The 144,179-nt window shown below is 41.2% G+C and overlaps 2 protein-coding genes across 2 annotated transcripts; both read right to left on the reverse strand.

Moving 5' to 3' along the window:
* Window positions 1-28,562: 28,562 nt before the first annotated feature.
* DPPA2 (developmental pluripotency associated 2) lies at window positions 28,563-39,862 on the reverse strand. The gene is made up of 7 exons (XM_047723678.1): window positions 39,830-39,862; window positions 37,583-37,730; window positions 35,063-35,223; window positions 34,919-34,972; window positions 33,737-33,998; window positions 31,588-31,783; window positions 28,563-28,671 (listed from the first exon to the last, which is right to left on the reverse strand). Exons 1-7 carry the CDS (start codon window positions 39,860-39,862, stop codon window positions 28,563-28,565), a joined length of 963 nt encoding a protein of 320 aa, XP_047579634.1.
* A 20,843-nt stretch (window positions 39,863-60,705) lies between these two features.
* On the reverse strand, window positions 60,706-70,788 carry DPPA4 (developmental pluripotency associated 4). Its single transcript, XM_047690505.1, has 7 exons — window positions 70,705-70,788; window positions 68,638-68,791; window positions 67,472-67,620; window positions 67,335-67,385; window positions 66,764-67,076; window positions 64,573-64,768; window positions 60,706-60,863 (listed from the first exon to the last, which is right to left on the reverse strand). Exons 1-7 carry the CDS (start codon window positions 70,726-70,728, stop codon window positions 60,833-60,835), a joined length of 918 nt encoding a protein of 305 aa, XP_047546461.1. The 5' UTR covers window positions 70,729-70,788; the 3' UTR covers window positions 60,706-60,832.
* Window positions 70,789-144,179: the final 73,391 nt, after the last annotated feature.

Raw genomic sequence — 144,179 nt, forward strand, 5'->3', positions numbered from 1 at the left:
ATACCCAGGATCAGTCTGTACACATAAATTAAAATCTGAATTTCAACATACATGCTCCCCCAAAAATGTAATGAATAACTGAATGATCATAAAAATGAAGAGAAAAGAAATTGCAAAGATACTTCTAAAACTACAGACTTGATTGTAAATGAATGAATGAATGAATTAACGAATGAACATGTGTCTAGGCCAGTTACTTCTAATCCCTAAAACTCTCTGGAGTGGCAAGCAGCCAGTATTCCTGGGATGATGTATCATAAAACTTTTGCATCATAAACCTTTCATGTTTTATCTAACTAAAATATACCTGACAAGATAAAATAGCAGGTAGTGTCAGTTTTGGCTTTATGCCTTAAGAAAGAACTGATTAGGCCAAAAAGATTGGTAGCAATTGCTATGACTTTTGGATGCTTGTCCATTTTCTACAGTGAGTGGGAGGGACAAACCCAAAGATTTGTAAACGTCTATTCATTAAAAACAACAACACAACTTTCCTAACCTAAAAATGAGGTGCTATAGGCATATTTTTTTGCCCCTTCCATATTTGAGAAGCAGTCTCTCTCTGTCTCTGTCTCTCTTGCCTCCTCACCCTCTCAATCTCTCTCTCTCTCTCTCTCTCACACACACACACTTTGAAATTTCTGCTTATCTCTTACTTACATGGAAATGTCAATAACTGTAAAATTATTGAACCAATCATCTGCCCTTGTGGCCTTAAATCAGTAGCTACCTACAGTTTCCTTTTGAAAATTTTGTTAAGGAAAAAAAGAAAAGAATACAAGGAAGATTCAACACTTAAAAATCAAAACAAAAAAAAAGGATAAAATTATAACCTCAATAGAAAGAAAAAAAGAACTTTGTTAAAAACTGTTATAATTCTAGGGGCGCCTGGGTGGCTCAGTGGATTAAGCCGCTGCCTTCGGCTCAGGTCATGATCTCGGGGTCCTGGGATCGAGTCCCGCATCGGGCTCTCTGCTTAGCAGGGTGCCTGCTTCCCTCTCTCTCTCTCTCTCTGCCTGCTTCTCCGTCTACTTGTGATCTCTCTCTGTCAAATAAATAAATAAAGTCTTTAAAAAAAAACTATTATAATTCTAAATCATAAAGTTTAAGTGTACAGACAGTGATAATGTTAATGAACTAAGTTGTGTTGTTGCTGTTACTCACATTTCTTTGGATGAATCACTTTTCCTTTCCATGACATTGCTTGAATTTCAGGTTCTTAGATGGCTTTTAAACAGTTTTAATTGATCCTGACTTGCTGCTGGTACTTATTTCTCAGTCTAAAAGCAAAGTATTTTATTTTTTTTTAAAGATTTTATTTATTTATTTGACAGAGATCACAAGTAGGCAGAGAGGCAGGCAGGTAGAGAGAGGGGGGGAAGCAGGCTCCCTGCTGAGCAGAGAGCCCTATGCGGGGCTCGATCCCAGGACCCTGAGATCAAGACCTGAGCCGAAGGCAGAGGCTTAACCCACTGAACCACCCAGGTGCCCCTAAAAGCAAAGTATTTTAAAACAGAATTTCAAAACAATATCAAAACAACCACTTCCCTTAGGAAGAATACATCAGACAATTATTTAGCACCTTGCTCATATTTTGTGCTCAGCATATATTTGAAGAAGTAACAATAGCAAAAAACAAAACCGGGAGAGTTCATTACAAGCAGAACCTATCCCACAAGAAATGCTAAGGAAAAATTTTCAGACTGAACAGCAATGACACCAGATGGAAACTGCATACTAAAAGATATAACGAAGAACACTGGAAACACTCTTTTTGAAAATACAACAGATTGCTTAATGCAAATATTATACTACTATATATGGGGGATTATAACATACATAGATTTGAAATATATGACAGTAATACTACAAAGTTTGGTGGGGTAAGTGGAAATATAGTTATATGGTTCTTTTACTTAGAAGTTATGTATTCATTCAAGGTAGACTATCACAAGTTATAGATACATAATGTTAACCCTAAACAACTACTAAAATATAAAATAGAAATAAGTATTTAAATAGCCAATAGAGAAAAGAGGGTGATATTAGCAAATTGGCAGGACAGGAATTTCTAATGCTTGTCTCCTCCCAAAAACATCAATTTAAACAGCTATATAGGAAGAAATATACTAATTTTACACAAACTCAGAAAAATAGAGGAAGATAGAACCTGTCCCAAATCTCTTTATGAGGCCAACATAATACTCCCATAAACATAAATGCAAAAAATCCTGCATAAATTACAAGCAAATTCAAATCAGCAATATATCAAAAGGATAATATATCATGACCAAACTAGAGTTATCTCAAGAATACAAGAAAGGGGTGCATGGGTAGCTCAGTTGGTTAAGCAACTACCCTCTGCTCAGTCATGATCCTAGAGTCCTGCATCGGGCTCCCTGCTCAGTATGGATTCTGCTTCTCCCTTTGGCCCTCCCCCCTCTCATGGTTTCTCTCTCTCTCCCTCTCACTCATTGTCTCTCTCAAATAAATACATAAAATCTTTAAAAAAAAAATACAAGGAAGATTTAATACTTAAAATTTGAAACAAAAAAAAAGGATAAAATTATTACCTTAATAGATGTAGAAAAAATAGTTGACAAAATTCAGGACTCATGATTAAAAAGCAAGAACAAAAACTCTAAGCAAAGTTGTAATAGAAAACACTCTAAATTTGGTATCAGGATTATGCTGGCCTTAAAACAACCCAAATTTATTATCTCACAGTTCTGGAAGCTAGAAGTCCAAAACAGGTCCTACTGGACTGAAATCATGCTGTCAGAAGGACTGATATTGCTTCCTTAAAGCTCTAGAGGAGAATCCTTTTATTTGCCTTTTCCAGACTCTAGAGGCTGCCTCCATTCCTTGGTTTGTGGCTCTCTTCCATCCTTAACCAGCAATGACCGGTAAAGTCTTTCTCACTTTGCAACATTCTGACTCTCCCACTCTCTTCCACATATAAGGAACCCCTGTAATTACATTGGGCTCACACAGTCAACCCAGGATAACTTCCTTAGTTTAAGGTTGACTGATTAGCAACCTTAATTCTACCTGCTGCCTTTATTCCTAAGGATCAGAACATGGACATCTTTGGGGAGCCATTATTCTGCCTATCACAATCTATACTTCCATAGACTATCAATCCACCCCTGGATTATTTCAGAGAAAGCCCACACATCACATCATCTCACTCACAGCTATTTGAGCATTTTTTTTTAAATTTAAGTTTATTTACTTAAGTATTCTCTACAACCAGTGTGAAGCTTGAACTCATGACCTCCACATGAGAAGAGCCAGCCAGGCACCCCTCAGTAGTATTTTAAAACATGAGATTTCTTCAAAAAATAATCACACCTAAAAATAGCAATCATCTCTTAAGATCATCAACTATCCAGTAATTAGATTTCCCTTATTCTTTTTTTAAAGATTTTATTTATTTGAGAGAGTGAGAGAGAGAGAGAGATCACAAGTAGGCAGAGAGGCAGGCAGAGAGTGAGAGGGGAGAAGCAGGCTCTCTGCTGAGAAGAGAGCCTGATGTTAGGCTTGATCCCAGGACCCTGAGACCATAACCTGAGCCAAAGGCAGAGGCTTCACCCACTGAGCCATCCAGGCACCCATAGATTTCCCTTATTCTATCATGACTTTTTGTTTGTTTGAAAGAAAATTCAAATAAGATCCACAGCTTTCACTGAATAATTTTCTACTAAAAAGATACTATTTCTGAGGATCCCTAATATTACTTTAAGTCATTTTAAATATACTGTTGGTTAAATACATACAAACATGAAACAAGATATAAATTCTTCAAGTGTATGGCTCTCATCTATCTATGAAATAAAAAATATTCTTGAAACAAACCTGTGTACCCAATTTGAGAAACACTGTTCCTATAACACTGTCTGCCCTGCTCAATTTGAAATTAGTTCTATCACAACCTATGAGGGCTCTTCATTATTGCCTACAGCTGTTGCTTAATTTCATCATTTAATTACCATTCCTCAGTACACTCCTTGGTCACCCGCTATTTACCAGGCACTTTTCCCAGGTAGGGAGAAAACACAAAGGTGAACAAAACTTGGTCAATTGCTCACAGTGAATTTTCAAAAGATTATACATTATCAGAACAACTGGAACATAAGCTCAGTGAAGATGTGAACCACATACTATGCATCTTTACATTCCCCAAGGAGCCTAACAGAGTGCTTTTTGTTTTACAAAGTCAGTAATCGATGTTCAATAATTGATTAGACTTGAAAGCCTTTCTTTTACTGGCTCAGTTATGTCTGACAGGCAGACTCGGAGACAACCAGTAATTCTCTCTTTTCTGCTTCAGAATGAAGAAGAGATGAATGTGTGTGTTTGTGTGTTGGCAATTCTGGTGAAGAAAGGGATGCTTTGGTGATAGCAACAGTGTGACAGCCACTGTGGTAATTTAAAGGCAAGCAAGTCATAAAGCTGACTCCATTGGGTGCAGATCCTTACTAGTCAGCATAATAGATGGACAGCTATTACAGGTCAACAGTGATGGATGGAATTTGCTCAGAATAGCACAACACATTCAGCTCTTTGGGACCATGAACATTTATCATTGATGATTAATCCTTTCATGAGGTTAACAGAGCTCTTTTCTTGCATTTTTTGTTCTTTGTGTATCAGGCCCAAAGCCCTGCTCATTTGAGAAATGTTTACTTTCCGGGACTATGCTACATATATGGGTCCTAAGCATTTAATCAGGATACTCCATGGGAGATCTGTCCCAACTCCCAGAACTGTCTCACAACCTATTTTCCAGCATGTGCCCAGTCCCTATAATTTCTCCTACTGGAGACATTCTTTGGCTTGTGTCATTTGATAATACATAATCCTTTAAAAAATTCACTATGAGCAATTAGCCAACTTTTATTCATGTGATACAAATTGCAATAGAATTCCTAAAAAGGGTTAGACATTAATAGACATTCACATACTTTAAAGCAATAGAGTCATATATTCATTCTGAAAGGGCAAAAACCTCAGGAAGGGTACAGGCAGGGAGTGCAGATGAGTTCTGAAACAGGTGGTACATACTGCTATTGTCCAAGAGGGTGAGTAAAATATGTGGCCTTGAGGAGCATGGAACTATAAGGACACTAAAAACAGACAGATCACAATTACAAAAATCTGGGGTGTTTAATTATTCATGTTTGTACTCATCCTTGACTATTCCTTGACTATAGTATAAGTCCCTTAAGAGTAGAGACCAGATTGTACACATCTTTGCATCCCAGCTATAGAACTCAATGTGTATTTCATAGACCAACACTACTGCCATCACCTGGAACATACTAGAGATGCAGAATTTCGAACATCTGGGTGGCTCAGTCAGTTAAGTCTGACTTTGGTGCAGGGTCCCTATTTTCTATTCGATATTTCCATCTTATTTAATATTAATGAAATTGTTGTTATATTAAAATTATTTTGATATTAAATTCAATATGTGTATGTAATTTCAAACCAATATAAAGGGATAAAGTGAAAACTAAGTCCCTAGACCAGATTCTAGTTATTCTAGACTACCTTGCCCCAGGAACCACAGTTCCCAGTATTTTACATATCCTTTGAGAGCTAGCCTATAGATTAAATGAGTTAACACACGTGAAGCACTTAGAACGTTGCCTAATTCACCAAATACCATATAAGTTTTTGCTAATAGTAACAGAAGTAATAGTGGAGGTGGAGGTGGCAGTAGGGAAGGTAGTAGGTAACAATAGTGGTAGCAGGGTGTATATCTGTCTTCCTTACTCTTTTTAAAGGCTGCATGGTATTATGATTTCACAGTGTATAATATAATTTTCTAAACATTCTCCTTACAGAGGAGACAACAAATAACAAAAAATTACTATAGTTATCATAATCTCCTAAAGTAATAAACAAATACAGAAATGAGATGTGTCAAAAAACAAATTTTAGGATAATTGGGTGGCTCAGTCAGTAAGATGGTGGCGTCAATCTTACCTTTGTATATAGTACACATGAAATTGCAGAGTTATCTAAATTTTGGTCACTTATCTCACAGATATGCCCTTTTCCAGCACCGTTTCTTAAAAGAGATAATCCTGGGTCCACAGTCCATGGTGCCACAGTGTTTCGTATTGTTTTGTTAAGTAATCTCTATGCCCAATGTGGGGTTTGAATTCAAAACCCCAAGATTTAGAGTCACATGCTCTACCATAGCCAGCCAAAGGCCCACCTTGCGGTTTGATTTGTGGCTCTGACATTTATAGTTGAGTGACCTAGGGTAAATAAACTTAACTTCTCTGAGTTTCAGTTTCTTCCTTATCAGTAAAATGGGGGCTGTAAAGGACTATATGACTGCTGCTCTTAGTAATGGTGTATCTTACTTTCAGATTTAACCTACTTCTAGTTAATGAATTTTTTTTTGATTATTAAAATAATTATTAATAATATAATTATTAAATAATATATAATATATAATATATATATAATATATATAATATATATAATATAATATATAATATAATTATTAAAATAATTTTGTTTATGGGGCACCTGGGTGGCTCAGTGGGTTAAAGCCTCTGCCTTCGGCTCAGGTCATGATCTCAGGGTCCTGGGATCCAGCCCCACATCAGGCTCTCTGCTCAGCAGGGAGCCTGCTTCCTCCTCTCTTTCTGCCTGCCTCTCTGCCTACTTGTAATCTCTGTCAAATAAATAAATAAAATCTTTAAAAATTTTTTTTTCTCTAAAAAAAAATAATAAATAAAAAATAAAATAATTTTGTTTAAAAAAGAACCATGGGGGGGAGCGCCTGGGTGGCTCAGTGGGTTAAAGCCCCTGCCTTCAGCTCAGGTCATGATCCCAGGGTCCTGGGATAGAGCCCCGCATCGGGCTCTCTGCTCGGCAGGGAGCCTGCTTCCCTTCCTCTCTCTCTGCCTGCCTCTCTGCCTACTTGTGATCTCTGTCTGTCAATTAAATAAATAAAATCTTAAAAAAAAAAAAAAGAACTATAGGGACACCTGGGTGACTCAGTTAGTTACGCGTCTGCCTTTGGCTCAGGTCACGATCCCAGGGTCCTGGGATCGAGTCCCGCCCACACTGGGCTCCTTACTCAGCAGAGAGCCTGCTTCTCCCTCTCCCTCTTGCTCTCCCTGATTGGGCTCACACTCTCACTCTCTCTCTCTAGCAAATAAATAAATAAAATCTTAAATAAAAAGGAACTATATTGGGGCACCTCAGTGACTCAATCAGTTAGGCGTCTGCCTTCTCCCCAGGTCATGATCTCATGAGTCCCAGGATAGAGCCCCTCTTGGGGCTCCATGCTCAGCCAGGAGTCTGCTTCTGCCTCTCCTCCCACTCATGCATATCGGCTCTCTCTCTCTCAAATACGTAAAATCTTTAAAAATAAATAAATAAAAAAGAACCATATCCAAATGTTGAGTCTCAAGTGACTGATGAAGCCACAATACTGTACCTAAAACCCAAAGTCATCATTCTATCAACAGGAGAGTTTGAGCTTTGGCACACTTGACATCAGAGCAGAGGGATATGGCCCTAGAAAAGTTTCTTAGTAGACCTGATAGGAGAATCACTTGAAAGAAGTACACAGTTTTTCCCAGAGGAAATCAGACCACTGGTACTTTAAAAATGATTAATAATGTTAATGAGTGTTTACCATCTTGAAAGGATAGCTTAATTGACTACCTAGTCCTAAGAGACTAAAAGTGCAATGTGAGAATGGAATCCTGGCTTTACTTGAGTCAACTTTTGAAGCCAAGAAAAGTAAACAAGGATAGGAATTCTTGTGTTTCAAGGACATTATTTGAATAGGGTTCTTAAAAAATCATCAAGAGCCACTGGGGCACAGTGGGATTAGGAGAGGGAAACAAAGCCCTACAATTTATACTGGGGCTGCATCATTGCTTTAAGCATCCTGCATTTGCTTGTAGACTGAAACTCTGGTATAGAGAAGTTAGGCTATCCCTAAATTTCAGGTAGCACATGGAACTGATAGCAGCTTACCCAATAGGGGGCGCTCCTGAAATAGAATGATTTACAGTGGAATAATCACTTGGGGAAAATAGTACTGTTGGCAGAAATCACTGAGAGAACCATAGACTCCTATGGTTTTTAGATAAGAAAGTCCTAATTCCTTAAATGCATTGTCAAAATTATCAGTGAAGGGGTAATTGGACCTGCAGACTTCTTTTTTAGAATTCTCTAAGGAACATAAATTACAGATATTAGCATCTTGGTTGGACACCAAGAAGTATAACAATACAATCACTGCCTTGAGGAAAAACTTATTAAAAAGATAAGTGATACTCCTAATGCAAAGTTAAATCACAACAAAAAGCAGTATGTCAATAAAAATGCAGAAAACAATTGACAAATTCTATTCCAGGAACCAAGATTGCACTGTATGTTAACTAACAAAATAAAAAAATTAATTGATTAATCAATTAATAAAAAAGAAAGGTAGAAACACTTCTCAACTCTTATGTGGGAAGGGCATTGCTGTTTGGTCTTTTTATTGGAGGGGACGGAGGCAGGGAAAGGTGGGTAGTCACAGGGCAAGGTTGGGAAACAGCTGGAACAAAGGCCTAGAAGTAGACAAGAAAAAGTTTTGTTTTTGTTCTTAAGATTTTATTTTTATGTAATCTCTACACCCAAAGTGCGGCTCAAACTAACAAACCTGACAGGATCAAGAGTCACAGTCTCCACCGACTGAGCCAGCCAGGTGCCCCAAGAAAAAGAGTTTCTACAAGCCAGTCAGCAGTAGAGATTTTGTACTGCTGAAGTTTGAAAAAAAAAAAAATAACAGCTTATGAACAGACATGAACTTCCTATTAAGACACTGACTGACTGAGATAAAAAGATTTCAAGCAGGAGCTTCAAATGAGGGGAAAAGTTGAAGATTATTTATTTGATGGTCAGGACATTTTGGAGGAAATTGCTCTTGGAAGTATGAGAAAAAGTGCTATTTATCTCAGTTCCTGCTCTAAGCCCTTCATAATTTTTTAAGGTTCCTGCCTGAGACTGGTGTATGTTCTCCTTCCTTTTCCACACTTTCTTCTGTCTACTATGAGTAACAATAATAACTAATTTATTATTATTTATAATAATAATTTATTATTATTATCCATTTATTAAGGATCTGTTTCTCCAAGGAGGTTTTTTTTTTTTAAGATTTATTTATTTATTTAGAGAAATAGTGAGGGGAGAGATGGGGGATGGGCAGAAGGAGAGAGAAAGAGAGAATCCCAAGCAGACTCCCCACTGAGCCCAGAGACCATTATAGGGCTGGATCCAACCACCCTGAGATCAGGACCTGAGGTGAAACCAAGACTCAGATGCTCAACTGATTGAGCCACCCCAACGCCTCTCTCCAAGGAGTTTTATAGACATTCTGCCCCAAAACAACAACCTAGCATTAATAAGAAATATCACTATCCTTTTCTTAATGCGGAAGGGTAAGGAGCACTCTCCTTTCTTAATGGCTGTTAAGTCATTCGAGGACAGCTCTGTTGAATATCAACATCAACATTTTTTTTCCACTATGCCTTTAAAATTCAGGGAGGTTGAAGACAAGGGATAGCACTCTGTCGTTCTGAAATTTAGCCACTTGTGGGGATTCTCTGGATGGCTACATTTCATAGGTAACATCTTCAAGATACCTCCTTCTTTCACGGGTCCTCCTATCTGGTGGGGAAACATGAAGACTGAGAAATACTGTCTCCTTAAACATCTCCTTTGATTTTTTTTTTTTTTTCCTTTTTTCCCCCACTGGTCATCCACCATCTGCCTGCAAAGGCTTTTGGAGGGTCTGTCACGTGGGCAAGCACAGCGCATCCTGAGTGTTGACGGAAGGCGCCATCGTCCTGTGATGCCACAGGCCCCCCCATTTGCCTCGCCCGGCTCGTCAGAGTCTCACAAAGCACGGTTGCATTGCTTGGAAGAGCTCAGGTTTCCCGTAAGAGCAAGTAAGGGAATCAAGGCACACGCACACTGAACAGTAAGTTCTCACATGGCGCTGGCATGGCAGCCACCACTGCTCACACCCGAGCATGCAACCCTGCAAAGGTAGCACAGGGGGTGCGCCCACCCAGTCAGTACGGGCCCCTTCCCCACCCTCCCCCCTCCCCCCCTTCCCCCTCCCCGCACACATAGTAGGATTACGAGACACCTGTCCAAGCAAGGGGCCAGGCGTGCTTCCCTTACCGACCGTCCACCCGCCTCCTCCACGCTGAAGCATCAGCGGGGACCCCGGGGTAGGGGGGGTGGTCTCTGGGAGCGGAAATGACGCCAGCACCACGCTTCGGCACAGGAAGCCCACCCGCAGCGCCCCTGGGACCACGGCGCTAGAGCCCAGGCAGAGAGCAGCGGGGGCGGAACAACCCTCCCTGCCCTTGGGAGGGCCCCTAGGAAGACACAGATAAGAGGCCAGCGCCAGTGTCCGCGGCATCAGAGCGCCAGCCTCCGACACTGCGAAGCAGAGGGCAGGAGGACAAGGTCAGGACAGAGTCTGCGCCCCGGTCCTGCACACACCGCCAACCCATGGGAAGGAGAGAACACGGGGTCACCACGTTGACCATCTCCTTTGATCTTTTATGTATTGGCTATTCATTCACTCATGAAAGAAATACCGAATAGCTACTATATGCTAGACATAGGGGATCCTAATCCAATAGGGAAGATGGAAAAGGTTCTTGATGTTCCAGTAAGAAACATTTATATGCAAACAATGGGCAGCTGTACATTTCATGGCCTCATATACCATTGTCTAACCGGAAGGACAAGTTTAATTTTTAAAAATAGATATAAACCTTAACTCTATGGAACATTTACTTATTAGAGTTTCAGAAAGTACATTTTGCTAATAGGAAAATGTCTTGAGCTTTTCAGAAAGCCTTCTTTTCTTTTTTAAATCTAAAATCACTTTCAAGTAATGTTAGATAATTTGTCATTTTGGCCATATACCCACCAATTTGCTTTCATAAAATAGATGATAAACAGCAGAAGGTTGGGTGTGTTTTCATTGAGTTGTTAAATCTCCTTCTCTGACTACTGTGTGTTTAGTATTCTAGAATAATAATACCGCTACTCTGGGGGTGGCTGGGTGGCTCAGTGGGTTAAAGCCTCTGCCTTCCACTCAAGTCATGATCCCAGAGTCCTGGGATCAAGCCCCGCATCTGTTCTCTGCTCAGTAGGGAGCCTGCTTCCACCTCTCTCTGTCTGCCTCTCTGCCTACTTGAGATCTCTGTCAAATAAATAAATAAAATCTTTAAAAATAATAATAATACCGCCACTCTGAAGCCACACTTATTTTCAATTACCTGTTAATTCATATGTAACACTTTTTAAAAGACCACTTGGCACTTTGCCTTCTTTCTCAATTTCCTGACAGCCTTACTGGGAACTAAATGGAGAAGGATTCTAAATCATATCTGAAAGGGAATGCATATAAATATTTGCATGCATATGCACAAAACATCTCTAGAAGGCCCTTTGGAATTCCTAATGATTCCCTCTGGGAGAAAACCTGGTGGACAGAGAACAGAGGCTTTTCACTCTTTGGTACTTGAATTCTGAACTGTGTGAGTGAATTCTCTATTCAAAAAAAAAATAAAGATAAACAAGTCACATTTGTTCCACCTATTTTCACTGCCAGATTAGGATCCTGCTAAAATAGCCTTTTGACTTTGGACTACAGTAGCTCTAAATTTCATTTCTCTAGATTTAAAGAGTTTTGTTTTAATTATACAAATGAAGAACTGCAGAAATTCACAAAAGTGAAATCTCTCAAAAAAAAAATGTCTGACGTTTAACCTGTGGAAACAAAGAAATGGGTATTTCAACTCTGTAGTCGGTATTAATGCACATGAGTTCTTTGTGGTATATTACAGTGATAATGGCCCTAATTTGTTCACATCTCTCTACATCCCTCTCTTGGCTAATCCCCTCCCTCTCTAACTTTGTGATTGGCTGTGTGACTAGCTTTGGCCAGTTGGATGATGAAAAATGTGACTTACAGAGAGAGCTGCAAGGTGTTTGTACATTGACACTTGCCTTCTCTTGCTGCAGGGAACCCTTTCGGCCACCATGGGAGGGAGCTCGGCCAAGACTGCTAAAGGATGAGACTTATGTTGCCATTGTCCAGCTGACATGGAACCAACCACCAAATTTATGAATAAGGGTCCCCCTAAGCCAACTAGCCTGTCCTCTCCAGCTTATGAGTAAGGCATACTGGATCACCGAGGTAGGCCTGAACAGCTCAGACTAAAAGAACTCCCCAGGGATTGTTTTCCATTGCCGTGGTTTAGGGTGCTTTCTTTCTTTCTTTCTTTTTTTCTTTCTTTCTTCCTTTCTTAAGATTTTATTTACTTGAGAGAGAGAGAGAGAGAGAGCATGAAAGGGGAGAGGGTCAGAGGAAGAAGGAGGCTCCCCACTGAGCAGGGAGCCTGGTGTGGGACTCAATCCCAGGATTCCAGGATCATGACCTGAGCTGAAGGTAGTCGCTTAACCAACTGAGCCACCCAGACACACTTAGGATTGTTTCTTAAGCAGCAAACGCTAACAGATAGAGTCTACAACATGCATTAAGATTTAGAAAAGACAGTAAAATAAATCTCAGAGCTACTTTAGAAGTTTTTCTTTAAATTTATATGAGCCTGTGAAGACAAGACACAGTTGTGATTGGGGCCCAATTGTGGTCAACAGTCCTAGAGTTTATTCAGTCAAAGTTTCTATACCAGGGAATGCTCTTGGTTGTTTATACCAATTCCCTTTCTTGCTCATCTTTATTGACCATGGGCTTTTCATTAACCTCAGAGGCCTGTGACGTAAATGATATAAGTTTGCTGAGCAAGAGTAGAGTCAGACCATTTTACGCAGGCTTCTTTCCTCAAAGAGTCCAGTTAAAAAAGAACACAACCCAGAGAGTCTTGAGCAGCTGCAGCAACTACTAAGAGTGGTGGGTGAAGAAAGAGGTGAATGGAAAACAAGGAGGAATTCCTCTTTTTCTTCACTTTGGCCTCTCATGCTATGCTGCTTTAATGATGTCTACTGATGTCCTTTTCTACATCTGGTAACCTTGATATTCTAGATCCTAGTAGGATACTTAAAGTAAGCATACAACCTTATCCTGGAAGAGTATCTCACTAACATCCAGCATGGCTAAAGTCCTGACCATGTTGATTACTCACATTGGGCCTAAACTAAGTAGCCACTTAACTAATTAATATTAACACTTTTTCTTGTCTACTTTTTGCTTAATTAGGAACAGCTGTCTTAACCCTATTGCTCTTCTTGGAGGAGGTAGGACAACATGAAGGATGAATTAACTAAGAAAAGTTGTGGGCTGTGGCTCTTTCTCTGAGAAAGTTTAGTTTGATTGAAAACTTGAATTCTAAGTAGCTCTTAACCAGGCAAAAGTTTAATAAGAATATTCAGCAATGGAGGTAAAAGGCTGGTAAATACAAAACAATGAAAAGAAAATCAGTTAGCTGGTGTAGAGAGCAAGAAAGGATGTGAAATGTGGAAGATATAGGAGAAGAAAATCCTGCAAAGAAGGGGGTCCCCCTTAGTTAAGAGCAATGAAAAAACATTGAAAGGTGGGCAGGGAGAATCACAAACCAGATTTGGCTTGTGAGAAGAGCTTTCTGGCTATGGGTACTTACATGTTGGATTAGAGTAGATGCCTCCTGAAGGGAGAAGATAAGAGGGCTTGCTTTGTTTTCCACACAACTTTTTTAATTGAGTAAGATGAGCTCAGTAAAAATAATAATAATATAAATTCTCCCTCACCATACCCATGAATTCCTATCAGTGAACGTCTAAAACCATTTTATTAGCATTCTGTAAAGATAAAACATGTTGATATTGAAGACCACATCCAGGTATGCCTGTGTGGCTCAATCTGTTAAATGTCTGCCCTCAGGTCAGGTTAAGATCTCAGGGTCCTGGGATCAGACCCCACATTGGGCTCCTTGCTCAGTGGGGGGAGCCTGCTTCTCCCTCTGCTGCCATACCCACTACTTGTGCGTGCTCTCTTTCTGATAAATAAATGAAATCATTAAATAAATAAATAAAATTTTTTATTACAAATCTATTAACCATTATTTTCAAATGGATTTTGCTCAAAAACCTGATAAAATAACCAATCATAAGATATAATGGAAGAAAAAAATAAACAAATGATGTACATGTGTGCATATATATTTACATACATAATATATGTATCTATAAAATACAGAAAAAGAATCTTCATTTAAAATGTGACAAATTGGGGACACCTGGGTGGCTCAGTTGGTTAAGCAGCTGCCTTCGGCTCAGGTCATGATCCCAGTGTCCTGGGATCGAGTCCCACATCGGGCTCCTCGTTCCGTGGGGAGCCTGCTTCTCCCTCTGCCTCTGCCTGCCACTCTGTCTGCCTATGCTCGCTCTCTCTCTCTCTCTCTCTCTCTCTGACAAATAAATAAAATCTTTTAAAAAAAAAAATAATAAAATAAAATGTGACAAATTGGGACACCTGGGTGGCTCAGTCAGTTGGGAGTCTACCTTCAGTTCAGGTAATGATCCCGGAGTCCTGGGATTGAGCCTTGAAATCAGGCTCCTTGCTCAGCAGGAGGCCTGCTTCTCCCTCTCCCTCTCCCCCTGCTTGTGTTCCCTCTCTCCTCTCACTGTGTCTCTCTCTGTAAAATAAATAAATAAATAAATAAAATGTGACAACTTTGTGGGGCATCTGTGTGGCTCAGTTGGTTAAGCCTCTGACCCTTGATTTCAGCTCAGGTCATGATCTCAGCGTAGTGAGATCCAGCCCCACAGGTTCCACACTCAGCAGCAAGTCTGGCTCTTTCCCTTACCCCATTCACAGTCTCTAAATAAATGAATAAATAAATAATTAAATAAAGTCTTCAAAAAAATATACAAAATAAAAATGTGAAACATTTGTATGAATAAATTTATAGAATAGTCCTGAAAGTCATAAATGAAAATTTTACAAAATGGAGAGGTATAACATATTCTTGGAAGGAAAACTCTTAAGACCTAAAAACGTCAAATCTCTTAAATTATCTATAAATTTGATGTTGTTCCAATACAAGCACTAAGAGATTTTTTTCTTCTGGGAGCCAAATAGTTTTAAACTTCATATGGAAAAATAAATTAAGTGATAGCTGGGCAAAACTTTTTTCAAAAAACATAGCAGTATAAGCTATCCTGAAATATGCTGCTTTGGCATATTGATTATTTTTAGCTTTTTCTTTTCTTTTTTTTTTTTTAAGATTTTGATCACAAGCTGGGGGAACAACAGAGAGAGAGGGAGAAGCAGGCTCTTCACTGAGCGGGGAACCCAACATGGGGTTCCATTCCAGGACCCTGGGATCATGACCCGAGCCAAAGGCAGACACGTTACTGACTGAGCCACTCAGTTACCCTATTTCTAGTTTTTTTATTGTTGAAAAACAACAAACTGAAGAAGCAGCTTTCTATGAAGTCCCCTTATTTGCCTTAAGACAAAAGAAACTCAGCTGTTATAAATCTCCTCCCTAGGGAGCTTCATCAACCAGGGAGGACTGACTTATCACCAGAGAGCAAACTGGAAGTCAACACCACACTCAGGTAAACTTTGTCACAAACTATCATATCACCCATCTGTTCTTTAAGGGCTCATTCATTTTTCCTAAAAATCACTTACTCTCCCCTAAGAAGCCAGTATCTCCCCTCACCTTTCCCTATTAAGATGACATATAAGCTGCTTCTTAAAGTTGCTCATTTTTCCCTGTGGATCTCCCATGTATACATGAGGTATATATGTAGTAAACTTGCTTTTTTCTCTCTTATATTCGTCTTTTACTATAGAGGCCTCAGCCAAGAACTCAGAAAGGTAGAGGGAAATTTTACCCTCCCCTATAATAATAAAATTAATTACAGATCTACACTTAGAGGATGTTAACTCACAGTAACTATAACTTCAACAATAATAGTAATAAATAAATTAATTAATTAAATGTCAAATAAATAAAATTTTTAAAAAATAGTAATAATAAAAGCTAACCTAAGAATATCCTACAAATCCATAGAACAGAATTGAAAGCCCAAATACAGACCAGAAAACACAGATGCATTTAGGATATGATAAAGTTAGCATTTTGGAACATCTGGCTGGCTCAATTGGTGGAGCATGTGACTCTTGATCTCAGGATTGAGAGTTTGGGCCCCACATTGGGCATGGAAATTACTTACAAAAAGGAAATCTTAAAAGAAGAAGAAGAAAAGAAAAAGAAAAAAGATAAAGGTAGTATTTCAATTTGAGTGCAAAAGGTGGATAATTTAAAATTATACTGGTACAATTGGGAAGCCATTAGAATCTAAAAAAATAGTTGAGTCCAACATAATAAACAGTAACAACTACAAAAATAAATACCAACTGCAAAAAGGCATTTGTGTATGCAAAACTGAAAATAAAATTGATCTCCCACTGCCCAGTGGTGAGATACATCAAAAGAATAAAGGAATTACATTTAAAAGTTGAGTTCATAGCTCCCACCTTACATCAGAAAATATTCCAAGTGGGTCAAAGACTTAAATATTTAAAATGAACCTCAAAAATAAATAAATACATAAAATAAACCTCTAAACATAACCAGAGTAAATCCCAAGTATTTGTATATTTGTTTGTTTATATCTAAAATCTAGGAAAGAGGGAAGATTTTCTAAGTATGACACAAAATCCAGAAATCACTAAGAAAAAAAGACAGATAATTCAACTATATAGAAACAAAAAAGGCAGATTACCTGGGTGGCTCAGTCAGTTAAGCATCTGCCTTCAGCTCAGATCATGATCCCAGAGTCCTGGGATCATGTCCTGAGTTGAGCTCCCTGCTCAGCGGGGAGTCCGCTCTTCTCTCTCCATTGGCTCCTCCCTGCACTCATGCTTTCCCTCTCTCTCTCTATCAAATAAATTAAAAAAAAAAAAAAAACTGTTTGAAAAGATGGCCAGCCACATATAGTGAATTCCTTCCAAAGAATAAAACTTGGAAAGGAGGGCACCTGGGTGGCTCAGTGGGTTAAGCCGCTGCCTTCGGCTCGGGTCATGATCTCAGGGTCCTGGGATCGAGGCCCGCATCGGGCTCTCTGCTCAGCAGGGAGCCTGCTTCCCTCTCTCTCTCTCTCTGCCTGCCTCTCCGTCTACTTGTGATCTCTCTCTGTCAAATAAATAAATAAAATCTTTAAAAAAAAAAAAACTTGGAAAGAGGCAGGGGAAAAATAACCTTATGGTGGAGAAAATTTACAAGCACTAGTTCAGACAGGCAATCAAGGTCAACATCAACAGTGATACCATGTCGATAGTATATACTCTTTTTTTCTAAGATTTTATTTTTTTTAAAGATTTTATTTATTTATTTGACAGATAGATCACAAATAGCCAAAGAGAGAGAGGGGGAAGCAGGCTCCCCGCCTAGCAGAGAGCCCGATTCAGGGCCCAATCCCAGGGCCCTGGGATCATGACCTGAACTGAAGGCAGAGGCTTTAACCCACTGAGCCACCCAGGTGCCCCTAAGATTTTATTTTTAAGTAACCTCTCCACCCAATGTGTGACTCAAGCTCACAACCCCAAGATCAAGAGTCACATGCGCCACTGACTGAGCCAGTCAGGTGCTGGGATAGTATGTAGCGCCCCCCTTTTTAAAAAAGATTTATGTATGTATTTATTTATTTATTTATTTATTTTTAAAGAAGGAGAAGGAGAGCATGTGCACACAGGGGTGGGGGGAAGGGTGGGTAAAGAGAATTTCCAAGAGACTCCAGATTGACCATGGAGCTGGACTCAGGGCTCACTCAGTCTCATTACCGTTGAGACCATGACCTGAGCAGAAATCAAGAGTCTGATGCTTAACCAGCTGAGCGACTCAGGCATCCTTCGATCGTATGTACTCTTTTTTTTTTTTGTATGTACTCTTGATATGATGAAAATGGCAGTTTACCTCTGTGGTCTTCTTCCCCAAAACTCATAACCCCATTCTATTCATGAGAAAAATATCAGACCATCTGACTAGAGGGACATTCTACAAAATACTTGACTAGTATTTTTCAAAACTGTCAAGGTCATCAAAAATAAGGAAAGTCAGGGACGCCTGGGTAGCTCAGTCAGTTAAGCAACTGCCTTCAGCTCAGGTCATCATCCTGGAGTCCCAGGACAAGTCCTGCACTGGGTTCCTTGCTCAGTGGGGAGTCTGCCTCTCCCTCTGACCCTCCTCCCTCTCATGCTCTTTCTCTCCCTCTCTCATTCTGTGTCTCAAATACATAAATAAAATCTTTAAAAAAATAGGGGCACCTGGGTGGCTCAGTCATTAAGCAGCTGCTTAGACCTTTGGCTCAGGTCATGATCCCAGGGTCCTGGGATTGAGCCCCATATCGGGATCCCTGCTCAGTGGGGAGCCTGCTTCTCCCTCTACTCCTCATGCCTGTGTTCTCTCTCTCTCTCTCTCTCTGTCAAATAAATTTAAAAAAAAATCTTTAAAAATTAAAAAAAAAAAATAAGGAAAGCCTGAGAGACTATCATAGCCAAGAGAAGTCTGAGACTTGACAACTAAATGCAGGATGTTATTGTGGATGGGATCCAGGAACAGAAAAAGGACTTAAGTAAAAACTAAGGCTATCTGAATAAAGTATAGAATTTAGTTAATAATAATGTATCAATATTGGTTCATTAATTATAATAAATGTACCATACTAATGTAAAATGTTAATAGGGAAATTGGTCTGGGGTATACAGAAACACTCTATTTTCACAATTTTCCCATAAATCTGAAACTAATAAAGAATTTAGCTTTCAACAAAACAATCCTCTACAGATATGCCATTTTTAGTTATCAGACCGACAATGCTTAAAATTTGATTTTACACTCAATTGGTAAAGGAGTGAAAAAACAATCCTTCTTATACATTGTAGAATGAGAACTTACACTGGGCTAATATCAATGGAGGGCAATTTGGCAATAAATTTTCAATTACTAATATCCATACTTAGCAATTCTACTTCTAGAAATTTATCATAAAAATACACTGATGGTACAAAATAACATATACACAAAAATTATTTATTGTAGCATTTTTGTAAGAATGAAAGATTATAAATGGTAACTTTAACCTGAATGCACATTTACTATTTTGGAGGGATACACAAAAAACTTAAGAAAGGAAGTACAGGGAGAGACCATATAAGAAAGGAAGTACAGGGAGAGACCATATACCTTTTCTGCAACTTGTGAATTTTGAACTACAATAATGAAATAATGTTCTATTTTTCTACCTATGAACATCTCAGTATTTCAAAATGTACTTATCTGATAATTCATTATGTACCTACTATGTACTAGATTTAAGATAGGGTAATAAAAATACAGCCTCTGACCTTAAGAAGTTTATTTTCTGGGGCGCCTGGGTGGCTCAGTGGGTTAAAGCCTCTGCCTTCGGCTCAGGTCATGATTTCAGGGTCCTGGGATCGAGTCCCGCATCGGGCTCTCTGCTTGGCAGGGAGCCTGCTTCCTCCTCTCTCTCTCTGCCTGCCTCTCTGCCTACTTGTGATCTCGCTCTGTCAAATAAATAAATAAAAATCTTTAAAATAAAAAAAAAAGTTTATTTTCTGAAGAAACATTGAATCATTAAATAGAAATTATGGCTTTGGCATTAGGCCAACTTAATTTGAATTCTGGATTTTAAAAGTATTGGTTCTGTTTTTTTGGCAAATTATTAGCCATCGTAGGCCTCAGCTTTTTGAATGACTCCTTTTCCTTCTGTGAGTCCAGATGTGACTTATTAAAAGTCTTTCCCTAACTACATAATGACAGATCCCATTTAGTACTGACTCTTCTTAGCCCGTTCTCCTTCTTCATAAAAGCTGGATCTCCATTTGTACACTGTATGATATGCCTTCTCTACTATACTGTGAGCTATACAGGGGCAGGGGCCATGCCTATTTTATTCAACAGGGTCCACTCAGTTCCTAACTCAACCCCTGGCAGAGAGGTCAATAATAGGTATTAGCCATTCTTATTCTCTTTACCTTGGTCTCCAGGATTAACCTTAAACAGACCCATTCACTCTGTCCCCTCCTTACTTGAGTCAGGCACCTCTCCCTTTTCTGTCCCTTTGCATTATTTTCTTTCGTTTGTCTGTGCCCCCAACCACAATGCCTGCAGGAGTGTTTCTAATCAGTTTGTACCCTGAAAGATCATTAAGACACAATAAATGAAAAAATAAAGTTGCTAATTGTAGCAACTTTGTGTTAGTGGCTTTTCAGTCCTTAAAAAAGATCTCTTTGGATGGGGTTGTCTCACTCAGGCAACCATCTTCACTATGGAATCCTAATCACTATGATCCTGTGTGGTAAATCACAAAGATTCATTAAAATGATCTCTTCTATTCCTTCATCTTAGATAATAAGGTCTGAAAGTACATCCCTCTTTCTGTAGTAGCTAGAGGCAAACCTGGGATTGTAAATACAAATCAAGAGTAGCTTCTAGCTACATGCATTGATTTTGAGGTCAAGAAAGATAAGAGTCTTTGGTGCACAACAATAAGGAAAAAAGAAGAAAATAGAACTTTTAATGAAGAAAGAATGATAGACTGAAATAGTAAACTATAAATAACATATATGTTCCCCTTTGGTGAAGGAGAGTTTTATGAAGACATCTTCTAGCTGTCAGTCCCTGGGAGAGCCTCTCATTGGCAGATGAATGCCCTTGCCTGAAGTCATGGCCTTCCCTGAAGAGCCCACAATTAGTGACTAACTTGGCTAGGGTGTAGTGCACAAACAGTTGACCCTCAGTAAGCCAACCCTGATATTTTCACTCCAGAATTTCCCCCAGAGTTTGGTCAAGGATTTGATTCTGGCTTCCATCACAATCTGATATCCCTCTCCCCAGTCCTGGTTTCTCCCCTTCCCTCCCATGGGTGTCAAACCCAAAAGTGCTCCCCAACATTTTGTACCCTGCCCTCTGTCTCAGTCTGCCTCCTGAAGAATCCCATCTAGTCATTGTTCTTTGGAAAGATTAATAAGAAGAATGAATTTCTAATAAGAATAAATAAGAAAATAAGAGAAATCAAATAAGTATAGAATCTATAAGAAAAGTTAACTTCTGACACAGTGAACACACACAAAAATATATATACGGTGATAACTTTGAAAACTTGGAAGAAATAAAATTCTAGGAAAAATGAATGTAAGATGAAACAAGTAACATAAAAATATAGAAAACTTGAACAAACCAATAATGATTAAGGAAACTGAAATGATGGGACGCCTGGGTGGCTCAGTTGGTTAAGTGGCTGCCTTCGGCTCAGGTCATGATCCCAGAGTCCTGGGATTGAGTCCCACATCGGGCTCCTTGCTCGGCAGGGAGGCTGCTTCTCCCTCTGCCTCTGCCTGCCTCTCTGTCTGCCTGTGCTCGCTCACTCTCTCTCCCCCTGTCTCTGACAAATAAATAAAATCTTAAAAAAAAAAAAGGAAACTGAAATGATAATCACATTCTCTGTCCTATCAATAAAAATCCTTGCCTAGCTGTTTTTACATGTGAATACCACAAACTTTCAAGTAATAAATAATTCCCTTACTACACAACTTGTTCCGTAAAATAGAAAAGAGATAACATTTCCAAACCGTTTACAAAGCCAGCAAAATCTATAAGTTAAGTCAGTATGTGAAAATTCAATCATGTAAAGCAACAATTTTAAATAAAATATAAACTAATTGAACCCAAGAGTATCTTAATGCATTATAATAGTATTAATTGTGGGGTGCCTGGCTGGCCCAGCCTGAAGAGGATGTGACTCTTGATCTTGGGGTCCTGAATTCCAGCCCCACATTGGGGGTAGAGATTACTAAAAATAAATACAGAAAGAAACTTAAAAAATATATGTCTATTAACTGGTCATAGCATAGCATAACTAAAAGTTAAATTTAAAAACAAGTTTTGGACACCTGGGTGGCTCAGTTGGTTGGGCGACTGCCTTCAGCTCAGATCATGATCCTGGAGTTCCAGGATGGAGTCCCTCATTGGGCTCCCCGCTCCACAGGGAGTCTGCTTCTCCCTCTGACCTTCTCCCCTCTCATGTTCTCTCTCACTGTCTCTCTCTCAAATAAATAAATAAAATCTTTAAAAAATAATAAAAACAATATTTAAGGGATGCCTGGGTGGCTTAGTTGGTTAAATGTCTGCTTTTGGCTCAGGTCATAATCTTGGGGTCCTGGGATCCAGTCCCCCACTGGGCTCCTTGCTCAGTGGGGAGCCTGCTTCTCCTTCTGCCTGCTGTTCCTCCTGCTTGTGCACTCTCTCTGACAAATTAAATAGAATCTCTAAAAAAATAAATTAAGAAAAATAAAAAAATTTTAAATTAAAAAATAATTTAAATGGTACTCAAAAAGAAGAGAGGGGGAATTTTCTCTACAATAGAATGTCAGCTTAAAAAAAAAAAAAAGAATAAAGGCCCAAAAGATTTTACAACATCAAGGTAATCATTGAGATATGAATGACCATTGTGACAGAGGTGGTAGTTACCTAGATATGAGCATGGAAGGGGACTTTCCCATCATTAAAAGATAAAAATCAAGAAACTGCCAACCATTCCCTAGTACACAACCATCTAGAAAAAGTACTGCGGAGTAGGCAAATGTCTTTCCAATGACTGCTGCCCTATAGTAACCTACAGCTTCATTATAGTACATTTACACTGTGGTTTCCACACACCCTGAGGGGGACACCAGTTCGGACAAGGGCCATATAGGACCAAAAAAACCCTCCCCACCAGGTGAGAAGTCGCTTAGATAACCGGAAGGGACCTCAGTCAGTGACTGCTGTAGCTATGACCTACAACCTCTGCAAACATAAAAAGAAAAGGCACCCCAACCCTGGTGCAGTTGTCACCTCTGGGCCAGTCTGCTCTCCTCTCTTGAGAGTGTACTTTTAACTGCTATTAAATTTTTTTTAAGATTTTATTTATTTATTTGACAGAGAGAGATCGCAAGTAGGCAGAGAGGCAGGCAGAGAGAGAGAGGTAAGCAGGCTCCCTGCTGAACAGAAAGCCCTATGTGGGACTCGATCCCAGGACCCTGAGATCATGACCCAAGCCGAAGGCAGTGGCTCAACCCACTGAGCCACCCAGGTGCTCCTTAACTGCTATTAAATTCTTAATTTCTTGGGGGATTGGCTCTAAATTCTTTCTTGGCTTAACTCAAGAACCTAGGGTCAGCACAGAGGCAGGGAAAGGGCCAGCAATGACAACTGGATGCTAAAATTCACTGGGTGAAAAGTTGCCAAGAAAGGCTAAGATAGTCACATTGTGTCAAGGTACCACCCTATAGAATAGTTACAAATCCCAAAGTGAAAACTGCCAATAGACCTTAGAGAAATCTAGCAGTCATCCCTTTAATAAGGTGGTAACATTTTTAGTATAATGATGAGATAATCTGAATTATGTACCTTCCTGTGCAATGCAGTATGAAGTCCTAGATCTTGGGCATGGGGTATTCCTGCCAAAAGTGTTCTATCTTGGGGCGCCTGGGTGGCTCAGTGGGTTAAGCCTCTCCCTTCCACTCAGATCATGATCTCAGGGTCCTGGGATTGAGTCCCACATTGGGCTCTCTGCTCAGCAGGGACCTGCTTCCCTCTTTCTCTCTCTGCCTGCCTCTCTACTTGTGATCTCTCTCTGTCAAATAAATAAATAAAATCTTAAAAAAAAAAAAAGGTGTTCTATCTTAATCTAATCAAACTTCTGGCTTTAATTTTGACCTTACAGGAAATAAAAAGAATTAGTCAAAGAACACCATGAGGAAACAATCCAGAATGTGGTACACTGTACAAGAAAACTGACCTTTTCTCTTCAAAAAGTATCATTAAAAAGAGAGATCTGGGGCGCCTGGGTAGCTCAGTGGGTTAAGCCGCTGCCTTCGGCTCAGGTCATGATCTCAGAGTCCTGGGATGGAGCCCCGCATCGGGCTCTCTGCTCAGCAGGGAGCCTGCTTCCTCCTCTCTCTCTGCCTGCTTGTGACCTCTCTGTCAAATAAATAAATAAAATCTTAAAAAAAAAAAGAGAGATTTTTTTTTTAATTTTAAGATTTTATTTATTCATTTGTCAGAGAGAGAGAGGGAGAGAGAGCGAGCACAGGCAGACAGAATGGCAGCAGAGGCAGAGGGAGAAGCAGGCTCCCCGCCGAGCAAGGAGCCCGATGTGGGACTCGATCCCAGGACGCTGGGATCATGACCCGAGCTGAAGGCAGCTGCTCAACCAACTGAGCCACCCAGGCGTCCCAAAAAGAGATCTTTCTTGATTAAAATGAAATAGAAATTATAATCAAATAGAATGTCTGAAATGCGATTGAATCTTAGAGCTTTAAAAGAAAGTACAAAAGGTATTTTTGGGACAATTAAGCATATTTGAATATGAACTAGATATTATATATGATTATGCAATGACTGTTTCTTAGGTTTGATAATGATATTGTGATTATATTAAAAAAGTCCTTATTTTTAGGTGCATGCTGAAGTATGGAGGTGCAAAGAATGTCTGTTTACTCTATTGGCAGGATAATCAGTCGAAAACAAATGGAAAGTTTCATCAAATGTGGCAAAATATTAACAAATAGTGGATTGTATTCTTTCAACTTTGGAACAAAATTTTTCAAATATGTAAAATGTAATAATAAAATGCATCACTGTAAGCAGCAACATAAAAAGTACAAGTGTGTTCCTATATTTGAAATAGGTCAGTATACTTTACCACACTAATGAGTCAAGAGGGAAAAGTAGTTTTCAGCAATGCTCTGTAGTCTTTGGTGTACAAGTTCTATACCTCAAGTTTATCCCTTACTTTATACTATTTTTTTAAATACTTTATTTATTTGACAGAGATCACAAGTAGGCAGAGAGACAAGCATAGAGAGAGGGAGAAGCAGGCTCCCCGCTGAGCAGAGAGCCCGATGTGGGGCTCGATCCCAGGACCCTGAGATCATGACCTGATCCGAAGGCAGAGGCCTAAACCCACTGAACCACCCAGGTGCCCCTACTTTATACTATTTTTGATACTACTGTTAATAGAATCATTTTAATTTCCTCTTCAGGTCATCACTGCTAATATATAAGAAATACAACTGGTATTGGGGCACCTGGGTGGCTCTGTCGGGTAAGCGTCTGGTTCTTGATTTCAATGAAGGTCATGATCTCAGGGTCCTGGGATCGAGCCTCACCTTGGACTCTGTGCTCTGGTTGTAATCTGCATGGAATTTTCTCTTCCTCTCCCTCTGCTCCTTCTCACTCTGTATTATAAAATAAAATGTTTAAAAAATACAACCGATATTTTGTGATGATTTTATATTCTGAAAAATTTGCTCTATTTGTTAATTAGCTTTAACAGGTTTTTGAGGAATGATTTTTCTGAATAACCTGTGTGTAGCTTTACTTCTGCCTTTCCAATGTAGAGGACTTTTTCTCTTGTCTAATTTTCTCTGGCTAGAAATCCCAGTACTATATTGAATCGAGGTGGTGACAACAGGCATTCTCATCTTTCTCCTAACTTTAGAAAAACTTTCTGCCTTTTACCACAGAGTACATTGGTTGTAGGCTTTTCCTATATGGCCCCTATAATGTTGAGGAAGTGCCCTTCTATTCCTTGTTTAATGTTTTCATCACAAAGGGGTTTTGGCTTTTGATAAATGCCTTTTTTGAGGTATTTTTCTTCTTCATTCTATTAATAGGCATATTACATTGATTTTTCTTAAGTCAAACCACCCTTAAATGCAGGGATAAATCCCACTTGGGTGTAGTATATAATCCTTTTAATATGCTATTGAATTCAGTTTGCATTTTGTTGAAGGTATATTGGATTATATAGTGTTTTGGATTTTGGCTTATTTAGTAAGTTGCTAGGAATGTAAATTGTTGCAGCTGCTGTGGAAAACAATAGGAAGCTTCCACAAAAAAAACTAAAAACAGAACTACCATATAATCTGGCAATTACACTTCTGGGTACTTATCCAGAGAAAATGGAAGCAATAATTCAAAAAGATACATCCAGCCTTACGTTCATTGTACAACAGCCAAGATATGGAAGCAGCCCAAGTGTCCACTGATAGATGAATGGATAAAGATGTCATGTGTATATATACAATGAAGTATTACTCAGCCATAAAAAATATCTAGCCATTGCAGGATATATGGACCTACAAGGTATTGTGCTAAGTAACAGAGGACAACTACCATATAATTTCCCTTACATACAGAATCTAAAAAAACAAAACAAAAAAAACAGAGAACTGGTGTTTGCCAGAGGGAAGGGGGTAGGAGGATGGGCAAAATGAAAGGATTTGGGGATATTAAGAGGTACGAACTTTCAGGGCACCTGGGTGGCTCAGTGGGTTAAGCCTTTGCCTTCAGCTCAGGTCATGATCTCAGGGTCCTGGGATCAAGCCCCACAGAGCCTTAGCAGGGAGCCTGTTTCCTCCTCTCTGTCTGCCTCTCTGCCTACTTGTGATTTCTGTCAAATAAGAAAAAAAATCTTTAAAAAAGAGGTATAAACTTTCAGTTATTAAAAAAAAATAATAAGTCATAGGAATAAGAAGTACAGCCTAGGTAATATAATCAGTAATATTAAAATAACCCTGAATGGTGACAAATGAGCATTTTGTAACTTATCCTAGTGAGCATTTTCTAACGTATATAATGTCAAATTACTATGTTGTGCACCTGAAACTAATGTAGTATTCTATCAACCATACTTCAATTTTTAAAAAGATTTTAACGGTAGCCATATAGCCTTAAGAGCTTGTTGATTAAAAACTTGTAATACAGGGGCACCTGGGTGGCTCAGTGGGTTAAGCTGCTGCCTTCGGCTCAGGTCATGATCTCAGGGTCCTGGGATCGGGTCCCATATCGGGCTCTCTGCTCAGCAAGAGGCCTGCTTCCCTCTCTCTCTCTCTCTGCCTGCCTCTCCGTCTACTTGTGATCTCTCTCTGTCAAATAAATAAATAAAATCTTTAAAAAAAAAAAACAAAAAAACTTGCAATACATAAAAAAGGGCATTGAAAGCAAATACAGATATTAAGCCATTTATATCAGTGTCAGTGATCTAAACATACAAATTGATCAAGAGAGTAAGACAAGCCACAGACTAGGAAAAACATCTTAAGACTTATCCAATAAATATATTCACTCAAAATATAAAATAACCCAACAATAAGAAAATGAACCTGATGAAAAAATAGGCAAAAAACCTGGCTACTTTACCAGATATACAGATGACAAATAAGCATATGATATACGACACATTTCAGGTTACTGGGGAACTGCAAATTAAGAAGAGATGTTTCCACACACCCATTAGGACAGCCAAGATCTAGAGCACTGACACCACCAAATGCTGGTAAGGAACTGGAGCAATGAGAACCCTCAATCATTGCTGGTGGGAATGCAAAATACCAGCCCCTCTGGGAGACACATCTCCAGTTTCTTCTAAAACTGAACACACTTTTACCCCATGATCCAGCAATCATGATCCCTGGTAGTTACCTAAGCTGAAATGTATGCTGAGACAACCTACACACAGATGTTTACGGCAGCTTTACTAATAATTGCTAAAAGATGGAAGCAGCCTGGATGACTTAATATGTGAATGAATAAACTGAGGAACATGCAGGCAATGGGCTATTTAGCACTAAGAAGTGGAATACTAAGCCATGAATAGGTGGAATCTTAAATGCATATTGCTGTGATGGGGCACCTGGGTGGCTCAGTGGGTTAAAGCCTCTGCCTTCGGCTCAGGTCATGATCCCAGGGTCCTGGGATCGAGCCCCGCATCGGGCTCTCTTCTCAGTGGGGAGCCTGCTTCCTCCTCTCTCTCTGCCTGCCTCTCTGCCTACTTGTGATTTCTGTCTGTCAAATAAATAAATAAATACTCTTAAAAAAAAAATGCATATTGCTGTGAAATTAGTCTGAAAGGGCTACCATATGATTCCAAATATATGACATTCTAGAAAAGGCAAAGCTACAGAGTGATCAGGAGCTACAAGCATGTTGAACAGATGGAATGTGAAAATTTTAGAGCAGGGAAGCTATTTTGATGACACTGTGATGGTGATGATGTAGGCAGTCATGATCTACTTGTCAAGGCCCTAGACTATATGACACAAAAAGTGAACCTGTTGTGAACTATGGGCTTTGGGTGGTAACGATCGTCAACGTAGGTTTAACAACTGTACCACTCTGGTGCAGGCTGCTAACAGTAGGGGAAAGGGCTGGAGCAGTATTTCAGAGCTCTGTGCTTTCTGCTCAATTTTTCTGAAAACCCAAAACTTTAAAAAATTTATTAATTAAAGCAGAACTGGTTTATATTCTATAGAACCAAATGCTCAAAGCAGCAGTAGCAGTCACTTTTTGTCAGATGTCAAGTATAGAATCCGGACAGTTCCATCTGTACTCAACCTATCGAGCAACAAACACTAAGGCCGGCTAGGACAGAGCGCAGCAACCAGTCACTGGGAGGCAAGTCAATGGTAGCTGTGGGCTCTCCACCACTTATTCTTTATTAAGATATGGCCCATCCAAAGGGAATGATGTTGGTCTATTCAAACGAGGTCGCTTTTCCTTCCCCAGCGCAATTAATCTTTTCATCATCTTCTTATTTCTGTAAAGAAATTTAGTAAAGAATTTTGGAAAAACTCTTAAGAATAAGACAGACCATCCCATACCAAGTACAATAAATGTGGAATCCACTTCTGGAGTTCCTTAGTAGCTTGCCTCACCACCTAAGAACAGTGGGTAAAAATACTTTATGTGGTAAAGAAAGGGAACTGGATTGCACTTAGTATCAGGCTCTTCTTCTTTTTCTCCAATCGGTTCCACTTCCTTTACTTATTTTCAACATTTGTTTACTCATTTGTAAGTAATCTCTACACCCAACACAGGGTTGAACCTCATGACCTCCAAGATCAAGAGCAGCACACTCTACCAACTGAACCAACCAGGCACCCCAGCGCCACTTCCTTTATATTTACACTTTCCCTTTTCTTCCTGCAGCTTCTTCCCACATCCCTTCTCTCTTCGTACTCAATCATGGTTTTCCCATTTATCACTAGAAAGAAACAAGAAAAGAAAAAAGCAAGGAAGGGAGAAAAGAAGGACGGACGGAAGCAAAAAGCTCCCTTAATATTTCTGCCTCAACTACTATCTCATTCTTCACTCATGCAGAACAAATTATTAAGTATGTTCTGCTCCTAGTTTTTCACATGTTCTACTCCCAACTTAAAACAACCCTATTCTGGGGTGCCTGGGGGGCTCAGTCATTAAGCGTCTGCCTTTGGCTCAGGTCATGATCCCAGGGTCCTGGGATGAAGCCCTGCATTGGACTCCCTGCTCAGCGGAAAGCCTGCTTCTCCCTCTCCCATTCCCTGCTTGTGTTCCCTCTCGCTGTCAAAAAAAAAAAAAAAAAAAAAAAAAACCACAAGGGGCACCTGGGTGACTCAGTGGGTTAAAGCCTCTGCCTTTGGCTCGGGTCATGATCCTGGGGCCTGGGATGGAACCCCACATCAGCTTTGCTCAGCAGGGTGCCTCACCCCACCCCACCCCGCCTGCCTCTCTGCCTACCTGTGATCTGTCAAATAAATAAGATCTTTAAAAAAACAAAGCAAAACAAAAAAACCTAACCTACTCTATTTCTACTGCCCCTCTCAACATACTCTCCAAAAGACCACCAATGGTGTCCTAAACTGACATTCCTAACAGCACTGCATTAACCATAGTCTTACATGGCCATCTCACTGCCAACCACTTCCCTCTGAAACTCTGCCCACTGCTTCCTTTTTCCACTTCTATTTCAGCCTCTACCTGTACGTTTTCAGTCTCCATTTCTCACCTGCCACTGATATGCTGATTCTCTCTTAGGTTCTTTCCTCTTTCCTCTCTTAGGTTCTTTCCTACAGATATCATAATCCTATGGGCAATTTATAGGATAGATTCCCAACTATGCTTCTCTACACCCTATACTTCTCCCAGAATTCTAGACTCCTGGCCAGCATGTATCACATTCCTGGCCACTGAACTGCACTCTACCTTTCCATCTAATAAGTTAACAACTGTTCCCTGTACTCCTACATCTCTTAAATTTGTTCCATTCCTCTTTAAATTCTTTGCCAAGCTCATAGATTGCATCTTTCCAGAATTATTAATCTCTTACCTTCAAATTTAGTTTCTGTTGCAAGATTTCAATCCACTTCATTTAAAAGAGCCCTAGGTTTCCTCCACTCTCATATTACCTCACCCAATTCCATTGTCAAAAGCTGAATTTTGTATTCAAACATCAGGAGTGCTATGGTCTATATAAAATCTGAAGCAGAGCTTATGTGTATGCTCAGTGTAAATTTCCCTGGATGGTGAGTATACAGTTATATTCTCAAAGGAGTCCATGTCCCTAAGTGAGTAAGAAATTAAGTGCCACAGGATATGAGACCTTTTAGGGACGCCTGGGTGGCTCAGTCGGTTAAGCGTCTACCTTCAGCTCAGATCATGATCTCAGGGTCATGGAATCCAATCCTGCACAGGGGTCCTTGTTCAGGAGGGAGCCTGGTTTCTCCTTCTCCCTCCATTCTCCCTGCTTGTGCTCTGACAAATGAATCTTTTTTTTTTTTTTTTTTTTTTTAAAGAGAGAGAGAGAGAGAGAACTTTTATATAGATAGAAAACTTGTGGGGCGCCTGGGTGGCTCAGTGGGTTGAGCCGCTGCCTTCGGCTCAGGTCATGATCTCAGGGTCCTGGGATCGAGGCCCGCATCGGGCTCTCTGCTGAGCAGGGAGCCTGCTTCCCTCTCTCTCTCTCTCTGCCTGCCTCTCCGTCTACTTGTGATCTCTCTCTGTCAAATAAATAAATAAAATCTTTAAAAAAAAAAAAGGAAAAAAAAAAGAAAACTGTGGGAAAAAAAGAACTTTTATATAGATATAAAACTTGGTCTGCTCCTCCCTTTTCCCACTTGTCAGTATAAGCTTCAGACATATTGACCTATTTGCAATTTCTAAGTATGTCATATTCTTTGACTTCCATGCATCTGTATGGGCTGTTTCCACTAGTTAGGCCACCCTAATTATTACCTTCCAAATGGTAAACCTTCTCTCAGTACATTAATCCTTTGGGAAGTTTCTCTAAGCTACCCCAATGTAGGTACTACCCCTACATTTTCACAGCATCTCCTACTCCTTTTCGTTCTCGAGTGCTACATGGATTTTATCTTTCTAATTTGTGTATCCCCAGGAAAGAATCTTGTATTTGAACTCCAAGTCTTTTATTTATTTATTTATTTTCTCTTAAAACATGTCTCTAAAATGGAGGCAGTTAAGGTCCTAACTTGGATACTTTGTTAAAGTTTCTAAGAAGCCACATTTATCTGAGTTCTAATCCACCACTACGTTTTCTGCTTCCTATTTTTGCCTGATCTATATGGCAAATTAAGAAAACAGCACACTGCCTTCTGCATTCTCCTACTAAATTTTTCAAAAACCTATCCAGACATCTCCTTTGCTGTGTGCCACACTTAGAAAAATACTTAAGGGTTACCTCTTCACACATTCAGGACATAACATGTTGTCTTCTAGGCCTGGGGGTGGGAAAGTGCAGGCGGGTAACAGGAAGAGAGAGATCATCCTTTTGGGAGTGTCAGGCACCCAGGCCTGACCTGCATGAAACTGCAGGCGAACCCAACCTTGTGTGTCTGCCAAGAGAGGTCTGCCATGGACCACACACCACCGGACACCTGAGCAGAGAAAGGGAAGCAAACACAAACAGCAAAAATCAAGTGAGAGCGCCCTAACCCAACCTCTCAGCAAGTCACTCTCAGTTCTACTCTTATATTCTCTTGATCAATCAACTGAACGAAAAGTAAGAAAAATGTACACCAAAGATACTACAATCTGACTTCACAAATTACATAGTGCAAGAGGTAACAATTTTGGGAATGGTTGCTCTGTCTCTAAGATTTTGCTAAGTGGTTTACATGGATGAATACATTTATTCTTAAGAGCATTATTAATATTTACCTTTTACTTTTATTTGCAGGTCAGGTAGCATAGCTTATGTTAAATATCGTAACTTTCCCAGATCAAGACATGGATAAGATATTCTGATTCATAGCCCATTTGCCCAACCATTACATTACATTGCCTCAACTACACAAACAGGCAAAAGGATCTCAGTTTAACCGAGTCTAAGGAACAGGGTGCCCGAGTGGCTCAGTCCGTTAGGCCTCTGACTTCGGCTCAGGTCTTGATCCCAGGGTCCTGGGATGGCGCCCTCTATCTGCTCAACAGGGAGTCTGCTTCTCTCTCTCCCTCTGCCCCTTCTCCCTCCTTCCCAACTCCCACCTTGCTTCTGAGTCTGTGTGTGTGCAACACTCTCACTCTCTCAAATAAAATCTTAAAAATAAATAAATAAAAGCCTAAGGAACAATCTAATTGGGAAGATGGGATATTTGAGAGAAAGCAAAGTCCTACAGATATCAAACGTATGAAACTGAGAGAAAGGAACAGTCACTGGGGGCTTACATAGCTGTAAAATCTCTCTCCATTCTAAGACAGGAGGAGAAACTGTGTGTGTTTAGCACAGTGCAGCTGGAGGCTAGGCACACTCATGGATCACAGTAGGTGCTTAATAACTGATGAATGAAGAGGAACTAAAAGGCTGATTTAGCATATGTGGGATGCTACTAGCTCATTCGGCACATTAACGAAAATCGGAAAGAGCGGTCTTCTCTGGGACCTCGGTCCTCCAGAAACAGCTCCGGGACTGCACAGTGCTTGTGCAAATAAGCAAGAGTTGCCCACTGCTCTCACAGAAGGGGGTGCAGCGTGGGGAGCAGACAGCAGGCCCATTTCCACTCCCTGTCTTCCCTCTGGCTGGATTTCTTGTGAGTGAACATCAGCCCTGCATATAAAAAAATCGAGATCACTTCTGGTAATGGGGTGAAGAGCAGGAAAGAATTCAAGCCAAAGAGAAGGAAGGGGACCTTGCGCTGGCCTGAGATGGTGTCTACAGGAGATGAAAACAGAAATATGACATTCAGGAGCCAGAGCTGGCCCAAAGTGGGGCTAAGTTACTCCCCAGATCCCTTAGGAGGGCTTTTAAAGTGCCAAATTGTATCTTCTAAGTCTCAAAATCATTCTATGAAGCACAATAGTTGCCACCATCACTGTGTAAATCAGGATACCAAGGCTTAAACTAAAGCGCCAGTGCCAGAGGCCTAGGAAGTAAGGATTTGAACAGAAGTTGTTCAGTTCTCACACCCACACGCTCATTGAGTATTACAATAGCCTTGAAGGAGGGAGAGAAAGGGGAAGTCCTCAGACTGTGGTTGACCACATTATCAGATTATGCTTTCTTCCCACCATGAATTTTTGCTATGATGAAAAAGGGTCACCACTCAATCACCTAGCTTAGACATTGGTCCATGCAAAACTCGACTACCTGTCAATGAAAGGATAATTCCTATGTAAACCTCCTATCCAATCTACAGTATTTTAGCTCTTTCCCTTTTAATGCCTTTCAGTGGAGGACTTCTTTCTCTGGAATACTCCTCAGTCTTTTTTTCTGAAGTAGGCTCCGTACGCAACGTGGGGCTTGAGCTCATGATCCATGAGATCTAGAGTTTGCATGCTCTACGGACTGAGCCAGCCAGCCCCACCCAGTGCTCACTCTTTTAAGGTGATCTTACCAGAGGCTTGCAGCAGAAAGGTCTCAACAGAAGCAGGAATGGATCGTGAATTCACAGACTTGGACTGACTGGCCCTCGCAGCAATTCTTGACCATGCTGCCAACATGCCTTCCTGCGCTGATGTTACCACCTCGACTGTGTTAATCCCCTCCTCTCTCTCACTCTTCTTACAACTTTTCCAAAGCCTCGCTTTCTCGGCCACCGTCTTGCCTTTCCTTGAACATGACTGCGATTTAGCTTCTTGTGATGTTTCAGGAATATTCTGCAAATGGGATTCATGGTGAGGTTTCAGAGAAGTGCTACTGGCCTGAAGACTTTTGTGTTTTGTGTCAATTTTATCATTTTTTACACATTGACCCATATGTGTTAAGTGTAGGAAATACTTAAGATTATTAGTTCCCTTCGAGCAACTAAGAGAAATTTCTAATTATTAAAACTGGGGGTATGGGAGTAGGGCAAGCAAAAGACATTGCCCCTGACATTTTAGTGAGTAGAGGCCAGGGATTTAGGCCTAAAATGCATGAGACAACCCCCCCACCCCAACCAAAACAAGGTATTTGGTCCAAAATGTCCATAGTCTTTTTTTTTAATTGAAGTATAGTTCACATACGGTATTTATTAGTTTTGGGTGTAAAACATACTGATTCAACATTTATATACATTACCAAGTGATCACTGTAAGTCTAGCTACCATCCGTCACCATACAAAGTTGTTATAATATGACTGACTATATTCCCTATGCTGTACACTGCATCCCCAATGTCTTATCTACTTTATAACTGGAAGTTAGTATCTTTTAATTCCTATCCCTTATTCTGTCCATCCCCCCAAACCTCTCCATCAGGCAACCTCCAGATCATTCCCTGTTTCTGTGACTTTGCTTCTGTTTTGTTTGTTTTTAGATTCCACATATAAGTGAAATCATATATTTGTCTCTCTGACTTATCTGAATACCCTGTAGGTCAATCCATATTGTCATAAATGGCAAAGATTTTTTTTCTTTTTATGGCTGAATAATATTCCTTTGTATTATATATACAACATCTTCTTTATCCAAAATGTCAACAGCCCTGGTTGAGAAATCTTGCCTCAGAGATACAACATTTATAGAAATGGTGGAATAGAAGGAACAATTCAGAATCAGAACTCACCTTTCCATTCTCACCACACTCCTTACTCACCTGGTTTATTTCAGGGTAAGCATGTTTCTGGAGCCTCATATAAACCTCTATTTTCTAAGGACATTAAAAGGGGAAATGAAAATTACAAACTGGCAAAGCTTTCCACACTTGCTCTGTGCAGCAGTTTCCCACCAGTGCACTCACCCGGCCATCGGTACTCAAATTCAGTTGTTGGCACCAGTTCCGCAAAGTGTCCCAACGTACTTTATTAAATGAAGGCAAACTGGTTGGTAAGGGAAGGACTTGCATATTACAACTGTGTTTTGGACAAAACTTGAATTGCTCATTTATCTGAGGATGACAAACTGAGAAAAGAAGAAAATCAAAGTAGTGATAATTTAATTTTTAAGATGACAATTTAACAAAGTTCTTGCTAATTTCTTACAACCCAACTTATACACACACACATCAAATATTTTTCTTCTACTGCAAGTAACAGATTCTGTAATTAAATGACTTACCCAAGATCACATCTCCATTAAAATGGCAGACCTGGAAATCCAACCTCCATTTTAGGATTCTTTTCTTTTTTTTTTAAAAGATTTTTTTAATTTATTTAACAGAGAGAGAAAGAGAGAGAGAGAGAGGTCACAAGTAGGCAGAGGTAGGCAGAGAGAGAGGGGGAAGCAGGTTCCCTGCTGAGCAGAGAGCCTGATGTGGGGCTGGATCCCAGGACCCTGAGATCATGACCTGAGCCAGAGGCAGAGGCTTAACCCACTGAGCCATCCAGGCACCCCTCCATTTTATAATTCTAAATCTTATTTTTTATAACCACGAATAGCCACCTGCATGGAACGTTAAATTGGATTGCTACTCCAAAATGTCTAGATTTGGGACCAAAAATACGAGTTGTTCCTACAGAAATCACCCAGCCACTAACAATACTGCATTCCATCAGCCTACCTCCTTCTCCTCATCAGCACCCCACTTCACCTCACTCTCCTCAGGTGTAACCTGTCACTATTTACTATGTGTTGAAGTCCTTGTTCTTCGCCCAGAAAATAAAATCATTCTGAAAATACAGATCTGATGCCCTTATGTGAAATACTAAGAACAGATTTAAAGGGTCATGACATTAAAAGCTGCTAGATATTTGATCAATAATTATTTACCAAGCAAAATACTAATCTGAGGAGATATTGATCAAAGGGTACAAATTTTCAGCTATATGAATAAGTTCTGGGGATCTCATTTATAGCTTAGTGACTACTGTTAGCAATATTATGCTGTATGTTTCAAAGTTGCTGAGAGCAGGGGTCCCTGAGTGGCTCAGTAGGTTAAGTGTCTTAACCAAAACTTGATTCTGTTTCAGGTCATGATCTCAAGGTCGTGAGTTTGAGCCCCATATCACGCCCTGTGCTGAGCATGGAGCCTACTTAAGATTCTCTCTCTTGGGACAACTGGGTGGCTCAGTTGGTTACGTGTCTGCCTTCAGCTCAGGTCATGATCCCAGGGTCCTGAGATCAAGTCCCATATCAGGGTCCTTGCTCAGTGGGGAAACTGCTTCTCCCTCTGCCTGCTACTCCCCCTGCACTGGGCTTGCTTGCTCTCTCTCTGACAAATAAATAAATAAAATATTTAAAAAACAAACAACAACAAAGAGATTCTCTTCCTCACCCTCTGGCCCTCATCCCCCTCAACATGCACTCACTCACATGTGTGCACGTGCTCTCTCTCTCTCTCTCAAAAATAAAATAAAGTTGCTGAGAGCAAATATTTAATCACCACAGGATGTGGTGGGAGTAGGGAACTATGTGAGGTGATGGATATGTTACTCATTCATTCATTCATTTTAAAGATTTTTATTTATTTATTTGACAGAGAGAGACACAGCAAGAGATGGAACACAAGCAGGGGGAGTGGGAGGGGAGAAGCAGGAGTTGAGCAGGGAGCCCGACATGGGACTCAATCCCAGGATCCTGGGATCATGACTGGAGCCGAAGGCAGGTGCTTAACAACTAAGCCACCCAGGTACCCTGGATATGCTATTTAACCTTATTTGGGTAATCATTTGGCAATATAAATGTGTATCAATCATCACACTGTACACCTTAAGATTACATAGGGTTACCAATGGATTATATTTCAAAGCTGGAAAAAATCATTTCTCTTTACAAAAGGTGTATGAAATATGTGTCAACCAAAACAAAGACAAGATTGAGGTTCATGGGATGGGAATCATGAATTCCTTTCCTTTCCTGTAAGAACCACACTCTGTCCAAGGCACTCCACATGCCCATTTTTTTGTGTCTTAAAAGCAAGGCATGGTGCCTAGCAACTGAAAAGTGTGGGAGTTTGAGAACTCTCATACCCAAGTAATCAAGGTGAGATTTAAGATTGGTGTTGTACAGTTAAGAGATAAGAAAGAGAAATCAGGGGCACCTGTGTGGCTTAGTGGGTTAAGCCTCTGCCTTCAGCTCAGGTCATGAACTCAGGGTCCTGGGATCAAGCCCTGCATCATGCTCTCTGCTCAGCGGGGAGCCTGCTTCTTCCTCTCTCTCTCAGCCTGCCTCTCTGCCTACTTGTGATCTCTGTCAAATAAATAAATAAAATCTTTAAAAAAAAAAAAAGAGAGAGAGAGAGAGAGAGAGAGAAAGAGAAATCATTTTCCTGAGTTCCCCAGAGCTGGGGAAGCAGCAAACTGAGCAATCCACGACTTCATACCTTTATCACTTGACCCAGGCATCATCAGGCTGATTTCTGAAGTTGAAGAAACACTTGGTTCCATTTGATGTTCTTCATTAGGCTCCTCATTCACTGGAACCAATGTGAGAATCACACTTTCTTCCTCTACTGCCTCCTCAGAGAAATTCTGGAAAGGGAAGGATTCATCGAGGATTCTCATTTGATGCCATACAACTAAACTGCTTACATTCAAAGCACAATTAATAAGAAACTCAGAAACCAATAGGCGGCTGGAGAGAAGACTCAACAGTGATTCCTTGAATTTAATGTTGAAGAGCAGACTCTTTATTAAGTAAGAGAAACAGGGTTTCCTGGCTAGCTTAGTCCATAGGGTGTGTTGACTCTTGGTCTGGAGGTTGTGAGTTTGAGTCCCACGTTGGGTGCAGAGAACATTTTAACAATTTAAATTTTTAAAAATGGTAAGATGGGTGCCTGGGTGGCTCAGTCAGTTAAGTGTCTGCCCTCAGCCCCTGTTATGATCCCAGGGTCCTGGGACTGAGCTGCGTGTCAGGCTCCCCACTCAGCAGAGAGCCGGCTTCTCCCTCTCCCTCTGCTGCTCCCTCGCTTGCACTCTCTCTTTCTCTCAAATAAATAATAGAATCTTTTTAAAAATAAAAAATGGTAGAGAAACAATGAGGAAATGGACAAAAGTAGATTTATAGGTGGATGTCAATGAAAGGCTATGTCTCGAGTTTGGGGAAACCACCTCCGTCAAGGCCTTCCTCTCCCTCAGCTGAAACAAATACTTGCATTTTATCTGCTAAATCTGTATGGAATGTGTTCCTACCTTCCCACCTTCTATCATGATTCCCCATGATTCCCAATCCCAGCTCTCATCAACTCTCATTGGTAGAAACAATAATTTCCTACCATTCCAAACTCCATTCTGAAACCATTCCTTCTGCAGACTGCTCTCCTGCTTTTAAAAAACAAAACAAAACGAAATGAAAAATGCTTTGATGGCTTCTCATTGCTATTCAGGTTAAAGACAGAACTCCCTTGTGCGACCTACAAACTTCTGGAGTCTGACCTCTGCCTGTCACTCAGCTCAAGACCCCTGAGCATTCTGAGCTCCTGCCATACTGGCCTTATTTCACCTCCAGGACCAGAGGGGAGTGAATTTACTCTGTTGCCATCACAGCAGCACATGCAGTGCCCAGCACCAAGTGGGCAGTCAAAGCTCTTCTAATGAGCTAACAAAAGACAGAATGGGTAGGTAGGAAGGAACCAACACCTCATGGTTTTGTATAGCACACACGTACTGTGCTAGGTGCTTTCTGTAGTTCGCTCATTTAACCTTCATATCACCTTCACGGCAATTTATCCATTTTCCTATTTTACAAATTCGATAACTGAGTCTCAAAAATTAAATGAACCACGTCAGAGTATATATGCTTAAGGTTCCTTCCAAGTCCGAAGGTAAATAAACTCCATTCCATTCCACTCCTATCGCAATACTTTCTTCTCAGAAAAGATCTGATGGGGCCATTCCTTTCCCACTTCCCTCCCGAAATGGCTTCCCACTGCTCATACTCTGATCCTGCATATGTACAACTTTTTCTTTTTTTTTTTAAGATTTGATTTTTAAGTCATCTCTACACCCAGCATGGGGTTTGAACTTAGAACCCCAAGATCGAGGGACACAGGCTCCACTGACAGACTGAGCCAGGCGCCCCTGTGTAACACTCAAACAAAGTACTCCTGCACACATTCATACAAAATTATCGGGGGACTATTACTCCACTCTAGAGGTAAGTGGGGGCTCAGGGCAGTGGTAGGACTCGACCATCATCACATACTTAATATCTGTGAGTAGGAGGCAGTCCCAGAATAAAGAAAACAAACTGGTCACTTTACTTTCTGACCTTACCCACATTACCTTTTCTCACTGTCTTTTTTAGTGTCGCTTTCTACTTCTTTACATTTTTCTCTTGCTCAGCTAAGTCTTTCTACAGAATTGATCTCTTACTTCGGCCTAGGAATGGCAATCTTTACTTTCTCACTCTCACCCAAATTTTCTCAGAGCCACACTCCGTGCAAGAAAAGTAATAATCCACTTGTAAAGAGGAGAGACTCCAAGACCAGAAATTTCTTAGACCCAGACAGACGCCAAGACTTGGGGCAAAAAGGAAACATAAGCAAACCCTGGAAAGACTTTGAAACATCTATGGGGAATCTATGGGAGAAATCTATGGGGAAAATCGATTCGGTTGGAACTAAACTTACCTGCTCATTGTTCTCGTAAGCTGAGTACGCCATTTTCAGGGAACTTTCAGAGGAAGGCAAATGCTATCTACCTCGGGACATCTGCCCTTCACTTCTTTTCACCTGAGGGCTTCCAGCCTGATTTCTCCTTTTATAAGCAAATGTCTCTGTCTACTTCCTGTTTCCCAGAAGAGCTGTTTTCCTTCCTCCTCTTCTTCCCCTCCCGCAGTATCTGCCGGTGTGACAATGTCATCGGCTTTACACCAGGTCTTGTCCATTATATGTCATTCGAGATGCTGGGTAATTAATATCACTCCTAATACATTTTAATACATTTTAAAATAAAGATTTTTAGGGGCGCCTGGCTGGCCCTGTAGCTAGAGCATAAGACTCTTCATCTCCCAGTCTGTGAGTTTGAGCCCACATTGAACTTAGAGTTTACTTAATAATAATAATAACAAAAGATTTTTTGTCTTTATTTCTTTAAGGTGAGACTTGGGAGAAAACTGAAAATGACGAATTCTTGGTAACACGTTGCAAATGAATAAAAAAATATTTTTAGGGGTGTCTGGGTGGCTCAGTCATTAAGCGTCTGCGCTCGGCTCAGGTCATGATCCGAGGGTCCTGGGATCGAGCCCCCCATCAAGCTTCTTCTCAGCAGGAAACCTGCTTCTCCCTCTCCCACTCCCCCTGCTTGTGTTCCCTCTCTGTCTTTCAAAAAAAAAAAAAAATCTTAAAAAAAATTTTTTAAACATTTCCAGAACAATATTGGCAATGGATTGAGTGATGTTACTATGGAGGGGGGAAAAAAAAAAGAATCAGAGGTATTTCATAACTGATTTATGCTCATGGGTGTGTCATTCACTGGGAGATTAGATTTAAATTCTTGGATTTAATTCTAAACACAAATATTAAATCTGCCTTACTGGTGAGCTGGCTAAAGAGAAGGGTTTGGCTGTTCAGGATAGGAGCAGCAAAAGCCAAAACCATAAGGCAAATGGTGGACTAATGAATACAGAGCTGCAAGCACTTGGAAACCACTGGAAAGATGAGGCTAGAGAAGTCACAGATGTTTTCAGAGGTCACTCAAAAGAGCCAGGGCTAATAAATATTTTCCTTTAGAGTATGGCAGCACTAGCATCCACTGGTCTCACTGTGGGCTTTCCTCTGTCCCTAGGAAAATGGTCTGGTCCCTCGATCTGGTCCCTCGGTCTGGTCCCACGTCTCAGGACCCAGGATGCCCAGATCAGTTTAATTTAATATATACTACTTTCAGCGTGCCATCAGCAAGCGCTCAGCTTCAGTTTACTGAAGAACTGGTTGGAAAAATAAATTGTAGGGGCTCCTGGGTGGCCCAGTGGGTTAAGCCTCTGCCTTCAGCTCAGGTCATGATCTTAGGGTTGTGGGATCGAGCCCCGGATCTGGCTCTCTGCTCGGCAGGGAGCCTGCTTCCCCCACCCCTCTCTCTCTGCCTGCTACCCTTCCACTTGTGAACTCTGTCTGTCAAATAAATAAATAAAATCTTCGAAAAGAAAGAAAGAGAACAAGAAAGAAAGAAAGAAAGATTGATTATAAGACTTTACTCCAGACCTCCAGAATTGGATCCCTGAGGGCAGGACTCAGAATTCAACAAGCCCTTAGGGTAATTCTTTTTGCACCTAAAGTCTAGAAACCCTGACTAGATCAGGGTGTGACCAAATGCATTTGGATTAGACAGATAATGGTTGGAATCCTGGCTCCTCCCCTCCAGGATGGAAACTAAATCAGCCCGCGGAGATTCCGCAGAGAAAGTACGTCTACACCCACCTGGGTGTGACCCCACCTGGTGGGCTTTTTCTGGCTGGTTTAGGAGGTAGCCAACCCGGTAACCTGAACTGATACCTGTGTCAGGCTAGGCAGGCATGAAAGAGCATTTAATTACCATATTTTTCTTTCTGTTAACATTTATTACGATAAATTATTTTATCTATTTTCTTGCATTTTCCTCCCTCCTCTTTGAAAATGTTATATTATGGGGAAGTTCAAACACATGCAAAAGCAGACAATATCATGAAACCTCATGTATCCATCATCCAGTTTCAACAACTATTGATATCCAGCCAATCTGACTTCATCAAAACTACCATGTAGGGGGCGCCTGGGTGGCTCAGTGGGTTAAGGCCTCTGCCTTCGGCTCGGGTAGTGATCTCGGGGTCCTGGGATCGAGCCCCACATCGGGCTCTCTGCTCAGCGGGGAGCCTGCTTCCTCCTCTCTCTCTGCCTGCCTCTCTGCCTGCCAAATAAATAAAAATAAAATCTTAAAAAAAAGACAAAAACAAAACAAAAAACTACCACGTAGTCCCGTCTTCCCTGGGTTATTTTGAAAGAAATACCAGTCTGTAAATTCTCCTTCCATCTTTTATTTTTCTTAGAATTTTTTTGTTACTGTTCTTGCTATTGTTTAAAGAATTGTGTGAATTTCCCGTCATCTCCTGCCTGGATTTCGTTAATTTCATTTGTTGCTCCATTTAGCCTATTTTTCTAACCTCCATACTTATTGTAAATTGGTTTGAAGAGATTTGGGGATGGCTTTTTTTTTTTTTAAACACTTTTTCCTCTCTCTTCATTCATCTGGCTTCTCATTCTTTAACCTTTTTTTTTTCATTTAAGTGTTTTTGACACATAACACTGTGTAAATTTAAAGTGTACAACATTTAATTTGATACATTTTCATATTGTAATATTATTGCCGTTGTAGGGATCATTAGCCCCTCTATCAGGTTCTTTACGCTTCAATAGCAATATCTTGGAGTCACCCTTAAAATTTTGCTCCTGTTATTTTCTCACTCTTTCCTTGCATAGAGTACCTTTGAATGTGTTATTCTGTATATAGATGAGATTTTACTTGTTTAATTTCGTCTTCCCAATTAGACAGTCGGCTCCAGAGAGCCATGGCCTTGCTGTGTGTCTGGCTCAGGATAGAGGCTCAATCCGTGCTAGCTATACAGACTGCATTAGCTTCCACCTTCCTCCTCATCCCATGTTGATTCCCTTTTGAGTGAAGCCCCTCTTCATGCAGATCCTGAAGGATATGGTGTAGACACTGACCGCAGACTGATGTGACTCTGTCCTACCAGATTGTGACCCTCTGAAGTTCTCACACTCATCTTCTTTTCTCTTGATGCTTAGGATAGGGCCTGGCTCAAAGAAAGCTCTTAATTATGTGCAAAAAATTGTTTATGAACACTTATGTTCTAACATTCCAATAACAGACAATAGTTCTTAAGTAAAAATGTATTACCTATTTCAAATATATTTTACTTAGTATATTCTAAGCTAAATATTTATAAATGTATATGCTTCTTAAATATGTGCTTTTCAAAATCTTTTTTTTTAATATTTTATTTATTTATTTGACAGAGATCACAAGTAGGCAGACAGGCAGGCAGAGAGAGAGAGAGAGAGAGGAGGAAGCAGGCTCCCCGCTGAACAGAGCTCTAGCCTGATGTGGGGCTCGATCCCAGGACCCCGGGATCATGACCTGAGCCGAAGGCAGAGGCTTTAACCCACTGAGCCACCCAGGCGCCCCTCAAAATCTTTTTTTAAATCAGAGGAACAACTCTACAAGAGTAAACGTTTATGAAGCACCCATATATAGTAGATAAATGCGAAGCTACTCTCTTAATAGAGCCAATTAGATCGTCATATCTTAAAAAAAAAAAAAGTGAGGCAGATCTGATCAGGAAATAAAAATCCAAGGGGCGCCTGGGTGGCTCAGTGGGTTGGGCCGCTGCCTTCGGCTCAGGTCATGATCTCAGGGTCCTGGGATCGAGTCCCGCATCGGGCTCTCTGCTCAGCAGGGAGCCTGCTTCCCTCTGTCTCTCTCTCTGCCTGCCTCTCTGTCTACTTGTGATCTCTCTCTGTCAAATAAATAAATAAAATCTTGAAAAAAAAAAAACATTGTTTAAAAAAAAAAATCCATAAGGCACCCCACAGAACCCTAAGTTTCTGAGAAACAGTTTGGAAAGTATGGTTTGGTGTCACTAGCAGGTGGAAGGGATAGCTTTTGAGTTCTTCAGTGTTCTGAATAAGAAAATGAAAATTGCACTGAAAGACGATTCCTTCCTTCCTTCCTTTCTTCTTTCCTTTTTTTCTTTCGGTCTTTTTAAAGTAAAGGCTCCATATCCATCCTGGAACCCAATGTGGGGCTTGAACTTACGACCCTGAAATCAAGACCTGAGCTGAATCAAGACGCAGATGCTCAAGCTACTAAGCCACCCAGGAAGCCCCTTTTCCTTATGATTTTCTTAATAACATTTTCTTTTCCTTAGTTTCCTATATTGTAAGAATATAGTACATAAAACACATAACACACAAACTATGTGTTTGTTGGCTGTTTATGTCATCAGTAAGGCTATTTGTAGTTAAGTTTGGGAAGAGTCAAAATTTATACGTGTATTTTTGATAGTGTAGGGGGTAGTGCCCCCAACCCTTGTGCTGTTCAAGGGTCAACTGACTTTTTTCTCTTTTTGAGATGTGTTATCATACCCAGTGATTTAAGGGCAGAAACATAACTCCCTAAACTCCAAACCACCAAAGTCTTTTTTTTTTTTTAAAGATTTTATTTATTTATTTGACAGACAGACATTACAAGTAGGCAGAGAGGCAGGTGGTGGCGGGGTTGGGGGAAGGGAGGTGGTGAGGAGCAGGCTCCCTGCTGAGCAGAGAGCCCAGATGTGGGGCTTGATCCCAGGACCCTGGGATCATGACCTGAGCCGAAGGCAGAGGCTTTAACTCACTGAGTCACCCAGGCGCCCCCAAATCACCAAAGTATTATGGAGTCAGTCACATACAGTTTTTGCTGGACTTTGTGTCCCTTGCAACTTACTGCCATTGCCATTTTTCTTGTCTAAACCCTAATTAGTTATTGAAATCTCTAATTGGTCATATCATCACCCAGCCAATCCATTCTTTTTTTTTTTTTTTTTAAAGATTTATTAAGCAACTGCCTTTGGCTCAGGTCATGTTCCCAGGGTCCTGGGATCCAGCCCCACATCTGGCTCTTCACTCAGCCCAAAGCCTGCTTCTCCCTCTCCATATACCTGCTACTCTGCCTTCTTGTGCTCTCTCTTCCTGTCAAATAAATAAATAGATAAATAAATTTCTTAAAAAAAAGATTGATTTATTTTAGAGAGAGAGTGTGTGTTTGTGTACGCAGTGGGGATGGGCAGAGGGAGGGGGAGAGAGAAACTCAAGAAAACTCCTCACTGAATACATAACACAGAGCATGGAGCATGAAGCCCAATGAGGGGCTCGATCCCACAATGGGAAATAACAACCTGAGCTGAAACCAAGAATCTTGACACTTAACCGACTGTGCCACCCAAGCATCCCTGGCCAACCCATTCTTGATGCTATAAAATACTGATTGTATGTGTAGAGGAGGCAGAAATTCTTCCACCCTTCAACATCTTCTAGGTGGACTAAGAATTAAATTTCCATGAGACAGGTTAACAGGAGAAAAACACCAAAATTTTATTATATGCACACAGAGATCCAATCTTAAAATTGAGACCCAAACAAATGACTAACGTAGGCAGTTTTTATACATTTTAGAAAAGGGACAATAAGTTTATGAGGAATTGACAGGATAAAGAAAACAAGTGTTTGAGACCTTTGATTAGTAAGGAGTTCTAATTGCAATTTGGACTGAAGTAGAAGATTAGTGAAAAAGTAGTAAGGTTTATATCTACAGCTCTCCATGTCTGGTGATAAGGATGTCTTTTTACTTAGTAAAGGGAGAATATTTCCCATATAGGAAATCTGTTCCCTGCTTTCATGGGGACAGAGGAGGGTCTGAGTGTGTCTATACTCCTTGTTTCCTACGTACCTTCAATCTAAAATAATCAATATGCCATTGGGGTACATTTTTGGGCAGCTTGCCCTGGGCCCCTACATATGCTACATCAAGATGAGTTTCATAACTAGACAATTTGGGGTTTATGCATATCAGTCATAGAAAGCAGTTTCAGAAGTTTTTAACGGGTCTTCCCACTAACAGCTCTTACCCCATAAGCCAAGCACCCAATGTGAAGGTTACTTCAACTGTGAAGTGTATCAGTTCCAATCATACATTCAGAGACCTGGGGAAATGATCCTTGGGTGTGTTCATAAAACCAGTGAGTCTCCTTGGGCTAGTCTTTAACCAGGACTCCAGTTGTTACCTGCCTCCTTTAAACCTCCCATCTAACAAATGTAGGGGGTCATGATAATAATTTTGAGTATCAATACTGATTTAGATCCTGTGCCCAGTAATTCTCAAAATGTCTTTTTTTTTAAAGATTTTTTTAAAAATACTTTATTTATTCATTTGACAGACAAAGACCACAAGTAGTCAGAGAGGCAGGCAGGGAGAGAGTGGAGGAAGCAGGCTCCCCTCGGAGTAGAGAGCCCAACTCGGGGCTCGATCCCAGGACCCCGGGATCATAACCTGAGCTGAAGGCAGAGACTTTAACCCACTGAGCCACCCAAGCACCCCATAAGATTTTTGTCTATTTACTTGACAGAGAGAGACACAGCAAGAGAGGGAACACAAGTGGGGGTAGTGAGTGAGGGAGAAGCAGGCTTCCTCCAGCAGAGAGTCTGATGCAGGGTTTGATCTAAGGACCCTGGGATCATGACCTGAGCAAAAAGCTGATACTTAACAACTGAGCCACCCAGGCACTTCTCTCATGTCTCTTTTCCAGTGTAACTTGGTTAAATGGCTGTAGATCCCTTTGGGGGGAAAACTGGGAAATCGTTTTAAGAAATACTTGTCACAATGGTACAGGGTCCTTTGTTCCAGGAAATAAGCCATGTCCTCACCTAGTAGGTTCTGGATTTGAAAATCAGTTCAGGTCTGGGAGCTGAGCAAAACATGGTGACTTTTTACTAGGGTATTGCCCTCAGCTTTTGACTCCTCTATTCTTGGCTTTTGATTGTAGATGATAAGCAATTTTTAAATAATATATACATATATCAAATTAATATATTGTGTACTCTAAACTTATAGAATGTTGTATGTCAATTATAGCTCAATAAAACTGGGAAAAATTTAAAATATGAGTAATTATTTACTTCCACATTAAAGAAGAAGAAGAAGAAAATAAATGAAGGAGGAGAAGGAGAAGAAGGAAAAGCAGCAGCATCCTGTGGGCTGCCCAACTCCTTTGCCCCAAGGATGCCAGGCTTGGTTAACCATCTCCATAGCTGCCTAAGAGTCAAGTCCCTTGAGCTGCCCTCCAACACTTCTGGTTACTGTGGCCTCCTGATTTCTGCTGGTTAAGTGACGTCATCTAGTTCATTTGTTTCAGAGCCCACCATTCATAATGACATAAGCAAGCCCAGATCTTGGCTGCCTCACCTACTATCACCTGTTTCTGCAGAGGACCACCGATATTATGGTCCTGTTTCTTATGGTCTTGATGAATGCTAGGTCCTCTGTGCCCTTCCAGCCTCTAGTGGGTGTCTGGCCTCACATAACCTATCCATCCCTGCACATCTATATTCCTCTTTATTCCCTCCTCTACCCTCCACGGGGGCTTTCATACTTTGCTCACTGATGGTTGTCACTGTCTCTGGGCCTCTAAGAATCATCCTAGCAATGAATTTGTCCCATCTCCTAAGATCCTTACTAGGAGGTTAAATCCTGTGCAAGAAGAAAGTATCCTCCATGACAATGAATTCTTGCTTAAGTAGTGCTGTGTTCCAGTCCTTTGGATCAATTGCTCTCAAAATCTAATCCAAGATTTAGTCTTATAACTTCTGCCAATACATGCTGGCTAATGTCTGCAGATCCTTTGGTGTATATTCTCTTCCCTCCCTTGCTAGACCCATCACTTCCTTAACTGGGTTATGCTAGAATTTAGCTCTGAGTTATTGGCCTTGTAGTTGGGAGCAGAGTTTGGAGGAATTTTTGAGGTGGCGGGGGGCATCTGTTAACCTGTTATCTTTGAAGGGAAGGAAATCTGTGCATCATTCTCCAGCACAGAGATGGTGCTACTGCTTACTAGGGAGCCATGGACCACTTCCACGAGTTCTGAGAATTTTTGGGGGTCTGCAGAGTTGGCACTCTCAGAGGCATTCTTTCACAGTCTCCACCCAATGTGTCAGGGTCGAAGATTTTCCCAACCAGGTTGTTGACTTTAGCAGAACAGACCTGCCTTTGCTAAAATAGTAAGTCTCCCTAGTCCTGCAATTTTAGCTGTTAGAGCTTCTGTTTGCTGCTCAACTCTATTCTTCTGACAATATGAGATATGGACCTCTGTAACTACAAGAACTTCTTTGGCTTTTACATCTCACACTTAGTCTTTCAATGCTTGTTATAGGCCCTCAGTTCTTCATTATCCCATTGATAAGCAATAATACAACTTACCAGTAACCAGCCAACTCCACCATATTTGTAGACCTCTTAACATCTATATTTTCCAAATGGTTGAATTATTGCATTTGTAAGGACATTCCTCTCTACCAGAACATTTTTTCCAGGTCACCTCCACTAAAATCTCCAGCAGTTCAACTACCTCTGTGTGTGAGGGACTAACCATCCCTTACACAGCATTCAGAATTGGTCCTTTTATGCTCACCAGTAGATGAATGAGCCAGTTCCAACAACTCATCTTATCAATTTTCTCAACTGCTCCTAGCACTGTATGTTTTTGTTCATGTCCTCCAAGAAGCAAATGCAAAGATAAGATTAGGTATGGAAGAGAACACGTAGTAAAGAACAATGAGGGAAAAGGAGAAAGGAGCCAGGAGGCTAGGAGAGCTGTCAGAGCATGAAGAAGTTGACTTCTGTGAAGGAGAGAGAAGGCAGTCTTGGAGGAAGAGTCTTGAACTAGTGCAGTTGCAAGAAAGCTTTTGCAAGGCTGACAAGGAGTCCCCAAGTCTAAGCCCCAACACTGACGCTGCCTTAGAGTTCCTGCTACACTTAATGGCTGGGAATAGCAGATAGGAGTTTTAGCAGAGGCATGAACTCCATGGTGGTGAAGCTAAAGTTGGGGCCACTAACCAGTTATTCTCCCAGTAGTACAGAGCTGAAAGGTACTTTGCATGATCACCACATTATAATGGGATACTTCCTTTGCCTTAATGTCTTGAAGAAAGGGAAGAGAAATTGGGTTTACATAGGTTGTGGCACTCCTCTGCTGAGCACATCGACACTTTATATTTTCCTCTGAAATTATAATTACACTCAACGATGGATAAAACAGAGCCAAATTACTTGGCTTAGAAATCAATTTAGGAAAAATGTTGACATTTGCCAGCAAAAAGTGAGCTATGGCAAATGGAGAGATGCCTTATGGGAAACTATTTTCCAAACTATGGACTGTTAAACAGTAAGTGGCTTAACCCATCACTTTCTTTCTATTTGAAGCTTAAACTTGAGCTACTTCCCTCTTTCTGATCAGCACTAACTTTTTTTTTTTTTTTGGTAAGATTTTACTTTTAAGTAATACCTACACCCCACACGAGGCTCAAACTAACAACCCCAAGAGTAAAAGTTGCATGCTCTACTGACTGAGCCAACCAGGCCCCCCAAGCACTAACTATTATCATCAGTCTTACCAGAGACCTTTTGGGTCTGGGACTGGGAAGTGGTATAACAGTAGTGAAGATTACTGCTATATGGTTCTTGATCCTAATCTCTTCCATAAACATAATAATCGTGCAGCCTTTTTGGCTAGGTTATTTATCACAATCCTTTTAGCCATGTCAACAGTTTGTGATCACTTGAGTCTTCTTCCCCTCTATTGGGTCTGTGCTGAGGCATTGCTGAACTGGCCAATATCAAGCCTTTTCTTGAATATGACAATTTCTGGACTACTACAGCGTAGGTGAATATATTCTGTGAGCTGGTATTGTGATCAGTGTCCAAAAACGTGCTACTCCATTTAAAAAAAAAGAATGTTATTTATCTCCATAGTTTAAAAACAGGTGGAAGCAGGGTGGACCGTGGAGAGAATAATGTATGGGAGTTGAGACCAAGAATAATGTCCTCCCCCTCTCCTTCTGCTTTCTCTGGCCTTGCTTTATACTAAATTAGGCAAAATAGGGGTGGCCTGGGTGGCTCAGTGGGTTAAGCCTTTGCCTTCGGCTCAGGTCATGATCTTGGGGTCCTGGGATTAAACCCCACATAGGGCTCTCTGCTCAGTGGGGAGCCTGCTTCCCCCCACCTGCCTCTCTGCCTACTTGTGATCTCTTGCTCTGTGTCAAATAAATAAATAAAATCTTAAAAAAAATTAGTCAAAGTAATTCATTAGAAGTATTATGACTTCAGGCTCCTGTGTGGCTCAGTCAGTGAAGCACCTGTCTTCGGCTCAGGTCATGATCCCAGGGTCCGGGGACTGAGCCCCACATTGGGCTCCCTGCTCAGTGAGAAGCCTGCTTCTCCCTCTCCCTCTGCCTGCTGCTCCCCCTGCTATACTCTCTCTCTCTCTAATGAATAAATAAAATATTTAAAAAAAATTATGACTTTACACAATTATTGCCTTCCCAACAAGTGACTTTTTAAAAAAATATGCATGTATAAACAGTCTAAGTTAATAAAAGGACTCACATTTCTATCTCTGTTCTGAGCAGTACAAATTCCCAATTTACTAAGCCTACTATCCATACTCAAGTTCTTTTTTGGCACCAGCTACATAAAGTATCCCAAGATAGCCCATCCATGGGAGGCACACTGGTCAGCCAGGGAAGTATTCTGTTTGAGGCAACTTGATATTAAAGAACAGAAGCTAAGAAAGATTTTAATGAAATAGTCATACATCACACTTGCATAGACCACACTTTATGAAATGTATTACATATAATTTCTCATTAAATATTTACAATCCTTTGAGATAAATATTACTATTTTCGTGATTTAGGTAACAGATACTCAAAATCAGCTAGCAACTAAAATAGTACAGCCAGTAGTCAAACCTAGGTCTTACATTATCCTTACTCCCTTAATCTTTGCAGGTCATTAAGACTTTAACCAACATACATATCTGCCATCTTTTTTATTTTTGTGGCCTCTACCCACAGGTCAGGTCATTGCACCAGATTTCAAACGTGTTATATTAACTATCTAAGGCAATGGAGGCTTAGAATTTAGCACAGGAGTACTCAGTTAACAATTGCCTTCATTTCACAACATCCACCACACTTCACAGAACCCAGCTGCATTCCTTTACTGCCTTCTTCCACTTTGCAGAACTCCTAAAACACCGCTGCATTCTACTTAAGTCTAGATCTTTTCTTTTCTTTTTAAAGTGGGCTCTACACCCGACATGGGGCTTGAACTCACAAACTTGAGATCAAGAGTCACATGCTCTGCTGACTGAGCCAGCCAGGTGCCCCAAGTCTAGGTATTTTCTTACAGAGGTACTTATCTAAACGTAAGAAAAACAACTATCCCTGACACATTAAGACACAATACCAAATATCATTTTCCTAGCATTCTTCCATTCTTTTGGGCCTACAATAGGCCACTCTTGCCATTATTCACTGGCCCAGAAAACCCATCAAAAATCCCTGTAGGGAAAAAAAGTCCTTGTTAGATTTTTGTTGTGAAAGGTGACAGGCTGATTCTCAATTTATGTATAATCAATTCCTCAACCTGATTAATAAGAAAACAAGTGATTCAATAAAAAGGGGGCAAAGTATTTTAACAACCACTCCACTGAGAGGTTATATGGAGGGTAAATTAATACCACAATAAGATCAATAAAATAGGGGCACCTGGGTGGCCCAGTGGGTTAAAGCCTCTGCCTTCGGCTCAGGTCATGATCCCAGGGTCCTGGGATCAAGCCCCGCATTGGGCTCTCTGCTTGCCAGGGAGCCTGCTTCCCTTCTTCTCTCTCTGCCTGCCTCTCTGCCTATTTGACAGATCTCTGTCTATCAAATAAATAAATAAAATATTAAAAAAAATCAATAAAATACCATTATTCACCTCTTACAATGGCTAAAATTTAAAACATTGATCATATCAAGTGTCAACGAGGAAAGAAGGCGACTGGATTGCATACATTTCTGGTGAGAATACAGTATGTCACAACCATTTTGGAAAACACAACCATTTTGGAAAACTGTGGCAGTTTTATTTTGTATTTTATTTTATTTTATTTTAAGATTTTATTTATTTATTTGACAGAGAGAGATCACAAGTAGATGGAGAGGCAGGCAGAGAGAGAGAGAGAGAGGGAAGCAGGCTCCCTGCTGAGCAGAGAGCCCGACTCGGAACTTGATCCCAAGACCCTGAGATCAAGACCTGAGCCAAAGGCAGCGGCTTAACCCACTGAGCCACCCAGGTGCCCCTATTTTGTATTTTAAAGATTTATTTATTTATCTTAAGGAATGGGGGGTGGGAGTGGGCATGGGTAGAGGGGGAGAGAATCTTTAACAGACTCCTTGATTTGCCTGGAGTCCATTTCAGAGCTCAGTTTCAAGGCCCTGAGATCATGATCTGAGCCAAATCAAGAGCTGGACACCCAACTGCCCAACCAATCAAGCCACCCAGGCACTCTTGGAGGTTTCTTTCTTTCTTATTTTAAAGATTACATTTTATTTATTTATGAGAGAGTGAGGAAGAGAGAGAGAGCACAGTGAGGGGCAGAGGGAGAGCTAGAAGCCGGCTAAGCAGGGAGCCCCATGAGGGGCTAGATCCCAGGACTCTGGGATCATGACCTGAGCCGAAGGCAGATGTTTAATCAACTGAGCACCCAGGAGGGTGCCCCACCCCTGGAGGTTTCTTACAAAGCTAAACATACATTTAGGTTATGACTAAGCTCCCTGCTTGGATATTTACCCAAATGAGTGAAATTTGAGTGTTCACGTACAAACTACAGAGGAAAGTTAGTAGTGGACTTCATTTGTAATTGCCAAACCTAGAAATAACCAAATATCCTTCAACTGGTGAGTGGATAAACAAACTATGGTACATCTATACAACAGAATACTACTATTCATCATAAGAAGGAACAAACTAATGATACACACAAAAACATGAGTCAATCTCAAATGTACTATACTAAAGAACCCAGATTCATTCTATTTACAAGACATCCTGGAAAAAAACAAAATTGAAAGAACAGAAAATAGATCATTAGTTTTCAGGAGCTGGGAGGGGGTAATTGACTACCCAGAGAACAGAAGGAATTTTCTGGAGTGATTAAAGCTCTATATCTTGTGTTGGTAGTTACACGACTACATGCATTTGCTAAAACTTATAAGACTGTACATTAAAATGGATGAATTTCACAGTATGTAAATTATGCTTCAGTAAACCTGAGAAGGCTAAAGAGATTAAATAAATTCCCAAAGCCACACAGCTATTGAAATGGCTAATAAGTGTCTGGTAATTACAGATCACCTCAGTTCAGGAAACAAAGATAAAGACAAAACATAACAGGAATTATAGCAATTACTCTTGGCTGAATATCTATCACTTGACTAACACTGTGATTGTTTTACACACACAATTTTTTTTTTCCATGCATGATTTTTTTGAATCTAGCAGAGTGGTTTGTTATTTTCATTCAAAAAAATTGTAAATTGAGCTTCAAGGATGGGAAGTTGAGTATAGCCCTCTTTGGTCCCCTTCCTCTTTGGGAGCTTAGTACTATCACCAATAAACTTTGCTTTGCCACCCACCAAAAAAAATTTTTTTTTTAATGATGGGAAGTTGAACTTTAATAACCCAAAAAGTTTGGGGTTCTTGTGTTCTTAACAATAAGAAATGTAGTAATTTCAAATCCAGTATGAATAAAAAAGAGGTAGTTTTAAGAGTTGGAACATATCAAAGGAGGTTATCAAATAAGTAAGATTTAAGCAGGGCTTTGAGGAAAGAGCAGAACCTAGAAAGTTCTGACCTTTGTTTTCCAGCATTAAGAGCTTCATGTGTTCTGGAATACTGAGAAACTCTCATCTAGTCTCTGTGAATGTCCTTTATAACCCTCCTCAGTGTTATAAATCTCCTTGTATTGGGACCCTCCTCTTTGTCATCTATCATGTCCCTGAGGTCTCTGTACAGAATCCTAGGAGTAGAGTCAGTCATATGACAGACAGTTTCCTTTTTGATCTCCAAAGTAAACTCTTTTTTTTTTTTTTTTTTTTTTTAAATTCAGGTAGAATTGGGCCACCTGGGTGGCTCAGTCAGTTAAGCATCTGCCTTTGGCTCAGGTCATGATCTCAGGGATCCTGGGATTGAACCCCATATTTTTGCTCAGTGGGGGAGCCTGCTTCTCTCTTCTCCTTCTGTCCCTCCCCACCACTTGAACAGCAGGCAGAGGGAGTAGTGGGCTCCCTGCTGAGCAGGAAGCCTCATGCAGGACTCCATACCAGGATGCTGGGATCATTACCTGAGCCAAAGGCAGATGCTTAACTGAGTTACCCCGGTGTCCCAATAAACAAAAATGTTTGAATAAGTTCAGGTTGAATTTATAGTGAAATGTATAGATCCTAAGTGTATAGTTTACTAAGTTTGAAAAACGATAGTTGTTTCTTTACTCAAGACAGAAAAGCTATCATCACAGAAAAGTTGTTTGTGCCCCTTCCAGTCAGTTCCTACCACTCCTACCCTTTGGTAAGGTTGGATAGAGTGTCGTCTTACTTAAGATAATGTGGATTGTCCTCTAGTAGTCTTGTTTTCCAAATGGTTTCTAATACAAGGGATGATGGAGAAATGGAATTAAAAAATGCATAAAGAATGTGGTAATTTGTTGATAGACACCAGTTTTAGAATCACTTTTCTCTTTTTTCTGCATGAGCCTACTCTCAATATTCAGTCAATAATGAGTTCTGTCAAACTTACCTCCGTCTATTGTCTATCGCTACCACCCAAGAGTCAAAGCTGCCAAAAATCTCTTGCTAGAAAGACTTAACTGGTCTCCTCTGCAACACACCCTCTGCCTCTGGTCCTTTTTCTACATTAGAGGCAAATAATCTTTTCAAAATGGAAATATGACATTTCAGCCCAGCCCCTTGAACTTCTAAAGGCTCTTGGGTCTTTTAGTGGGTTTTTTTTTTTCCTTTTTAAGATTTTATTTTTAAGTAATCTCTATATCCAACGTGGGGCTCAAACTCACAACCCCAGGATCAAGAGTCACATGTTCCAATGACCGAGCCAACCAGGGATCCTGGGGCTTATGTTTTTTAGGATAAAGACAAAACAAAGGTCTTATGTTACCTGGGCCTCCATTCCTTTCCAGTTTCAACGGATACCTATGTTCCCAGCTCTGAACTCCCAACACAGTGGCCATCCAGTTTCTTTGCTACTCACCTCAGGATCCTCACAGGCCCTCCCCACTGGCTGGAATTCCTTTCTTCTCATTTTCAATTTAATGCTTATTTGCCCTTCAATTTGATGTCAACTCAAAACTTTTTCCCTTAAGTAATGGACTCAGAAGAGATTCATAACACTTTTGAAATAATTTACTTCCTCCCAAGACTTCCAGTGTAGCTCTGCCCTAGCCAAAAACAAGATAACTGAAGTTAATTCTTCTAATGAAAAGTGTCTTCTGGGCCTGATTATGTCATTTTTCTAACCCAGTATCTTCTCCTACTCCCTATTTCCTCCCAGGAATGAAGTTCTTTCTCCTTTCTTATCCTTCAAAACATATTGCAACTTTAATAATGTTCTTATCCTTCAGGTAATAGTGATTGAAATATTGGGTGATTACTGCTGTTTTTAATACTGTTGGACTTAACATTCTAAAACAGGAAGATGGGGTTTTGGAATAAAAGACTACTTCCAACTAAGTTTAGAATTTGCTAGAAACCTTCTAAAATAGTACTTTAGAGGGAATGACATAATGGAAATAGAAAACAGAATTCTGGGTGCTAAACACAACAGAGAACATTTTTCTTTCCAAGAGGGGACTCAAATAATTGTTCCAGAGAACACTGACTAAAATTAGACAGTGAGTACATGGTAATACATTAGAGGACAGAGACCAATTTTTTAAATATTGATTCCTAAGTAAACTGCAGTCCCTTTCCTTTTATGGTTCACATCAAACCTTTCCATTTATCATTCACTGAACATTTATTGAGCACCAACCATGTGTCAGACTCCATTCTAGGAAGTTGTGATACCTAAGTGCACAAACCTGACAGAAATCCCTTTATACTAGTAGGAGACAATAACAAATTACATGTTAGGGGAGACAAATGTTACAGAAAAATTGAGAACTAGAGCATAGTGAGGGAGACAAATGGTGCTGGTAGGGGTTGAAAAACAGCTTGGGATTTGATTTGATTTTTTAAAGATTTACTTATTAGGGAGAGGGAGAGAGCACAAACAGGAGGAGCAGCAGGCAGAGGGAGAGGGAGAAGTGGGCTCCCAGCTGAGCAAGAGGCCAGATATGGGACTCAATCCCAGGATCCTGGGGTCATGACCTGAGCTGAAGATAGACACTTAACCAATTGAGCCATCCAGATGCCCTCAGTCTGTGATTTTATTTTATTTTTTTAAAAGATTTTATTTATTCATTTGACAGAGATCACAAGTAGGCAGAGAGGCAGGCAGAGAGGAGGAAGCAGACTCCTCGCTGAGCAGAGAGCCCGAAGCAGGGCTCGATCCCAGATCCCAGGACCCTGAGATCACGACCTGAGCCGAAGGCAGAGGCTTTAACCACTGAGCCACCCAGGCGCCCCATCAGCCTGTGATTTTAAAGAGGGGTTCGGAGTATGCTTTTTTGACCAAGTGATGTAAAAGCTTTACCATACCAGCTTCTGGGGAAAGGTCATTTCAGCCAGTGCCAAGGTCAGGGAACAAAGGCAGGGTTCTGGAGGTGAGGTTGAAGGTGAAAGGCATGGGGTGGGAGATACTTAGGTGTAAGTTTTGGAGGTCGTAACAAGGACTTTGGTTTTAACTCAGAATGGAACAGGACCCATAGGAGGCTTTTAAGCAGATAAGTGTCATGATTTGACTTGTATTTCTAAAGGATCTTTTCTTTTTTTTTTTAAGATTTTATTTATTTATTTGACAGACAGAGATCACAAGTAGGCAGAGAGGCAGGCAGAGACAGAGGGGAAAGCAGGCTCCCCACTGAGCAGAGAGCCCGATGCGGGGCTCGATCCCAGGATCCTGAGATCATGACCTGAGCCGAAGGCAGAGGCCTAAACCACTGAGCCACCCAGGCGCCCTCTAAAGGATCTTTTCATATATGAAACTGAGTATTTTGAAATCTTATTTAAAAATTCCAGATATAGGAGCACCTGGGTGGTTCAGTCATTAAGCGTCCCCAGGGTCCTGAGATTGAGTCCCATGTCAGGCTCCCTGCTTGTCGGGAAGCCTGCTTCTCTCTCTCCCACTCCTCCTGCCCTCTCTAGCTGTGACTCTGTCAAATAAATAAATAAATAAATAAATCTTAAAACCATATATAAAACCTGGCACACCTGTGTATCGTTCCTCATTAACCAATTGTCAAATGCAAATTGTTATCACAACCAAAACATTAACACCACTGTAGTAACATCTAATCTTTATTCTATATTCTAAATTTCCTGGTATTCCACATGTAGCAGAACTGTAACTTACTCAAACCAGGGCAGTTTTTAAAAACGGTATATAAGGGCACCTGGGTGGCACAGTTGGTTAAGCAGCTGCCTTCGGCTCAGGTCATGATTCCGGGATCCTGGGATAGAGCCCCACAACAGGCTCCCTGCTCAGCAGGGAAGTCTGCCTCTCTCTCTCCCTCTGCCTGCTGCTCCCCCTGCTTCTACTCTCAAATAAAATCTTAAAAAGAAAAAAAAAATTAAAACGATATATAGCTGGGGACCCTGGGTGGCTCAGTGTGTTGGGTGTCTGCCTTTGGTTCAGGTCATGTCCTGGAGTCCAGGGATCCAGCCTCATGTCAAAGTCCCTGCCCAGCTGGGAGTCTGTTCCTCCCTCTTCCTATGCCCACATCCCATTCATGCTTTCTCTTGCTCTCAAATAAATAAAAATCTTAAAAAAAAAAAGATATACAGCTTACACAGAGAAAATATGTACACATATTTAAGCACGTAGTTCTGTGGATTTTTACATATGGATAAGCCTTAGTAACTGCCACTCAAAACAAGGTCAGCTCACTTTATGCTGATGACAATAGGTATGATCAGGACTACCTGCTTCTCTGAGTAGATTCGTATTAAATCTTTTTGGCAAGAATATCATCAATGGTACATCCCATCAGAAAACACGTTTCTGTTTGTGTCATTCCTGGTGCTAAGTCTGAATACTCAGTCAAGGTGGACATTACCCATTTTTTCTACAAGCCCTATCTTGCAAACTGTAGACTTACTTGAGGCACTTTCAGATAAATTAATACCAATTCAGTGAGTTAGCATTTAAAAAATTTCCCCATCTTTCTCCTCCCACATCTGCCCCTTAGGGCTGCGTCCTTGGAGATATAGCTATTTCCACTTTTGCTTTCTGGCAGGGAGTTCACAGGCTTTCTTGACACAGATCCATTTGCCTTAGCCAGCCATATCTGGACAGAACCTGACTCCAAAGTTCAATGACTTCAATACCAATTCTTGGGAGCTTATAGGTCTCTTTGGAGCCAGGAGAAATTCGGAGGGCTGGCTCCAGATGTCTCCTATCACCATTCCTGTGGCATCACATACCTTGCTCACACCACACATGCGCTTCTGGAGAGACAGCTCTGCGTGACTGTGACTTCAGTTTCCACGTGGGAAATTGGACATTTTCTCTCCCCCCGGCTCTTCCCAAATATCTAGATCATAGGGCAAGTTCCCTTTTCTTTGCCACAGAATTCATCTGAGGGATGGAGTATTGAGCTCCAAGTTGTCTTTTTTTCCTTGTAATATTTGGTAAGCTTGGGAGGGAGACAGTGCAGGAAGGGTAGACTAGGGTAGCTAAAATTATAGGAATTTGGAAGGAGGCTTGTGGTAATTAGGGAAGTGCTGGGGAATAAATATGACTTTAGAAATTTAACCTTGCTAGGGGCAGGAAAAAGTGGTAGTTATCTTTGTGGTGGACCTACAACTAATTTTATAGAGATAGCGAAGTTCACTTTTGTGTGTGAGGAAGGGAAAGCCACAAGCAGACTGGGAAGACAAAAGAATACAAACTTGGGTAATCCATCGAAAATAAGGGAAATGTATGGGACACCTGGGTGGCTCAGGCCATGATCCCAGGGTCCTGGGATAGAGTCCCACATTGGGGTCCTTGCTCTGCAGGGAGCCTGCTTCTCTCTCCTCCTCTGCAGCCACTCCGCCTGCTTATGCGTGCGCGTGTGCTGACAGATAGATAAAATCTTTTTTAAAAAGTAAAAGTCTAAAAAGGAAACAAAGTTAAAATTCATAGTATGTATACAATAAGAAATAAGGAATAAAATGTGTAGATCATTTACTTACACTGAAAAATTCTGACCACTAATGAGCAATCAGTGTAGAGACACTGCCAAGAACATGGAAATATCTTGCTCATCAAAAAACATTCCTCTCTAGTTTTTAACACTGAGGATTCTTTTTTTATTTTTTAAAGATTTTATTTATTTATTTGACAGACAGAGATCACAAGTAGGCAGACAGGCAGGCAGAGAGAGAGGAGGAAGCAGGCTCCCCTCTAAGCAGAGAGCCTGATGCAGGGCTCCATCCCAGGACCCTGAGATCATGACCTGAGCCGAAGGCAGAGGCTATAACCCACTGAGCCACCCAGGCACCCCTAACACTGAGGATTCTTGCCTGAATCTGTCCATATCATGATAGTTACAAACTTTCCAACTCTACTACTCCTTCTAGTACATTTTGGAGGGGGGAAAAAAAAAATCTCATAATCCAAAAATCCACAACAATAAAACAATGTTGGAAACTGCCATAAAGCCACAAGTGGGAAAAAAAAAAAATCTTTTCTAAGAACCACAGGACTCTAAATTCAGGAGGACATAAAAATTTTAAATAAATCAAACTCATCGAAGTGTATACAGTAAATGTACAGTTTTAAAAAAAATATCAATCCTACCTCATTTGAGTGGTTTAAAAAAAATCATGCCAAAAAAATCATGATTTTTGGCTTAATCCTGAGTTAAGAATATTAATAATTTGCCCAGAATGCATATGGTCTCCTATACACAACACACATTTGAAATCCAATACATTATGAATTTTTTAAGATTTTTTATTTATTTATTTGACAGAGAGAAATCACAAGTAGGCAGACAGGCAGGCAGAGAGAGAGAGGAGGAAGCAGGCCTCCCGCTGAGCAGAAAGCCCGATGTGGGGCTCGAACCCAGAACCCGGGATCATGACCTGAGCCGAAGGCAGCGGCTTAACCCACTGAGCCACCCAGGCGCCCCCATTATGAATTTTTGAGTGAGAAATATCCTTAAATATTTTTAACCACTAGAAACATATATAATAGTTACAAGGGGAAATAATATCAACAAAGTGTTCTGTGTTTTTATTCCAGAGACACACCACAGAGGTCTCAGGTTATTAAGAAAACATCAAAAAATATTTTGTTATATTAAAAGTATGTTTTGGGGAGTGGGAAAGAATAAAAGCTTTCCCTTAGGTTTGAAACACGCTACAGTTTGAAGCCATGAACCTGAGCAGCCTCTGGGGGAGTCAGGCTCTCGCGAGAAGAGAAATCCAGCTTGGAAGCTGTACAGGTGCGCTTCCCACTCCACCCCTTCCGCGAGGCTCGGCGAGGCTCAGGCTCCCACCTTAAAAGAACTCTTAGGGTTGCTTCTATTTCAGAAGGGTCAACGTTTGGTAGTAGAATGACTTTTTCATCTTATTTAGCAGAATAAATAGTAATTTTGAAATGCTTTTCCAATGTAAAGCATTAAGAGCCCTTGTATCCCAACCCACGACAGTTCAGGCCCTGGTAGGGGTCTAGGGATCGGAGGGTAATATCTGCAGTGGACCAGCCCGTGGGCCCTGGAGGTAGGAAGATGGAGGGTGTGGAGCAGCCTGCAGTTCCCCCATCAGTGGCACTGCGGAGTTGCTTGTAGTTCCCTTTCTACCAGTAATCATAATCACCGCCGTACCTCTTTTCCTGGTACTGCGAGCTCATTGGAGGCTTTTCATTAACACCTTATTCCTACAAAGCAAACAAAATATGTTCCTTTTTAAAAAGATAAGATCCAAGAAGAAACATTAAGTTACACCCTTAAAAACAGCCAAGAATGCCACTGGTGGAACTGTTCCTGAACTTGAGGATAGTGGGTGGAAAGCATGCAACTAAGTCATCGAGGAGTGACTATTAGGCCTGTTATGTCTCTGTAATATGCTCCTATCCTATGCAGCCCAAGGCAGGAGAAGCCCCCCAATGGATTTTTTACCATTTGCCTAGTGGCCTTGGTAGGTCATTAAAGGACTCTCCAGAGTGACCTCAATTTTATTCAACTTGTTTGGCAGCAACAATTCTTGGCAAGAAGTAGGACAGCCAGAAGGGGGAGAAACAGGTGCACACTCACATACTTTGTCCTGTGAGAGACAGTAACTGGGCCCAGGGGCTGCCACTCCAGGCTGGGGGAGGGGGAGTCTAACCTGAGGGTTCCACCTACTTCAGGCTTCTACCTCTGTCAACTGTCCAAGACCTGTCAACTGTCCAAGACCTAGGATGTTCAGTAACCTTGACCCTAAGGATGGGGCCCCTGTAGGCCAAGGGGGGATGGTTCCAGCACAACTGAGGGCTGGGGAGAGGGATCTCTGGGCTGCACCAAACTAAACCCAGAAGCACACCCTTTTCAATACGGTCCGAATGGAAATCTCCTTTGAGTATCCTTTTGATGCACCTCTCCATTTGTGCTTTTGGAAAACACCTCTAGTCACCCCTCCTACTTGTCTGCTCCAGGTATTCAAGCCTCAGAAAGGCACCTGTATCCTTCACTGATCTGAATCTCCCATTATCCAAGCGAGTGTATCATTTCTACCTTGCTCTGCTTCATTTATATTACCTAAAGCCAGATTCTATTTTGGCACCTTTAGAAGATGCTAGGCCTGTAAAACCTATTAAAAACAACTTTCCCGGGGCGCCTGGGTGGCTCAGTGGGTTAAAGCCTCTGCCTTCGGCTCAGGTCATGATCCCAGGGTCCTGGGATCAAGCCCCACGTCGGGCTCTCTGCTCAGCAGGAAGCCTGCTTCCCCCTCTCTCTCTGCCTGGCTCTCTGCCTACTTGTGATCTCTGTCTGTCAAATAAATAAATAAAATCTTAAAAAAAAAAAAAAACCCAAAAAAACAACTTTCCCACATTTTTCTAACAGATCTTACACTCTTCCCTCTTCTACAATGTAAGCCTCAGTGCACTTACTTGTTTCCAACCCTTCAAGGGCCCATCACCCAGCAAAGAGCTGCCTGATCAGATTCCGTGTCCTTCACTCTAATCTTTTTTTTTTTTTTTGTAAGATTTTATATATTTATTTGACACACAGAGAGAGATCGCAAGTAGGCAGAGAGGCAGGCAGAGGGGGACGGGGAAGCAGGCTCCCTGCTGAGCAGAGAGCCCTATGTGGGGTTCAATCCCAGGACCCCGAGATCATGACCTGAGCCAAAGGCAGAGGCTTAACCCACTGAGCCACCCAGGTGCCCCTTCACTCTAATCTTTGAAATTACAAAATTTTGCATATATATCCTTTTCTTTAAAACTGGGTGATGGGCATTAAGGAGGGCACATAAAGCAGTGAGTACTGGGTATTACAGAAGACTGATAAATCATGGACCTCCACCTCCGAAACCAACTAATACACTGTATGTTAACTGAACTTCAATAAAAATAAATTTTAAAAATAAAGTGATTTTTGTTGTTTATATTTCCACTGTATTACAGTCCTATACTATGACCAATGAAATGCGTATACTTTGGGGAGAAAAAAAACTGTACTTAATTCTCCTCAGTAAGTTCTCTATAAAAGTAAATACAATGGAAACACAAACAAAACCCCTAAATACAATAGCCTTTTGGAATTAAAAATTTCTTTACAGGGTACCTGGGTGGCTTAGTGAATTAGGTGGCTGCCTTCCTCTCAGGTCATGAGACCCTGCCCCACATGGGGCTCCTTGCTCAGCGAGCAGTCTGCTTCGCCCTCTCCCTCTGCCTGCCGGCTCTGCCTCAGTGTGCTCTTGTGCTCTTTCTGTGTGTCAAATAAATAAATAAATAATCTAAAAAAAAATTTCTTTACAGGCATATAAACTTCTTGGTGGCTGCTTAATTTTCATACTTTGATGACTTTTGTATACCTCCCTGTCAACGTGGCTCCTTTTATCAGTGATGTGGAAACTGAGGCCCAGAAAAGTGAAGTGGCATGGGTAAAATTATGGAAATGGTTGCTGCTAGAAAAGAGACTTTGGTGGAGGGCTGTCCCCTTCCTTGAGCCAACGCTGTTGCTGCGGCTTCGACACAGAACAGTACTCACCCGCTTTACCTCACCCCACTTCACCTGTTTATCAATAGTAGTGGCTTCTTTTAATAAAAATATTGCCCATCCTATTTAGAATCAGAAATCTTAAAAGAATTAGCTAGTCTAGGGGTGCCTGGGTGGCTCAGTGGGTTAAGCCGCTGCCTTCGGCTCGGGTCGTGGTCTCGGGGTCCTGGGATCAAGTCCCGCATCGGGCTCTCTGCTCAGCGGGAAGCCTGCTTCCCTCTCTCTCTCTGCCTGCCTCTCCATCTACTTGTGATCTCTCTCTGTCAAATAAATAAATAAAAAATCTTAAAAAAAAAAAAAAAAAAGAATTAGCTAGTCTAGTTTACACAGAGAACAAAAAATTTATCCGGTCCCTTCCCCCCAGGTCTATTCTGCACCAGCCAGTCATTGTTGATTTTAATTGGCTTAGAATTTAAATTACAGAGAAAAAAAAAACTTTTGTTTCTCTTCACAATTGTGCTTCTAGAGTAGGCTCTTTGGTGATTACGGAGGTATTTCATTGATCACATAACGTAACTAAAGGCATCTTTTGAAAGAGCACCACGGGCTACTGGGTCAATTCTAAACCTTCAAAGCTGACTATAATCAGACCCTAAACTAATGATATTACTTAAAATCTATAGTGCTCAATTAGAGCCAAAACTTTTTTTTTTTTTTTTTTTGCATACACTGTATATTTCCATCTTTATGACTTCGTCAAAAGGAATCCCACTTGCTGGAATAATTAATACCCACATTTTTTTTTTTTAAATGCTTTCCCACATCAGACACAGTGCTAAGAACTTTACATTTATTAACTCATCTAATCTTCATAATACTTCAGATAGGCATTATTATGCCCACTTTATAAGGAGCAAGCAGTTTTGTTTTTTAACCATAGCTGTCACCCTAAAATATTAAAAATTTCTACTTTGTTTTAAATTCTCTCAGCCTTGGCATTGGTTGCTCTATTAAAAAATGAGCTTTCTTCTTCTTTCCATGTAGGCAATTCTTCCTTCAAGATAAGAAACCTCTTCTTTGTTACTAGTCATCACGTGCTACGCTTACAGAGCAATATCCCCATTAGCCTGGAGTCTACTTAGGGGGCTTTGTTGCTGTCATTTTGCTAGTCATTATTTCTGACATGCATATACCTGTAATACAGTATTTAATCAATATTGTTTCTCCACAATTGTGGGTGGGTCTCTAGGCAGAAGCAGTAAGCCCTGACCTATAAATGCTTTTTCTTAGGAATACACTTAACTCAGTAATAACTTTCTTGGAACTCTTTATTGACAGCTCGTGCAAGAAATACGGATCTATTTAAAATTAACATGCATCTCCTCTCTCCCCTAACTGAACACCAGGTGTCCAGTTTTCGTTTGTAGAAAAGCACCAGGTAGTTACCTCCGAACACATTTGGGGCACAGCATATTGTCCTCCAAGTGTGGGGGTGGAAAATTGCAGGCCGGTAGCAAGAACAGGGCACATACTCTTCCCCGTTTTTCAGGCACCCAGGCTTGTCCTGCATGGAATTGCAAGTGAACCCAACCTTCTGTGTCTGCAGGCAGACTTTTTCCATGGACCACACACCACCTGACACCTGGAGAAGGAAAGGGAGGGAAAAACGAAGACAGCATGACTAAATTCTGATGTTCTTCTGGTCAAGAACAGATCATGGTCTTTGTTTCTATTAAGTGCCAGCTCCAAGATATAAGCCCTGGAATCCTAGCTTAACCTACTCTGTCCTGCGCCCCACCCCCTTATTTTTTTTAAAGATTTTATTTATTAATTTGTCAGAGAGAGAGGGAGTGCGAGTGAGCGAGCGAGAACAGGCAGACAGAGTGGCAGGCAGAGGCAGAGGGAGAAGCAGCCTCCCTGTAAAGCAAGGAGCCCGATGTGGGACTCGATCCCAGGATGCTGGGATCACCTGAGCTGAAGGCAGCCACTTAACCAACTGAGCCACCCAGGCATCCCTGTCCACTGCCCTTTTAGAAAACCATACAGAACAGTTTTTATTAAAACTTTAAAAAGGAGAGGTGCCTGGGTGCCTCAGTTAGTTAAGTGGCTGCCTGCCTTCAGCTCAGGTCATGATCCTAGGGTCCTGGGATGGAGCCCCACATCGGGTTCCCTGCTGAGCAGAGAGCCTGCTTCTCCCTCTCCCTCTGCCTGCTCCTCTACCTACTTGAACTCTCTCTGTCAAATAAATACATAAAACCTTAAACACACACACACACACACACACACACACCCCACAAACTTTCAGATGGAAAAAGTAAAGCTGGAAGTGCTATAGCTCCAAGTGGGTAAATGATAGTACGAAGGAGGCAAAACTTTACCTCTGCCCATCCTAGGTTTGGAGCAGGGACTCCCTCACAAAAAGATCAACAAAAGAATATCGGTTTCCTTCTCTCTCTCTCTCTTTTTTTTTAAGATTTTTAAATTTATTTGACAGAGAGAGATAAACGGAGAGGGAACAGGAGCAGGGGGGATGAGAGAGGGAGAAGCAGGCTTCCCACTGAGAGCAGTCTGAAGCAGGGCTCAATCCCAGGACCCTGGGATTGTAACCCAGGCTGAAGGCAGATGCTTAACGACTGAGCCACCCAGGTCCCCGGAGAAAATCAGTTTCTTAATGCATATGGCACACATCACTTGAAGAAACCACCAACGAAAACAAACTCAAAATTGTGGCTCAGAATCCTTGTTTTTACAAAGAAAGAGGAATTTGCAGAGAAACAACAGGAAAAAGGGAGGCAGTTTTAGGCTCCTGGAGGCATTAGAGAGTGGGCAGGTCAATCTATGCGGAAGGAACTGATTAAGTAAGGTTTCTCTGGTGCCACCTCTCAGTGGACTGTCTCCAGCAAAAAGAGAATTTATAAGCTGCCTTTAGGCAGTAAAAAGGGACTTTTCTGGGTTGGCTGCTCTTTAATTGCCATCAGCTCAAAACAATTTTTATTATACATTTTAAAACAATTTAGGACAGGTATAATTTCGGGTGACATACTCTGGTTTCCTTCAATAGAAAGACTAAACCGGAATGGTCTGGGAGGGTCTGCATGAAATGGGTTTGGGGTTTCAACAGGCATTGTACTGTGCTAACCAGTTTATGGTTTCTTTTAATTTTATATCCTGTAATTCTTACAACATTGTGAGGTAGGTGTAATTATTAACCTATTTTATGGTGAGGAAATTGGGAACTGTATTAGACAACTTGGTAATGTCACTCACTTAACAGACTTTAGAAGATCCAAGGCTTAAGCTCAGGCAGCTGATTTTAGAGCGTGCTCTTTGAATTCCTTCAAAAAGGGGAAAGAAAGCCAAACAGATTGCCATTCCCTTCTGATGACATCAATAATTTGCAGCAGTGGTTTTCAAATTGCGGTCCCCAGACTAGCATCATCAGCACTGGCTGAAAAATTATTAGAAAAGAAAATTCCCAGGCCCTACCTCAGTTCTGAATCAGAAACTCTGTGGGTAGGGCCCACAGAGGAATCACCCTTCAGGTGATTTTGATATACCCTAAAACTGATTGGAGGTTAACATCAATAGCATTTTTTTCCTCAACAGGACCAGAACGAAATCTCAAGCCTGGGCTTACCGTGGGCCTCCTGTGGTGATTCCACGGTCTCCATCTTGCCAGCCCTGCCTGCAATTCTGGACCAGGAGGCAAACACAGCATCTGGGGCCGAAGTTGTCACAACAACAGTATCGACTCCCTCCAGGAGAGCACCAGACCCCACAGGGGTGGGTGCCCCACCCTCAGGGGGAGCAGCCACCTCGGGAGGGTAGGTCCCGTCGGAAGATACCCTTTTTCCGAAACCTTCCAGAGACATTTCCCCCTGCTCCATCTTTGATCTTCTTTGTGACTGTGAGAGAATCTTGGCCTCCTCTGCGGTGACAGGAATGTTCTTCTACAAACAGGGTTTGCAAGATTAAGGTGCTGTCAGAAGTGTGGTCCAATTTTTATGATTTTACCCAACTTTGGTGTGAAGTGGCTGGTGGTGGGGATGGAAGGGGGAGGTCAGTATGGGTGGGTGGGTGTACTGTTGTTTCTCTTCAGAGGGAAGGAGAGGCTAAAGTAATCCCTCCACGGACTTTCTGATGCTAAATTAGGTAATTAGAATGAGGACTAAACCTTCCACTCTGTCAAATCCCTACAAATCACTTACCTGTTGATCAGGGTAAGCATATTCGCAGATTCTCTTATATACATCCAGTTTCTAAGACAAGAGAAAAATGAGTTAACAATCAAGTAAGGATCCTACCCCTCCTCCCAGGAGCACTGCCTCCGACCCTGGGCCGTCACCTGGCCTTTGGTGCTCAGCTTTAGTTGCTGGCACCAGGCCCGCAGGACGTCCCGGTGAAGCATGTTGGCGGGTGGCAATTTCGAAGGTAATGGAGGAACTGGGATTTTCTTCCGAAGTCTTACTTTTCCACTGCCTTCTTCCTTCTTTTCTGAACAAGATGCAGGAGGAAAACAGGATGAAATTAGCAATAATTCCCTTTTGGACAGCCTTTTAAAACGTGAAAGTACAACTTTAAGTTCTCCCAACCCAATCCCCATTGCAGATTCAGTGACTTGACAAAGACCCCAGAACTTCCAAAAGACACAACCTCAAACCTGGGACGGACTTACTACTTCGGAATCTCCAGTTTTTACTTCCTGAAACTTCCATACTTGCTCCCTTGTGAGCACTTACACCCAGACTTGAACGAGGTTGTACTAGAGACCTTACTTCCAATCCAGGGGAATGAGAGTAATTTTAGACCCGATGTAATCCTCAGTGGGGCCTGGTCCTCTCACCAAGGAACAAAGCAAACCACTAGGCAATGCTACACACAACCACCCGTTCTCAGAATTACATCAGCCCTCCCCACTCTGGGCAGTGCTTGGGTCTGACCGCACACAGCTTCCTCACACTCTCTCACTGTCCAGGAAAGACTTCTAGAACACACTCCAGAACAGACAACTATAATGACACTAACAGTTATGAGGCTTTACCGAGTGCACATTACTAGTCAGGTTATCATGTAGGCATTTTTACCCAATTATTCCCTATCCACTACAATGGAGCCTGCAGCCCACTTCATCTGACCTGGGTAAGTTAAGTATTATCCTCAATTCTTAGAAAAAGAAGGTGGAGGTTTAAGGATGGGATTTCAAATTTATAGCAGTCTGTCCCCAAACCACTGTACTCTGAGATCCCTTAACACTAAGCAGTGAGTGAGGTCAAAATGATGAACAGAACAAATAAACCGTCAGAGTGTGGAGACCTGAAGACACCAGAGTTTTAACAGAGCCGGCTGAAGGAAGGCGTCAGGCACGGGCGAAGCAAGCTCGACGCCAAAGGAAGTGGAGGGTTTTCAGAATACAGGACCCTTTTTTTCTTCCTGCCTTTTCTATTCCTTCAGAAAATTCCTCAGTCTTCTTAACCCCAGGAAAGGAGATTTGAGGGCTTGGAGACTTCTTACCTTTGTCTTCTTCCATCGATCTTTTTCGTTTGGTCCCGCTGGCGGAGGTTTTTTGCGACTTGGGTTCACCGGAAGCCTGCTCCTTCTCTCTGGCTTCTTCTGATGCTGGTTCGGATAGGCCAGCCAGAGAGTGCTCCCCCGACTTCGTGGCGTTCTGCCGGGGACAGAGGAGCCGTCTTCCCGAGGGTGCCCGACCCACCACACGCACTACCTGCCTCGAGATAACTCACATCCACGGCACCAGGACAGTCATTACACACATCACTGGCAGTGCAGAGTCTCCTCTGGGAAATCATCTCAACCCCAGGCTGACTTCTAAGATGGGGTACATGGGGAAATGGGAGGCCGAGACGAAAATATGAAAAAAGACAAAATATAGATACAAACCACAGAAGTAGAAGAAACTAGGCTCTTTGGCCAGGGGGTGCGGGAGCCCTTACCTAATATCACCTGCCATATCCATTATTCTCTTACCTGAAGATTTTCTTCTCCCATTTCTTCGGTCCTGATCTCTTCCAAACAAAGTTTTCTCCTACTACTGCCAGAGGGATTCTATATATACTCCTACGGTGGTTCCTTGTGTTTATTTAGCATGAAGATATACAAATGTCTTTAATTCAGCGGACCAGCCTCTCCACGGCCCCAAGGGCTGGTCGCAGAATTCCTTTCCAGCCTAGTTACCTTGGCCTGAAGAGACTTCCTCACTCCACGCCAACCTTCCACTCACTTTCTTAAATCTTACTTCTCCTTCGGAATCTCATTTCCAGTATTCCCTCACCCGGCCGCCCCTCCTAATCTCCTCAGACCAAATCACTTCTGCAAGTTGCCTCTCTGCCTCCCCCTTATCAGTCAGTTTTACATTTCCTTGTGGGATTTGATCAGAGCTCCTTACCCCCTTTCACGGTAAGCTGCCTAAGGGCAGAATTTCTCTCTCCACCTGGGCCCTCAAACATTGTTTAACTGGGCACCAGAAGCAAGAGAACACTTGAGGATACACTTATCTGATAGAGAAACCTCTTACATAAGGTGTTGACGTATTTTTTATTTTCTTTCATTAACTCCCCGCAGCAACCTAGTAGCAATTTCCAACTCTGTTTTTCAGATGCCGAAGCTACCTAACCAAAGACACACATGCAGGCATTTCTGACGAACACAAAATCCCTACCTCAAAATCCTTTCCAGTGTCCTCAAGGTGGGACCACAGGACAAATTAACACTTGTATGGCATTTTACATCACTATAGCAGCTTTGCATTCGTATACAAATTTTACATTTGCATAGCCTTAACACAAACCACTCACTTTGGAGCCTAATGTCTTAAGTCTTAAAATTGGGCAAAAATGCTGGTTGAGAGTGTTCGGGTTCCCTTAGCACCACGGTTCGGTTCCACTGAAAGGTCTCAAATCCGCTCTACCTTTTTTTTTTTTTTTTTTAAAGTAAGGTCCACACCCAGCCTGGAAGGCATTGTGGGGCTTGAACTCCTGACCATGAAATCAAGCAGGGAACTGAGATCAAGAATTGGATGCTTAACCTGCTGAGCCACCCAGGCGCCCCAAAGCTTCTCTACCTTTAATTTCTGCCTGCGGTGCTTGTTAATATGTCTAACTTTGGATTATTCCATAGCCCCGGTGACCCTTGGAAAAGACTGGTTCAGACCTACCATTACTGGTTTAGGACTGGTGTCTGTTGAGGGCAAATTAAAGCATCTAGCTCTCTCCACCAACCTCAGTTCCATTACCTATTCCGGAAGTTTTCCCTTCACCTCCCTTCTTCTCCTGTCACCACTCCCCTCCAGGCCTGGAAGCAGAATCTTCTTAAAGACAGGATAAAGCATCTTTTCAAAACCAAAATAGGAAGCCCTGTTTCTTACATACAGTCTCCTTGCCCCAATATTATCAGGCTGCGATTGTTATTTAGGACTTTACTTTTTTTTTTTCCTTAACAAGAGGAAATCGAGGCGCATTCTTTTCTCCTCAAAACAGGGATCAAGTGTGCTCAAGCGGGAGAGAGAAACAGGTTGAGGCTCTCAAAGACAGACAGAAACAAAACTACTGAAATTGTATTTACCTTTTTGCCTTTTGCTTTCTCCATATCCAAAGAGAAGTCAAGGTTGACAAAAAGAAAATTTCTTGCTTCTTAAATGGCCCTGGGCCCAAGATTTTAAAAGTCTCCTCCCTTTTCAAAAAGTCTTTTAAAAGTCTCCTCCCACTTCCTGTCACCCAAGGGCGCTCTTCTTTTTCTCCTCCCCCTCTTCCCTCCCCCACAATTTGTGAATGCTAATTATGTGTACTCTCTTATTCACGAGGTGTCTCTAGTATTAATTAATTAGTAAAACCTTTCCTACCACTTCTGTGAGCTTTTTAACAGAATCCCCTACCGCATGGTTCAGGAGACATCCGGCAGTTGGAAGCTCCTTCCGAAAAAATCCAAGAGAGAAACAAAAGTTCCCAGAGACTTCTCAACAGGATGTTCGAAGGGATTTAATGAGGCAACTTGTGGAAACAAAAGAATTCCAGGGCCGGACTGGTGGTTTGAAGGAAGCAAAACCTTAATCCTGTCCCACATAATTTTACTTCTTCAGCAAGATACTCAGCCAATCGCAGCTCCACCTTCCCAGTTACACGCATAGCCCTTTCCTGTCTGCCAACAAGCAGTAAGAGTAGTTTGTAAAGTCTATTGAGTTTTTGTTTTGTTCCAAACTTTAGGTTTAAAAATTCCATAGCCATATTTTATTGTCCTCCATTTTATGGATGCTGAAAGTACGGACAACATTATGTTGTTAACTTGCTGGATGATGCAGTAAGAGAAAACCAGAAATCAAGTCCCGTGAGCCTTATCCTACCCCTCAAGCCCCTGACCTACCAACCCTCAAACAAGGTCAAGACTCTCTCTTTAAAATTAGTCTGAAAATATCTCCCGCTCAGATTGCTCCTCCCTGTCAAACTGGGGGGGGGGGGGATCGGAAATGGGAAGGGAAGAAAATTTCTACGTTAAGAGCCAGCGATTGTGGGATTCAAACCTTCCTTGGTCTGGTTACAAAGTCTACTATCCGCCTTTGTTTTGTTTTCCTACATCTCACTGTCTGCGCCAAAATGATGAAGAAGAGATGAGCCTTACCCAGAACGGAGGTGATACTATCCTCCCCGGATAGTAATACACGGACACACGATGTAAGTAAATTGGACCGGGGAGTGGAGAAGGGAAGTGTAGATGAGGACTGAACAAGCCCCAAAGTACTAAAGAGGAAAGCAAGTATTTAGAATCGTCTGGGAGGTCACATGGAGATTTTGAGTGGTAAGTATTTTACCCTGGCTCATAGGCAAGAACCAGTAAATACTTTCTAATTAAGATTTATATATACAAAATGTTTGATTGAATCATCTTTCTATTCCTAGTGTAATTGGAGGTAACATGCTAAATTCTAAATTAAGTCCAAACCCAGATGATGAGACATCTCATCCTGGGCAAGGTACAACTTATAATTTCTGTATTAAGAGATGGAATATAGAGCGCCTGGGTGGCTCAGCGGGTTAAGCCTCTGTCTTCAGCTCAGGTCAGGATCTCAAGGTCTTAGGATCAAGCCCCGAATCAGGCTCTCTGATCAGCAGGGAGCCTGCTTCCCCCTCTCTCTCTTCCTGCCTCTCTGCCTATCTGTGATCTCTCTCTGTCGAATAAATAAATAAAATCTTAAAAAAAAAAAAGAGAGAGAGACGGAGTATATATTGAGATTATGATTTAGGAATTCTTAGAACTACCATGATTTTGGGGAAAATAATTTCTGAAAGAATTGCACCAACGATTAAAAAAAAGAAACAACTGGTAAGCTGTGTCATTCATATATATATATATATATATCACAATTTAATTTAAAAAATATTTAAGCATAATTGAAAATAATAATACTGAGTTCTCAAATGAAGCAAAAAGCCAAATACTTTTGTTGGGCTTGGAGCTGTGGTAATAAATTTATTACAAATATTATAAATGAATATGCTTATAAATTTATAAGCAATCTTGAACAAATACGATGTGTTTGTGCTTTGGTTTCTCAAATGTAAAATAGGAATATATGTAAGTTTATTTGTTTCTTTAGAGAAATACGTTTATGTATAAAATTTCTTATGAATGGTTAAGTAGTCAAACCTGCTGTTTTTTAAAATGTTTGTCAATGCATAGAGCTCTGTTCCTCCTTAGTTGAAAAATATTCATAATTCAGTCTCTCATTTATTGAACAAAAGTGTTTGATAAATGGACAGCGACTATGTGCTTGGTACAGGAGATACAGTGATGGACAAAAGCAGACAAGGACCCTGCCCTCAAGGGTTTTCAGCCTGGTGGGAAGGACAAACATTAAGTAACTCATTATCACTAACTAATAAAAATAATCTCTTACAGGACTTTAAAATGCATTACATTTATTTATACATATTGTGAAAACTCAATTACGACACCTAAAAGGCAGAAAAGCTCCTTACATTTGGTGGGCTGCAATAGGGGTTTTGGTCTCATCAAGGAAGCCAGGTAAGTGTCAGATGTGAAGGACCAGAAGAACTGTATTAACTTAATAGCAGAGGGGAGGGGTCAGCTAACTCCTTTCAGGAACAAATCAGGGCTGTGAGGCTGGAGCTCAGAGGGGGAGGAGGACGTTAGCTGTGTCTGGATAGGTCGACCTTCTCATCTTTAGGCAAAGAGCAATGGAAAGCTGCTGACAAATTACAGGTGGGGGTTGGGTGGGCGGACTCTGACGACCATTTCGTGAAGGTCTTTCAACCATAATGAGGAAAAAGAGTTGGCGAGGGATCTGCGAAGATACCAGAAGGTGAGTTGGGAAGCCGCCATAGCAGCTTTAGGCTTGGGGGGACGGGCCCCTGGCCTGGTAATGAGGAGTTGTGGGTAAGAGCGCAGACTCCAGAGCCGGGCTGCCTTGAAACTGCAGTCGCCTTTTACCTAGCTGTGTGACCTTGGGCGAATGATCCAACCCCTTTAAGTCTCCCTTTCCTCCCCTGTAAGATGGAAGTCCCGGAAATGGCTGGCTCTTCCTCAGAGGGCTGCAGGGATGACTAAATAGGTTCTCACATGTCTCCTGCATAAAGTGTCTAACGCAGCACATGTTGAATCAATGCTGGATGTGTTGAACAGAGCAAATGGTAATTTTTTCTACGTTAAAAAAAAAAAAAGTTTATTAGGGAGTAGCAGAGGACTGCAGTTCAGGATAAGCTAGCTTTGGTGAACCCTAGGCAAATCCAGAGAGGCAAAGGGAAGGTCTGCCTTTATTAGCTTTGTGGAAGAAGTTGGGGACGGTTGTTTTGAACAAAAGTTGATGGGAGAAGAACAGTTTGAGGTTGGGGTGTCTCGCCGGCTGCGTCGGGCGCGGCTTAGCGTTATTGCTGGGGCAGGGAAGGATCTTCCTTTTCTTTTCTTTTTTTTTTTTTTTTTTTTAGGATTTTATTTATTTATTTGACAGAGAGAGAGATCACAAGTAGGCAGTCAAGCAGGTAGAGAGAGAGGGGGAAGCAGGCTCCAGGTAGAGCGGAGAGCCCCATGTGGGGCTTGACCCCAGGACCCTGAAATCACCACCCTAGCGGAAGGCAGAGGCTTCAACCCACTGAGCCACCCAGGCGCCCCGGATCTTCCTTTTCTTAAAAGCATGAGATAAATTCCTATGTAAAAAGTGCCCTCTTCAAAATCATTCTTCTCTTCTTTCTAAGGGCTAACTGGTTGTGTGGGTCACGGTGAGTGGTATAAGCGGAGTGCTCCCGCTCAGGGCTTTCCCGTTCCACAGTAAAGGAAGGTTCCTTTATGTTCACAGATGTTTCTATTAGCAGACTGCTGGAGACTGAATAAGGTTGTGAGAGATGTGGTGGATTCCTGCCAGGTTTTCTTTTTTTGTTTCTGCATGTATTTTATCTTCCAAAAAAAGTTTTTAATTGAATAAAATGAGCTGAGTTAATGAGGCCTTTAGTTGTTTACCTGGAGGCAGTGAATCTTCTTCCAGAGTCATTAATCTGCATTTACAGAAGACAAAACAGGATTGTATCACACCCCCACCATTTCTTATTGGAGGGATGGAGCGCTTTGGTGGGAGATGACCGTGGGGGCTGATTGGGGTACGGGTTTAAATCTGTATTCCTAGATGTGCTGGGTCAAAAGCTGGACTTACTCGGTATTTTTATGGTTCCGTTCATACCCAGAATGACTTCTACCAGTTTATAACAGGGTATAAGAATACCTCTTTCTGGGACGCCTGGGTGGCTCAGTTGGTTGAGCGGCTGCCTTCGGCTCAGGTCATGATCCCAGCGTCCTGGGATCGAGTCCCACATTGGGCTCCTTGCTTGGCGGGGAGCCTGCTTCTCCCTCTGCCTCTGCCTGCCATTCTGTCCGCCTGTGCTCGCTCTCTCTCCCTCTCCCTCTCTCTCTGACCAAAAAAAAAAAAAAAACAAAAAACCTCTTTCTCCATATCTGGTATTGTAATAAGTACGCTAAAACTCCACTCGGCTAATTTATTATACTCTACTTTTTAAGTGTCCCCTATGGTGGGAAGTCGGTATTCTTTATGGAGTTATTTTTTATTAAAGAAACAGATGAGTCATTTAAGCATCTGACTTAGGCTTAGGTCATGATCTCGGGGTCCTGGGGTGGAGTCCATATGGGGTCCGCACTCAGGAGGAAGGAGTCTGCTTCTGCCTCTTCCTCTGCCCCTTCCCCTGCTGTGTGTGTGCACTCTCTCTCTCTCATTTGAATAAATCTTAAAAAGAAAGAAAAAGAAACAGATGAGTCATTTAGAAGTAAATTTGGAGAGTAATATGGGCTGTCAGGTTAGTTAGTAATCTGGGATACTGGCACCTGGCTGGTTCAGTCAGAAGAGCATACAACTCTTGATCTCAGGGTGGCGGATTCAAGCACCACATTGGGTGTAGAGATTGCTTAAATAAATAAAACTTTAAAAAATAAATAATTTGCGTTAAAAAAGGGAAAAGTTGGGGGTAGATGGTAGAGCTGAAATATGGGGGAAAAACACACGGGTTTCTTTCTTTTTCTTTTCTTTTTTAAAAATATTTATTTATTTGTCAGAGAGAGCACAAGCAGGGGGAGTGGAAGGCAGAGGGAAAAGCAGGCTCCCCATTGAGCAAGAAACCCACGTGGGACTTGATCCCAAGACTCTGGGATCACAACTTAAGCCGAAGGCAGAAGGCAGATGTTTAACCGACTGAGCCATCCAGGCATCCCACCCATCTGGTTTCTTTACTTATAAACTGTCTCCATTCCTCCTTCCATCCTCTATCAAGCACTAGTGATGAAAAGTGGTTCTGATCCTTAATTACTTCCCAGTAGGTTGAGTTCCAGAAATGTGAGGCAACACAGTGTCACTGAGTTACATATCTACTTTTGATGACTTTCCCCTTGGAGAACAGGGCATGGGGGCACCTGCCTGGCTCAGTCGATGGATCTTGTGACTTTGGATCTTGGGGTGGTGAGTTCAAGCCTCACATTGGATATGGAGCCTACTTAAAAAAATACCGAACAGGACATATTTATCAGACATATCTTTGCCATGAAGCTACTGAAGCTTAAGCCTCAGGTACTTTACTGTAAGTGGTCCATTCCAAATTTCTCTGAAGGCCCCAGCAATTTTGCACATATAATTTGATATTCTGTATCTTAAAGAGGGACCTCCAGGACTATAGAAGCCTCAGGGCCCACAAATCTGTCCTAATAATACTGAATACTGAAATATTTGTATAAAACTGTAACATTCCTTGAAAATCTCAATTTGTTCTCCTTTTGCTTCCCCCTACCTGCTCTCCCACCCACTTCCCAATTAACTGGGGTTCAGGAGAATCATACTACTTGGTTATTAGGTTTCCAGCTTCTGTTCCTCCTGTACGTGCTAAGTGCCAAAGTAAGTGTCTGTCCAAGGGCCATCACTCGCACATGCAAAAGTTAGTATACGTTTGAAAAATAACACCTTGGGACTGACAAATTGCAAAAAAGCATCCTCACCAAGTGGACCCATTACAAAAGGGTTGGCCTGACCTCCAGGCTGGGGTTGACAGGTGGCCCCTGTCTTTGTATCAACCTCAAGTCATGTTCTTTCTTTGGAGCAAGCGTGTGGAGTCCCCTTGCTATACAATTACCATGGCAGCCCTGTATCCATAGTTTATCTCAAACATGTTACCGAGGACAGTGCTCTTTGAAACCAAGATCAACTATATCTGTTAATATTCCAGGAGACTCACCATTGCCATGGAGGATATGGGTAAGTTTCTTTCTTTCCTTTTTTTTTTTTTTAATAAAGATTTTATTTATTTATTTGACACAGAGAGATCACAAGTAAACAGAGAGGTAGGCAGAAGCAGGCCCCCATCTGAGCAGAGAGCCCAATGCGGGGGCTCGATCCCAGGACCCTGAGATCATGACCTGAGCCAAAGGCAGAGGCTTAACCCACTGAGCCACCCAGGCACCCCTATGGGTAAGTTTCTTAAAGTTTGTTCTTTACCAGGCCAACTGATGGTACCTGGAGATTGACTAGGGTTGATTACTCAAGTCGTTGGCTGGTAAGTGCCTGGGAAAGAGGCAGCCCAGAGCCTGCAGGCCTTAAGAGACTGGTTGCATTTGAAAATGGGGAAGAGCTGGTTCTGTGCTAGTGTTCGCGATCATTAGAGCTCACTTGGATACGAGAGGATTTACTTCAAAGTGAAGAATACAAAGACTGGTGACTCAGAACATTTCTTCAGTTCCCAGTGTGAGGACAGAACCCTAACTTCTCATTACCCACCAAGTGTTACTGAGTCTACCTCCTGAACACTGGCCAGCACGGAGTCTTCATCTTCACAGCTACCCTCCGCATTCAGGATTTTCCTTCTTGCCTGCACCCCGTAAATCCTCTTGATTGAGCTAATCCTCAGCCCGCCACCCCCTTCAAGCCAGCCTGCACAAAAGGCCTCTGTGTAAGGTGTGCAGTCTACCTCCAGGGCACGTGGGCATGAAGTGAGTGGTGCCTCCGGGAGTCCTTTTGGCTCTCGTGTCCCGATAACTGGGAATCAAAACTGAAGTATGGGAGGCTTTTTTACGTAGTTAACCATCCCAAGGAACTTAGGAGTGAGAGTTTATAAAAGCAAGCTTAATTTAATTTTGCAGCATGTATGCATTTTTGCTCAGAAGGCTTAACTCTTGTCAAGTATAATGCAGTTTCTTGTGGCTTTAAATTTTACCCGACTCAGAAATAGGGTGGCTTTTATGATAAGAATTGCTTTCCTCCTGAGCTAGAAGCATAACCATGCATAGGACAGTAAGAGTAACTTAAATAAGGATGATTACTAAATGCAGCCTCAAAGAGAAGATAGATAATGGCACTTTACATTCATACAAACCTGCCTTTCATCTGAGTATCTCAAAGGAAGGCAGAATGTAGCTGATGCTGTGTTATGCAACTGTGCAATTTTCTTATTCCTGAGTGTTGCCCTTCTTAAACATGACACTGAGTTAAAACATCTCTAGAATTCAATGTGTATTGATTTTGAACACAGGTCTCTCTCTTTCTACCCCTCAGACATCAACCTGAGTTGCAAAAACATCAATGGACCACCTGCCTTTGTGGCTTTAAAACATTTGCTATCTTTGGAGAAAAACACAATAAGGGATGGATGGACCTCTTTCTGAGCTGTTCTAAAGTTTTTGAACAAGGAGTTCAGCTACGTCCCTTTTGGCCTCAGTCTGTATTTCCTAATTAAGTTTTTCCAGCTTCTCTCTTAACTCAGGCAAAGACCTGGCAGGTGGAGCTTCCCATGATGGGACGTGAAACTACCCTCTCAAAAAGTAAGGACTGCCCCGAGCCCCAGGACCGTGGTTGGCCTGACCTTTGCTGCCCAGCTACATGGACTCACCAACCCTTTTCCCGCATTTTCCTTATATAAACTTAGATCTGTTTGTAGCACTGTGCGGCCGGTCCCTGTGATGTAAGTCCACCGTGTTCCCAGTTGTTGGCCTCTGAAATTCCTCTTGTTTCATCACCATTCAGCTCTCTGCCTTTGGATTTTATCAGCAGTGAGTGGCCACACCCAGTCTGTTTGGGACCCTAGAGCCAGATGTTCCTGCACCCTGGGGCCCCAGTTGAATTTTGATGGAAAAATACAGAGATGAAGTTGGAGACAGAACGTACTCTGCATCCCCCGAATGAATTCAGTCATGGTGCTAACACTTGAAGAATGCATCAGAGAGCTCCACTCTACTGAAGCAGAAGTTGTATAGGGGGTGCTCAGTAGTATTAATGGAAATTATTCAAAATTAAAGTTCTGAATTATATTACTGTATTCTATATATTGAGGAAAAATTACAGAAATCCCCAGAAATACGTTGCTACGGATCCTCTTTATAGTGCTTTCTTTTGGAAGGTTGTGACATTATATTTTTGGGGTGGCTTTAAAATGTTCTCATAATACCTATTTATAGGCACATGCATTTTTTTTTAAGATTTTATTTATTTATCTGACAGAGATCACAAGTAGGCAGAGAGGCAGACAGAGAGAGAGAGGAGGAAGCAGGCTCCTTGCCCAGCAGAGAGTCGGATGCGGGGCTCGATCCCAGGACTCTGGGATCATGACCTGAGCCGAAGGCAGAGGCTTTAACCCATTGAGCCACCCAGGTGCCCCTAGGCACATGCATTTTTGACTACTCCTATAAGGGAAGCCAAATAGTGAACCTCTACTTTTTTTTTTTTAATATTTTATTTATTTATTTGGGAGCGAGAGCGAGAGATCTCTCAGAAGCACAAGCTGGCAGAGGGGCAGAGGGAGAAGGAGAAACAGACTCACTGCTGAGCAGGGAGCCCAACACAAGGCTCAGTCTACCTGATCTGAAGGAAGCCCCTTAACTAATTGAGACACCCAGGTACCCCATGAGCCTCTACATCTCTAAAGACACAGGAGAAGAGGGTACCTGTGTGGCTCAGTTGGTTAAGGGACTGCCTTCAGCTCAGGTCATGATCCTGGAGTCCTAGGATTGAGACCCACATCAGGCTCCCTGCTCAGCAGGGTGTCTGCTTCTCCCCCTGACCTCTCTCCTCTCATGCTCTCATTCTTTCTCTCTCTCTCCTCCAAATAAATAAATAAAATCTTAAAAAAAACCCAAAAACACAGGGAAAGAACATTTTTTGAAAGTCATTCACACAAAAAATATATAAGTAAAAGTTAAACAGTAAAAATTTTCCTAAGGTAATTAAAATTTCCCTGATAAAGAAAAAGACCAGGTCTTGGTGTGCCAGAGATTGGGTTAAATGGGGGATGGGGACTAAGGAGGTCACTTGTGATGAGTACTGGGCACTACACTAAGTGGTAAATCACTGAATTCTTCTGAAACGGATGTTATACTATATGTTAACTAACTGGGATTTAAATAAAACTTGAAACTACCAAAGAAAAAAGAAAGGCCAGATCTTACCATAAAGGGAACCAAGAGGTCCAGGCTTCACATTCTCAGATAGCCTCATGTTTAGACACTTAAAGTGATCTAGATATATATAGATGCCTCTATCCATATAGCCATGGCTGCATTATAATGATTAAAAGAAAAATATATCACTCATGCAACTTTGTTAGAGGTAAACATTTTCTTCGATTATATGTTTTCTGTAAACTTATGTTGTCTTTTTTTAAATTTTATTTTTTATTTATTTTTTATTTTTATTTGACAGATCACAGGGAGGCAGAGAGGCAGGCAGAGAGAGGAGGAAGCAGGCTCCCCACTGAGCAGAGAGCCCAATGTGGGACTCCATCCCAGGACCCTGAGATCTTGACCTGAGCCAAAGGCAGAGGCTTGACCCACTGAGCCACCCAGGCGTCCCATGTTGTCTTTTTTTTTTTTTTTTTTTTAATGTAATCACAAAAATGGAAGGATTTTAGGCCTCCTTTATTATGATACTGTGACTCTTAACTAGAACTCCTTATTTGATCCCCATCTTGGCTCATGGTAATAGGGCTCCTAAAAAACCCTTGGAATTTCCTAAGTGATGAGAGCAGTAAAGGTGTATTGTTATGTTAATGGATGGCTTTTGCAAAGTGCCTAAGGAGGGGGCTTGTTGCCAAAATAGGCAACTCAGTGATTAGAAGGTTGGGCCTTTCAGTCCCACCCCCTTAATTATGGGGGAGGAGGGGAGCTGGAGGTTGAATCCATCACCAGTGGCTAAGGATTTAATCAACCATGACTATGTAGGGAGGCCTCCATAAAAACCCAAAGGATGGGGGTACACAGAGCTTCTGGGTTGGTGAGTGCATGGAGAGTGGCCCACTGGGAACCCTGGAGGCCCCACGCCCTTCCACATCCCCTGCTCTGTGCATCTTTTCCATCTGGCTATTGCATTACATCCTTTTATAATACCAGTGATCTAGTAAGTAAAATGTTTTTTTTGAGTTCTGTGAGTCACTCTAGCACATCATTTGGAACCCAAGGAGGAAGTCGTGGTGATCTGGGTGGGATCTTACAGCCCAACAGTCAAGAAAGAATGCTTGAGATGTTTAGGGTGCAAAAGGGTGTTTCTTTTTTAAAAGATTTTATTTATTTATTTGACAGATATTACTAGTAGAGAGGCAGGCAGAAAGAGAGGGGGAAGCAGGCTCCCTGCTGAGCAGGGAGCCAGTGGGGCTCCATCCCAGGACCCTGAGATCATGACCTCAGTGGAAGGCAGAGACTTAACCCATGAGCCACCCAGGTGTCCTCAAAAGGAAGTTTTCATTAAAGCCCCATAGGCACAAAGAGCTGCATCGTGATTGTGAGGAGTGACTGGTTATATAGGGTTTTCTGTCCTATGGAGTTGTAGGTGACATTAGGACTCCAGGAAATTGGCCCTTATATGAGTCTGCAATACCAAATGTAATGATTAAGTTGTTTACACAGGTTGATCATCCCATACAGAACAACGGTTCTACTAGACAAATAAGATGAATTCCACAAATAGTGACCTAAATGGGACTTTGCTAAAAGGTCTTAAGAAATCCTTATGGAATATAGGCCTTTTTTTTTTTTTTTTAAGCCTGTAAGAATACACGGGTGTGATCATTCATTTTATGTGACTCAGGCAATTTTCTGACAAGATGGTGGCCCTTTATACCATTAGGAAGTAACCAACCTGAAATGCAGTAAATGTGAGAGTCTTCAAAATTATAGTCTTCAAATATAGACTTCAGTAAAGTCTTTGAAATTATAACTTGGTTTGTAAGTGGTGGAAATGAAGAGAGGCAGGCAGTGTAGTCATGCCCTGTTATAAACCAAACAGTAGGGTGGAGAAAAATAATATGTCAGTGCTAGAATTTATTTACAGCTGTCCAAAGGAGGAGTGCCTGGGTGGCTTAGTCATTCGAACACGAGACTCTTAATCTCAGGGTCATGAGTTCAAGCCCCACATTGTGTATGGAGCCTACTTAAAATAAAATATAAAATAAAATGAAGTTAAATTCAATTAAAAATAAAAGAAAACTGCCCGAAGGAGAAGGAAACTCCAGCTAGTGGACCTAAACATTCTTGATAGTACAGTGAAGCAGATACTAAGAATATTAAATCCTGCTCACCTTGGAAAGTTCATTAGCAGGAGCCAAGGGTCAGTTCCAACAAACATTGACTTAAGGGTCAGCACTGATGAGAATTTAATGATGAGAACAGTTCCTGAGGGAGGCAAGGTTGGAGATAGGCATTAAGAAAATTACTCTGGGGGGGCGTGCCTGGGTGGCTTAGTGGGTTGGGCCTCTGCCTTTGGTCATGATCCCAGGGTCCTGGGATCGAGCCCCACATCGGGCTCTTTGCTTGGCAGGGAGCCTGTTTCCTCCTCTCTCTGCCTGCCTCTCTGCCTACTTGTGATCTCTCTCTGTCAAATAAGTAAATAAAATCTTAAAAAAAAAAAAGAAAAGAAAATTACTCTGGGCAGGGGCTTTTGTGGGACTGCCTCCTAGGGACCATGAAGACCAGAATGAGGTGGTTGTTGATGGGACTGGGAAGGCAAGGAAGGCTATATGAAGCGTATAGGTAGAATCTCATGATAACTTATTAGATATGGGGAGCTGAACTTCATTATAAAACTGAGGTTTAAATTTGGGTACTGAAAGATGGTGGTATTAACACTATACTTGAAACAAAGAGAACATGTGGAAGAGAGGTGTTATGTCATGGATTGAGGGATTGCAGCACCTAGCAACTTGATAGATGTTATTTCCTGCCATGACCCAACCAGGTAGAAAATGACTCCAAGGGTATATAATCAAGTGTCTTTCAGGCATTGACCAGCATTTTGGAGACAGCTTAGACAGCGAACCACAATACATCTTTCTTTGTTAAAGAACCTGGAATTGCAAATCCTAGAGTCCGTTTAGAGATCCAAAATACGATCAGCCTGATAAAATGTCCTAGTTAATTATCTGACAAATTGTTTTACCTCAGTTAATTCCTCCCTCCTTAATATTTGCAGATTTTGCACAATTCTTTTTATAGTATAATGATTTGCAATATTGAGAGTTCCTTGACTAAAGGGATCCTTTCTGGGGTACCTGGCTGGCTAAGTTGATAGAGCATGCAACTCTTGATCTCATTGTTGTGAGTTCAAGTCCTACATTGGGGGTAGAGATTAATTAATAAAAAGTTAAAAAAATAAAGGGACTATTTCTTACTGAACTTCATGTTGTCAGCCATTAGTATAAGGACCTAACAAAAATATTGGCTAAGTAATGAGTGACGCCTGGATGAACAAATGCTCTAAGGACCCTTTTAGACCTCATTGTTGGCAAGGCTAAGCCTGGCCAAGGGAGTCCTGACATTATCTCAAATTGCTCCTCCAAGGGGGCCATATTGATGTTGGGTATATGGGACACATCAGGTCTTTGATTGGCAGGTGGTGGTGATGGTGTGTAGTGTGAAGTTGAGGGAGGGTATCATGGTGATGGGTCTAGAAGAGCAGACAACTAAGTTAGCACATTTATTTATTCCTTTATTTTTACGTGTTTAAACTATCTGTGAATAAAATTTTATTTCTTCTTAGACACATCCATGGTATAGTCACTGTGGCCTGTGGTTTTGGTTTAATGGCCTTGGCCATGACATTTCCAGAAGTAGCACAGCCTTCTGTGGGCCCAAATCTTCTTTGGTTGCTCCGTCTTATGAAGTGTGTTATGCAGACCATTGGTCAGGACTTGGCTATATTTTCCATCCTTCATGCCCTTTTGTCTATTTAAAAACCTTTTGCCTGGGATCTTAACACTGGTGAGGATTGTGCATAATGGTGATCACCGCCCCACCTCATCCTCAGTTCTCCTGCCCTCTTGGTGAGATCGATTTCTGCTTGCCTCCATACCACGTGAGCATATCTTCGCAAAGTGTGCTGGAACTTCTCAGGGATCACTAGAGACATGTCGGTGGCCCCAGTGGCAGCATGTAGGTCTCCCGTGGAAAAAGGCAAGTACATTGATTTTTAGTGCCTTTCTACTTTCTCTACATTACCCTGATCAAATTTTCCTTTTCCTCTTCTTAATTCTCAGATATTTGTACCTAAGAGGTAGTACTTATGAGGCACTAGGCTAAATGATGGAATATAGAATACAAAGAACAAGTTCTAGAGTACAAGGGATCCCATCCCAAGGCCTGCGCTGTTTCTGACAGCTCCTGTTGTATCAGAGCTCATGCCCAGTGAGCCTCTGATAGCCTTCTTGCTTTTCGGTCAACGTGGTTCCTGTGTTCATCTTGTATCGTGTTAATTCTCTTTGAAAGATTTCCCCTCATTTCACAGGAATGCATAATACAGTCTGCCTTACCTAAAAAGTCTTCTGTTTGTAAACAGTCTCTTGTTTCATGGGGAGAATATTTCAGTCTTGTTTTTTTTTTTTTTAAAGATTTTATTTATTTATTTATTTGACCGAGACAGAGAGCAAGAGAGAGAGAGAGAGAGAGAGGCAGAGCACGCCTGAGCATAAGCAGGGGGAGCAGCAGAGGGAGAGGGAGAAGCAGGCTCTCCACTGAGCAGGGAGCCTGATCCCAGGACCCTGCAATCATGACCTGTGCCGAAGGCAGACGCTTAACAATCGAGCCACCCAGGCGCCCTGAGAATATTTCAGTCTTAATATTAACATTGGGACTTGACTTGCTGTAAGGTTTGTATTTGTTTTCATTATCAATTTAATGGGTTTTTGATAATTTTTCATGAGACTCAGCAAAGTTCTAACAGTGCTATTTAGTATTTTAAATCTTTCTCTGTGATTCTAATATGGATTCAGTATCTGCTTTGGATTTGATGATAATCTTAAATAATACACTGGTTAAAAACCAGATTTAAATGTATTTATTTTTTAAAGTATTGACCTTGCTTTGGGAAACAATATTTTTTTTAGCCCCTGCTGAACAAGCAGTTCCAAACGAACACTTTCCACCTCCTTGTCCCTTATTATTGTCTTCTTGTTTGAGAAAGAAATGCATTGCATTGTCTTACATGAAAATTGGATCCTTATTTTTATGATACTTATGAATATTTCACTGTTCCGAACTAACTTAGAAATTATGTAAGAAAAATAAAAGAACTAAAACTAGGTTTGCCAAATCCTAAGATGTGCTTATTAAAATTGGAAACAGTAATAAAACAAAGCCAAAATAAAATAAAAGCCAGTATGCAACTATGGGCTTGTGGGGAAACAAATATAAAACAAGTTTGTCATTCTAAGTGAAGCAGGTGAGGCTGAGAGGTGTGAGCCAAGGTTATAATAAAAATAATAAGTGAATGGTCAATTCAGATAGGATTTAGCCCTGTGGTTCTCAAACCTTAGTATCAGAACCACCCTGAAGGCATGTTGAAGCACATCTTTCTGGATTTCACCCACAGAGTGTCTGATTTAGTAGGTCTGGAGTGGAGCTGGAATATTTGTATTTCTAATCAGTTTCCAGGGGATACTAATGCAGCTGGTGTAGGGACCACATTTTGAGAACTACTAATTTAGCCAAACAGTAGAACACCAGAAACCCTTGAACTTGATCATGTGAATGTACATTTATTATCAGAGAATGGTAAATTCATATTGGAACTAATGAGAGGGAAAGACAGAGAGGCCCCCCTCTTGGTCTCCACCAACCTTACCTCTTCCAACTCTTTGTACAGCATTGGTAGTTGCTAAGACATCAACTTGGTATTCTGAATTTTATAATTAATGGCAAGAAGCAAGCTTTTCTTGCACAGCGTGTCACATTAAGTTGCTGTCCTAGTAAGTGTCAGAAAGTTGTCTACGGCAGAGTTAGAGATCATGAATATGGAAGGAATGATAGAATTAGGAAATCACTATTTGCAACTCCTGATGTAATAATTCAGGCAATAGTCATCAGTGGTTGAAACCATTAGGTGAAAGGCTGTGGTGATCTTTACAGTGCGGAGATTCAACAGTTACTACACAAATCTGATTAATCTTAACACAAAGAGAAACAGTCAGGCATTGTGTTTGATATGATGTAACATGAAACATGATATGATGCCACCCTCTAAATATTCCTGCCAAATACGGTGAACCTGAATCTAACCAAGGCTCTGGGGCTCCCTTCCATTTACAAAACGATGGGAGAAAGGAACAAATTGAGTGATGGCACAGGGAAGAAAACAGTCACATCTAGAGTATGGAATATTTTATGGGAGAAATCAGTAAGATAGGGGGAAAAGTTGGAGTAGTCTCCTCTAGATTCAGAGAGACATAAAGCAGATGTGTTCGTGGACCTTCTTTAGATCCTGGTTTGAACAAGCTGAATCCAAGAAAAAAATACAAAGATCAGGAAATGCATGGTCTGAGTATTAGCCAGAACCAGAGATTTCTTTTTTTAATTTTTTTAAAAGATTTTATTTATTAATTTGTCAGAGAAAGAGAGAGAGAGAGAGAACACACAAACGGGGGGCGGGGGTGGCCAGCAGAGGGAGAAGCAGGCTTCCTTCATGACATGCTCAGGTCATGATCTCAGGGTCTTAGGATGGAGCCCGGCCTCCAGTTCTCTGCTCAGTAGGGAGCCTGCTTCCCCCTTCCTCTCTGCCTGCTTCTGCCTGCTTGTGATCTCTCTCCCTCTGTCATATCTGACATAGTGTCTGGGTATATGAAAATGCGTTATAGTGTTACAGTGTTGGTTACTTGGTGTGTATTAAAAATTAGCATCATAAAAAATAGTAGGGAGAGTACCTAGTAGGAAGAGAACCTAGCTTTTCTTTTCTTAAAGTATGATAATTTAAAAAATCCGAAGTAAATTTTCATTGCCCTGATACTCTGTTTAGAATCTTGCCTGCATTGCTTATTTACCATGTAACCTTGGGCAAAGGAATTATTAGGTTAGTTTTCTGCTAAATGGCAGTAATAATAGTATCTACTTTAGGGTCTGTATGAGGATTAAAACAGATAATGAATGGTAATCTCTTTACACGGGGCCTAATATGTAGTAACCACTCAATAAACATTAGTTATTATTTTATGAATGATTTTTCCCCCTATCCTTTTTATTTTTAAAGATTTATTTATTTGAGAGAGAGAGAGAGAGAACTTGAGTGGGGAGTAGAAGCAGAGGGAAAGGGAGAGAGAGAATCCTCAAGCAGCCTCCCCGCTGAGCATGGAACCCAACTCAGGGCTCCATTCTGTGACCCTGAGATCACGACCTAAGCTGAAATCAATAGTTTTTGATTGCTTAACAAAGCCACCCTGGTGCCCTCCCCCACCACCCATTTTTTTTCCTATCCTTCTGATAAGTCAGGAGTTACTTTCTTTTCCTCTCAGATGACCATTTGTAAAGGAGATATCAACTAATACTAAGGATGTTGTCTACATATTTAAGTGAGGAGCTTTACTTGTATAGTTAATGTATAAGCTTAAAAGATTTTTTAAATATATGACATATGTTAATGACATGAAAATATTTTCATTGGGTTTTGGGGCTTGAGAAAATGATTTTAAAACAGACATCCTTTCATCATTCATTGATGCTAGTGCAGTGTGACTTATTCTTAGTTTGCAATAAATAATCTATGTGCATTCTTTGGAAAAGGTAAACATCTTTTCTAAAGCTCTTAAAGCCTAGCTGAATTTAGAAGTAAGCTATAATCCCAAATTGACTTAGTCAGCTCTAGAACTGTCTTATCCTTACAGATGGATTGTCAGTATTGTAACTGTGATGCTTCGAGTGCCGTGGGAGGAGATCCAGAGGGTCCTGGGGGGCAAGTCCAGATGACTCCAAGTTCTTTAATGACAGGGGACTAAAAGTTAAGAAGTGGCACATTTTGGGGGAAATACTTCAGTAATATTAGTTATACAAGGAGAAAGAGAACAATACAGCTGGAGAATTAAATGGAAAGATGAGCACACAGATGGATAAGAAAGCAGTGTTTTGCCAACTGGATGACATCTGGCACGCTAGAGTGAAGTTAATTACCTAACAAGTGAAACAAAGTCCAAATAGCAAATGATCTCTTCATCTTTCTGCAGGAATATAACATTCCCAAAATAAGGCATGTTATAAGGGAAAACCAGAAACAAAGATAGAGTTTAAAAATAAAATCCTCCTTTAAACAGATGTGAAATCCACAGCTGGAATTAAAGCAGTCAGGAATGTGGGAAGAAGGCAGTTTATAAGAAAACTTAATATGGTATTAACTCTGACAGTGGATTAGAGCATAGAAGACAGCAGCAAATTTTCTTTCTCCCAAGATTGCTATGGTTTATCAGATTATCAGCAGTGCTTACAAAGCAAAGCATATATAATTTTTTTTTTTCAGAAACGAAGCAGAGAATTATATTGGTAACCGATTATAGATCCATGACTACAATAAAACTTTTCTTTGAGATAAACTTACTTATAAAATGTTCTTTGAGTCATCAATATTATTAAGATGCCTTTCATGCCAAGATTTATCTTCATGACCTCTTCTCTCTGTTCTGTATCACCATGGCCTGGGATATCTTTCTGAGACAGTGAATCCAATCTGAGTTTTAGTCACAGTGACAGAAATTAAAATAGCATGAAAGATCCAATATCTTTTTTTATGTTCTTCTCTGATTTTGGGGGGAGAGGGGAAGAAAACCTCAGGTTTGCAGTTCTACCTCCACGATTTGCTGTTTTAATTACTGAAGAACAGTAATTTCCCAGTCTTTAGGCTTTAGACTTTAGAAAAGCAGTAATATATTTTAAAATTTCTGTTGTCTTTCTGATGCATTAAAGGTAATGTTTGGGGGTACCTGGGTGGCTCAGTTGGTTAATTGTCTGACTCTTGGTTTTGGCTCAGGTTGTGATCTCATGAATGGTGAGATCAAACCCTGTGTAGGGCTTTGCAGTCAGTGGGGAGTCCACTTGAAGATTCTGTCCCTCTGGACCTCCTCCCACTCAGCTGTCTCTTTCTCTCCCTCTCTCTCAGATAAATACATAAATCTTTATAAAGGTCAAGATAATATTTTTTAAAAGATTTTATTTATTGGGATGCCTGGGTGGCTCAGTTGGTTAAGCGGCTGCCTTCGGCTCAGGTCATGATCCCAGCGTCCTGGGATCGAGTCCCGCATCGGGCTCCTTGCTTGGCAGGGAGCCTGCTTCTCCCTCTGCCTCTGCCTGCCACTCTGTCTGCCTGTGCTCGCTCTCGCTTCTCTCTCTATGACAAATAAATAAATAAAATCTTAAAAAAAAAAAAAGATTTTATTTATTTATTTGATGGAGATCACAAGTAGGCAGAGAGGCAGGCAGAGAGAGAGGAGGAAGCAGGCTCCCCACTGAGCAGAGAGCCCTATTCGGGGCTTGATCCCAGGACCCTGGGATCATGACCTGAACCGAAGGCAGAGGCTTTAACCCACTGAGCCACCCAGGCACCCCAAGGTCAAGATGATATTTTATTCCAGTTCCCAAAGCTGGGTGAGATGGTAGGAGCAAAATATTTCTTCTGAAAGGCAGTCAGCAGTGGTTAATGAGCACTTAAGATATCCCATCTACAGTTCTAGGTGCTAGGGATATAGCTATTAAGTAGACAGACAGGGACCCCAAGCACAGGAAGCTTCATTTTAGGGGAAAGAGAGACAAAGAAATAAACCAAATCATTTCAGGCAGGGGCTTGTGTGGGGGGAAAAGAACATAGTCATGTGATTGAGAATGTTGGGGGAACTGCATTAGTTTGGGCTGAGGAGGGAGCTTATGAGCTAAGGATCAAACAAGGAGCCAGTTACATCCAGAGTAGAGGCAAGAACATTGTAGGCAGAGGATAGAGCTAGTGCTAAGGCCCAAGGGTAGGAATAAATTTGGTCAGGGACAAAGCATGGAAAATATAATGCATTTGTAATGAAGTTACTGATTGCATTAAATATGCTTAAGATGACAGTACTAATAGTAGAAAAACTAGTCCTTAGGAGGGGAATGAAATTCAAAGTATCCAAGAGTGGTATCCGTGATTGCAGTGTAACTGGGAGAACAAGCAAGGCCCAGATGTTGCAGAATAAATGAGCTTCATTCCTGAATTAATTCCAATTACTCTTGGCCTAGACTCAAAGCCATCATAAGAACACTATCCAAATGGACTCAAAGAGGATAATATTTTTCCACAGTTTAAACATTAGGAAGTAGGCAGAATATAATGCTAGCATTGTAAAACAACTTATAACAATTCTCTTCTCCCCATTTTAAAGCCCCCTCCTAAGACAGCACTGCAAAAATGTTTAAAATATTTCATATATATATCTTCTGGTTTTCTAAGATATATATATATATATAAGCTCATATATATCTTTGATATATAATTTCATATATATCTTTGAAGTATTGGTTAGAAATATTAATACTTATTGGTAAATAAGGGACATAAGTCTTTTTTTTTTAGATTTTATTTATTTGACAGAGATCACAAGTAGGCAGAGAAGCAGGCAGAGAGAGAGAGGAAGGGAAGCAGGCTCCCCGCTAAACAGAGAGCCCGATGTGGGGCTCGATCCCAGGACCCTGAGATCATGACCTGAGCCGAAGGCAGAGGCTTTAACCCACTGAGCCACCTAGGTACCCCAAGAGACATAAGTCTTAAATCTAATTATCTTTAGATTTTTTTTTTTACTTTTTACTTTAAATTCAATTAATTAACATAATGTATTAGTTTGAGAGGTAGAGGTCAGTGATTCTTTGATATTTTATAACACCCAGTGCTCATTACAATATTTGCCCTCCTTAATGTCCATCACCCAGTTACCCCATCTCCCCACCCTCCCCCTTCCAGCAGTCCTCAGTTTGTTCCTTATAATTAAGAGTCTCTTATGGGGGATGCCTGGGTGGCTCAATCGGTTAAGGATCTGCCTTCCACTGAGGTCATGATCCCAGGGTCCTGGGGTGGAGTCCAGTGTTGGCTGATTGGGGAGCCCACTTCTCCCTCTGCCTGCCACACCCCCTGCTTGAGCTTGCTCTCTCTGACAAATTAATAAAATCTTAAAAAAAAAGTCTCTTATGGTTTGTCTCCTTCTCTGATTTCATCTTCTTTTATTTTTATTCCTCTCTTCCCCATGAGCCTATGTTTTGTTTCTTAAATTCCATATACCAATGAGATCATATGATATTTCTCTTTCTCTGATTGATTTATTTTGCTTAGCATAATAGCTGCTAGTTCCATCCATATCTTGCAAATGGCACTTTTTTGGATGGCTGAGTTGTATTTCATTATGTATATATACCACATCTACTTTATACATTCATCTATTAATGGACATTTGGGTTCTTTCCATAGTTTGACTATTGTGGACATTGCTGCTGTAAACATTGGGGTGCACATGCCCCTTCAGGTCACTAAATTAGTATCATTGGAGTAAATCCCTAGTAGTGCAATTGATGGGTCATAAAGTAGCTCTATTTTCAACTTTTTGAGGAGCTTGCATACTGTTTTCCAGAGTGGCTGTACCAGCTTGCATTCCCACCAACAGTGTGAGAGGGTTCCCTTTTTTCTGCTTCCATGCCAACATCTATTAATTCCTGACTTGTTAATTTTAGCCATTCTGACTGATGTGAGGTGCTATCTCACTGTGTTTTTGATTTGTATTTCCCTGATGCTGAGTGATGTTGAGCACTTTTTCATGTGTCTGTTGGCCATTTGGATGTCTTCTTTGGAGAAATGTCTGTTCACGTCTTCTGCCCATTTCTTGATTGGATTATTTGTTCTTTGGGTATGGAGTTTGAGGAGTTCTTTATAGATATTGGATACTAGCCCTTTGTCTGATACATCATTTGCAAATATCTTCTTCTATTCTGTTGGTTGCCTTTTGGTTTTGTTGACTGTTTCCTTTGCTGTGCAAAAGCTTTTTGTCTTGATGAAGTCCCAATAGTTCATTTTTACCTTTGGAGACATGTCTAGCAAGAAATTGCTGTGGCTGAGATCACAGAGGTTGCTGCCTATTTTCTCCTCTAGGATTATGATGGATTCCTGTGTTACATTGAGGTCTTTGACACATTTTGAGTCTATTTTTGTATGTGGTATAAGGAAATGGTCTAGTTTTATTCTTCTGCATGTGGCTGTCAATTTTCCCAACACTGTTGAAGAGACTGCCTTATTTCCATTCGACATTCTTTCCTGCTTTGTTGAAAATTAATTGACCATAGAATTGGGGGCCCATTTCTGGGTTCTCCATTCTGTTCCTTTGATCTATGTGTCTGTTTTTTTGCCAGTACTGTACTGCCTTGATGATTATAGCTTTGTATTGAGCTGAAGTCTGGGATTGTGATGCTACCAGTTTGGGTTTTCTTTTTCAAATTCCTTGGGCTATTCAGGGTCTTTTCTGATTCCATACAAATTTTAAGATTATTTCTTCCAGTTCTAGGAAAGAAGTTGATGGTATTTTGATGGGGATTGCATTAAATGTGTAGATTGCTCTAGGTAGCATAGACATTTTGACAGTATTTGTTATTCCATGAACAATGAACATTTTTACAATTTTTTTTTTTTTGGTCTTTCTCAATTTCTTTCATGATTGTCCTATAGTTTTATGAGTAGAGGTCCTTTGCCTCTTTGGTTAGGTTTATTTCTAGGTATCTTATGGTTTGGGTACAATTGTAAATAGGATCGATTCCTTAATTTCTCTGTCTTCTGTCTCATTGTTAGTGTATAGAAATACAACTGATTCCTATGCATTGATTTTATATCCTGCCACTTTGCTGAATTCTTTCATGAGTTCTAACAATTTTGGGGTGGAATCTTTTGGGATTTCCACATAGAATATCATATCCTCTGCGAAGAGTGAGTGTTTGACTTCTTTGCTGATTCAGATGCCTTTTACTAATTTTTGTTGTCTGCTGAGGCTTGGACTTCTAGTATTATGTTGGACAGCAGTGATGATAGTGGACATCCCTGCTGTGTTCCTGGCCTTAGGGGAAAAGCTCTGTTTTTCCCCACTGAGAATAATATTTGCTATGGGTTTTTCATATATAGCATTTATGATATTGAGGTATATTCCCTCTATCCTTACACTGTGATGAGTTTGATCAATAAAGGATGCTGTAATTTGTGAAATGCTTTTTCTGCATCTGTTGAGAGGATCATATGGTTCTTGTCCTTTCATTAATTTAGTATATCATGTTGATTAATTTGTGGATGTTGAACCACCCTTGCAGCCCAGGAATAAATCCCATTTGATAGTGGTAAATAATCCTTTTAATGTACTGTTGGATCCTATTGGCTAGTATATTGGTGTGAATTTTTGCATCCATGTTCATCAGGAATATTGGTCTGTAATTCTCCTTTTTGGTGGGATCTTTGTCTGTTTTTGGGATCAAGGTAATGCTGGCCCCATAGAAAGAGCTTGGAAATTTCCGTTCAATTGCTATTTTTTGAAACTGTTTCAGAAGAATAGGTATTAATTCTTCTTTAAATGTTTGGTAGAATTCCCCTGGGAAGCCATCTGGCCCTGGACTCTTGTTTGTTGGGAGGTTTTTGAGTACTGCTTCAATTTCCTTGCTGGTTATGGGTCTATTTAGGTTTTTCTATTTTTTTCCTGTTTCAGTTTTGGTAGTTTATACTCTCTGAGAATGCATCCATTTCCACCAGATTGCCCAATTTGTTGGCGTATAGTTGGTCATAATGTTTCCTTATAATTGTTTGTTGTATTTCTTTGGTGTTGGTTGTGATCTCCTTTTTCATTCATGATTTATTTTATTTGTGTCCTTTCTCTTTTCTTCTTAATAAGTCTGGCCAGGGGTTTATTGATCTTACTAATTCTTTCAAAGAACCAGCTTCTAGTTTTGTTGATCTGTTCTACTGTTCTTTTGGTTTCTAGTTCATTGATTTCTGCTCTAATCCTTGTTTAGGGTGTCTTTTTTTTTTTAAGATTTTATTTATTTATTTGACAGACAGAGATCACAAGTAGGCAGAGAGGCAGGCAGAGAGAGAGGGGGAAGCAGGCTCCCTGCTGAGCAGAGATCCCGATTTAGGGCTTGATCCCAGGACCCTGAGATCATGACCTGAGCCAAAGGCTTTTAAAGCCAGAGGCTTTAACCACTGAACAACCCAGGCGCCCCTGGGTTTAGGCTTTCTTTGCTGTTCTTTCTCCAGCTCCTTTGGGTATAAGCCTAGGTTGTGTATTTGAAACCTTTCTTGTTTCTCAAGAAAGGCTTGTAGTGCTATATACTTCCTTCTTAGGACCACTTTTGTTGCATCCCAGAGGGTTAGAACATTTGGGTTTTTATTTTCATTTGTCTCCTTGAATTTTTTAAGTTCTTCTTTAATTTCCTGGTTGGCCCATTCATTCTTTAGTAGGATGCTCTTTAGTGTACATGTATTTGAGCTCTTTCTAAAATTCCTCTTGTGATTGAGTTCCAGTTTCAAAGCATTGTGGTCCGAAAATATGTGGGGAATGATCCCAGTCTCTTGGTACTCGTTGAGACAAGATTTGGAACCAGTATGTAACCTGTTTTGGAGAATGTTCCGTGTATATTCCAGAAGAATGTGTAATCTGTTGCTTGAGGGTGGAATGTTCTGAATATATTCATTTGGTCCAGTGTATAATTCAAAGCCCTTATTTCCTATTGATCTTCTGGTTAGATGATCTGTTCATTTCAGTGAGGGGGGTGTTAATGTCCCCTGCTATTATTGTATTGTTATTGATGTGTTTCTTTAATTTTGTTGTCACTTGGCTTATATAATTGGCTGCTCCCATGTTAGGAGCATAAATATTTATAACTGTTAGGTCTTCTTGTTAGATGGTGTCTTTAAATATGATATAGTGTCCTTTATCATCTCTTATTATAGTCTTTGGTTAAAAATCTAATTTGTCTAATACAAAGATTGCCACTCCAGCATTCTTTTTTTTTTTTAAAGATTTTATTTATTTATTTGACAGAGATCACAAGTAGGCAGAGAGGCAGGCAAAGAGAGAGAGAGGAGGAGCAGGCTCCCCGCCGAGCAGAGAGCCCAATGCGGGACTCAATCCCAGGACCCTGAGATCATGACCTGAGCGAAAGGCAGAGGCTCAACCCACTGAGCCACCCAGGCGCCCCACCCCAGCATTCTTTTGATGTCCATTAGCATATTAAATGGTTTTCTACCCCCTCACTTTCAATCTGGAGGTATCTTTGGGTCTAAAATGAGTCTCTTGAGATGGCATATCAATGGGTCTTGCTTTTTTTTTTTTTTAAAGATTTTATTTATTTGACAGACAAAAATCACAAGCAGGCAGAGAGAGAGAGAGGAGGAGGCAGGCTTCCCACTGAGCAGAGAGCCCGATATGGGGCTCGATCCCAGGACCCTGGGATCATGACCCAAGCCAAAGGCAGAGGCTCTAACCCACTGAGCCACCCAGGCGCCCCGGGTCTTGCTTTTTTATCCAATCGGATACCCTGTGTCTTTGAGTGGGCATTTAGTCCATTTACATTCAGAGTAAGTATTGAAAGATATGAATTTAGTGCTATTTTATTACCTGTAAGGTAACTGTTTCTGTATATTATCTCTGTTCCTTTGTGGTCTATGTTACTTTTGGGATCTCTCTTTGCTTAAGGGGTCCCCTTTAATATTTCCTGCAGGGCTTGTTTAGGGATCACAAATTCTTTTAGTTTCTGTTTGTCCTGGAAGCATTTTTTTTTTTAATTTAAAAAAAATTTTTAAGATTTTATTTATCTGACAGACAGATCACAAGTAGGCAGAGAAAAAGGCAGAGAAAGAGAGAGGGGGAAGCAGGCTCCTCACCAAGTGGGGAGCCCGATGTGGGGCTCTATCCCAGGACCCCGAGATCATGACCTGAGCCGAAGGCAGAGGCATAACCCACTGAGCCACCCAGGTGCCCCTGTTCTGGAAGCTTTTTATCTCTCCTATTTTTTTTTTTAAGATTTTATTTATTTATTTGACAGAGAGAGAGATCACAAGTAGGCAGAGAGGCAGGCAGAGAGAGAGGGGGAAGCAGACTCTCTACTCAAGAGAGCCCGATGTGGGGCTCGATCCTAGGACCCTGAGATCAGGACCTGAGCCAAAGGCAGAGGCTTAACCGACTGAGCCACCCAGGTGCCCCTCTCCTATTTTGAATGACATCCTTGTTGGATAAAGTATTCTTGGCTGCATATTTTTCTCTTTTTAGCACCCTGAATATATCTGGCTGTCCAGGTGTTCCTGGATAGTCTGCTGCCAATCTAATGTTTCTATGCTTGTAGATTACAGAACTCTTCTGAGCAGCTTTTAGGAGTTTCTCTTTGTCTCTGGGATTTGCAAGTTTCATTATAATATGTTGAAGTGTTGACCTATTTCTATTGATTTTTTAAAAAATATTTTATTTATTTGACAGAGAGAGACACAGTGAGAGAGGGAACACAATCAGTGGGAGTGGAAGAGGGAGAAGCAGGCCTCCCGCTGAGCAGGGAGTCCGGTGAGGGGCTCGATCCCAGAACCCTGGGATCATGACATGAGCCTGAAGCAGATGCTCAACTACTGAGCCACCCAGGTACCCCTTTCTGTTGATTTTGAGGGGAATTCTCTGTTCCTCCTGGACTTAAATGCCTGCTTCCTTCCCTAGAATAGGGAAGTTCTCTGCTATAATTTGCTCCAATAAACCTTCTGTCCATCTCTTTCTTCTTCTTCTGGGATCCCAATTATTCTTACATTGTTTCACTTTATGGTATTACTTATCTCTTGAATTCTTCCCTCATGATCCAGTAGTTGTTAATCTCCCTTTTCCTCAGCTTCTTTATTCTCTGTCAGTTTCTCTTCTATATCAGTAATTTCTCTCTTCTCAGCCATTTTCCCTAGCCACCCATTTTTTATTGCATTTCATTAATACTCTTTTATTATTTACTGTACTATTTTATTATTTATTATTTACTCATTAATACTCTAATTTGATTAGACTTTAGTTCTTTAATTTCTCTAGAAAGGGATTCTCTAGTGTCTTCTTTGCTTTTTTTTTTTTTTTTTTGAGCTTAGCTAGTATCTTTATAATCATTATTCTGAACTGTATTCTGACATCTTATTTATGTCCATACTGATTAGGGCCCTGGCAGTCAGTACTGCCCCTTAATCTCTTTTTTTGAGGTGAATTTTCCCATTTTGTCAATCTGTCCAGAGAAGAATAGATGAACAAGAGAACTAAATACTAAAATGGCAGCAATGACCCTGGAGAAATATACATTAAACATCAGAAGAGATCTGAAACAAAAAACAAAACAAAATAAAATTAAACAACAACAACAACAACATAAGAGAGAATATAATCAGAGAGGTAACAGAATAGAGGGATACAGTAGATCTGTGTGTATTTTGGTCTGTTAGAAAACTAGATCCCAAAATTGTAAAGAAGGAAAAACTTACATATGTTCAAAAATAAATACATTGTAAAGATATAATGGTAATTGTAAAAATTAAAATTAAAGAACAATAACAACAAAAAAGAAGGAATATAAACTGACAGGTGAACGGAACGGAACAATACACTATATCCTGAGTTTATTTTGGTCTGTTTGTTAGAGGAAAGTATATCCCACAATTGTAAGGAAAGAAAAACTTACAAAAAAAATAGAATGTAATTGTATAGATGAAAATTATTTTTGTTAATTTAAAAAAAGATTTTTTTTTAAGATTTTATTTATTTATTCGACAGGGAGAGAGATAGCAAGAGAGGAAACTGAAGCAGGGTGAGTGGGAGAGGGGGAAGCAGACTTCCTGCTGAGCAGGGAGCCTGACATGGGGCTTAATCTCAGGACTCCAGGATCATGACCTGAGCCAAAGGCAGACACTTGATGACTGAGCCACCCATGCACCCCTAATGATGTAAATTTAAAAAGTCTTTAACAAAAGAAGAAGAAGAAGAAGAAGAAGAAGAAAATATGACCACAGACAAGTGAAGAGAACAGAGCAATACACTAGATTCTAGGTATATTTTGGTCTGTTGGTTAGGATAAATTTAATCTCAAAATTGTAAGGAGAGAAAAATAGAAATATATATAAATAAAGTTAAATACAAGGAAAGGGTAGAATGTAGGTGTAAAAACAAAAATTAAAAAAGATTTAAAGAGTTGATAAGAAATTATTAAAAGGGAAAGAAGAAATTGAAAGAATAAGGAATTGTGGGAAAAAATGAATTAAAAAAATTCGTATGTTTTATTGATATACCTTAGGCATTCACAGTGATAATATACATTTTTTTATTTCAAGTACATAACTTAAAAAAAGACTAACTCCTTAAAAATAAATTTGTCTTTAAATAAAAATGGTGCTTTGTATTTGAGATGAGCTTTCCAAATTATACAGGAACACATGCCAAAGTCTTCTCAAAGATATTATTTTTTTTAATTTAAATTCAATTAGCCAACATTTGATACATCATTAGTTTCAGATGTAGTGTTCAATAATTTATTAGTTATGTATAACATCCAGTGCTCATCACATCACATGCCCTCCTTAATGCCCATCACCCAGTTATCCCATCCCCCCACTGACCTCCCCTCCAGCAACCCTCACTTTGTTTCCTACAGTTAGGAGTGCCTCATGGATAAATGCCATGAATTCTATATACTATTTTCCCCTAGCACTAGAGTTTTGCAGTTCTGTGTGATCCGTAAACTTGGTCTTAGCTGGATGTTCTTAGCTGGATCTTCTGGGGGAGGGGGCCTGTTTCACTGGTGGTCAGGTGTTTTTTCCCGGGCTACTGTTGTACTGCCCTTGCCTGGGGCCAGGCTAAGTAATTTGCTTGAATTTGCTCTCTCTAGCTTTTGTTCCCTGAAGGTTTTCCATGCAGCTTTAGAGAAAGAGTGAAAATGGTGGCCTCCCAGTCTCCAGCCCCAGAGAGGTCAAGAGCTCCGGGGGAGGCCCCCTTCAGTGAGCCCTCAGAAAAAAGCAGTCAGTCATTCCTGTCTCCTTGGTTTCTGGCCAGGCTCTGTGCTCACCTGGCCTGTGACAGAGCATTTCTGTCTCAGGCGCATGGCCCCATTTGGAGTCTCTAAACCCACCAGATTCCTGCAGTGCACTCCTACATCTCCTCCCAGTGGAAAGAGGGGTCTCCCCAGGTCTGTCACTTGTGGGGTCCCTGCTTGAAGAGTCATGACCTGACTTTTTCTCAGATTGTGGTTTATGGCAAGCTGAGAGTCCTCTCCTGGGCTCCCTGATAGCAGCCGGCTTCCCTGCTCTGATGCCTGGGAGCTCTGCCACATTCAGGCACCCCTGGTCTTCCTGTGACCGCGGGGATCTGAGACCACAGTGTCCTATGCCTCATTTTATCACCTGAGTGCCTTTCAGGCAGTGACATCCCTCAGCAGAGTAGACTTCTTCTTCCTTTTTTTTTTTTTTAATTTTTAAAAAAATTTATTTATCTGTTAGAGAGGGAGCACAAGCAGGGAGAGGCAGAGGGAGAATCAGGCTTCCTGCAGAGCAAGGAGCCAGATGTGGGACATCCAGGATGCTGGGATCATGACCTGAGCTGAAGGCGGCCGCTTAACTGACTGAGCCACCTAGGCATCCCAGTGGAGTAGACTTCTAAAAGTTCTGATTTTGTGCTCCATTGCTCCATCACTTGCTGATAGCCAGCTTACAGAGGCTCCCTTCCCCTGCCGTCTGTCTTCCCATATATCACCTGGGGTTCACTTCTCTATACCTCCTACTTTGCAGAAAGTGGTCGCTGTTCTATTTGTAGAGGTGCGGCTATTTTCTTAGATCTCTGGTTGAATTCACAGGTGTTCAGAACGATTTAATAGTTATGTAGCTGAATTCTAGAAAGAATTCTAGATGAAACTAAGGTCTTCTACTCCACCATCTTGGACTATCTCCTATTTTTAGGTTAGTGTTGAATAAAGTTTACGTTTTCATGAAGTTATTTGTATTCTACTCTGATCCTTAATAGATGGATTCAATACTTTTACTAACTAGTTGTCACTTGTTAGGTTTAATGTGGTAACTACTTGTTGAGGCTCAAAGTTTAGAAAACTTAAAGAGAATAAGCACTGTCTTCATAGCTTTTCTCTTAAATAAATAAAGAGTTTAATTTAGGGATTCAAACTAGTAATATTCCATTATATGTATATATATAATAAACATATACAATATATTCCATTATATATATTTATTATGTATGTATATGTGTTTTATATATATATGTATATGTATATATGTATATGTTTATATGTATCTTCTTTATCCATCATCTATCAGTGAATGCTTGGGTTGCTTCTCTATCTTTGTTACCTAGTGATCTATCACTGTCACTAACTCAGGAAACAAACATGTGAGTCCCCAATGCTTTCCCAGCCAACTTCTCTATCCCACGAATCCAGAGGTGGCTGGACTAATGAAGAGCATAGACTCTGGCTGGGTTTGCCAACACCATTGCCCAAAAACATGGACAAAATCTTTCAAAAGAGAAGGCCAATATAACTCAAGGTTGAGGGTTTGGAAAAGACAAAGGGAGAAATTTATTTCAGGTGCCAGCATCTGAGAGAGATGGCAGGTGGAAGCCTTACCTTTGAAAGGAATTGGGAACTTAAGACTCTGGATCACTTGTAAGAACATCGTGGGTTTTGTAACTTGTTCAATGTTCTTCTGTTTGACAGCCTGTGGGCTAGTAGAACAGTTAATCCTTACCATTAAAAGCCAGTGTGTCTGTTTTCAGGGACAGCCAGGCTGCTTTTCTCAGTGCGGTCAGTTCTGAAAATCCTCAGGGAGAGAAGAACGTTTGCTGTTGATCAGAGAAAGGAAAACAAGGGGCGTCCTGGGGAACTGCTTCCAGGAAAAATAAGAACAGCGCAGGGGGAATCTGAGCATGAAAAACAGCTGCTGGTTACCCACTGTGACTTCTAGGGTAGTGGTTTTCAACCTTTGGAAGATTAGTAACCTCCAAAATTCCTGATGCCCTGGTTGCATCCCAGGGCAAATACATCAGCCTCTGATGCAGGCATCAGTATTTTTTTTTTTTAAGATTTTATTTATTTTTTTGAGAGAGAGAACAAGAGAGTGATCACAAGCAAGGGAGGGGCAGAAGGAGAGTTCGGAGAAATAGACTCACTGTCAAGCAGGGAGCTAGGCACAGGGAAACATCCCAGGACGCTGGAATCATGATGTGAATGGAAGGCAGACGCTTAACCAATGGAGCCACCTCGGTGCCTCCAGGCATTGGTATCCCCAGGTGACTGCAGAATATAGTTAAGTTTGTGGTGCTCAGCTGGCTCAGTCAGTTAAGTGGCTGACATCAGGTGATGTCCAGATCTGAGCAGAAGTCCTGGCATCAAGCCCTGCATTGGGCTCCTTGCTCAGCAGGGAGTCGGCGTCTCGCTCTCTGTCTGTCTCTGCCCCTCCCCATCACTCATTCCCTCTCTCTCTCAAATAAATACATATAAATCTTAAAAAGAAAAAGAATATAGTCAAGGTTGAGACTCCCTGCCTTAGGCAACACTTCTCAGACTTTAAAGTTCTCATCAGTCACCTGGGGAGCTTATTAAAATGCAGATTCTGGGACACCTGGGTGGCTCAGTTGGTTGGACGACTGCTTTCAGCTCAGGTCATGATCCTGGAGTTCCGGGATCGAGTTCTGCATGGGGCTCCCAGCTCCACGGGGAGTCTGCTTCTCCCTCTCACCTTCTCCTCACTCATGCTCTCTCTCACTGCCTCTCTTTCAAATAAATAAGTAAAATCTTTAAAAAAAAATGCAGATTCTGGTTGAGTAAGTCTCCAGCTGGGCCTGAGGTCCTGCATTTTCAACTCAGCTCCCAGAAGTTACCATTACTGGGGGTGGGAGGGGGGTGGGAGTAGGGGCACCCTGAGCAGCCTTCTCATATTAATTTTGGACACCAGCTGATTTTCTGCACAGTGATTTCTTTTCTTTTAAAGATTTTATTTATTCATTTGACAGAGAGATATCACAAGTGGGCAGAGAGGGGAGGAAGCAGGCTCCCTGCTGAGCAGAGAGCCCGATTTGGGGCTCCATCCCAGGACCCTGGGATCATGACCTGAGCTGAGGGCAGAGGCTTTAACCCTCTGAGCCACCCAGGTGCCCCTGCACAGTGATTTCAATGCTTACCGTTAAACCAGTTCTCAACACTTGAGTGTCCGACATTTTAAAATATAAATCTTGAAAATCCTATTAAATTTCTAGTAAAATCTGAACTCATTACAATGGTTTTCAAATGTTTCCATGTGACAGGGACTTTCGCTTACCTCTCTGAACTGGCTCACCCTACTCCAGGGAACAGTCACTCGGACTGCTCCTCAGACATGCCAGACCTAGCCTCCCTTCATGGCTTCCATAGGTCTGCCTTCCGCTTGGAAGACTTCCTCTTCCATATCCTCCTGGCCTTTTCCCTTTTCAACTCACTTGTCAGTTCCTTAGCTCTTCCTAGATATCTCGGTCTAAATAAGCCACCTTGCCTCCTCCCTTCTGTGTAATTCTCTCCTCCACAAAGCTCTAATCGCCATTTGCGATGGGTCTGCTGGTGTGTTGGCTTACTACTTTTCTGTCTACCTCCACCAGAATATTGGCCATGAGAGAAAAGCCGCTGTCTCTCCGGGCCACTGCTACAGCCCCAGCTCCTGGAAAAGAACCTAACAGAATGGGATAAACACACAGAAAAAGTGAAAATGAGTGGGAGGAGGAGCAGGCAGGTATATATATATATATATATATATAGAGAGAGAGAGAGAGAGAGAGAGAGAGAGAGAGAGAGAGAAAATTAATTTTCAGTAAATACAACTTGTTACTGAAGAGATTGGAGGGATCTGGGTTTCTCTGGTAGTGGTGATGAGTATACTGCTGTGGTTGAACCAACAGGATGTGAGCTTGGCCTTGGCGCACATGTGGTTTCTCATCTTTGTCTTGAGGAAAAGCATTGATCTATCTACCTATCAATCAAGATTTCCTCTTTTATTCCCGTGCTTCATTTAAGTAGGCTTCCACCCGATGTGGGGCTTGAACTCACAACTTTGAAATAGAGAGAAGCATGCTTTACTGATGGAGCCAGCCAGGGGCTCTTCAGAAAATTTGAATGCATTAGTATACGTTGGGGAAGCTGAATTCATACTTATGTTAAGTAAGAACATTAACCAGTTTGTTAAAAGAAAGACTGCCTTCATAAACTGATGCAAGATGCTTTGGCTCTTACCAGGCTGTTTGTCTTGGAAACTGTAATCCCTAGAATTGGTCGCTGAGCCTGGCTTCTGGGTGTGAAAGCTTTAGCACTTAGGCCAGTGGAATAGTTGGAAAGTCACTTAGGCAGATTACGGATAGTAAGCACCAAGAAGTACCTGTGATTAGACTGGAAGGTGCAAATTCTTCAGTGGTTTTTGTCTTGATTTCTAGCCAATCTTCTCTCAATTATTAATTGAGTAAGTACTCAATTATCCTTAATTTTACTTGAGTTTGTGCTTTTACTCCTGTGGTTTTGTGGATTGTCACTATGTATTTTTATATTTAAATTGAAGTAGCAACAGATGATAGATTGTAATGGGATTCAGTCTGTGTTGAGATTAAAAAGATAAACAATGAAAACGAAACTCTCTGTTATTTCTGGCCTTTATTAAAATGATTAAGAGATGACAGTTTAGGTGATAGAAGTGTTATTTAACACTTCATGAATTGGGTACTCTCTGTTTCCAAGAGTCCAGAGAACTGCAAAATGGGCCAAGGGAGAAAGCTTTGATAGGATAAAGAATAAGGAACAAGGAAGTGAGTAAGAGAGCCCAGCGCTGACTTGGTGTTTGGAGATGGGTTTTCTGGCTATACTGTATTTCTGGTCAAGAGGAGCATTTGCAGGAACACACACATTATCTAAGTGTCATTTTGTTGACATGACATCCCAGGCAGGAATGGCTGCATTTTGGGCCTAGAAATTTATTTCAACACTTTAATCTCCAGTTCCTCCTCAGGAGACCACCACTGTTGTCACTTTCTTGTGTATCCTTCTAAAAATATTCAGTGCATCATCTGACCTTCACTTTACTCATCTGCAAAATGGGGTAATACTAGCATCTGTCTCATCAGGGTCTTAATGAAGATTAAATGCATGAACACATGTAAAGGAATTTGAACAGTGACAGATACATACCGTGAATTTTACTATTTTTGAGAGCAATCATGCATTTTTTTAGCATGAAGATTGTATATCAGTGCTATCTAGTCATGTATGTTATACTAAATTTTGTACTAGCCACATTAAAAAAGTAAAAAGAAACAGAAGGAAAGGTTTGTTTTTTTTTTAAAGATTTTATTTATTTATTTGACAGAGAGATCACAAGTAGGCAGAGAGGCAGGCAGAGAGAGAGGGAAGCAGGCTCCCCACTGAGCAGAGAGCCTGATGCAGGGCTCGATCCCAGGACGCTGAGATCATAACCTGAGCCAAAGGCAGAGGCTTAACCCACTGAGCCACCCAGGTGCCCCAAAAAAGTTTTAGTAATAATTTTGTTTACCTCAGTATATCCCCTGAAATATCATGTCAACGTGTAATCAAGGTAAGCATATATTTTTTATGTAAACATTTTAATGTGATATTTTATAACCTATTTTGCTATTCTTTGAAATTTGATGTGCATATCCTGCTTGCACAGACCTCATCTGGGACTAGCTCAGCTGAAGTACCCTCTCCCTCCATGTGGCTCCTAGCTACTGCGCTGGACAGAGCAGGTTTACGTATCAGTCTATAAACTTGTCACTTTTTTTTTTTTAAGATTTTATTTATTTGACAGTGAGAGAGGAAACACAAGCAAGGGGAGTGGGAGAGGGAGAAGCAAGCTCCCAATGAGCCGGGAGCTCGATGTGGGGCTCGATCCCAGGACCCTGAGATCACACCCCAAGCTGAAGGCAGACACTTAATGACTGAGTCACCCAGGTGCCCCTACTTGTCACATTTTTGACTCTCTTCAAATAATACCATTTTTTGTTTACCTGAATATCATAAAATGTTAATATTTTGGGTGAATTTGGAGAGAGACAAATACTGTGTTTAAATACCATATCGAAAATAATGTGGTTTTAGCCTTTAGCCTGTAAATGTCTACAGCAAAAACAAATTCCTGAAATGCTTAATATAATGTAAAGAATGTAGGCTTTGCATTGTTCTTAAAGAGAGGACGGCACTCGTCACTGTGGCTCATGGTGGGAACTGGTCTGCCTTGCCTACTGCCTGCTGGTTCTGCACCAGCTGTGCTCAGGGCTGCCTTGGTGTTCTTCCTCCTGGGACCTTCTCCTGTGAGTCATCTCTGCTCTGGCAGGCTTGCTTCCCCCCTGCTCAACCCCCAACATGCTCGCACACCTCCCGCCCCTTGCCCAGTTAATAATGTAGGAATCTGTTTAAGGAGGAAAAAACATAACTTCTTGAGTGTAAATATTGATTTAAATGATTTTATTGCAACATAAAATAGTATGAACATGAACATAAAATTGTAGCTCCTTATGTTGGTGGTTTATATACAACATCACATCCAAAATGAAAATATTAACTTGAAGAAAAAGAATTACGTAGTTACTAGAAATGTCTGAAAGAGCATATAACAAAAATAATTCTCCTTCCACCTATGGTCTCAGCCTCACAATTCCCCTTCCCAAAGGGAAATTACTAGATATAACATACCTATATATGTGTGTGTGTTTGTGTATGTACATATATGTATATATATGTGTATATATAGCATATATATATATATATAATTTATTCTTTATTTTTACACAGATTTGTTGCATTCTTTTTCACATAACAATGCAGATTATTGACGGGTGGGATAGATGATGTTTTGCTGACGGCACAGTTGAACTGCACCTGTCTCTGACTCCATAGCCTGGGTTCTTCTGAGTCCCGCTTATCCTGTGCACAGGTGCTGTGCAGTGACATGCTTCACCCACCCCGCCTGCCTCTGTGAACTGCTGTGAAAACGTCATTCTCACAGGGCTCCTAGTGGGCATTGTATCTTCACTTGGCAAGAATGCAGTGTATATCTATTAAGTCCATCTATTCTTTTCATATCAGCCCAAGACAATTAGAGTTGTGCTCCTTGTGGCCAACTCAGTCAAAACACATGTTCGACTTGGGCTTTTAAAGCTTTGGGCAGAACTCAGTCATAAAAAAGATTCCAAATATATTTCTGTTAATTTTTAAGGTTGTCATCAAAATGAGAATACAAAATTAAAATAAGTTCCAGAGACGACATAGGCCTAAGAATATCTTAGATTGGAAAATACAAACCTGGGGCCCCTGGGTGGCTCAGTTGTTAAGCGTTGCCTTCACCTCAGGTCATGATCCTAGGGTCCTGGGATTGAGCCCCACATGGGGCTCTGTGCTCGGCGGGGAGCCTGCTTCTCCTCTCCCACTCCCCCTGCTTCTGTTCCCTCTCTCGCTCTCTCTCTCTCTGTCAAATAAATAAAATCTTAAAAAGAGAAAATACAAACCCAATTATTTCAGCATATATAATCCCCAAGGCTCACCTCTAGTAAGATTTATGTGGCAACAACCCCTAAAAGTAAGTCAGGTCCCCCAGTTATGTATCTATAAGACACCAAGTATTCCTTTAATACAGTCAGAGTTAAGCCTTTAAGTAGATGGTCCTGTGTTTGTTTATTAGCTAATTAAGTAATTTATTGTATTTTACATGGTCATATATTTAATGCTGTTTTGCCCATAACAGTCTAAGCTCTGGAACAGGTCCCATGCCTGGTGTATCCACCACTATGTCTGTAGTGCCCAGCGTAGTGCTTTTCACATAAAACGCACTTGACAAGTAGTTTTTGAGTGATTAAGTAAAGCAGTTATAAAAGACTAGGGTTCAAGCCCTGTCTTTACATCTGCCTATATAACCTTGACCACCAGTTATTTAATTTCTTTAGGTCTTAATGTCTGTATATCATAAATGAGGCAAGTAGAATGGATTGGAGATTCTTAAACTTGGTATCACCTGGGAAGCCTTTAAGTAATATAAATTGTAGAGTTCTACCTGTAGATACTGATTTACTAGTTCTAGGGGGAGTCTAGGAAATCTATTCTAAAAGCTCCTTCAGCTTATCATTTGTAGCCAGGGTTGGAAATGGAATCGGTTCTAACATCCTACGGTTCTTCATATATATTAGTCCTTGACTTAAATTTAAATATAGTGTTTGAGCACCCAGTACATGCTAAATAGGACTACACTGGGACTGATAATATGAGGAATATTTAGATTTCCTAAGGACTTTCTGGCTGGGAGACACATTAGTGATATAACAGCTTTTTGAACACAGGGTTAGCACAGGATGCTGCAAAAGGCAGACAAGCGTGCATTTCAGTCTGAGGTTTAGGGAAAAGTTGAAAGAGGAGTTGAAACTTCAGTCAGTCATTGAAGTTTGGGTAGGACTTAACCAAGGAAGAAATAGGTCAACAGAAAGGACAGAACGTGCAAAAGTCCAGGGGCATGAGAAAACCTAGTTCACTAGAATCCTAGAAATGATTCCCAAAGTTGGAGCATGGCCAGAGACAGTGGAGTTTCAGAGAAGTCTCTTGAGTAGGAGCTGTTGTTATAGCTCACTGGCTGTGAGCAAGGGTTTTTGAGCCAGAAAGGTTTCATTTAAATCCTGGTTTTGTCACACACACTCTCTCTCTCTCTCTGTGGGACTCACGAAAATTAATTAACTTGTTCACACTCAATTTCCTTATCTGTAAAGTGGGGGCACTAGTACCTGTCTTGTAAGATTACTATAAAGATTAAATGAGGCCAAATGAGATATACCTACAGTTCTTAACTCAGTGACTGGTAGATTATAACGAAAAAATTGCCCAGGAAGGCAAGTTTATTGGAGCTTTTCTTGTTTTTCAGTTTTAATGACTACACAGTAGTGATATTGTAGTTAATTTTTAATTTTTTAACAAAAATTGTAATTGTCATTATTTTCAAGAAGAAAATAATTGGGGAAAAGTAAGTGTCCTTCTCAAACCCAGGTGTCTGTTCTAGGAGTTGTTCCTCCTAAAGGCAACCAGGATATACCAAATATTAATGTGCTCTTTTAGAGATAATTCTAAAGCACATTTGAAATAGCAAAAAAATTAGTAGCAATCAAAATGTCCATCAGTATGGAAAATGTCTCTGGAATAGGCACGCTTTTCATATTATGCAGTAGTTAAAAAGTTGCATAATGGAGTGTTCTGTTGCAATATCTTCCTTTTAAATACCCATGTAATGTTATAAAGATATACAAATATTTATGTATATATATGTGGGTATGTATATAATTTCATGTTTATAATCAATAATGATTAGGAATTAGGTGATTTATTGTGGCACTTTCAAAATATAACTTAACTTTTTAAATATTTATATCTCAGTGATGATATAACAGTATGCTTAATGAATAAATGTATTTGCTTGTCTGCTAACTTGAGGGAGTTGTTCCTGAAAGTAATTTGCACATTGTGAAAAGATTGCTGAATAAATTTGTATGGGTCAAATCTTAGAACCTTAGACACTAACACATCATTTGGAAGTCTATGACTGTCTTTGATGAAGTGCCTATGGACACTTTGTAATTTCTTACTTTTTTTTTAACTGAAGTACAGTTGACATACAATATTATATTAGGTTTAGGTGTACAACATTAGCGATTTGACATTTAAATGCATTACAAAATGCTTAACAGGATAAGTGTGGTTATTATTACAGTATTATTACCTGTATTCCATATGCTGTACTTCAAATCCCCATGACTCACTTATTTTAAAACTGTCCATTTGTATCTCTTAATGCCCTTCACCTATTTCAACCCTCCCCACTCTGGCAATCGCCACTTTGTTCTCTACCTTTATGAGTCTGTTTCTGTTTTCTTCTTTGTTTTGTATTTTAGATTCCATATATAAGTGAAATCATATGGCATTTGACTTTCTATGTTTGAGTGTTTCACTTGTGATAGATCTTTAGGTCTATCCATGCTGTCACCAATGGCAAGATTTCATTCTTTTTTATGGCCGAGTAATATTTGTGTGTGTGTGTGTGTGTGTGTGTGTGTATCTTCTTGTTTCATTCATCTGCTGGTAGATACTTAGGTGGCTTCCATATCTTGGCTGTTGTAAATAATGCTGCAGTGAATTTTTTGATGACTATTTTTGTTTCTTTAGATAAATAGGAGTGAAATTGCTGGATCACATGATATTCCCATTTTTAATTTTTTTTTAAAGATTTTATTTATTTATTTGAGAGAGAGACAATGAGAAAGCATGAAAGGGGAGAAGGTCAGAGGGAGAAGCAGACTCCCCATGGAGCTGGGATCCCAAGGTGGGACTTGATCTTGGGACTCCAGGATCATGACCTGAGCTGAAGGCAGTTGCTTAGCCAACTGAGCCACCCAGGTGCCCCATTTTGAATTTTTTGAGGAAACTCCACATTGTTTTCCGCAGTGGATGCACAAATTTTTATCTCTACCAAGATTGCATGAATGTCCCTTTTTCTCCACATCCCTGGCAATGGATTACTTACTGTCTTTTTGATATTGGCCATTCTTATTGGGGTGAGGTGATCTCATTGTGGTTTTGATTTCCATTTCCATGATGTTGAGTGATGTTGAACATCTTTTCATATGCCAGTTGGCCATCTGTATGTCTTCTTTGAAGAAATGTCTGTTCATGTTTTCTGCCCATTTTTTAATTGACTTGTTTGGTTTTTTTTTTTTTTTTTTTTTTTTTTTTTTTTTTTTTTTTTTTTTTTTTGGTGCTGAGTTATATAAGTTCTTTATATATTTTGGTTATTAACCCTTATGGGATATATCATTTGGAAATATCTTCTCCCATTCAAGTAGGTTCCCTTTTCATTTTGTTAATGATTTCCTTTGCTGTGCAAAAGCTTTTTAGTTTGATATAGTCCCAATTATTAATTTTGTCTTATTTTGCCCTTCTCTGAGGAGACAGACCCAAAACAATATTGCTAAGACAGTATCTGAGAGTTTATTATGTTTTCTTTTAATTTTATGGTTTCAGGTCTTACATTTAGATCTTTAATCCATTTTGAATTTATTTTTGTATAAGGTGTAAGAAAGGGATACTCTGTATTTTTTTGAATTATGGTCCACTAGTAGAAATGTGGATGCTTTAAGTATGATGGGGCTTAATTTTATTTCCTTAGCTATCTCTGTTGTAATGTTTATCTTGGATTTATTCATAGCTATTTTGCTTATACACTAAATGTTCATATTGATTGTAAGATACATTTGGATTTCAAACTAACAGTGGTTATATTTTAACTGTTTTTCTGTTAAATTTATTTATTTTTTAAAGATTTATTTATTTGTTTGTTTGTTCATTTATTTTAGAGAGAGAGAGGGAGGGTTAGAGGGAAAGAGAGAGAAATTCCAAGCAGACTCCATGCTAAGCATGAGTCTGCCACATGACTTGATCTCATGACCCTGAGATTGTGACCTGAGTGGACCCAGGAGTTGATCGCTTAACTAACTGTGCCATCCAGGCACCCCTGTTTTTCTATTTTAAGTGACCCATAATTTTATAAGCCACAGACATCTTTACTATGTTGTATTTCCTTGTATTATTTTTCTCTGTGACTAGTTGTTAATTATTATATTACCTGGTAGTTTCAGATGAAGAGACTATATATATTAAGTTCTTAAATCCATCCAAAGATGTTAGAGTTAGTAGGTTCATTATTGAACAAATAATTAGATTTAATGTCCATCTTCATTTAGATATTTTGCTTGGCTGTGCGAAGGGCACGATTATTCCCTGTCAAGGTGCAATGTGAGAATCTCTGTAATTTGAAGAAATAATTATGTTTTCTTTTTCTTAGCCATTCTGTGATGTCAGTAGGGAATGGAAACAACCATTAAGAACTTTGCAAAAGCCTAGGCTTTACAAATAAACAGAGTCAAATTTGAATCCCAGCTCCACCATTAGTTGGCACGAGAATGAAATGTCAGTAGGAGTGCATGCAAATCAAACTTGAATTCAAATAGATTACAAATTGTTAGTGGTTGGTTAGTGGTTTACTTTGGGAGAAGGAAAGGAGTAGGTACTTTCTGTAGGTACAGGGAGGCTGCCAGATACTACTATTTTATTTCTTGATTTTGATGGTGGTTGCATGATTGTATTCACATTATAATTCATCAGGCTATGTAGTTATGATGCCTGAGTCTTTCTATGTGTACTCCTTCTATAAGTTATGTTTAAATGTTTATTAGTAAAAGAATAACAGTAGATCCAAAAAGTAGTGACACATTGGGGTACCTGGGTGGCTTAGTCAGTTAAGCATCCAACTCTTGATTTTGGTTCAGGTCATGAGCTCAGGGACCTGGGATAAAGCCCCATGTCAGGCTCCTCGCTCCACACATGGAGTCTGCTTGAGAGTCTCTCTCTCTCTCTCTCCCCTCCCCTGCTTGCTCTCTCTCTCTAAAATAAAAAAAATCTTTTTTTTTAAGGTTTTTATTTATTTGACAGAGCGAGAGATCACAAGTAGGCAGAGAGGCAGGCAGAGAGAGAGGGGGAAGCAGGCTCCCCGTCAAACAGAGAGGACGATGTGGGGCTCAATCCCAGGACCTTGAGATCATGACCCGAGCTGAAGGCAGAGGCTTAATCCACTGAGCCACCTAGATGCCCCTAAAATAAAAAAATCTTTAAAAAAAGTAAAAGTATTAATACATTAACTTCCCATAATCTAGAGATCCAGTGTAGAAAATATTTCATAAAACTCATGTATAGTCAAAAACATTTATTTACTTATTTAATTTTTAAAAAAGATTTATTTACTTATTCATGAGAGACAGAGAGAGAGGCACAGAGGCAGAGAGAGAAACAGGTTCCCCACTGAGCAGGGAGCCCAATCCCAGGACCCTGAGATCATGACCTGAGCCAAAGGCCGACACTTAACTAACTGAGCCACTCAGGCACCTTAAAATCAAAAACATTCTGTGATATCACAGATATTATTAAAATTAGACATAAAAGACAAAGGTTTAGTGATCATCAGCAAGGTGATACTAGGTATTAGTAAGTGCTGTTTTAGGAGTCAAATTGCAGATTGAATCAAGCATTCTTTGATTAGGAGAATTTTCCTACTACTCTGGAGTTCTGGGAATGTTTGTAATGAAATAATAAAAACAGCTGTATAAATGGTTTAGTATATTTAAATTAAAAAAATAATTTGGAAGAAAATTTGCAACCGTCACTTTTTTTTAAAACTCTATAGACCAGCATACGAAACACAGTTTGGGAAATGTTGATTTAAATTTTAATCTTATGGGTGACAGGAAGCCATTCAGTATTTTAAGTATGAAAGTGACAGTCTCATTGCCAGCAGTGTAGGCTGTAAAGGCTGGAATAGAGTTAGACAAATAACAAGTACGGGACTGGTTCAGTAGTTAAGGCAAGAGATGATGTGAACCTTAATTCTGTTGACTAGCAGGCTCACCTGAGGAGAGAGAGTTGACAGAAGACATTTCAAAGTGGCGTAGTCTCGGCATTGTGATGACAGTGGTGGATACTGTGTCTGTACTGCGGTGATGATCCCTCTTGACAGGGATTGTCTCAGCCGCTGAGCCATTGCCTATACCCAGTGACTGCTGAGGATGAGGGCCAGTGTCATGTGTCATGCATGTGGGACCTGTGCATTCACATAGCAGCCGTTGCCCAGAATGGGCCTCATGCTTGGTTTAATGCTCTACTGTCACCCTTTGGAAATCTTAATTTTTATTTATTTTTTATTATTTTTTTCTTCCAAGTTTTTATTTAAATTCCAGCCAGTTAACATACAGTAGAAATCTTAATTTTTAAACAGCAAGTCTTGGGGTGTCCGGGTAGCTCAGTCAGTTAAGTGGCTGCCTTCGGCCTGGGTCATGATCCCAGGGTTCTGGGATTGAGCCCTGCCTCAGGCTCCCCACTTGGCGAGGAGCCTGCTTCTCCCTCTCTCTCTTGTCTGCTGCTCCCCTTACTTGTGCTCTCTCGGTCAAATACACAAGTACAATCTTTAAAAAAAAAAAAAACGATCTTGCATTTTTAATTTTGTACTGAGTCCTACAAAACATGTAGCTGGTATTAATGTAAGAGTATAAAGGACTTGCCATCTAAGCCCACCTCAAGATAACTCTGAAGTCACTTCTAGTGTCAGAGCTCCCTATTTAGATAGGGAAACTGAAGGACTCCATAAAAACCCTTTGCTGCTTGCCCTGTCTCTGTTCTTGCTAAGAGCGGCACCCCCACTTTATCCATGCCTCAGAATGCCCATAGTGCATGTCCTCCTTGTAAGGGATGAGGAGTTAATGATTTCTTTAGGGTAGATAACATCTAAGGAGGAACCAGGTGAGAATGACCAGGCGAATCTATCATATGGGTATTCTAGACCACTGGCACTAGACTTCTCCACGCCATGACCCCCTGGGTTCAAGGAGTCACACCTGGGCCCTCGTCTTGGTTCTAACTGGCTCTTAGGTGCCTGAAAGGATGTGTACACCAGACCATGATCCTCAGTAAAAACCCCCAGACACTGAACAAAGACAAGACTCCCTCCTTCCCTTTCTGAGTCTCCTGGACACTCTGTCTGTACCTGCACTATCTCCGTTCTGTCCTCAATAAACTCTGCTTTCACTTCCTGCTGGTTTGCGTCTGATTTCCGTTCTGTGTGCAGCCAGGCACCCTCTTGGCTTAAACCAGGGTCCTTCCAGGCCTGTGGGCATCACTTTGGAGTCAGTGGAGGCACTTGTTGGACTCCATTAAGGCTAGTTTCCTTTCTGTGGCCTAATCCTGCTCGATTCCCCTTTTCTTCTTCAGATCTTGGTCTCCAGGGCCTCCTTAGTAATCTTCCTACCCCCTAACCTCCATCTCAGAGTCTGCTTCCTGGAGAACTCAGCCTTCAACCACATGGTAGCTGTGGTTGAGGAGTCAAGGACAACTCTGAGATGGTTTACCCTGACTTAGTGGACCACGAAGCCATCTGCAGATGGGGCTCCCCAAAGAGGAGGAGCAGCTTGGGGAGGGGAAAGGAGAAGTTGTGTTTAAGATATCAGGTTTGTACTTTTTATTTTGATGTGACGTGAAGGTCATTCACAAAGACAGGAGCACTCGTGAGATATTAGTCTAGAGTTCTGCAGAAGTTTGGATTGGGGTCATGGACTGATTCCAAGGAGTGACTGCTATTGTCCAAGATTGGTATATAAAGGGAGGGCTAAGAGGAGTTAGTCATTATCTAAGAGTTCAGTAAAAAGATTCAGTGAACGAATGGAGAAAGAGCAAGCTGGGAGAAAGACAGAGACCTAGAAGAGAATGAATGTGGGTGAAAGGATGATTAAAGTGAGTTGAAATGTTGGTATTTGGAAGCAAGAAAGAGGAACCAGTGGCTCAAGGCTATTTCATCCTGAATGTGGCTATGAAAGAAAGGCAAGAGATTGGAATAGCTGGTAGAGATACAAAATCTAAGAAATCCAAAATCTAATCTGTTTTTTTTTTTAATTTAAAAAAATTTTCAAGATGGAAGACCAGCTGAGAGTGTTTATTTTGACAAAGAAAACAAAATGCACACCTTTCTTAGAAGAGCTTGATTTGATTCTAAGATGACTGGCAGAAAATTAAGTGGTGGCTCTTTTGTTAGTCTTTGAATTAAGCCTTCACCTCTGGGTTCTCCCCGCCCCCCTGAAAATAGTGGTATTTAATTGTAGCTTGTACCTTGTGGAAGTTTCTCGGAAATCCTTCAAAAAGGGTGCTGCCAGGGGAATGATAAACCCAGTTTCTCCAGCTCATCCTACTTGACTTTTTCGTAGCTGCAAATCACCAGAGGGCGTACTTGTCTTGTCCCACTACCTTAGAAATGGGATTGATATTGGTGAACTCAAGTAGAGTAGAAGGCTGAAAGGAGGAGGAAAAGGAAACATGTTTAATGCCATGCCTGCCTGCATGTTCAGGTCAAGGTCATGGGCAATGGGTCTGTTGGTCATCTCTTGACTTTTGCTATCATGGTAAAGCCTTACCGACGGGCCAGGTGATAACAAGGATATTCTCTCTCTCTCTTTTAAAGATATTTATTTATTTATTTGAGAGAGAGAGCATGAGAGGGGAGGTCAGAGGGAGAAGCAGACTCCCCACGGAGCTGGGAACCCAATGTGGGACTCGATCCTAGGACTCTGGGATCATGACCCGAGCCAAAGGCAGTCACTTCACCAACTGAGCCACCCAGGTGCGCGATATCCTTTCTCTTTTTACCTTCAAAAACTATCTCATTTGTCTTCATTTATTTCATTTGACCATTTTTTCTTTAAAGATTTTATTTATTTATTTGCCAGAGAGAGAGACAGGACAATCAGGCAGAGTGGCAGACAGAGGCAGAGAGAGCATCAGACTCCCCACTGAGCAAGAAGCCTGATGCAGCACTCCATCCCAGGACCCTGGGATCATGACCTGAGCCAAAGGCAGCCGCTTAACTGACTGAGCCACCCAGGCATCCTGCTTCAACAAATATTTACTGAGCATTATCATGATTGCTCAGGCACACCAGATATTGATGACATGACAGTGAACAATACAGGTGAAAATCCTTGCCATCACAGAGCATAGATTCTCGTGTGATGAGACCCAAAATGAGCAAAATGTTAATAATGTTTAGAGTATATCACAAGCTGGTATATGCTGTGGAGAAAAAATAAATAGGGGAAAAGGACCAGAGAGGGTGGAGGGAATTGCAATTAGGTGACCTAGCTTTATATAGTTCTGTTCTGACACAAGGATGTTTATAAATAGGGGTTAAAATACAGCCAATCTGTTGGGGGCAAAAGTGCCTCCTGACTCCTTGTGGTGCAGCTTCAGGAGGATGCAGGTGGTAACTCTCTGCCTTTAAATGGGACACTCCTTGAAAGGTGCTTCTGGGACATTTTGAGTTCTTGAGCCTTGGAACCCTTTGGATTCAAGCCTTTACCTCAGTTTCACAAACCCTATACTGTAAACGTTTTGTGTTGCTGAAAAAATTTAGGTATTATAGAATTTAAGTCTTATTTAGGGCCACAACATTCCATCAGTAGTCTTCATCTCGTCTGCATGGCTTGGTAGGTGGTCACAGAGTGTACTTGGGTTTGATGAGATACTCTCTCCATAGGGTCAGGCCGAGCATTCTCCCATTCTTGACATTCTTGATACGTTTGCATTGATAGTGTGAAGAGTAAAACCAGAATCTTTTTGGGACTGAAAACAAAGCTGAACATTCTATAATTTACAGGACTGTCACAATTTCATGGGGAATCTGTATGGCACAGTTAGTAAAGAATCCAACTCTTGGTTTCAGCTCAGGTCATGATCTCAGGGTTGTAAGATCAAGCCCCACATTGGGGTCCATGCTCAGCATGGAGTCTGCTTGGGATTCTCTCTCCCTCTCCCTCTGCTCCTTGTGTACTCTCTCAATCAATAAATTAAAAAAAAAAAAAAGATAGGACATAGCACATATGTCCTGTCTTCTCGTGTTAATTCATAGTAAGAGCCAATGGCATGGCAGTGTGGGCTAATTTTTTGAGTATTTTAAGTTGGATGACAATTAGTCCTTCTTATGTAAAGCACGTTTCACATTTTCTTCCAAAGACAACTAAGTTTTTACTTGTCTGCCACTCTCGGTACAGATGGTACATATTATATATATTAAAGTGCAGTTACTTTTTTAAAATTTAAAATTAAAATTTGAAAAATTCTAGTCTAGTTAGAGATATTTGTTATGAGATATGCCAAAAAGAGGACCACATGTTCACTGCCCTTCTTTGAATGATGTCATTAATAATATTTTCTTTTTACCTTGTATTTCCCTTGCCACTTGTTATTTTGCTCGGGTCAGCTGATTTTGTCCTGTAAGTCTGCACACTTCCACTTCATGAGGATAAGACCTGTGGCCAGTCTCAGAATTGTAGAAAAACTCCACTTTAGAGTTGGTAAAGGAAAAACAGAAGCACACTGGCTGGTGGGATGAACCACTCTGGGTGGTAAGAAAGTTAAGCGCTAATTAGAATGATTGAGCCTCATTGTCTTTTCCTACTTGTCCTGTTTCTCTCTGCCTGTCTCTCTCCACCACCTTGGTGGTCATCCCCTGTGACTCTTTCCTTGAGTTAAAGCCAGACAACCAGTGACTGTAAGAATCCTTCCCAGTGAAAGCATACATTCCCTCTCTTGAGCCTTTTTTCACTGGCCTTTCGATTTCCTTCCCATAGATCCTTCTCGGTTGCATCGTCTTTGTGTCTGTTGGCGAGGGGATGCTGCTCTTCCTCAGTGCAGTCTTGCTGCACCACAACCGAGCTGGAAATGAAAAGGAGAGGCTGATCATGATGAAAGGATTCCACATTCCTTCATCCTTCTTGTAAACCTCAGGCACGTATGCTTACATTCGTAACAGTATGGATTTATAAGAAAAGAAGGAGAAAAAAGGCTTCCTTCCTTCCTTGCAAAATGGTATCCAATTTGGCTCTGAGAGATTGAATATACAAATGGACAATGGCTGGACCGTATCTATAAGCAGAGCCCTGACTCACACCGTACAGCATCAGCCCCCTTCTCTATAACATACAGCCCAGGAAGCCAGCCTGCTAGAAGTTGTGGGGACCCACTGGGAACTCCAGAGTTGATACGAAGATTATTTTAAGCTGAACACATTTGAGATTCATTCAACAGACTTAGAAAGAAGTCTTTTTTGGAGCTTCCTTTTATCTGACTAAAAAAAAGCAACTTCTGGGAAACAAAGCTACTGATTAGGACTGTAAGAGGTAAAATCCCCAGGGAAGGACCTTGTGGTGATTGACAGGGAAATGCACAAAACACCTTGTACCCTCTGACCCCGCGTGCAAAGAAAAGCAGACACAGCAACCACAGCCCCAGCCCTTAATTCAGGAAGCATTCATGGTGAGAGACTGTATTCCCTCTGTGCTTATTGATACAGCTGCCAAGTTCTAGCAAAAGGCCAAAAAAGCATCCAGGCATGGTTAGTGCAGCTATGGGGTGTGGTGGTGATGGCCTTTCTCTGTCTAGGCAGAAGGCAGAGAAAACGAGCCGCATTATCACATACCCTGCCCTCCAACAGCATCTGCATTTATGCTGGCAGGGTGTGTGTGTGTGCGTGCATACACACACACACACACACACACGGTACTCACTCCCTTCTAGAGTGGATTATTCTACCCTGCAGGGAGGGGACCCTCCTGGGTACCTGGGACCCTGGAAATCTGTAGAGGAGGTAAAACAAATTTTTAGGGAAATGGGAATAAGACAGGCCACCTGTGGTCCTGTGTCTGAAGGCCCTGATCCAGTCATATTCACTGCTGGAACGAAAGCCAAGATACTGCAGTCTGCCCACAGTACCTGGTAGGGGAAGATACTCACATCCACGCTGAGCCCCGTCATGGGACAAGACATGTATGATACTGGGAAGTCCAGCTATCCTAGTCAGCTGTCAAGGGTCCAGCAGGAGTAGCTCAGAAGCAAATGTGGTTTGACTTCACTGTTTCACCCCACCTGAGAAGACAGACCTGCTGTCCTGTGTTTGTCAGCTTGTGGAAGGCCTTAAAACCCAAACAGCAGTTCAGATCTGCTCCATCGGCCTCTGTCATCCCAGATACCTCTCCTGCTCCAGTAGAGGCCTGAGATAAAGCCCCATTTGGGATCTGTTCCTCCCACAGGATGCAGGATTGCCTCCAGGTGAGGGCCAGTGGAGGTGAGCAGAGGCCTCATGTTGACTTCACCCATCTCTGGTCCCCCAGAAATAAAAGGTGATGGATCTGCTGGATACTGGAGCCAGATATACTCTAATAAATGGTAATTAACTCTCAGAAATTTTCTGGACTGCTGAAGGCCATCTATAGGTTGTGGAGGGCAAATGGTTATGGTCAGAAAGGTCTCTTTGACACTGCAAATTGGGTGTTCTCCCCTCTGAGAATATGAAGTTTTATCTCTAATACCAGAGAAGATATTATGGGTCCTGATATCCTACAAGGCCAATCCGCAAACATTCATCGGTGAACCGGGGCTGAGGGGAGATGCCAGCTGGGAACCAGTAAGCTTACTGACCCCATAAAAAATGCTAACTAATAAACAATATCTGTTGCCCTGGGGGGCATAAGGAAACTGGAGAGACTACACAAGAACTGCACTGAGTGGGTATTTTATGCCCTGGCCTTCTGCTTTCAACAGGCTGGTATGGCCAGTAAGAAAGCCAGATGATGGGCTCATGGTGGATGACTGTGGACTGTGGAAAACTGAACAAGGCAGTGCCTCCCGTCCATGCAGCTGTGCCCAGGATTGCCGCCATCTGAGATACCCTGGTCATGGTCCTTGCCGTGTTCCAGCCTGTACTGGACTTAGCTATGCTCCTGGCTGCTGAGTCACAAGATGAGTTTGCCTTCATATGAGAAGGGCAACAGCGGACCTTGCAAGTGCTTCCCCAAGGCTACACAGCCTGACGGTATGTCATGGGATGGTAGCCTGAGAGCTGCCCTGATTTCCTTCCTCACATCAGTATAATGTGCACATCCTATTTGCAGCAGAGGAGCAGCCTTTCTGCCTGCTCACTGTCTCTAGGAACAGGTGCTACTAGGCCCTGTAGAGTATAGATCCTCCAAATGCCCCAGACCTTCTTCCTGTGGGGGCCCCTCTCCTCTGTAGAGGGAGCATGGGAAATCTCCCAGTGCCTGGTAAACACATTAGTCTAGTTCTGGGCAACCCGGCTGCAGGGACTGCATCACTGTTCAGCCCAATACCCTCGAGATGGAAATAGGAGCAAACCGCAGCAGCCAGTGGGCTAAGGACAGAGTAGACTGGCTGGTGATCACTCGTGAGCCCTGGCTGTTGCCCCTTTATGCTGACATTTGGACTGTTCTAAAGGGATTAAACTCTATGACTTGAACAGTGGGAAGTTAAGGGACGGATGACCATGAGTAAGCCCATGTGAGGCCAGCATCTGTTGGAAGACATTTGGGATCACCGGCAAGAACCCAAGGCAGCCCTGTCTTCTGCATGAGCCACTGCCACCCTAATCAAAACCCCTTACTTATCCTTCAGGGCACATTGCAAAAGAGGCGGGTGTATATGATGGTTCAGAGCCAGTCATGAGTAGAGTTTTGGAGGAGGTCATTGAATGGACGTGACCGCCAGTTGACCCTGGAGGCGAGGGTTGGATGGAGGCTTTTGGAGGCGGTCCCCGGACTGGGCTTGGAACGCAGGTTCTGCCGTTCCTCCCATCCCGCCGGTTCCGCCCCTTCCGCCAGCTCAGCCCGCTCTGCCCGCTGTTCAGGCGGAGCCGCGTTTGTGCAAGGACACAGCTGTGAGCCAGCAATGTGTAGTCAAGACTTTCTGGACGGTGCGGTCAGCTTAAGCAGGTAAAGCCTCTACATGAACTTAAGTTTTTGGCAGAGGGGTGTGGAGTCTCCGCATCTTGAGGATCCTGGGGACAAGACCATCTGTAAGTTCCCTTGATTGTTAACCCGCTGAAGCGGGAGATGGGTTCTTGTCTCACTGAGTCCAAGAATGAATCTGGAGGACAGAGGGGACTGAGTAAAGTGACAGTTTTATTAAGCAAGGAGACAAAAAAAAAGTTCTTAGGAGTGAGAGGGGTCCCAGCATGGTTGCCACTGAGGGCTTTTAGGGTTGGTCTTTTATAGAAAGCTAACTTAAATCTTTTTGCCTTGTCTGCTGGCAGCACCATTGACTAAGGACTAGTGATAACATCTTGAATGGCTTGCTGCTTCTCTGTTTAGGGTCTGGTTATTTTCTGTTGATCACAGGAGACTGTCATAAATAAGACTCCCCCCGCATCAGACACTGAGAGCAGGGTGGTCTGGGATGTTCCCTTATCTCTGATTGTCTTATAACTCCACATTCTCAGGATTTCTGTGAGCCTAATGACGGAGCCCCCCCCCCACCTAGCCCTGCCTGTCCCTTTCTCACCGCCACCTACCCATCTGGAGGGGCTGCCTCTTCTGTCAGTCCTTGTCCTCAGTGTGTGGGGCCAGTTTCAGATTTCTCCCCAGAAGCTCTGGAGTTCACGAACTAGTGTAGCCTTGCTGTGGCAAGCTCTGGAAGAACAGCTTTTGTCTTCTCCTTTGGTTGCTCTTGGTGTATTTCCACAACCACGCATTTCATTCATGCTATTTAGTAGTCTCTTCGGAATAACTTGCAAAGTAAAATAAAGATAAATATTTATTTGCTATTGTACTTTCTATATATTTTCTATTTTTTTTTAAGTTCTCTGCTGAGGTTTTAAAATTCTCTCTGATGCAGGTAGTAAAAAAATCTTATTTAAAGCAAATCAATTAATCCTGAAGATGACAGAAATCGATATGAGAGAGCTGCAAATACACCTACTATTCTCTGAGTTCTTGAAAAGCCTCAAACGGGCGCCTGGGTGGCTCAGTGGGTTAAGCCTCTGCCTTTAGCTCAGGTTATGATCTCAGGGTCCTGGGATCAAGCCCCATTTTAGGCTCCCTGCTCAGTGGGGCACCTGCTTCCCCCCTCTCTCTTTCTGCCTGCCTCTCTGCCTTCTTGTGATCTCCGTCAAATAAATAAGTAAAATCTTAAAAAAAAAAAAAGAAAAGAAAAAGAAAAGCCTCAAACAGCATAAAACTTCTGCATTTTAATAAAATTTACACACTGATTTTAGTTGTAAAGGAGATGAGAAAATTCAAGTATAAGAAGCCTGGGACTATGAAAACAAAGTGTTTTGTCTAAAAGAACTTTTTTTTTTTAAGAAGGTCTTTAGACATATTATAAAATTTTAAATTTGAAGCATCCTTTGTCAGTAGCACTCCAGACCCACCAGCACCACCAAAAAGGAGCAGAGAGTAAATGCCCCAGGCTAGCTAAGGCTAGCGCAGTGAAAATGTCATTAGATTCTAGACCGATTAAGATTTATGCTAATACTCTACTCAGTGAGATTTGGGAACTGAACCTTGTTCTGAGCTACTTAAAAGTGGGCTGGTGCTGTGGTCATGGACTATGGAGTGGGGGACGAGGGAAACTGGAATATGGCAGAGTTGTTACATTTGATTTTATAACTAATGATGTTCAGTGGTGAGAACCCGAGGCAAATTTAAAACTAAGTGGTGACATTCCTTTCTGGGAAAGCTGTAAGGAAAATTGATAATTCGGTAAGCTGCTGATTTTTGTGGAGGATCACACAGTGATCCCTTGAGTCTCTTCTAGTCATAATCCTGAACGATTCTGATTTATTTGCATTCCTGGATATCTTCTTTGCTATTAGTACTTATGCAATTTTTATTTTTTAAAAGTATTTTATTTATTTTAAGATTCATTTATTTTAGAGGGAGAGAAAGAGAGCATGCAAGCGGGGGGGGGGGGGGCAGAGCGGGGGCGGGGGGTGGGTGGGTGGGGATGAATCCCAAGCACTAGCACGTTCCCTGCTGAGCGCCTAGTCTGACACGGTGCTTGATCTCATGACCCTGAGATCACAACTCAGAGCCAAAACTAAGAGTAGGATGCTCAACCAACTGAGCCACCCTGGCGCCCTAACTTTTCTAATTTTTAGAACTATAATGCATTGAAGTATAACTAGACATATTCAGAAACATTATCAATACAGGCTTCATTTCTTTCCTCCCTCCCAGAATGGTGCTTTTAAAAAAAGCAAAACTCAACATGCAGAATGGAAAGGGAAGGGCTTTGAAGCCCTTGAGATTTAGGGTTGATTGTCCACTGTACCTGTGTATAATGATCAGCATATGATTTTGGGGTTGCTTAGTCTTGCGTTTTTGCGTGACCAAATTCAGAGCCTCTGTACGCCCATTTTGGTCATCTTTTAAATTGATATAAAAATATGTGCTTAGGGAGGCCTAGGTGGCTCAGTTGGTTAAATGACTGCCTTTGGCTCAAGTCATGATCCTGGAGTCCAGGGATTGAGTCCCATGTGGGGCTCCCTGCCCAGCAGGGTGTCTGCTTCTACCCTCTACCCTCCCCCAACTCTTGCTTTCTCATTCTCTCTCTCTTTCAAATAAATAAATAAAATATATATTTTGAAAGATTTTATTAATTTATTTGACAGAGATCACAAGTAGGCAGAGAGGCAGGAAGAGATAGAGGGGGAAGAAGGCTCCCTGCTGAGCAGAGAGCCTGATGCAGGGCTCCATCCCAGGACTCTGGGATCATGACCAGAGCTGAAGGAAGAGGCTTTAACCCACTGAGCCACCAGGCAACCCAAATAACTAAATAAAATCTTAAGGGAAAAAAAAGTGCTTAAAGATTTTGGTGAAAATTAACTGTAGAGCACATAGAATTGCTCAAAGTAAACTCTAGAAAAGAAACCTAGTTTCCTTATCTCTCCCTCCACCCCCATCTTTTGGTCTTGATAATGCCCGGCTAACTTTCAAATGAGATCTGGCAAGTTCAAGTTCCCAGTACCCATTGTCTCCACTGTGATTAGGCTTCATGACCATTTAAGCTTTGGGAAACTCAAAGTTACTTTTTGTGGTTTGGTGATTTCTTTTACTACTACTTTCTTGTCATTTCTCCTGACCCACAGGATTGGAAGGAGTTGTAGCACCTGGTTATATATTTCATAGGTCTAATCCTCAAGTCAAAATATAAGCTTGTTCATATGACTCATTCCAAGAAATACAGCAAAACTGCTTGTGTACTTCGACCCCTGTCCTCGCACACACCCACCCGCCCTCTCACAGATATTTCCTGACACACTTATGAAATTAAGTAGGCTATAAGTTTTCAGCTCTCTTCCAAGATAAAGCTAATTAAGCAAGAGCAATAGAGAGAGCAGTCTTTTTAATTTTTTTTCGGCAGTTATCTCATAATTAAAAACCAGTCCCATTTTCTAGATAACTGAGTTGAACCTGTTGATGAACCCATGCGCCTGGTTTGAAAGGTATGGGAATTACCATTTTTTTTGGTGTGAAAGCATAGCTACTTATCTGCCTTATCACAACATGAAGTTGAGTATACTCCAACTAGCACAGGCACTTTCAGTGAAGCCTTTCAGCTTGAGTCATGACTCCCCCAGGCTCAGTTCTTTAGGTATTCGCAGCTTAAATGTGCGTGCACAGAAAGATGCTTTGTTTGGGGATTGCAAACAAGTAAATCATTCGGCGTCTTTAAAATGTCTGGGATATTTGAATGAATGCAACTTCACCGAACTTGTTAATAGTAAAATATTAGATGTACCCTAAGTAACACCAACAGCTTGCAGAGACTCTAATGGTCCCATTTTAATTTTGTTGCTGACACCTGGCAACGTTTGGAACTATAAATAGAGTAGCAGGGAGGGAGGAGGAAATCCAAAGAGATTTTCTGTTTCTGCTCGGTATGTAGAAAGAGAAGATCTTTAAAGAAAGAGGCAAACATCACATGTGGAAAAGAATTAGGGGTTCATTCTGTTGAGACTCGGGCTGCTATAGGATCTAGTAGAGTATTGTAGATAAAACACCGTGGATTCTGGTTGGGTTTGCTAGACTTCTCAAATTATGGGTGAAGCTGAAGGAAGCTGCTTGATCATTCCAGAATTAAGGGCCACCTGGGCGGCTCAGTCCTTAAGCATCTGCCTTCGGCTTCAGGTCATGATCCCAGGGTCCTGGGATCGAGCCCCGCATCAGACTCCCTGCTGGACAGGAAGTCTGCTTCTCCCTCTCCCACTCCTCCTGCATGTATTTCCTCTCTCGCTGTGTCTCTCTCTGTCAAATAAATAAATAAAATCTTTAAAAAAAATTCTAGAATTAAAACCCAATTGTAAAGCCCCAGGACTCTAGGCTATATGACTCCGGGGCAAGAGCACTATCCCCTTTACTAAGTTTTTCCATTCCCAATTATCCAATATGAGAGATAGTGGGGGTGGGGGCAGGAAAAGAAGGGAGTAGTTAGTAGAGCAAAAGAGGGAGGTAGAGCGTTCCCTAGTGGTCTTGATTAGGTCCTGGGAAATGCTCTCATTAGTAGTGTCAGCCAAGTAACCTAAAGCCAGAGAGCATTCTAGAAACTCCCTTTAGTAAATAGACGTTAAGCTGATTACCAGGCAGATAGAAATTGAATCTCTATCTGTGTCTTAATGTGGACTGGCTGGCTTCTCTCTTAGCTATTCCTCTTTGAGAAATACAGGATTATATGGAGGCCAAAAGCATCACTTTTGGCAGACTCATAATCTTCAAGCAGGTGTGAGGGTGGAAAGAACATAAACTGAGAAGGTTAAGAAGGCAGGGTTCCAGCGTCACCCCTGCTTCCACTCGCTTCCCCGTCTCAGACACATTGCTTGTGTTTCCCAAAGCTTGGTTTCCAAAATCACCTCACAGTTACTCCAGGGTGGATTAAATGAGATGACCCATGTCAAAAGCCTAGTTAAATGTGGACGCTTCATCACCATTAGTTTCTTCCCTTCCTCTGGAATACAAAGAGGCACTTCTTTGTCAGATAACTTGATTTAACTGTGTCTTCTTGCTTTATTATTTTAGCATACCTATTATGTGAGAAGGAAAAAAATTACAATGCTCTTTTCCTTAGGGGAAGACTTTTGCAATCTCATACTTAGGGGTAAATTTAGCCATGCAAAGGTTGAAAACATTCTCTGTAGCCAGTTTTCTAATCCTCATTTTGTGCCAGAGAACTCTAAGAGATTTGAGCACAATATCCAGCTATTTTAATGGTTTTTTTAAGAGTGTGAATTGACTCATAATACAGGAAGCCCCTTCTTTTCATGCTAGAGTTGAAAAAGCAACATTTTTTCCTTGAGGATTATAGGATTACCTTTAATACTGTATTTCAACACCTGTTATAAGACCTAAGGAACTCAATAAATGTTAAATAATAGTATCTAATGTGAATTTTTTTTAACCAACATATTAAACTATGAATTCCTAAGTTTCTTTATCTTAGCCATTTACTTACAGCTTAGCCCCGTAGAAAAAAATCTGGAAGATTCACAGAATCTTGCATTTGCAAGTGGTCAGGCAGAACCACATGGACTCATGACATCCCTCTTAACTAAACCTGTGACATTTTGTCTGCACGTGGTCCAGCCTCAACAGGGCTCTTGTTTCTGTTGACCTCAGCTTGCTTCTGTTAACCTCTGATAGCAGCCTCCATACTGGTTTCCAGGTCTGTTGCCTAAAATGGAATCTCTACCTGCTGTTAAGAAGCAACACATAGATTTCGTGCGTCCTAGCATGTAGCTGGGAAGCTGTGAGGCACCCATACCAAAACCACACAGGGTGGTTTCCCTACTGACTCCCAGCACAAGCAAAAATGCAGTTTGTTGCCATATGTAATACATCTGAAGTCACATTTTTGCACATTTTACGTGTCTGAAATTGGGGTGTGTCTTGCAGCGTAAGGCATCTTAACCATAACTGTCAAACAGAGAAGCGGACATGACGTAGTGACCATTGCTGGGACATGTGTTCTAGGTTGCTACTTCTTGGTGGCTTGACTGCAACACTGCAGCTCCTGAAAAGTTTCAGACCATTTCAGGAGCATTTGAGAAAGACTGTGAAGTCTACTCATGGTTTGAAAACCGTACAGCAGCACATGATAGTAAGATCAGAAAAGCCCCAGACATCCTGGTGGACTATTCTTTTGCTCTGATGTCATAACTCACCAAATTGGTGGCAAACATGATATCAGTGAGGTTGAGTTAAGAAGTGACTCAGATGGGCCAGGCTCTGAATATGAAGTATTGGGAATACCTTGACCGATTTATTTCACCTATATCTTCCTTTTTATTTAAGCACAAGAGTGATATATGGTAGAAATTTATGTCTAAATAAATCTGAAAAAGCTCTTTCAATAGTCATAAAATAAAAATCTGAGTGATAGAAAAGTGTTTTGCCATAGTTTAACGGGTGATATTTTTTCTTTCCTCCTTTCTTCACGGAGGATAATAAAATGCTGAGCTATACTATTGATGGCACCTTAGATTTAACATATTATCATTGTTCTTGGGAGTATGTGGACTAGTCTCTGGATTATATCCTTGAAGAGATTTTAAAAATTCTTCAAATTTCACATCCAGTTAGTTCAATATGCATATGAACTACATCACCAAAAGCCATTTTATACATAAATACTATATTATCATTGAGTTTTTTTTTTTTTATGAACAACACAATATTCCATCACTTTTGTTAGGTAATAATGAGAATGTATTAATGAAAAGTTATATCTGGGTTATTCCTTTAATGGTCTGGTAGGTGTATTACAGTTTATCTTTATAGTTGAAGATGTCGCATGGAAAAAAAATAAATTCTTCAGTGTTAGATTAGAGAATATTTTATCATTCAATTTTGGAAAATAACATGAGCTGTTTTTTTGAAGGATGTTATCATAAATAATAATAGTGGAGATGTGAGGAAACCAGAAAATATGGAATTGTATTTCCAAAATGGAATTTGCTGGAAAGCAGGTGCAATTACCATGATTTTTAATCAAGATGTATTCAACAGATCATCTTGTAGATCATCTTGTGTGTATATATATATGTATATATATATATACACACACACACATATATATATTCTTCTACATATACATATATACACATATAAATGTGTATATATTTATTTATTTATATATGTATTTACAATATATTAAGTAGAGGGGAGCCTGGATGGCTCACTTGTTAGGCATGTGCCTTTGGCTCAGGCCTTGATCCCAGGGTCCTGGGATCGAGCTCTGCATTGGGCTCCCTGCTCGGTGGGAAGCCTGCTTCTCCCTCTTCCACTCCCCCGCTTGTGTTCCCTCTCTCAAGTAAATAAATAAAATCTTTAAAAGAAGAAATAATTACCTTTAGAAAAAAACCCTGGATATATTAAGTAGAAAAAAAGCAGATTATAATATAAAATGCAAAGTATATCTCCTCCCCCCAACCCAGTACTCAAATTCATCAGTTTCAAGTGGCTTATACTCTACACAAAACCATTTCTTTCTCAATACAGATTTTATTGAATATTGTGAAGCCTATAATGAATATCTGATAGCATTTATTCACTCAAAAAATATTTGTGAGTTACTGTTCGGGGCCCCTGGGGACAAAGCAGTAAAGCTTTGCCATCGTGGAGCTTAGATTCTAATGGGGCAAATAACAAGATAAACGTATTTTATTGTATGATACCTCATACACGCAAAGGGAAAAATTAAAAAGGGATGGGGGAGATTGGAAGTTTTGGGAAAAGTTCAGAATTTTAGAATGGGTGGCTGAGGTGGTCCTCTCTAGGAGACCTAGGAGCAGAGCCCTGAAGAAAAGGAGGGATCTCCCCACATGGATATCTGAGAGGAGAACGTTCTAAACAGAACAAACAAGCACAGAGGCCGGTAATCAGGGCCTGGTGTGTTCTAGGAATGGGAAGAGGTCAGAGGAGTTGGTTTGGGGAACAGTTCAAGTGTGTTAGATGAGGTTAGAGAAGTAAAATAGGCAGAAGAGACTGGGTGGGTGTTGTGGGCCAGAGAAAGGACCGTGGGCCTCTCCTGTGAGTGAGACATACCCTGGTCTGACTGGCATTTTGTGTGGATGTTCTGCCTCTTATTGAGAATAGCCCAGGGGCACCTGGGTGGCTCAGTGGGTTAAAGCCTCTGCTTCAGCTCAGGCCATGATCCCAGGGTCCTGGGATCCAGCCCCATATCCGGCTCTCTGCTCAGCAAGGAGCCTGCTTCCTCCTTTCTCTGCCTGCCTCTCTGCCTACTTGTGATCTCTGTCAAATAAATAAATTAAATCTTAAAAAAAAAAGAGAGAGAGAATAGCCTAGAACAATGGAAACAGGCCAATTCACAGGTTTGTCAAAATCCAGTTGAGAGATGGTAGTGTTTTAAACTCAGCAGTACTAAAGATGTTAAAAAAAGATATTTTGAAGGTATTTTAAGGGTGTGCTATTAAGATTTACTGATCTGGATGTAGGGTGAGCAGAGATGAGTTCAAGGATTACTCTCAAGATTTCTGGCCTAAGCAGCTGAATTAGAGCTGCCATTTATCAAGGATAACAATGAGACCTTTGTAAAAGGAGTAGAATTGGGGGAAGCGGTTGAGGAATATGAGGAGTAAGACTTTGGAAATGTGAAGTTTGAGATACCTTTGAACATCTAAGGAGAGGTATCAAGAGAGGCAGTTGGGTACATAATTGTGGCAGTAAGGCTGAGGTAGCAGTGTGGGAGTCGTACGCATATACGTGATATTTAAAGGGACTGAGTGATATTGCCAAGGAGTGGAGCTTGGTGTCCTGAAGGCCGGGTCAGAAAGGCATTCCATGGAGAGAGGCATCAAGTGGGTCAGTTAAATAAGCTGAGGACTGATAATTGACCACTGGATTTAGCCATGTGAAGGTCACACAGGCCTGGTTGGAGCAGTTTGGTCTGGAGTTCTCCGGAACGTAGTGGGATCTAGAGAGAACACGAGGAGAGGAATAGGAGACATGGGTTTAGACAATGATGTCCAGCAATTTTCCCATTAAAAAAAAAAAAAAAGGAAAGAAATAGAGAGAGAGAGCGTTGGTAGTTTCAGTTTTGTGTTTTAGATGATAGAAAAAGAGAGTGTTGATGGAATGATCCAGTGGAAAGAGGGGAGAAAAAAAATGGAGAAGGGAGATTTGCTGAACCTGGCATAAGTCCTAGTGAGGAAGTAAAGCAGTTGATTTTAGCGAGGAGTTGGTAAAAATGCATTTTCCAGGCATTCCAGTCAGGTTTTGTACCGGTCTCTGCTGCTCTTCTCTTGCCCTAGTCTATCTTTCGATGATAGGATTTCAACAGTTCATCTCTTCAGTGAAGTGTTTTTTTCCCATCTCAGCTCATAAATTCGTAGAGATCTCTCCCTTCTCTGAATTCATTGCTCTTCTAATCTCTTCCATTAAATTGAATATTAGTCATCCTTTTATGCACAGCTGTCTTTCCCATTAAAATGTAAGCCCCTTGATAGCAGTTGTCATGCCCTGCCTATGGTCAGTGCCCAGTAAAGCTACCTGACTCAGCTTCTACCACTTTCACCGGGAACAATTTCCTCCCTTACAACTCCCCAAGGAGAAGAGCTTACTGTTGTTGTTCTCCATGTAAAAATCCTTCATGTACTATAAAGTATTATTAAACAGCTTCTTGGTTTCATCTTTTCCACTCTTTAATACTCCATTTTCATCCTCTAATGTTTTGTTTTTGGTTTCTTTCCGTTGGCGTGTTCCCAAATGTCTTTTTCCCACAAATGTATATATATTTTTTCTTTTATTTCTTTCTCTTTCTCCTTTTTTATGTTCTTCTTTTATTCTTTTGCTCCTCTCTGAGTTTATTTGCAGAATCTGAGATGTTGCAGAGGGTGAGAATCTGGAGCTGACTGAGCTGTAACTGCCTTTTACCAGATGGGGAAACGTGCGGATTGACACGTGTGTGTGTGTGTGTGTGTGTGTGTGTGAGAGAGAGAGAGAGAGAGAGAGACAGGGAAAAATGCGGATTGACCAAACTGTGTGTGTGTGTGTGTATATACATTCCAAGCAAAAGGAGAAACAGTATATGAAAAGAGCTAAAACCATGACATTCTCACCTATAGCTATATATTCATCCCTTAGAACAGTGCCTACTCCTAGTGTTTATTAAGTGAATATATCAATGAATGAACTACTCCTGTGATGATGAGTAGCTTCTCTTACTTTTCTTTTTATGTAAACATCAGCTCATCTTTAGCTTGTCATAATGGAACCACTACCCTGAATTGCCAGTCAGTAACAATCACAGCTAGTATTCACTGAGTAAGTATATGAGGCAGTAGACGGGTAAGGGGTTGATATGCATACCAGATACCTGTTTAAACCTCAGCTCTGCCATTTTGGAGCTGTGTGATTTTGGGTAGGCCATTTATTCTCTCAGTGCCTCTGTTCCCTTTCTGGAAATAGGACTAGTAATACCTACTTCGTAGGGTTGTTGTGAGGATTGAATGAATGGATATGAAATCCTAAAGTCATTAAATCTAAATCTTTTTTGTAATAAAGATTTTATTTATTTGACAGAGAGAGACAGTGAGAGGGAATACAAGCAGGGGAAGTGGGAGAGGGAGAAGCAGGCTTCCTGCCGAGCAGGGAGCCCAATGCGGGGCTCCATCCCAGGACCCCAGGCTCATGACCGGAGCTGAAGGCATATGCTTAATATCAATCTTAATCTTAACCTCATCATATTAGATGAGTTAACTGAGGCTTTCAGAGGTTGAAGAGCTTTCCCACAGCTAAACGGCTGGTCAACAACTGAGGTTCATCTTTGCCCATGGTCTGTCTGCTGTGGTGGCAGGCTGGGCCCGGGTGAGGAATAAGGGCAGCTTTGCGCTCAGGCCTCCCTTTAATGTAAACAAGCCAGGTGGTACAGGGAGAACCCAGAGGCAGTGGAAATAGAGCAGCACTGTTGAGGAAATGGTTGGAGGGAACAAATCTGCGCAGAAGGGAAGGGATGGAAAAGGTGCCTGGAGTTGAGAGGGTGATCCCTGAGAAGGAAGAGGGTGATAAATATCCCGGCACTGGGGCCCTGCCTGCCCTGAGTTCTTGGCTTGTTCTTCCGTGCTCTGTTTTTGAAAGCCTAGGAGACCAAGCTCAGATTACGATGTCAAAATTATTTCTAGGCTCTCCTTGCAGAAATATGACTCAGTTGGACATTACATTAGTGAACACAGCAGTATGGTTGGGTTTGTTTGTAACCACCATTTCCAGGGATTTACTGCTATCATTTCTCTTGCAAATGATTACGTTTTTTTATTATGCTCTCAGAGAATAGCAGAGCCATAAACTTCAAATTAATGGATCACAATTTACTCCTTTAAAGCTATACTTGCACAATATTTTGGTCATCTTCTGGAGCTACTCTGTTTTATTTATTCTACATTCTAATACTTACTCTTTTTTTTTCTAATACTTATTTTATATTATTTTCGTATTTCTTTCTCTTCCTTCGTGACAGTCTGAATGGGGGGAATTCTAGAAAGAACAAAATGAAGACCAGCTATGAAACAGAGAAAGAAGTAAGTCTTTTAAAAACTAGAAAAGCCTGGGAGAAATAGGAGTAGGTATTGGGGAGATGTGCCCTGTGTAGACCACCTCGTTCTGCTTGGAAGGGATGTGAACCCTAAGAGCTGGAATGTAGGGACCATAAAAAAATAATTCAAAGGGTGCATGCCCCACTTTGGGGTTGAATGTGCCCCAAGAAGGGCGTTATAGGTGTAAACCTGGAGTAAAGAAAGTTGAGGGGTGGTTGAGATTATTGTACAGCATAATTAAATAGTGACTCTATGGCATTCTTAGGGCTTCTTCTTCTTCTTCTTTTTTTTTTTTTCTGGGTAAGAATCTGTAACTGGGTCAGTGCTGAAAATAAGTTACTACTTGCCACTCTGGGGTGCTACCAAGATGATCACAGGGCTGGAGGGCGTGTGGAGAGGTAGGAGGGATTGGCTGAGGTGGGCTCCAGACTTGACCTGCAAGGCAGCTGGTGCTTGGAGTCCATCTAGAGGTAAAACCTGGATGTGGCCACGGATACCACCCTCCGTTCAAACTGGCAGCCTCCAGTGCTTACTACACAACACATAAGAGATCAGATGTGCTTTATTATTTTTTTAAAGATTGATTTATTTTAGAGAGAGCATGAGTGGGCGTCGGGGGTCCGGGAGAGAGAGAATCCTCAGCAGGCTTCACACTCAGCACGGAGCCTGGCAGAGGACTCAATCTCACAACCCTGAGACCATGACCCGAGCCAAACACTTAACCCACTGGGCCATCCAGGCTCCCCGAGACCAGATGTGCTTTATACAAAAAATACCTGCCTTTCTTTTCTTTTTTTTTTAATTGAGTATATCACATATATAAAATGTACTAATCTTAAGTGTTCCATGAATTTTTACATATCCAAACACTTTTTTTTTTTTTTTGGGCAAATACTCTTTACAGTCCCCAAACAATTAGATTATTTCCAGCAACCCAGGAAGTTCAGCATATGAATCCGGGGAGATACAATTCAATCCATAGCAGGACTCTGTAATATAATGTGGTTGTCATCTCCTGGAATTAGAATATTTGAAGGCAGTGATGAATTCAATATCGATAGGAAATTATTTGAGTAAACTTTCTCAAGCTAGCTTTCTTTGTTTCCTTGAACATCAGGAGGATTTTAGGACTTAACTAATGTTCTATTCCACATAATTTTTTTTATTTTTTATTTTTTTATTTCAAAAAATTTAAATTCCAGTGTAATTAACATACAGTGTTATATTAGTTTCAGGTGTGCAATATAGTGATTCAGCAACTCTGTACAAAACTCTGTTCTCATCAAGGTAAGTGTGCTCTTGAACACCTCTGTGGCTCAGTCAGTTAAGCATCTGCCTTTGGTTCAGGATGATCCCAGGGTCCTGGGATTGAGCCCCATGTCCCCATGTGTCATGCATCAGGCTCCCTGCTCATCAGGGAGCCTCCTTTTCCCTCTCCCTCTGCCCCTCCCCTGCTCATTCTCTCTCTCTCTTTGTAAAATAAATTAATAAAATCTTAAAAAAAAAAATGTGCTCTTAATCCCCTTCACCTGTCTCACCCATCTCTTCACCTGCCTCTCTCATTTTTTCTCTATAGAGTCTATTTTTTGTTTGTCTCTTTTTTTCTTTGTTTCTTTCTTAATTTCCACATATGAGTGAAATCACATATTTGTTTTTCTCTGACTTACTTGAACCCAGGGCAAACAGATTACCTATTTGACTTTACTCCCTGACCAAATAGTAAAAAAAATCATCAGCTTTAAGTCTTCCATGCATTTTCACTCTGTACTTATCTTTCAAGGAGGTACCGCTATTTATTTGTGACTAAATTTTTGTATTGAAAGATCATATTTTCTTTTTATGCCTGTGCCTTTTCATAAATATAACTTAAAGCAAGAGGACAGCCCTCAGAATCCTAAACTAAATGTTAAATTTAAAAAAGTATATGGGGGCGCCTGGGTGGCTCAGTGGGTTAAGCCGCTGCCTTCGGCTCAGGTCATGATCTCAGGGTCCTGGGATCGAGTCCCACATCGGGCTCTCTGCTCAGCGGGGAGCCTGCTTCCCTCTCTCTCTCTCTCTCTGCCTGCCTCTCCGTCTACTTGTGATCTCTCTCTGTCAAATAAATAAATAAAATCTTTAAAAAAGCATATGGTTTCAAGTTCCTGACACTCATTTCATTCTGATCACTTCTAGATAGTTTTGGGTGCTCTCAGAGGTTAGGCATTTCTGGGACTCAAAAAGGATATGTTTACTGTTGTTTGTCATATTTAAAGTTTAAATAGCAACATGTTCCTTACTACTGTGTGTTACATGTTAGATTTGAGGTTCTAATTTCTAGGTTCTAAGCAGCCCAGAAAACAATAATGTTGGAGCTCTTGTGTGAATTAGTTTTTGTGTATCTTACATATCAGGGAGTACAGATCATGAGCCAACCATGACTCTGGATCTAAGACTAGTAGTTTTTTTTTTTTTTCTTTTTTTGACAGATTCTATTTATTTATTTAAGATTTTATTTCTTTGGTCAGAGTGAGAGAGAGAGCAGGTGCAGGGGAGTGGCAGGCAGAGGGAGAAGCAGGCTCCCTGCTGAGCAAGGATACGGATATGGGACTAGATCCCAGGACCCTGGGATCATGACCTGAGCCAAAGGCAGACACTTAACCAACTGAGCCACCCAGGCATCCCTTATAGTCATTTTCTGATCCTTCTCTGTTCTTTTACTTGTGGTACGCTAGGGTCACTTCACTTCCTTAGTTCAGTAGAACAGCCCCAGGTGACCATATCCCCACCAAAGCAGACAAGTAATTACATAACTTAGAGATATGATACAAAATGCCTAATTTTTCTGCTCAGATCTTTCATCAACATCCATAGTCAGATAATGGAATGTATCCCCTGTTTAAAGGATAGAGGAGGAAAACAGCAGTGTGTGTGTGTGTGTGTACACATGTGTGCACACCTGTGTGTGTGCATGTGCCCAAAATAGGGAACAAGCTGGCTGTGTAGCACTGGAAAAACAGTTTGGGATTAATACCATCAGGTAAAGCCCTGGCACAGATTGTTTAGAGAATATGTTGGCTCTCCCTCCAGAGGATCTTTAAGAGTGGGACATATGCCCAGTTTTCAGAAATGAATTAGGTGAGCTCTGTCTCAAAGGCAGAGGGATGGGACAGATGAACAGAAGTGGCTCCTTTCTCCAAAAGACAAGCAAAAAGCCAGTCCCAGGCACTCTCTCCCCAGATTAAGTGGCCTTACTCTTCTCTGATGCATGCATGAAAATTCATGATCTTTACAAGTCATCTTTACTTTCTTTTATTGGGGGGAGAGTAGAGCATCTTTGTCAGAACTGAGTCAAGGTCTGCTTTCTTCATAAAGTGATTTGTAGAGTTTTCCTTTTTTTTTTTTTTTCCTATGCCCTGGAACAGTTCAGATAGTATAGGAATTCTTTGAAAGTTTGGTAGAATTCACCAGGAAAAAAAACTGGGTTGTTGTCTTTTAAAGGGTGGGAGTGTTGGCGAGATGAGGGTAGGTTTCAGATATCTTTCTAATTTTTTTATGGTAATCAGTCTCTAAATGTTTAATTTTATTTTGAGTCAATTTTAGTAACACACTTAAACATATTTTCTTAGTTTTTATTATACAAAAGTTTGACATATAATTGCATAGAGAACTCATTTATTTTTCTAAATCTCCTCTTTTATTGGAGTGATAAACACTCTCTTAAAAACTTTTGCAGTAATCGCTTAATTTTCAGTACGTTAGAGACCAGACGTTTATACAGTTTATACAGTTATATTGCCTTTGCTGGAGAACCCCAGGCATCTTCATTAGTGAAAAGAAGTATCTAGAATGAGGGGCACCTGGATAATTCAGTTGGTTAAGCATCAGCCTTTGGCTCAGGTCATGATCTCAGGGTTCTGGAATCAAAGCCCTGCATCGGGCTCCCTGCTCAGGGGAAGTCTGCCTCTCCCTCTTCCTCTGGCTGCTGCTCCCTCTGCTTGTGCTCTCTCTAATAAATAAATAAAATATATATTTTTTAAGATTTTATTTATTTGGCAGAGAGATCACAAGTAGGCAGAGAGGCAGGCAGACAGGGAAAGGAAGGCTCCCTACTGAGCAGAGAGCCCAATTTGGGGCTCTATCCCAGGACCCTGAGATCATGACCTGAGCTGAAGGCAGAGACTTAACCCACTGAGCCATCCAGCTGTTCCCCCTCCCCTCCCCGCTTTTTAAAAAAGATGTTATTTATTTGACAGAAACACTGCGAGAGAGGGAACCCAGCAAGGGTAGTGGGAGAGGGAGAAGCAGTCTTCCTGCCAAGCAGGGAGCCCGATGGAGGGCTTAATCCCAGGACCCTGAGATCATGACCTGAGCCGAAGGCAGAGGCTTAACAACTGAGCCAACCAGGTACCTCTAAATAAAATGTTTTTTAAAAAAAGAAAAAGAACTCAGTTTATCTGTTTTCTTTTTGCTGGGCAAGGAGGTGATGGCTGCTGTACACATCTTTTAGTCAGGTCCCATCAGGGGACAGAAACCACACCAGTTACTGTAATAGAATTTAACACAAAGAATTCTTATGTAGGAATAAAATTGGCAACTGAGTAAGTAATAAGGTTAAAAAATTAAAACCCTTTAAGATAACAGAGATACAGCAACTGAAGAAATAGCTGTACCACTTTGTGTCAGTTTGGTGAGAGTACCATGACAAAAATCCCCCTGACTGGATGGCTTAAACAACAGAAATTTATTTCTTTACAATTCTGGAGGCTGAAATTCCGAGATCCAGGTTTCTGCAGGCCTCTGTCATTGACTTATCGATGGCTGTCTTTTCTCTGTCTCCATATGGTTTTCCCTCCGTAGCTGTCTATATCCAAAGTCCCTGTTTTTATAAAGCCACCAGTCATATTGGATGGGGGTTGGTTAGGACTTCAACATACAACATACAAATTTGTGTGGGTGGCACAGTTCATCCCATAACACACTTCTAAGATGGAGGAGTTATTAACCATTGAAGCCCTGGAGAAAGGGCCTTGTAGAGCTAAACTCAGACCTCTGAGGAAATGGGGGAGTTGGTCTGGGGCTTATGTCTCTGAGGTCAGAAATCTAAACCGCAGCATGAATTTAAGATCTAAATGTAGACATCTACTTCTGTTAATATGGAGTAAGGACTGGATTTGAGGAAATATTTGGTGGGAGAGTGATGGATTGTTTTCGACATCTTGACTGTGATGATAGTTTCATAGGCATATACACTTTGTCAAAAGTTACAAAATTGTGTACTTTAAATATGTGATGTATAGTTTCAGCTGTTATACCTTAATTAAGCAGTTTAAAAAGCTGTACCTGGGGTGCCTGGGTGGCTCAGTTGATTAAGCATCTGCCTTCCGCTCAGGTCATGATCCCAGGGTCCTGAGATCTAGCCCCATGTCCCCATGTGTCCCTGCGTTGGGCTCTCTGCTCCGTGAGGAGCCTGCTTCTCTCTTTCCCACTGCCCCTCCCCCTCTGCTCATGTGGTCTCTTTCTCTCTCATTTGCGCACTCTCTCTCTGAAATAGATAAAATCTTTTTTAAAAAAAAGCTGTAACTATTAAAAAAAGCATTTATTGAGTCTCAAAACTGATCTCTTTCTGCAAGTTGTTACACACTAACCTGTACCTGATTTATCCTCTAAAACACGAATGTGCGGTTGGCATAGCAGTGACTCTCCTTGATGTGAAGGTTTTCTGTCCACATACCATAAGCAGGCATGCTAGCTCACATTGGCCTTTAACTTTGTGCAGCCTTATACGACATTTAGAGGGTGAGGCATTTCATTAGCTCATGGCATTCTTACCAGCTGGTCAGTGCAAAGAAGGATGGAGAAGGGAGTAGTCTTGCCGAAATTAGGCTGTAACTAAGTAGACACACATAAAGGAAGAGCATTCCCGGGGAGGCGATGGTCTGCTCTCAGCTTTCTAGCATTGGGTTCTCTGTAATTATGCAGTGTCTTGCGACTGAAATGTTCCAGATCTCCCATGAAATATTTGGTTTTACAAGATCCTTGTAGAGAAAAGGAGCAGTAATGAAGGCTTGCTGATTAAAATGAGGTCAACAGCAGATTTTTAAAAATCTCATTCTTTCTCTTTATCCCTTCTCTCTGTTAAATAATTCAAGAACTATCTAGTGAGCACTTACGTGCCAGGCACATTTAGTTGTTATGTACTTCTAGAGGCTTGTTATTCAAATCGTGCTTAGTGGAACACAGCATTAGCATCACCTGGGAGCTTATTAGAAATGCAGAATCTGAGTCCTCCTCCAGATATGGCAGAATAAGTATCTGCATTTTAACATGATACCTGGGTGACTTGTATGTACCTTTAAGAGGCATTGTTCTAGAGAGTTCTCTGTAGCCATGCCACTTAAATATTGCATCAGCTTTGAGAAGGTAACTTCTTTAAGTCATTAGGAAGTGAAGGGAAGGAGGATAATAGTAATAATGTGCGCTACTGGGAGGATTTAATTAGATAAGCTTTGTAAATCCTTTAACACATAGGCTGGTTCCTAGTAAGTGCTTTTAAAAAAAATGTTTGTTATTTTTATTGTTACTATTATTATTTTGTAGTCAAAAGAAAAGTTCTTTGGTAAAACTTTCCTTGTAGCAACCTTGCCTCTGGCTCATTTATTTGTTCTTAATGCTGACAGAAAGGCATTATTCCAAGAAACAAGTATTATATTTAGATATTTAGTGTTGTATCTAAATACAACACTTGATCTTGGATTGATCCTGAACTGAAAAGGGAAGTAGGACAAAGGAATGTCAAAGTCAGCTCAGGTTGTCATAACAAAATACCATTGACTGGAGGGCTTAACCAACAAATATTTATTTTTTCACAGTTCTGAATGCTGACAGTCCAAGATCAGAGTGACAGCATGGTAACATCTGGTGAGGACTCTCTTCCTGGCTGGTGATTGGCTGCCATCTTGCTCTGTGCTCTTAAGGCCATTTCTTGCTCTCTTCCTCATCCTGTAAAGCCACTTATCTCATCATGAGCCGCCACCCCCATCTCAGATACCAGCACAAGTGGGCTGGAATTTCAACTGATGAATGGGGGTGGGCAGTGGAGGACACATGCATTAAGTCCCAATGGGTTTTGTTTGGTTGCTGTTCTTGCTGTCTTTTTTTTTTTTTTTCCTTTTATTTATTTATTTATTTATTTATTTATTTATTTATTTGACAGAGAGATAGAGAGCACAAGTAGGCAGAGAGGCAGGCAGAGGGAGAGGGAGAAGCAGGCGCTCCCCCGTGCAGCGAGCCCAATGCAGGGCTTGATCACAGGACCCTGGAATCATGACCTGAGCTGAAAGCAGCCACTTAACCGGCTTGAGCCACTTGGGTGCCCTCTTGCTGGCTTTCTTTCTTTCTTTCTTTTTTTTAAAGATTTTATTTATTTGACACAGAGAGAGAGAGATTACAAGTAGGCAGAGAGGCAGGCAGAGAGAGAGATAGAGAGAGGAAGGGAAGCAGGCTCCCTGCTGAGCAGAGAGCCCGATGCGGGGCTCAATCCCAGGGCCCTGGGGTCATGACCTGAGCTGAAGGTGCAGGCTTTAACCCACTGAGCCACCCAGATGCCCCTCTTTCTGGCTTTCTTTTCTTTTTTTTTTTTTTTTTTTTAAAGATTTTATTTATTTATTTGACAGATAGAGATCACAAGTAGTCAGAGAGGCAGGCAGAGAGAGAGGAGGAAGCAGGCTCCCTGCTGAGCAGAGAGCCCGATGCGGGGCTCGATCCCAGGACCCTGGGATCATGACCTGAGCCGAAGGCAGAGGCTTTAATCCACTGAGCCACCCAGGCGCCCCTCTTTCTGGCTTTCTTTTTTTTTTTTTTTTTTTAAAGATTTTATTTATTTATTTGACAGAGAGAGATCACAAGTAGAGAGGCAGGCAGAGAGAGAGAGAGAGAGAGAGGGAAGCAGGCTCCCTGCTGAGCAGAGAGCCCAATGCGGGACTCGATCCCAGGACCCTGAGATCATGACCTGAGCCGAAGGCAGCGGCTTAACCCACTGAGCCACCCAGGCGCCCTCTTTCTGGCTTTCTTAAGTGACATGATTAGATGTAGGAATTTATGTGATGTGGAATGAGATGGCGATAAATATCTCCTGATGATGGGCTGCACAAGTAATTTTCAGAAAAGGCCTGCATGTAAAAGGGCTTTGTGCAATAACAGTGCTGCTCTCCATAGGTGAAGTGGGGTGATGGCTGCGGATTCTTACCTTTTGTTTGGTTTCGCCAAGGAGTCTTACACCCTGCTGGCTGGCCATTGTCCACTCCTGCCCTCTAATAGGCTCCAGTTCACGCCCATTACATTCCAGTTCAGACCACCAGAAGCTCGTACCACATTTGGCACAGGGCAGGCATTTGATACACGTGTGTTGAGTATATGAGGAAATGGGTGAGACCAGAGAAGCAGCTCCCCACCCCCCCCTTATGTTTCCATTCCCTTTGTTTTTCTGGGGGGAAGATAATGTCAAACCTATAGAAAAGATGCTGAAACAAGAAAAGGAATTCATAGGTCCTTTATCCAAAGCCACATGTATTTTTTAAAAATGTTTACATTTTATTTAAAAATAATACCAAACTTACAAGAGATTTGCAAGAAGAATAGAAATGATAATACAAGAACTGGGGTGGCTGGGTAGCACAGTCAGTTGGGTTTCGGCTCAATTTGTGATCTCAGTGTTGTGAGATCAGGCCCCACTTCAGGCTCTGTGCTGGGCGTGGAGTCCGCTTGAGATTCTCTCTCCCTCTCCCTCTGCCCCTTTCCCCTGTGCTCGGCTCTCTCTCTCAAATAAATTAATCTTTTTTTTTTAAAGATTTTATTTATTTACTTGAGAGTGAGAGAGAGAGCATGAGAGGGGAGAGGGTCAGAGGGAGAAGCAGACTCCCTGCTGAGCAGGGAGCTCGATGCAGGACTCGATCCTGGGACTTCAGGATCACGACCTGAGCTGAAGGCAGTTGCTCAACCAACTGAGCCACCCAGGTGCCCCTCAAATAAATTAATCTTTTTTTTTTATAAAGATTTTATTTATTTATTTGACAGAGAGAGATCACAAGTAGATGGAGAGGCAGGCAGAGAGAGAGAGAGGAAAGCAGGATCTCTGCCGAGCAGAGAACCCGATGCGGGACTCGATCCCAGGACCCTGAGATCATGACCTGAGCTGAAGGCAGTCGCTCAACCAACTGAGCCACCCAGGTGCCCCTCAAATAAATTAATCTTTAAAAAATACTACTAATTGGGGTGCTCGGGTGGCTCAGTGGGTTAAGCCTCTGCCGTCGGCTCAGGTCATGATCTCGGGGTCCTGGGATCGAGCCCCATGTCGGGCTCTCTGCTCAGCTTGGAGCCTGCTTCCCCTTCTCTCTCTCTGCCTGCCTCTCTGCCTACTTGTGATTTCTCTCTCTCTGTCAAATAAATAAATAAAATCTTAAAAAAAAAATGCTACTGATAATACAAAGAACTACCCTATCCCCTTCACTTAGATTTCCAAATTATTAAGAGTTTACATTTGTATTTTCACTTTTCCTTGTGTATCATTATTTACTTTCTGAAACAATTGAGATTATGTTGTAGACATGTTGCCAAATTACCCCTAAGTACTTGTACTTCGTGTGTATTTTCTAAAATCAAGGACACTCCTACATAACCTTGATGCCTTTATCAAAACTAGGATATTAACATTGGCTAGAATACCTTAATTCATTCAGTTTTCTCCTCCTTTCCAGTAATGTCATTTACAGAAAGGAATAGTAATAACATCATTAACAAACATTGCCTCTCCCTCTTTTGCTTTCTAGGTCAAGATCCAGTCCAAAATCATACATTGAATTTCATTGTCAAGTTTGTTTAGTTTCTTCCAATCTACATTTCCCTTAGTTTTCCTTTGTTCTTTATCATCTTGATATTTTTGAAGAATATAGGTCTGTTATTTTATAGTGTTTTCGTCAGGTTGGGTTTGTGTGGTGTTTCTTTTATGACTAGATTCAGAATGTGTGTTTTGGCATGAACACTAGAGAAATAATTCTGTTTTCTTTCCAGTGCCTCATATCAGAAGTATCTTCTTCTTCTGATCTTCTTATCTCACAGTATCTCATCTTCTTATCACCAGTAATGTTAACTTTTTGTCACTTGGTCAGGATGGTATCTGTGATATTTCTCCACTGCCCAGTTCATATACTTGCATATTCTTTTTTTAAAAAGATTTTATTTATTTATTTGACAGAGAGAAAGATCGCAAGTAGGCAGAGAGGCAGGCAGATAGAGAGAGGGGGGAAGCAGGCTCCCTGCTGAGCAGAGAGCCGGATAGAGGCTCAATCCCAGGACCTTGAGATCATGACCTTAGCTGCCCAGGCACTCCTACTTACATATTCTTTTTCTCATCAACAGTTTATTTGGTAGGTTGTACATCCATTGATATCTCGTGACTGATCATTTATTTTTTTTTAAAGATTTTATTTATTTATTTGACAGAGAGAGAGGGATCACAAGTAGGCAGAGAGGCAGGCAGAGAGAGGGAAGCAGGCTCCCCACTGAGCAGAGAGTCTGATTTGGGGCTCGATCCCAGGACCCTGAGATGGTGACCCGAGCCAAAGGCAGAGGCCCAACGCACTGAGCTACCCAGGCGTCCCTGCCTGATCATTTATTACAGTGACGGTCACTGAATATTATTCTGTAATTATATCATTCCTTCTGCATTTTTTTGTTGGCATTCCACTATAAGGTAGAACCGTCTTTTTGTATTTATTTGCTTATATCAGTATGGACTCATGGATTTCTGTTTTATTGAATTAGTTATGGTCTGTTATTATCATTGTTATTTTATTATAGTTTTATTGAAGTGTACTTGACATATAATAAGTCACATATATTTAAAGTATACATTTTGAAGAGTTCTGGTGTATATATACAGTAGAAAACCCATCACTTCACTCCATGTTGTTGAGTATATCAACAGTTCATTCTTTTTATTGCTGAGTAGTATTTTTTTTTTAAGATTTTTAAAACTTGGGGCGCCTTGGTGGCTCAGTGGACTAAAGCCTCTGCCTTCGGCTCAGGTCATGATCCCTGAGTCCTGGGATCGAGCCCCACCTCAGGCTCTCTGCTTAGCAGGGAGCCTGCCTCCTCCCCTTTCTCTCTCATCTCTCTCTCTGCCTGCCTCTCTGCCTAGTTGTGATCTCTGTTTGTCAAATAAATAAATAAATAAAAATCTTGGGAAAAAAAAGATTTTTAAAATTTATTTGGAGAGAGAGAAGGAGTGAGCATGAGTTGGGGGAGGGGAGGGCAGATAGGGAGAAGCAGACTCCCCACTGAGAAGGGAGCCCAACTAGAGGCTTGATCTCAGGACCCTGAGATCATGACCTGAGCTGAAGGCAGACACTTAACCGATTGAGCCACCCAGGCACAATGCTGAGTAGTATTCTGTTGTGATATACCAGTTCATTTATTCCTTCACATACTGATATGCATTTGTTTTTTTCCTAATTTGGGACTGTTAACAATGTTGCTATAAAGAAGTACATGTCTCTGTATATGTCCTTGTAGGGGCATATTCTTTAATTCTCGCGCTTAAGTATCTAGGATTAGAATGACTGGATCATACAGTAGGTATATATTGAGCTTTTAAGAAACTGCTAAATTTTCAAAGTGTTTATATCATTTGAGATTATCCTCAGCAATATATGTGCACTTCCATTGTTTGATGACATCTCTAACACTTGTTATAGTCAGTCTGTTTTATGGTGGCCATTTTATTTTTATTTATTTATTTAAAGATTTTATTTATTTATCTGACAGAGAAAGACGCAATGAGAGAGGGAACACAAGCAGGGGGCGAGGGAGAGGGAGAAGCAGGGTTCCCGCTGAGCAGGGAGCCTGATGTGGTGCTTAAACCCAGGACCCTGGGATCATGACCTGAGCCGAAGGCAGAGGCTTAACCCACTGAGCCACCCAGGTGCCCTCGTTTTAGCTTTTTTATGCTATCTCAGTGATCTCTGTGTCTCTTTGTCAATATCACTCCGTCTTAATTGCCCCAGATTTATAATAAGTCTTAAAATTAGGTAATTAACTTCTGCAACTTTGTTACTCTTTTTACAAGATTGTTTTGGATATTCTTTTTTTTTTTTTTTTTTAAAGATTTTATTTATTTATTTGACAGAGAGAGATCACAAGTAGATGGAGAGGCAGGCAGAGAGAGAGGGAAGCAGGATCTCCGCTGAGCAGAGAACCC

The sequence above is a fragment of the Lutra lutra genome, chromosome 1, assembly GCF_902655055.1.
Source record: "Lutra lutra chromosome 1, mLutLut1.2, whole genome shotgun sequence".
Taxonomy (NCBI): Eukaryota; Metazoa; Chordata; class Mammalia; order Carnivora; family Mustelidae; genus Lutra; species Lutra lutra.

What these genes read in the sequence shown, in the direction of transcription:
- DPPA2 (XM_047723678.1), bottom strand. Translation starts at nt 39,862, where the DNA reads ATGGCGTACTCAGCTTACGAGAACAATGAGCAG. An exon ending in CTTTCTGCTGCAAGCCTCTG is followed by an intron (nt 31,784 to 33,736) that starts GTAAGATCACCT and finishes TTCTCTGCTCAG; the next exon opens with GTGTCCGGTGGTGTGTGGTC. An exon ending in TGTCCTGAATGTGTGAAGAG is followed by an intron (nt 28,672 to 31,587) that starts GTAACCCTTAAG and finishes ATTTCTTTACAG; the next exon opens with AAATAAGAAGATGATGAAAA.
- DPPA4 (XM_047690505.1), bottom strand. Translation starts at nt 70,728, where the DNA reads ATGGAGAAAGCAAAAGGCAAAAAG. An exon ending in ATCACCACAGGAGGCCCACG is followed by an intron (nt 64,769 to 66,763) that starts GTAAGCCCAGGC and finishes TTCCTTCTCCAG; the next exon opens with GTGTCAGGTGGTGTGTGGTC. An exon ending in TGCCCCAAATGTGTTCGGAG is followed by an intron (nt 60,864 to 64,572) that starts GTAACTACCTGG and finishes TTTGCTTTGTAG; the next exon opens with GAATAAGGTGTTAATGAAAA.